Consider the following 105,651-nt stretch of genomic DNA (forward strand, 5'->3'; position numbering starts at 1 on the left):
ACAAAAACGCTTAAAATTACGCATGCACCCCTGACATTTTCAAATGCCCAAGGCGCATGAGCAGGGCCCAAGGCACATGGTATTGCTTCATTGGCCCGGTTTCTCCGATTTTCGTCATTTTTAGGTCTTCGTCTTCAAATAACTTGCCTCGGAACTTGGGAACAAATTCCTCCCACAGTCCCACTGCAAAGTCTCCTGAGGCCTCTTGAATCTTCATTCTTGGTCTTCCCAAAGTCTTGACAATTCTTCAGATGTTCTTGATTTTCCGATTTGCATGATTTCTTCGTGAATTAATTCAAAAACCCCCTAAAATTGCTATGTTTCGGGAAAACTAGAATTGCAGACTCAAATATAGAAAACATTACAAAAGTCCCAAAATCATAGGCAATCGTTCTAATACTCCTCCTTTTTGCTGTTAAAACCTACTAAAAATGACTGAAAAACATGCTAAGAATAACGTAAGATGACCTGTCATCACCTACCCTAATAGTGTTTAGTTACTCATGGTAACTAAAGCCAAATTACAAAAGAAATAAAACATATTTTGGAGACTTAGAGTGAGGAGAGACTCCTCCCTTAAAACTCATAGTGCTTTCCTTCTTCTTGAACCGCTTCGTTCTGAATGAAAAATTATGAACGAGAGGAGGCTTTTTCCACTTAAAAAGTGGAAAAAGCAGTTCTGACCCATTCCCAGCGTGCCTCAGCTGCATGGCTGGGCACATAGGCATAAAATGCCCTGCCCTGAGCGCATGGCTCATGGCTTAGGCTCATGGTGCATGCCCCAGGCGCATGGATCATGCCCTAGGCGCATGAGTGCTATTTTCTTGCGTGTAAACACCTATTTATTTTTCTTTGGGTGTTTTCCTCCATATAAGATGTCTTGGAACTTTGTAACAAAATTCTTCCCTTTTTAATGGCTCTTGAATCTCCATTCACGTTCTTCCCAAGATATTCACAAGTCTTCAAGATGTTTTACATCAAAACACTCTAGGATTTTATTCTTGAATTACATCAAAACACTCTAGGATTTTTACGTTTCGAGGAAATTAGAATCACATGACTCAAATAGAAAACATTACAAAATGTCCTAAAAACCATAGACAACTGTTCTAATACTCCTCTACTTTGGATTAAAACTAAATAAAAATGACTAAAAAAGACGCTAATAATAACGTAAGATGATTTGTCATCATGTATAATCAACGCGAGTTCTACCCGTCAGTAATGGATCCCATATAAAATAATACGACTTACATTGATTTCATCTATAAGAGAGTGAATATTAGAAATGGAGCATTTCTAGCATTTCTTCCTCATGTATGTAGTGAAATACGGATAAATATGTTGAATTGAAAAATGTTTAATCGTTGCCTTGTAGTTTGGTGTTGGTTTTTTTTCTTTTAAATGTTTTTTTTAGTAAAATGACAATTGGTGTCATTGTTATCGATAATAATTTATCTTTCTCAAATTTTCTTAGAAAAATAGTATTTTGCCATTTCATTATTTTTTATGAGAAAATTGGAGATATAGAAATATAAAAGATAGAATAGAAGTGACATGCAAGAAAGGCAACCTAACGAGCCTAATGAGCTGGATGGAAAGTCTTGCTGTAATTGGAAGTGGGAAAAAGAGGACAAGACCTATAATTTTCAAAACTTTGTTTATTTGTCTACTCCTATTGATGTTAATATATTAGACATCGCCACAAAATTGGTATTTGTTTTATTACATGTTGATTGATCTATGGGATTATGTTTTAGGTCAAGGTAAAGGGTAATGACTCATATTTTAAAGGGTAATGACTCATATTTTACTATTTTAAAGTTGAAATTAAAATTGTTTCAACAAATATTAAATTGATAGATTTAACATGTATTTTAAAATAGGGTTAAATATTTTTTTCGTCCCTATAAAATTAGGACTTTCTAAGTTTAATCCTTACTTAATTTTATTAGGTTTTTTAGTCCCTATAAAAAACTTCTACACTCAGTTTTAGTCTCTAGTAAATTCAAATTTGTTTAATTATGTTTAAACTCTTATGTTTTTGAACAATTTTTTACAGATGCGTTAAGAACATTACTAAAAGTTCCTCCGCAAAATATTATCTCAAAATTTGATTTCTACATCCAAATTTTTGTTACCTTTAACTTAAACTTTTTTCGTTTAAAAAAATTTATATTTAATTCTTTTCATGTTAAAAAATTCTGAATTTTAGTAAATGAACCTTTCATAATGTTCTGAACTTGTATAAAAAAAATCATTCAAAAATTTAAGACTTTAAAGATAATTAAACAAACTTTGTTTTAGCAAGGACTAAAATTACAAGTAAATATTTTTTGTAGGGATTAAAAATGCTAATAAAATTAAGTATGGACTAAATTTAGAAGTTTCCAATTTTATAGGGACCAAAAACATATTTAACCCTTGAAAACAACACTTTCTATGGTTAAAATTAGGTCAAACTAGAAGTTACAACATGTAGCTTCACCCTTACTGTGGGTTCATTTTCTGTTGGAACAATAGTCGAAATTAGTTAAAAAATATTTTGTCATCGAAGAGATTATTAGGTTGAGTCGCGGACTATGTCGCCCTCTTTAAGACATTGTGTGATACTGCTTAAAATTGTGCAAGCAGACTATCAACCACGACGCCCCCAAGATAAAACATCTCAGTTACAACTGTATCGAAGTCCTACTGCACTATAGGATCCGTTTTAGAAATACACCTTCAAATATGGTGTTAAGACCACTCCATTATAGTAATATGGTATTATGACCACTTTAATATGGTGTTTCCACCACTCTAACCTCTTACGTCTCCAAGGGAATAAAATATATAAATGAATTATAATATTCTTAAGATCATTCTTATTTATGAGGGGTCAATATATCTCGAAAAGGGACTATGATCTTAAGAATACTTTTATTTTTGAATCGAAAGGAACTATATTATTAAGATCATTTTTATTTTCGACGGGACAATGTATATCGTAAGCGACTATAATCTTAATAATACTCTTATTTCCGAATTGAAAGAGACTTTGCTCTTAAAACCATTCTTAATTCCGAAGTGACATTATAAACCAAATGAACAATGCCCTTAAAGAAAACTCTTTGAATCCGAAGGGACAGAAAAAGAGGGAGAAGAAAAGAATAACTCGTTAACAGAAGCTAAAAGAGGGAGAAGAGAGAAAAGTTATTTAACAACTCAAAAGAACTTTTGCTATAAGTAGAAGTAAAGAATGAGAGCTCTATTTACAGGTGAGGAGTCAACGATGAATTTCAGATCCAACGGCCAAGATCATTTGACCGTTGCACAATTAATAATTTGACCTCACCTCATAATTGAACAATAATTGAGAAAATTGACATGAGATTTTTTTCAATTCACACTGTAACACTCCATGTGTTCCAAGAATTTCTCTTACCCTGTTACCAAATATTATGGACTGCACTAATTTAATAAATGATTTAGTTTTATAAAAATTAAACTTAAATCAAAATTTAGTATAGTAGTTTGATTAAAATAACATGATGAACTTTAAAATGGTTACACCAAAATTTGCCTTAAACTCCGTATAAGCACGTTTGTTTTTTTTTTCTTTTTCCCTTTCTAGAGAAGACCGAACTTTAGCAATAGGATAAATCTTTATTTAAAGAACCAAAAAACTAGTGGAAAGAGCTAAATGCTAATGGATATATTTAGAAACTCAATAATGTGCCCCAAAAAAAGTAGGAATTCAATAAAAAAGGAAGTGGATATATTAGGTAAAAGATAGTATGAATATGTCACCCTCTCAAAAAAAAAAAAAAATGTCACGCGTATATATATTGGGTAACCAAGACCTCAATAAATAAATCTCTCTTTAACTTTCTAAGGTCTTCTTTACCAAGACCTTAAGAAAATCGTTTTCTCTTCAAACTTTTCCCTCAAATGCGTTACACATCATTTAGGAAGAAGCCAAACTAAAATCATCGCAAATGCAGATGGATAATGTAAAATTAGAAAAAGGGGTGGTGCTCGTTCTTTGATAGTAAAAGTGTCCTTGCAATATATAGCATATGCAGAACAATAAAAAAATATTAGGCTATATTTGATATGGTCTAAAGCACATTTAACAATTACTCCATGTGAAAATTAGGTGCTTGGTTCAACTTTATCATGTGCTGAGCATATACAATTCTCAAACTCTAACCATTGCCATTCTTTTTCGTGTGCCGAGCATATAAATTTAATCCATAAGGTGAATAAGTGAAAAATCCGAAGTTTAAATCTCGACTCCTATATAATGCAGTATCTATATCAACTGAACTATGATCGCAGAGACAACCATTGTCATCACTATTACCAAGACTTAAAATAGAAGAAGATTTAGAGTGTTAGAAATAAACAGCTAATAAATTTTGAAAATAAAAATTAATTGAGTTGTCCCTCTTAGCAAAGACATCAATAAGATTGGTCAAAGAAGCACTTTTTAAAGTTTTTGGTGAAAATGATTTCAACAACTTGTCATTTGGTAATTGAATTGAACGACTTAAAAGTTTGGAAATAAAATGCTCCAAAGAGATAAAACACATGTACAATTTTCTTGTTTACATGTTAAAGTTGGATCCATATTGTTGTTACCAATTTACCAAAAACAACATTGCTTCTTGACACAGTATTAATATATTGTCTGGTGAGAAGTCATTCTCATCTATACGTCTTTTGCAAGCATGCATCTTACCTAAGGACGAGTGTCATATTTCAAATATGAAGTTATTTGACTGGTGTGGTCATGTTAAAGTTTAAAGGGGTAGCAGTTAATAAACTAATCTACAAAATAGGAGTTTAGACAATGTATTAATAGGATTAAATAATTACTATATATACTCAAATCCCACACTCATCCATTTTAGAATTACTAGAGACAATTGAGGTTAGAGAATAATATCTCCAACCCCTTTTATAAGAAACAAGTGAGTGTACTAAATTTTTAGTTATAACTACACTCCTCTCTTTTCACATAAGAGATATTTAAATTATACAACCCTCCTCTCTTATCTTAGGTTAATACATACATTTCTCTCATCTCTTATGCAAAACATATTTAAGGAAATCACGTCAACCTCCTCTGAGAGAAACTTGAGTTAAATTTCTCTATTCTTTTGTGTTAAAATCTACCCTATCCTTCCTTAATATGTTTCTTTTTTATTTCTAATAGTCCAGCGATGAAAATCTAACACATAAAATATAGAGAAAATGGGTATATATATTACCGGTCATTTTCATTTCATAAAATTCTAATGAATATTTTTTTTCTCTATTATTGATATTCACAATATTATTAACTTATAGTTTTAAATTATAAAACATGAAAGAACGCAAAATAAAATTAAAATGTTGAAAAAACTACTAAAACCGATAAAATATTGATGTTTATAGATGGTTATAATAGTAAATATTTAAATTTAATTATGATTGACATAATGACATTGAAAATTATAAATAAATAAATAAATATTTTTTTTTAAATGGTGTCTCAAAGTTAGTAGATATCATAAAAAAAATATTTATTTGTGTATGTTAAAATAGATTAAAGTGTAATGCAATTTAATTCGTAAGGAACAAAATGTGTAATTCAAATATCTCTTAGGGTGGAGGGTAAAATTTAATATAAGTTTCTACTTCTCAAAGGAAGAGAGTGTGTATTTTAACATAAGAGAGAAAGCAAATGTCATTCAAGCTTATTTTATGAAAAGAGATTGCAATTCACTTTTACAAAAAAGATTTATTTTAGTCGCAAAATATGTATGATGTGGAGTAATATTATTTTGTTGTAGTGTGCTTTGATGGATCTAAGATTGTACTGCTTCTGTCCTGGTTTAACTGAGTTATTTCCTCATTTCACACATATTAAAAAATGTATAAATGAAGGAGAGAGAAAAATGGTTTTAAGTGCTCTTGTTAAGTATTGATGCATTCTCTACTATCATAAATGCAAAGTGGAATATATTGAATTGAGAGTGTTGAAAGTAGTATTAATTATAATTATAAAGGGGAAAAATAATTAATATTGTATTGAAAAGTGAAATGACTCAGTTATTTTGAGACACTTTTTGTTTTGTTTACAAATGACTCATTTATTATGGAACGGAGGGAGTATGATGTTAACACAAGGATGTTACCATGCCTTTGTAGAATTTGGAGCCATTTGATAAATCTGATGTTTGACATCGAGCCACGTGGCCAGTTGTTTTGAACTTTGTCCTCTATTGCATAAATATAATTGTGATTTCTAAAAAACAAAATTATATGCTTTGCATGGATAGACAAAGTAAATTCCAGAGATCTGCAGCGCTGTGGTATGTTGACATTGAGAATTATTTATGGTGTGTGGAATGGTTCATCCAGACTCATCAAAAGAAGGACATTCATACACAAAGCAAAGGAGTATTACCGGGATGAGCGTTTCCTCTTTAAGAATCGCACGGATCAAATTTTATGAATATGTGCCTCTGAAGAAGAAATTCCACAAAATTTTCTACATTAGCATATGGATGACATTTTGGAGTGGACAAGACAACAACTAATTGTTAATACCAAAAATAAAATATTTGGTCGAAGTTATGATTATATTTCGACGAGGCAGATGGGTCATTTCGACATGCTACAAAGTGCAAAGAGATACCGCGATTTCGACGAAGAGCATACAAACTTCAACATATATACCGCAATTTCGACAAAGGAAGTTACAGTTGGAGTGCAATAAGGCAAAGTGGAACGTGTAGCGGCAAACAAGGCTGAAGTGCATGGAAGTCATTTCTTAGTGTCTAAGTGCATGGAAGTTATTTCTTAGTGCTTGGAAGTTATTTCTTAGTGTCTTAGGAAGTTATTTCTACTTTTAATCTAGACCTTAGGATTTAGTGGTAGTTTTTCTACAAGGTCTATATATATATATATATATATATATATATATATATATATGGGATTTGCTAGAACACACCCACTAGTTTTTATGTGGGAGTGTTTTAGCAAGTTCCACCTTAAGGTGTATTTAACTACTTTTTAGTTATAACTTGCTAAAACACACCTTCTAAAAAATAAGTGGGTGTATCCTAGCAAATGCCTATAGGAGTTGCTAACATACACCCACTTATTTTTTAGAAGGTGTGTTTTAACAACATTCACCTTAAGGTGTATTTAACAACTTTTTAGTTATATTTTTGCTAAAACACACCTTAATAAAATCTAGTGGGTGTATCCTAGCAAACCCCTATATATATATATATATATATATATATATATATATATATATATATATATAGGGTTATGATAGAAGACACCTTTTATGAAGGTGTCTTTTATCAAGTTACTCTATGAGCATTTGCGAAAAGACACCAACTTACTTTTATGAAGGTGTCTTTTAGCAAAGTTATAACTAAAAAGTGAAAATCACACCTTAAGGTGTGACTTGTTAAAAGACACCACCAAAGGGTGGCTTGTAACAAAACCCATATATATATATATATATATATATATATATATATATATATATATATATATATATATATATATATATATATATATATCAATTTGTAATAAGAACAAATGGTTGGTTTCTTGATTTCTGAAAACTCTGTAATACCCGCACGCCGCGAGAGCAAATGGGTTCACGAGTGTATGGATTGATAGATTCCAACCACCCTTTGCATTCATGCAATTTAATATTACTGTTCTTGCTTTATTTTTCTCTTTCTTTTGAAATTTGCTTTCCTTTTCATCTTTCTTCTCTTTCTTCTTCTTCTTCTTTTTAATATGCTCACTTGAGCATTTTTCTATCATGTTGTCATGAGACAACTTGTTATTAAAAGATGTTAGATGCAATTCTGACATTAATGTTCTTAAAGAATGCATGAAGTGATGTCATAAACCGCGAGACTTGAACGATCCCCTTTAAAAATACATTTGTTACCATTGATGGCAAATGAAGTTTACGTTACCAAAAATCGGTGTAAACACTAATGTGCTCCAAGCAGGTTACTTCTGGCCTACTCTCTTCAAGGATGTCCATTATGTGGTAAAAACATGTGATAGATGTCAACAAGTTGGTAATATATCAAGCAAGCAAGAAAGGCCTCCTAATGGCATCCTTGAAATGTTGAGTTATTTGATGTGCGGGGAATAGACTTTATGGGTTATTTCCCACCATCATTTGGCAACCAATATATTCCTGTAGCTGTTGACTATGCATCTAAATGGGTTGAGGCAGTGGCACTCCCCACTAATGATGCTAGAGTGGTAACCAAGTTTCTAATTAAAATAATTTAACAAGGTTTGGTGCACCAATGGCAATCATTAATGATGGAGGTATTCACTTTTGCAACAAGGTGTTTGAAAACATATTGAATAAATATGGAGTCAAACACAGAATTGCCACTGCCCATCATCCCCAAACCAATGGACAAGTAGAGCTATCCAATAGAGAGATCAAAAGAATTTTAGAAAGGATTGTTAATTCTTTAAGAAAAATTTGGTCTACTCTTTTGGATGATGCTCTATGGGCTTATAGGACGGCCTATAAGACACCACTTGGTATGTCCCCATATAAGTTGGTTTATGGAAAGACTTGTAACTTGCTTATTGAATTGGAATATAAAGCCATGTGGGATATGAAAAAGCTTAACTTGGACTTGAGGAAATCTGGCAGACATAAGATGCTACAACTTTTAGAGTTGGAAGAGCTTAGGCTCGAGGCCTATGAACATGCATAGATCTATATGTCCAAGGTTAAGAAATGGCATGATGCCAGAATTCAAAATAGATAGCTCAAAGTGGGGGAGAAAGTTTTACTTTTTGACTACATACAAAATTGTTCTCTAGAAAGCTCAAATCTAGATGGTCTGGACCATGTGTGATTACACAAGTTTCTCCCAATGGATTTGTAACTCTGAAGAATAATTATGGTGAAGAATTCATGGTCAAAGCCTAGAGATTCAAACACTATTTAGGTGACTTCCCGATTGTGGCTCATATTGCCTCAATCATCTTGAAATGACTCCTTTGGAGTCTTAACAGTCGAGTTGAAGACGTTAAACTAAGTGCTTTGAAGAGAGGCAACCCTTTGGAGCCCTATTTTTTCTCTATTAATCCCTAAGTAATTATACACTATAAATTTAGACCCTTGCACACTCTTTTATTCATTTAGTAATCCAACAGCACAAGGCAATGGTCAAGCATCAGGAGCTTCAAGGTAGAGGATCTCCATCCTCCTCTTGTTCTCTATAGGGAATGTTTTTCTATTGTTTTGTAATGATGTTGATTGCCATGAGAAACTAAACCTCTTTGATTATGGTTTCACGATGATGCCCTTCTTATTTGTTGGATTCTTTTAATAAAGTTTTTATTTAGTTTATATTCTAAAGTCTGATTTAATTCGTATATGTCTGTTCTATACCATCACTTAGATGGAGCAATAATGGGATTGACAACCCTCGCATCCACTCGAACAAGGCAGTAATGAATTTCTTAGTTTCTAATATAATTGAACTAAGTATGAATTTAGGGCTATAACTCATCTTAAGCGAACCCTGCAATTGTAAATCGTTGAATTGCGAAGATTAAAATAAATTTCCACTGATTCATCACTGGGTTATGTTTTACTTTCTTAAATTCAAACATAAGACAAGTTATAAACTAATGATTTCTATATTTAATTTCCAACAAAAGATGAAGGGTGGATTCAAGGATTCCCTAGTTGTCGTTAAACATTTGAATCAACCAAACCTAATATCGTACTGGGTATGACAATTAAAACCCTGCAATCCTTCAAAACTTTTCTTTTATTTGCTTGTCTAAATAGATTCCGCTATTTGGTATGATTTGGTGCACTTGCCTAAATAAATTTTCCATCAAGTTTTTGACGCTGCTGTTGGGGATTGTTGATATTTCGACAAGATAATCGTTAGAACTTATTTTTGTGAATAATTAAGTTAGGTTAGTTAAGTTTTAATTTTTATTTTATTTTACTGTTATGTTTTGTTTAATATTGATTTTTGATTTTATTTCAGGGGTTAGTTTATTTTCTGTTTTTAGTTTAGATCCTAGATATTTTGGTTAGTTCCTATTTTCTAGGCTAGATTTTTATTTCAGTCGGGGAACTTATCTGGAACTGATACCTTATTCAAAACGCGATAGTCGACACACATTCTCCATGAACAATCCTTCTTTTTGACTAGTATGTTCGGACCAGAGAAAGAACTATGGCTAGGCCGAATGATACCAGATTACAACATCTCACCTACTAGTTCCCCAATCACAGATTTATGTTTATGAGGGTATCGATATGGACGTACATTCACCACCTCGATTCCTCAAACTATCTGATAGTATGCTCTAAGTCTTAACCTTGAGATGGTCAGGCCTCCAATTGGTGCAGCCCTTGATAATATATTTTTTTATCCTACAAAGTGTAGCATTTACCATTCACATAATCTTGCAGTGGGCACAAAGCTTCCATAAATTCCTTGATTCCCCTAATATCGACCCGTTCATCTCGATAATCGAAAAGATAAGCCTTTCATTCTAATCAAACCACATACACCCAATGCATGACAACCATGTCATTCCCAACACCATGTCTATGCCGTTCAAGTCAAAAATTGTAGCCTTCAACTTAAATTCCGATCCTTGTATCTCTATACACGTCAACATTGACCTACACTTGTATTGAGGTGAACACCCGCTAGCCTTACTTTCATTTGTGGTACTGAGGTAGCTGAAGGGAAATCACATTCAAAAAACCAGATTAAACACATCATATAAACAATTAATTTTCCCTTTTGGTGGGTAGTGGATATGACCAAATATCTGGACCGGAACAATCATGATCAAGGATTAAAGGATTACCTTATAACCAAGGTTATCAAAATCGGGACTTTACTTCAAGTCGAAAGGGAGTAGCAAAATCGGGACTCGTAAAATCGCAATCAAAATCGAAGGATTTTACTCAAGGACTTTTGTAGAATCGATATAGGATAGCAATGTCGGGACTCGTAAAATCGCAATCAAAATCGAGGATTCTACCAAAACACAAATAATGTTAAATATATGTTATAAATTGCATATAGTCATAAATGACTAAAGTTCAAAGTCCATAAAATACATATACATAAATGTGGGGGAAGTGAAAGAATGAAAAAATTTAGCCTTTTGGGTATTTATAAAACGGGTCATGGATTCAAATCAGGTCAATTTACGAACCGGATCAAAAATTGACCCTTATAAAAAAATGAACAAAATCCTTCAAAATCCATCAAAATCCTGCGATTTTGAATGGATTTCACGATTTTGTGCGACTTTGTGCGATTTTGATAGGATTTTGCCTGTTTTTGGGACTTTGCTATGGATTTGAGTCGTTGAAGCTACGCAAAGTCGCAAAAACCAGGATTTTGGGACTTAAGTCGCGTTTTTGATAACAATGCTTATAACCTTTGAAGTTGAACTTAAAGAGCGATCACAAGTAGTGCACGATTGATGTCATATCTAGCCAGTCCACATGACTAGAGTTCCTTTAGTCACATTGCTAGCTGGTTCGAATGAAGGCTTGGGGAGAAAGGGTGCGATGTAGGTTTTAGAAAAATCAATGTTTCTTCAAAGTGAATTAGGTTAAAAACATTTTGCTTCAGCACAAAGATTCTATACGTGTCATTCATAAAATAAAAAATAAAATTGTCATTCATAAAAAAACAAAAGCTAAATTTTAAAAAATAAATAAATACTAAAACCTTTTTTGTACTTAAGTAAAAAAAAAATCTTTAACTAAACAAACAATCAGATCTTTTGTCTTCGTGACAGAAAACAAAAAGATATATTTTTTTCTTTGGGGATTTCACATTTAACTAACAGTCCTTGTTTCCCACAAAAAAATAAAAATAAATAACAGTCCTTGTTTTAACTAGTTAATTGACAGCTATTAAACAACAAATCAACGGTTGGGATAGCTCAGATATAAAAAAGATTTAGCAAAAGAATAGAAAAAAATCAAGAAGTAACGGTCATAATATAATAACCCCATATACTTTTCTCTATAAATAAAAAGCATACATGCCCTAACCCTAACATATTCACAACACACTCACTCACTCTCTTTTTCTACACTTGTTTGTGTTCCACTTCTCTCTCTCTCTCTCTCTCTCTCTCTCTCTCTCTCTCTCAATCGAACATCAACTCTCTCTCTAAACATGAATCGTAGTAGGAGGCATGCTGGCCGAGGATTCATGATATCGTGTTCCAACATAGACAATGTTCTTGTCCTTAACGATTCCTTTCTCGCCAATAACTTGTTGTCTTCTTCATCATCATCAAGAACAAGGCTTCTGAATCATCGTCCAAATGTTTCTGCTGCTTCTTTTAATCGTATTAATGGAGGAGGTATGATGCTAGATGATTATATTCTTCTATTTGATCATTCTTCTGTCGGCAGCAACATGGGTCACCACTTTCCTTTTGAATTGAGTCGCACTACTCATCAAAATACTACTCGACAACATCATGAAACAACAACAACATGGTCTTCTGAGGCCGAATCGATGTGCTGTATTTGTCTCACAGAGTTGTCCAATGGTTCGAGCGTAGTTCAGATGCCTCAACACTGCTGCTCACATGTGTTTCACAAAGATTGTATTCGGAAGTGGATTAGTGTTCGAAGCACATGCCCTTTGTGTCGAAGGAATGTGTACTGACTTTAATTTATTTGTGATAGCCATATATCCAGGATAACTTTTTTTTATTTGATAATGCTCTTTTTTAATTTTCTTCTCTTAATTTGATGTCAATTGTAGTGCAACTTTTTTCAACTCATGACTAGACATATAATATTTCAATAATGGTTTTGTTGGTGTATGATCTATTTTGTTAAGGTGGTATATTCCCTTTGCGATATTATGTTGATTCTTTTGCAAAGATTTAAATTGCATTTTGTATCTATAATCATTGATTCTGAGATAATGCACCTTATGAATTGTAGGTTCTTAGAAAAACTTCCGTTAAAAAACTGCACGAAAGGTTTTTATAAATTCATTTAAAAATTGCAAAACCATGGTTCAACACTGCTCAAATGGTTCTCATATATATTTGATTTTTGTTGGAACACTAGTTAATTCTAGTGAAGAAAATTGGATAGAAAAACACTATGAAAGAACTAGTGTGTGGGTGTGACTTAAAAATGTCCCACATTGGAGGGTCACCCCAACTAGTAAGTGTTTATATATGGGTCGTGAATTAAAAAAAATTATATATTTTTTTTTTGTCACTTGAAAATGTTAAATTAATTAATTAATTAATTAATCATTATCCGTAAGCGCTACGCGTAACAAATAAATTTGTTACGATCCGACCCAATCCAAAAGCATATCCAGAAACTTCCGGATATATCCAATTAAGAAACAAAACGCGTTTGCTTAAGGATTAAGCAGACTTAATCCCCAAGTCACTCGTTTTTTGTTACAAACTCTCCCTATAAAAGGAGAGCTCGCCCCATTTGATTCTTCACACCAAAATCTCACAGTTGATGCTTCCTGTGCGGTTTTCTCTCTTCTCCCTTTCGATTTTAACTCGGTATTAAGAGTGTTCTTAAGACCATAGTCCCTTGGTCTTAAGTTCATATTCCCTTCGATAATATATGATTCTTCGGAATATAGAGTACTATTAAGATCATATTAAAGAATGATCTTAACAGTATATATATTATTTTTTAAGGAGAAATGGTGGTATCACCATATTTGAGTGGTCGTAGTGCCATATTCATGTTTTGGAGAAGTTAGAATGGTGGTAACACCATATTTGAGTGGTCTCAGCACCATAATAGAATGGTAATAATACCATATTAATTTGAACGGTTTCGAATAGAGCGGTTACGTACCGTATCGAGTGGCTTCGATCAAACGATTGAGCCATATTGTGAGGGTGTAATTCTCGAACGATTTTTCTACTGTGCAGTAGTTAATCGAACAGTTGTAGCTGGGCTTGTTTTATCCTGGAGGCGGCGTGGTTGATAGTCTACCTTGCACAACTTTGGGTAGTGCCACGAAACGTCTTAAAGAGAGCGACCTGGTCGTGACTCAACCTAGTAACAACTTCGGTAGATTATAGAATTTGGAAATTCAAATTTAACAGTTTGGAAATCCAAAAACAACAATTTTAAGACGATTCGATTTGCTATGTCTACCGAAGAAGTTACTTATTGAGGTTCAGTTGTCCCTAAATAAATTAAGGATAAATCAAGCTATAAAAATACATCTTTCGATTGAAACGAAGAAGTGTTTGTTGTTATAACAACAACACTAAGAAATTCACATATACGACTTTGAAATTTAATTTCGAAATAAGAATCGGACTGTGAATAGTTGAAGAATAGAACCTCGTGTGTTGCTTTGGTTGATGCATCGTGCTTTAATTTCCACTTGACAAAAGACAAGTATTTAGCGTAACAAATAACTGATCGGCATGATATAATTAACTGTCAAGTATTGGAAATTTTTGTACAGTGCAATGACAAGGACGTTAAGGTTCTAATTGAAAATTGAGTGTAACATAGCATTGTGTGCCTACTCTACCAAAATTTGCTTCTGCTCAGCACATCAAACTAACTAATTTACTTTTGGTAAATTTCATTATTGAACATATATTTACGTTTTGATTATAACTATTAGCTTGAGCACCAATTTTTGGTAGACATATATATAAACTAGAACACTCAATTATGTTAGGATTTTGATCCTATAAGAACATGTCTAATGACTTGTATTCCATGCACTCTTGTGAAAAAGACTACGTCTTTGATGGTATGTTCAAAATTAAACTCTCCTTCTATTTTATTAGTTGTATTTGACATATCAAAATTTATTGTGTGAACAAGCATTTAATTTTAAACTTGAGTAACTTGGACTTAATTCCAACGTTATATGATTAGACAATTTTATTTATTGCAGTCAAGAAATATGAACCAAAAGTTCATATAAATCAGAATTTAGAGAATTGAATCTCTAAACATAATAAATTATGATATGTGTTAATTTGATGACACATAAATTAGAAATGATAAAATGATATTTTTATCATATTTATTGATGACTGTGAATTTTGGAAAATAAAATTGATATGCTTGAATGTTCAATTTTTTATAACGAAATTGAAATTTATAGAGTACCCAAGTCTAAGAACAAAAATTCTAATTAAGAAATTTTTGAAGAAAAGACAATCCAACTTGTCTTATTTTTGAACTTGGGATTATCTGGACTATATTTAGATCCTAGACCCCAAGAGAGTTGAACTCACTAGTAGAGCCTATGAATATGTATTCATCGGGTATGCGATAAATAACGAAACATATAGGTTTTATGACCTAAATGTTAAAGTGATCATAGAATTTAAAAGATGTCGAATTCTATGTAAATATTTACCCCTTTAACCAAAGAATAGTGGGGGCACTAGTGGGGGCTCTAATGGGAGCACGACATTAGTGGGGGCAAAATAAATTCCCTTTAAAAAAAAAAAAAATTAAGAACTAGTGGGGGCACTAAATCTGATCACATTCAATTATCAGAAATAGTTATGGAAAACATCATACGAGATGTTATAGAACCTCAAGGAGGTAAGAAAGCTAAAATTGCTAAAGAGTATGAACTTGGTTTATACAATGGAAGAAGATCCATTAAGCCTTAAAAAGCTATATCCTTAATGGATGCTGAATTATGGCAAGAAACAATAAACGATGAAATGGATTTTCTAGAGTCTAACAAAACATGAAACTTAGTTGACTTGTCTCATAGTTGCAAAACCAATCGGTTGTATTTGGATTTTTGAAAAAAAGGAACTAAAACCTGATGGTACGGTTGATGAATACAAGGCTTTCCTTGTAGTCAAAGGTTTTAGACAAAGAGAAAAATATAGACTTCTTCGACATTCATTCACCAGTCACGAAAATCATATCCATAAGAGTACTAGTCCCTTTAGCCGCCATTTATAACTCGATAGTACTCCAAATGGATGTGAAAGTTGTCTTTTTATGGTGAACTAGAAGAACAAGTCTATATGGAACAACCTGAAAATTTTTGCAATTCATGGACAAGAAAACAAGGTCTGTAAGTTAGATAATTATTTGAATGGTCTAAAATAAACTCCTGAGGAATGGCATGAAAAATTTGACATTCTAATGTTATCGAATGAGTATAAAGTGAATGAAAGTGACAAATAATATTTGCACGATCATATATCTCTATGAAGACGACTTGCTCATATTGAAAGATTCATGTTATGAATTATGTGAAATCATTGTTTATCAACAACATTGATAAGAAAGACCTAAACAAAAAAAATTGAAGTAATTCTTGGTTTCAAGATTACTAGATCAGAAAAGATAACTTTTTTGATAATTCTCACAAAGTTGAGAAGATCTTAAAGAAATGTAAACTTGCAATCACATATTATGATCCAAGTGTAAGAACACTTGAGATGGAATTAGAAAAACAGAATATACGAGCATCATTGGCAGCACTTAGGTATGCCACTGAATGTATTAGATCCGACATTGTCGATGTCGTGAAACTCTTGTGCAAGTTTACTAGTAGACGGATGGGAAGCATTGCCATGCTATAGAAAGAGTCATGAGATGTCTTAAGAAGACTATGACTCTAAGATTACTTCACTAGGAGTAACATATTGTACTTAAATGGTACAAGATATAGAATTGAACATCTTTCAGATGAATATTTAGTGACTAGTGTTTGCACATTGAGCATCACTAGAGGAGTTGTTTGTTAAAACAAATGATATTGACTCAGTCCACTATGGAATGAATCTGAGATGAGAACACTAGAGAAAACTAGTGAAGAAGCAAGTTAGCTAAGATTCTTGCTAGCTGAAATCCCTTCATGGGAGAAACCGTTACCGGCTATGTTAATTCATTGCGATAGTACCGCGGCTATTGCAAAGATTAAGAATCGTTATTACAATGGTAAGAGACGACAGATAAGGCGAAAACATAGCACGATTAGAGAGTGTATCTCTAAATGGAGCGGTTAGAGTTGATTTTGTACGTACGAATGAAAACTTAGCTGATCCTTTGACGAAAGGACTTAATAGAGAGAAAGACCAAGAAACATCCAGTAGGATGGGACTAATGCCTATAGCCCACAAGTGATGGTAACCCGACCTAGATGACTGGAGATCCCAAGAAATAGGTTCAATGGGTAATAACAAGTCATGAAGTGGTAGAACATGCTATGAGATAAAGAATATAGAAAGCATGATCCTGCAGCGAAAGAAGGATGAGGTAATAGTAACTCTTAATGAGATCTATACTCTATGTTGAGTGGGGTACACAGCTACAGGAGTACCCTTGATAGACTCACCTATACGAATGTGGAACTTAGGCCGGTCCTATGGAATTTCGAGGCAGAATTCCTAGAGCATTCGTTAAAACCGGGATACACGTGCAGGGCCTTAAAACGCACGGGCTTTTAGAATACACCTATGAAAAGGTTTGTGTGTGGATTCTATGTCTGAGATAGAGTTCAATGCTGTAAGCAACTCTTGTTAAATCAGAATACCTTCCACTATGCAAAGGTTCAAGTTGTTGGCGACACCTTTGTAAATTAGCAAATCTTATTGAAAAGTTTACGAAACCATTTTGAAGTCAAGTGGGGGATTGTTGGAACACTAGTTAATTCTAGTGAAGAAAATTGGATAGAAAAACACTATGAAAGAACTAGTGTGTGGGTGTGACTTAAAAATGTCCCACATTGGAGGGTCACCCCAACTAGTAAGTGTTTATATATGGGTCGTGAATTAAAAAAAATTATATTTTTTTTTTTGTCACTTGAAAATGTTAAATTAATTAATTAATTAATTAATCATTATCCGTAAGCGCTACGCGTAACAAATAAATTTGTTACGATCCGACCCAATCCAAAAGCATATCCAGAAACTTCCGGATATATCCAATTAAGAAACAAAACGCGTTTGCTTAAGGATTAAGCAGACTTAATCCCCAAGTCACTCGTTTTTTGTTACAAACTCTCCCTATAAAAGGAGAGCTCGCCCCATTTGATTCTTCACACCAAAATCTCACAGTTGATGCTTCCTGTGCGGTTTTCTCTCTTCTCCCTTTCGATTTTAACAAATCGTTCTTCTGCTTCTACTCCTTTCTGTCCCTTCGGTATTAAGAGTGTTCTTAAGACCATAGTCCCTTGGTCTTAAGTTCATATTCCCTTCGATAATATATGATTCTTCGGAATATAGAGTACTATTAAGATCATATTAAAGAATGATCTTAACAGTATATATATTATTTTTTAAGGAGAAATGGTGGTATCACCATATTTGAGTGGTCGTAGTGCCATATTCATGTTTTGGAGAAGTTAGAATGGTGGTAACACCATATTTGAGTGGTCTCAGCACCATAATAGAATGGTAATAATACCATATTAATTTGAACGGTTTCGAATAGAGCGGTTACGTACCGTATCGAGTGGCTTCGATCAAACGATTGAGCCATATTGTGAGGGTGTAATTCTCGAACGATTTTTCTACTGTGCAGTAGTTAATCGAACAGTTGTAGCTGGGCTTGTTTTATCCTGGAGGCGGCGTGGTTGATAGTCTACCTTGCACAACTTTGGGTAGTGCCACGAAACGTCTTAAAGAGAGCGACCTGGTCGTGACTCAACCTAGTAACAACTTCGGTAGATTATAGAATTTGGAAATTCAAATTTAACAGTTTGGAAATCCAAAAACAACAATTTTAATGTAGCAAACCAGATTCATATAATAAAAAATTGATAATGGAAAATTGGTTCTCTGATGTCGCTCTCTGCTAGGGTTTCACCCTCCTCCTAGGGCTTCCTGCACAGGTCTTGTCACCTGCGACATCTGCTTCTGCATCACTGCCTCTCCCGACTATCAGAGGTGACAATCTATCCATAAAAATTACTGAAGCCGTGTACACCAGAGGGTTAGTGCGATGCAAACATCACATTCATGGGAGTCTTTTGTTTGAATAAAGGCGATAAGCCGTATACCGCCAAAGAAGTCACTGACAAGCTTTCGAAACACTGGAAAACAAAAGGACCATGGAATTTTATTTCCCTTGGACGTGGATTTTACGAATTGAAATTTTCTTCTGATGATGATATGCGTAGTTCACTTGCAATGGGGACTGTCAATCTTAAGCCGGGCCTATTGCGGCTCTCCCGTTGGTCCAAGGATCTTAATAACTATTCGCAGTGCCTCACTCATGCGCAGGTCTGATAGAACCTTAATGGAAATTGGTTAGACAATTTGTTAGACAGAACCTTCATGGAAATTGCTGCTGCGATTGGAACCCCGCTCATTATAGACACCGCGACTCAGAAAAGAACCTATGGACATTACGTGAGGGTGTTGGTGGATATTGACGTCTCCCGTCGTCTGTTTTACGAGATTATGGTGGAGAGGGAAGGATATGCTTTCCCTGTTGAGGTGGAGTATGAATGATTGCCAGAGTTTTGTACACACTGCCAAATACTTGGTCATTCGGTCAAGAACTGCCATTGGTTGCATCCGGAACCTAAGGAAAGCGAAAAAGCACACAAGGAGCAGGAAAAAGGGAAACAAGCAATTATTCAACAGAAGCCACAAAAACAGAAATGGCAGCCACGTGATAACCCTTATGGCGTGGGGTCTTCAATAGCTTTTGAACATCTAGTTAACAAGGCTTCGGTGTCTGAAAGTCTAGAACCAGTTGCGACACTTGAGCAGTCTGCCAAACAGCATCCTACGGTTAGTGTTCCCGCTGTCACTCATCCTGAAAATCCTGAAACAGTAAAGGCTCTCGATTCAATCTCTAATGATCAGGTGGATAAGTCTGCATCAGGTTATCATTTAGCACTTGAAAATGTGTTGCCAACGAAATTGTCCGTAATAATGAATTGGAGCACACGACAGTGTTAGAACCGGTGCTGCAGCCTCAAAATAATGAATTGTCTGTAATAATTGAAGCTCACACTCATGATAAGGGAGTTGCGCATGCTGACCCTGTAGGAATGGAAATTTCGGTAACATCTCCTCTCATTAAATCACATCCCCTTGCAACTGTGATTCCGCATCGCTGCCCTATAATTACAAAGGATTTAGAGGTCATTCAAAAGGCACTGGTTGTTGCTAATGTGGCTAAAGAGGACGGTTATACCACAGTTGTTTCTAAGAGTAACATGAAGAAGATTAAAAACTACCAAACCCGCTCCCGGGGTCCGTTACCAACTCCGTCTTTATGAAGATTATTTATTGGAACATTAGAGGTCGACGAAACTAGCGCCTTGTGGATTAAAGGTCAAAATCTCTAATGTAGACGTGATACATGGAAGATTGACGCTGTTTCCTGAAAGTATTGAAGTATTGGGGGTGGATTGCACATCACTGATACTGTCCTGGCAAGGGAAGGTTTAGCTGGTAACTTATGGAATAGAGAAGCTAATAAGGATATTTTCAGGTATTTGTTGAGAAGGCTGAAAAATGAAGTGATATCCCAAGCATGGACAAGAAAAAGTAATTCTGATCATCTCATAACAGAAGGCTGCAGCGAAACAAGTGGACTGGTTGTTTGTTTTGGTGAAATGTTAATAGATTTCGTGCAAAAGCAAGGTGTACTTGGAGAGTTTCTGCCAAAAATTTCTCATGGTATGCAGGTGCTCTCCTCTCATATATTCCGCGAAGGAAATGGTTGCGCGGACAAGCTTGCGTGTCATGGTCACGTCGATACGGACTTGGTTTGGTGGGACATTATGCCCGAGTTTGTTCGGGGGGATTTTTTTAGGGACCGGTCTGGGTTACCTAATTTTCGTTTTCCGTAATTTCTGTTTTCTTTTGAGGGTTTTGGTTTGGTCCCCCTTCTTGTACATATATTTTCCCTTTTTTTTAATAATATTATACGAGTGAGCGACAGAGGATTGGAGTCCCTGAGGTGCCGACCTAGTCGGAATGTTCAGCGGCTCCTTGATGTCTTCCTCACTCTTGATTCAGTAAAAAAAAAAAACCATATTCATATCCAAAAAATATTCAATGAACCAGAAGTGCAATTTCAATTCAAAATTTCAATGATGTGAAGATTCTCAGTGTAGCGTGTCAAATGAACAAGGCATGTAAATAAATTACTTAATCTATTAAAAAGAATAACACAGTCACAATTAATATCAGTAACTATAATAGTTATATAAATAAAAAGATTGTTATAAAACAAGTACAGGCCTGGACGTATCTTTAGCTTGAATAATTGTTTTTGTCACCTTCTTGTGCAATAAGCCAAGGGTTTGAGTGTCACAACATATTTTGTGCCAAGGGTTCAAGCATCAAGAAATTTTGTGCCATAACAAAGTTCGTCTTTATTTTTTAACCACAAATGTAAATTTTAATCTCTCATTGTAGCACATATTTGAAAACTATGAAACTTGCATGTATTTTCCATTGGAGGTCCTGTATTTATTCAACATTCAAAGTATATTAATACATGAAGAAAATTAGTAAAAAATGTGAAATTCAGACTAGCCTATTAGTTGTGGAAAAATTGAAAGCCACATCAATATACTACTACCAAAGCTAATAATGGTATCAATGGTAATACTGTTTAATGGTATATTTCTTCACAATGAAGACTTTACATTTGCTTTGTTTAATCTGTCATCTCAAAAACCTCCTTCATCTCTTGTTTAAGAAATATTTTTAGTTAGAATATTTTTCATGTACTAATTTCATTTATCTAAGAAATATTGTGCATTACCTTTTTCAATGTATTTGTAATAGTTTTGATAAAAAAAATTGTGATAGCTTTTTTATACACATTAATAAATAAATGTTTATTTTTTTCTTCTCTTTTTTGGGAACATGCTTCTCTTATCTTTATTTCATGTGTAATGTTGCACATGTTCAATTATTGGAATGATCACTTTCTTATACCCTACATGTGGTTTTCCACCGCAAAAAACATGTTATTAATTAAATGATATTATAAAAAAATGTTCTAAATATGTTAAAGTTTTCATATAATGGTAACTACTCCACAAAGATTATTAAGCTTTGTCTCATTTTCAACAAGTTTTCCTGAAAGTCTTGTTCATTCCAATTCTCTCAGCTCTGTGATTGCCTTTGACAATGGCAGAAGAGTTGATATTATTGGATGAATGGCTTAGTATGTTTGGTATGAGAGCAAGGATATCATTGGCTGAAAAAGGGATAAAGTATGAATACAAGGAAGAAGATCTTGAAAATAAGAGCCAAATGCTTTTGCAAATGAACCCAATTCACAAGAAGATTCCAGTTCTTATCCATAAGGGAAAACCAATTTCTGAGTCCATAATTATTGTTGAGTATATTGATGAGGTTTGGAAGGATAAGGTCCCATTTCTACCCTCAGATCCTTATGAGAAAGCTCAAGCCAGATTTTGGGCTGATTTTGTCAACAAGAAGGTAAGTTTTGTTAGGTACCAAAGTTCTCTGTGTCCCATTCAATGGCTTAACATATTTTTACCTACCAGTAAATAAATAACAATATCTAATTTCTTACTTGTTAGCAGTAACTTTTGATATTAAGTAATAATACTTGTATCCTTTCCTTCCTAGTGAGATATGAGTATAGGAAACATTCATCAATGGTGGATTTATCATTCATCTTATTGTGATCCATATTATTAAAGACTTGGTTGCATCAATGTGAAAGAGAATATGCTAATTTTTATTCATTTTAATGTGTTAAAAAAAAATGCAGGTTGGTGATGTTGGAGGAAGGATATGGGCTGGAAAGAGAGATGAGATTGAATTGGCAAAGAAGGAGTTGATTGAAGGCTTAAAGGAATTAGAGAATGTGGTTGGAGACCAACCTTATTTTGGTGGTGACACATTTGGGTTTGTTGACATTGCTTTGATCCCTTTCTATAGTTGGTTTTATACTTATGAGAAATTATGCAACTTCAAAGTTGAGGAAGAGTGTGATAAGTTGATTGCTTGGGCAAAGAGATGCAAGCAAAGGGAGAGTGTTTCCACATCTGTTGCTGATGAGAAAGAAGTGTATGATTTTGTTATTAACTATAGGAAGAGGTATGAGTTGGACTGAGAAGACACTTTGAACTCTGAGAAATTGAACTTGTTGGTCTTGTTTTCTTGAAAATGTAAACTGAACAATTTTGCTTTTCCTATTAGTGCTTTGGTCCAATATAGCAAATTTTGCAGGTTTTCAAATAATGATGTGCAAAATTTACACTTGAAAAATTTGGATTTCCTTCCTTTAATTTGTTGCTATGTGGTTCCAATCACCTCCAATCTGCACTCAAATCCTGCATAAACCCTGTGTACAATCACAACATAAAACATAGTACCTGATTTAACTAAGAGGAGGAGTCATATATGTTATATGTATGTATGTAGGAAAGCTATTACAAAAACAATGAAAACTACTTAGAGAACATGAACATGAAACTTTTCCAGACTATTTCTTACATAAACATGAAACTTTTCCAAACTAAACATTTATGTGACATAGAGAACATGTCTTGCTAATGTTGAGCCACTTATTAGTGCAATCCTTGTGAAATACATGAGAGCAAGATTGAGAGACATATAAGAAGCACACAGTCATTGTTGTATTTACCATTGAGGACTGCATAATGCCTCTTCTAGCTACAGCAGACATATTTCACAGGGTTTAAGAGAGTGTTTGATTGAATATATAGATTGATACATTGAGGTGATAAATGAGGAATTTGGCTCCTCTAAAGTGACTGAAGTTTAAAGTAAGAAAATCAAAGGATGTTATTTAAACAACCTCATAATTAGTGTGATAAAAAGACTTAATAATTGCAAGATTATTCCAAATATTTTCCTCCAATGTTGAAATGAGTGAAAAATAGTACCTTCTGTTTCTTTGTTTGATGCAATATATCTTTTTGTTCATCTTCATTCTCAAAACAGCTTGATTCTAACTCATAAATATCCCTACATCTTTTTGCTTGATTTCCCAACTCCAACTCAAACCCTAATTGTTCAACAAAACTAAGATATTCTGAACCATAGATTTGGCAGATCCCACACTCTTTAATCACCACATTCATCTTATCCTCGGTTTCAACAAAGAATTTAAATGAAAGCTTTGGTTTATAAGCACTATAGTCGTCATTGGTTCTACTTTTTCCAGTTGTGTTAAACATGTCAAAACAAAAAATTTCATCATACCAGGTACACATGATCTGAAACCAATCCTGTAGCAAAAGAGCACATACTTGTGTTTCTGATGTTTTCACCACCTTCCATGTAGCATTCACATCCGATTTTCCAATTGCGATTCTTTTCATTTGGTAATGATTGAGGAAGAATGAGGCAGAAAATGAAACCAAATATGTTGGATTGTGGAGAATGTGAGACTGAAAGTTCGATGGTTATCGATACTTTAGTTGACCGATAGTAAAACCAGTCAGGAACTCTACTTCCATGGCAAATAACAGTTGGTGGATGATGATAAGACGACGTCGCCTCTGATTTAAAAAAGAAACAAGGGTCACTCTCACTCCCTTCTATTTTTGCTGATACATCAACATAGGCCGCCTCTTTTAGTCTGACTTGGGCATCTAACATAATACCATTGCGGGAGTATTCATTCAATTCCACACAATTTTTGAAGGAAATGAATACCTTGTGCTCTTGTAGTAGTTCATCAATAGCAGGACAGGTGAAGAAGGTCTCCAAGGACGTGCAGTTGGTGACAACAGTTGTCGAGACAAAGGTATCCTAAAGAACGCAGGCCATCAAATAGAAGATGCAGATTCGATGTGTCAAGTAGCGTGCAATAAGAAAGTACCAGACGGCCAAGAGATTTCAGGCATGAGAACTCATTTGGCAGATTTCGAAGGCGCACACAGCTACTCAGCTCCAAGTTCATAACCTAGGTACTTAACTGATGGAGGCAATTCATTGATATCAGTACATCTTAAATTCCTTGAGACTTGAGCAGCCGTAGAGCTCGAGAATTCTCAGAGAATTTAAAGGGGTATTGCTTAGAAGACTCTTAAGCTTTTTACACCAAACCAGGTTTAAATTGACAAGTTTTTGAAGAGATAAAATAGATGCGTGAACATGACGCAGCCTTACACATCTAGAGAGGTTAACAGTTTGGAGATTCGATGCTATGGAGAAATCTGGAAGCTCTATCAAGTTCTCACAACAGCTGAGGTCCATTTTCTTTAAATTAGTAAGATCCTGTAACAAATCAAAGAAACATCAATCACATATTATACAATGTTTGAATTAAAATTCATATATTTCAAGCTACACACCTGCACTCCTTAACTTATTAGAAAGGGAGACACTACATCTCTCACCCGACCGAGAGTAGAATTTGAGAAATCTTAGGTTGATCATCTTCACCAAGTGCTACCCAGGGTTGGTAAAAATTTCCAAAATGCAAAAGGCTGTTGTTTTTTTCTCGGCGTGTGTGTAAAAACAGTGCTTTACCCATCGATAAAAGATGGTTAGAGTAATAATGTTTTTCACATTTTCTATAAAACACTTGTACTTAAAAAAAAAAAAAACAGAGAGAGATTTCCTACATTTGTTGCTCTATTGTTCCAATCAGCCTCAAACTCAGTATTATATGATATAAAGTTAAAACCTCTGAAGTCTTTTATCTTGACAAAATAACGTAGATATATGCTCACATCATGTCTATAACCCAGAGAATCATTGATACTGGGCATGAAAACTACATGAATGAACAATTTTTTTCATGCTATTCAATTAAATAGTTACTATATGAGAAGTTATAAGCATGCAAGTTGCAACTTTCAGGTTTGGTACAGATCTTTTGTTATCACTATACAATAAAAAAAAAAAAAAAAAAAGGGAACTATGTTATCAAATGTGAAGAAATAAAGGCACTTGTGCATTTTATATCTACAATTGGAGTTCTATTTGCATTTTCGTTCGCATACACGATTTGATATCCTAAATTTTTGGGTCAGCGATGCTTGCTACGCTTAAATATGGTTTGTGTATTGTATGGTAATCAACATAGGCCTACTCAAAATAACCACCAGTTTACAACATACTAGGCAAAAACTACAGAACCTTGACACATTCACATGTTTCTGCTATATTTTAGCAATGTAACCAAATATATGAACATAAGAATCAAAATCTCCTCATTCTCATATGTCACAAATTTCCACCCCTAACATGGCACTAAAACCTTTACATTACAGAAAGATATTTTCTTTTGAAAATGCACTCCTTACACCAAGTTGCTTCCATCTTCATGCTCCTTAACCCATGCTTTAAGCATGCACATTTTGGATTCTCAAACATAATCCAGTACTTCTAAATCCACTTGAAATTTTCTCTGTATCAAAGTTAGAGCAAGCTTTTCATCCAAATCATTTACATTCCAAAGGTACCTCTTGGTATAATGTACACAACATCATTTCAGCATCGGCACAGCACAAAGAGATAGCCAACCAGCCATAGCAGCCAAAGGACGATAACATCAACACTAACACCATTTCAATACATAAATATCCCCTGCAACAAAGACAATAGCAGGGCTCAAGTAAAAATAGTGACACCGGTAGCAGAAAACCAACAAACATTATGATCAGAGTCCCTTTGTACTTCAGCACATCAACATCTGAAAAAGAAGCAAGCAGCAACAAACCATATAAAAAAAATAGCTACAGCATCAAAATAAACCATCAATAGCAACATCAATCTTTTCCATATTCACTCCATCACCTAAAACTTTTCCAGAACGTCAAATATCTAGACAGTAAATTTCTTAACAACATAGAAGTAAACGATCAGCAATTTACCATTGTAAAGACACTAACATAACATGAATGTTGGTACTCTCAAAAATACTTTGAAGAAAATAACATTAAAAGAGTTATTTTACTTTCAGTCTTTGATGTTCACAACAACATACATTGATATAAAGATCAATATTGAAAAGACTACTGAAAACTATCCATGAAAATGTGGATTAAATTCTATAATAGAAGTTTGATAAAGGTCAATTTCTTAGTAGGGTTTTGTAGTCAGTGTGAAAAGTGAAAAAAGAGGCATTCATTCATTCCAATAATTGAAATCGTACACATTGGTCATCAAATTAATACTAAGCAATAACAAATAAACTGATTACTACATTAATATTAAGAATTAATATTGTAACTAAACATTGTTCCTACATAAAGGACATGTTCTTTTGACGAACATCCACTTTTGGATGCAATCTCTGTGAAACACGTGAGAACAGCAATATCGTGGCATCCGAACTGCTGCCGAAGCATCAGACAACTCACAAAGACATATACAACATGTGGATTCTACACTGTCGGATTTCGAAGCATCGGACCGTGTTGTTGGTGGTTCACGTTGTTGAGTTGAGTTCCAATGATCATCAGCATGATTCAATCCGAAGTTTGTATGCACCCGAAGAACTGAAGCATTCAAAACAGCACGAACGTTTGATGGATTGATCCTGGTTCTTCTTGGTCCCAGACGGACATTTGAATTCATTGTTGTTGGTGTTGTTGTAGGTATTACAGAAGAAAGCATGTTGTCGTGGGGTTGAACCGCATAAGAATCAAACACAACAACGTTGTCTACAATCGAATAGGGTACCAAACCACGAACTCTGTTCATTTTGTTTTTTGTTGCTGCAAATTTGGAATTGAGAGAGCGATGATATTGAAACAAAAGAGAAAGTGTTTTGTGTTACACTTAGAATTGATCGGTGATGGGAACTCTCGAACTAGGTATCATGTTAATTGGAATTTGGTTACAACCCCTAAACGCTTTGGGGGGGGGGGGGGGGGGGGGGGGGGGGGTGATGGGAATCATGTTAATTGGAATATGGTTACAACCCCTAAACGCTTTGGTGGCCTAGGTATTCGTGAAGCTAGACTTACCAATTTAGCTCTGCTCGGTAAGTTAGTGTGGAACATGCTTCATAATAAAGATAAATTGTGGGTGAAAGTTCTTTCCCATAAATACATGGGCAACACGTCTTTATGGATGAACAAGAAACATAATAAACCTTCAATCACTTGGCGTGGTATTCAACATGCCATTACAAATTTTGTTGCAGGGTATGGTTTTCGTGTAGGCTCCGGAGACTCATCGATTTGGAATACTGACTGGACACAACTCGGTCCCCTATGTCAATTGGTTCCATTCATTAACATCAGTGATTCATTTATCTGTTTGAAGGATGTGTGGGAGGATGGTAGGTGGAACTTACAAGGTCTTGCTACTATGATACCAACCGATATTGTTCGTTATATTCATCAGCTTCCAGCTCCTAACAACTTGGATGTACGACTTCAAGATGCGTGGACTTGGAGGCATGCAAAGAAAGGTGAATATACTTGCTCGAGTGTGTATCCTTTTATAGAACTAGGGTTTTTTATTATATGACCGTTACTCACTCAATGGCACTTACTTGGATTCTTCTTGGTTTTTTTTTTCTTTTTTTGTGTTAATTTGCTTTCAAATCTTTTTGTGTTAAACCGTTCTCTCTCTCTCTCTCTCTTCGACCAATAATTGATTCATCATAATGTAATTATGGTCCAAGTCTAAACCGCATTTGAATGGTTAAGTTGTTTACCATAAAATAAGTAAAAAGACATGTGTATCTGCGCAAGTTACGCAAAATATTACTCCCTCCATCCCATAATACTTGACACAGTTGACCTTATTACGCATGTCAATGCAGAATTTTGAGCTTAAATATCTTGAATAATATATTAAAAAAATTATGAAAATTTGATATTTTGAAAATACTCATCGAGACAAACCTAACGACATCTTATATGATATTATTTATCTTTATATATTAGTAGAAAAATATGGTCAAAGTAAGTTAGGTCAAAATTACACATTTTCAAATGGGTCATATATTGCAGGATGGAGGACTAATGATTATATTAAATATTTTTTTATATGTAAAAATCCGTTAATTATTTACACTGCACCAGTTGTGGCTTATATTTGTTTATATATGCGAAAGCAAATTTTTAACGTTCATGTGATAAAATTTTGAAAAATATCAACAATAATATAGTGTTTCTATTAAAAATAGTTTATATGCAAAACACCTTTAAATATTTGTGTTGCGTGTGTTGGGGATTTTGTGATGCTCGTGTTATGGATTTTATGTGCTTATAAAATACAAAAAGAAAAATACATCCACATATTTATTTTTTGGTCAAGCAATAGATCCTCTTTTTTTACAGAAATAGATCCACATATTAAATACGAGTAAAAATATAGACACATTTATAAATTAAAAACAATAGGCCCCTGTAATATATCCATAAATATATGCGTACATGTATAATTTAAAAAAGAAATAGGTCCCTATATAAATATATATGAATAAAATACAGACACATATATAAATTTAAAAAACCAAGTCTCTATATTAATATATGAGTTAAAATATAAGCATGTTTTTTTTTTGAAGGAATAAGCATGTTTATAAATTACAAAATAAAATATTTAATATATAAGTAGAAATATAAGCATTTGTATAAATTACAAATATTACAAATATATATATATATATCATCTTTATTTTATCTTTGGAATTTAATTTGTTGATCAAAAAGAGAGATGAGAGAGTACAGAGAGAGAGCATGGCGGTTACTCTAGGGCTCACCTAGGGCAATCGCGTCGGAACTTATCGCCGGCAGAGAGGTTCAACGGGGGGGCAAGGGGTCCAGCCAGGGTGGCACAAAAGGGTGGGGAGATGGGAGATTGGATTGTGCTTCAGTCTAGGAAGAGGAAAGTGACGCAATCGGAAGCTGGAAGACGAAACAGGTCAAGGGTATCGGAGCGGCAAGGAGGAACGGTTTGGGCTAGGGTTAAGGATAGGCGCGAGCAGGAAAATTTTGGCAGTCATTCACGTTACAATTCAAGGTCACGACAGCCTGCAGGACAAATGGAAGGTAGGGTTTCCAAGGTTCAAGGCCAAAAGGCAGCACCAGATGTAACACCCCGTTTTCCCAACGTAAAAAATTTTCATAATTAAAAATCAGAGTATTTCACTTTAAACTGATTGCTACACTTCTTAAAAATTCATAAACTGAAAGAATAACAATTTATTCTTCAAAATCATTTAACATAAGTAATTCAAAACTTCGCAGCGGAAATTAGTTCGACAATAAAAATAATCTTTGGCGCGCAGACCTCAACATAAAAATCTCATAAGTCTTGTTCAACATTTATTCATAAAAATCCATAAGTAATACATAAGGAATAGAATAGAAGACATAATCTCATCCCGTTACGTATCAGAGCACCTAAGACACACTTGTGAGGAGTCCACTCACGACCGCAACTAATCCTGGTTACCTGCAAGTTACCCATACGAAGAGCAACATTTCCAAGCAGAGGGGTGAGATTTCTCAAACAATAATATTAATCATATAAATCATATAAAGTACATTCAACAACTTAAACATCTTATAATTCATTAATCATATCTAACAACTTAAACTTCCTTATCTAGTGTCATTATCTTCTTATATTGGTCGTAAAACTATCTTAATACTAATCATAAACATCTTCATATATTATCAATTACTAATTTTAACATCATCATATAAAATCAAATAATAGTCTCCAACAATCATCACATAGCATCAATATTAATCACAAACGTCACCACATTTCATCAAACATTATTTATAAGCATCAACACCTAATATCAAATATAATCATAAGCATCATCATGTAATTTCACATAAGTATTATTATCAAAACATAGCATTACCGAAAACAACTTCATAATCAAATTCGTAATCAACCTCATATATCAACATAATTATAACTCACGTAACATCTTATCATAAATCATTCGTCTTCATTCATCATAACACTTCATTAATAACTTATCAACTTGACAACTTGACATCTCAACATCTTAACAACTTCGACTCGACTATGCAACTTCTACTTCTCAAATCATCTTAAATCATCTTAGATATCTTCATTATGCATGTGGTACCACCAGGACATTAAGCCCCCATATCTAAGGTCATAAAGGACCTGTCGGGCATTAAGCCCCCATCTCTAAGGTCATAAAGGACCTGTCGAGCATTGAGCCCCCATCTCTAAGGTCATAAAGGACATGTTGGGCATTAAGCCCCCATCTCTGACTATGCAACGACACAACTCTAATGCAATGACATAACTTTCGTACAACTTAGACAACTTCATATAACATCGTATTTAAACATCGACAATAATTCATTATGTATCTTTGTAAACACATAATAAATTATCCACAACATATTTTCATGTCAAACCAAAGCTACTGGAAAGATATCACAAATATCAACAACTTTCATGTTTACAACAAAGATCAATTCAAAACAGAAACATATGAACAAAACGCAAAAACATGAAACAGAGAATGCTGTCACCGTACAATTTTGCTAAGACCTCCCTGTAGTATTTTCATCATAACTCAAAGACCAAACATCATTTTCACGTCAAACCAAAGCCACTAGAAATCTAACAAAATTATATAAAACTTTCATGTTTACGCCTAAGACCAATTCTGTACCGATCAATACCAGTTTTCATTTTAAATTCAGAAAAGTTGTGCTGAAAGTCCATAAAAATTCAATGTGACCTACGTGCAGTAATTTGACCATAACTCAAGTTCTATAAATCGTTTTGACGTGAGACCAACGACATTAGAAAGCTAACATCCATACCTACAACTTTCCTGTTTACACCTAAGACCGATTCCGCACCGATCAATACCAGTTTTAATATCAAAATTCGGGCAGAATGCAGATTTTATTCAAGTTTCACCTAATCTCATGGTGCTAACCTCAAAACTACTTCCAATAATCATCCTATGGATTATCTAAGGTCTGTACACAATTTCTACATCAATTCAACAAGTTTTCACATCTAATCATCAAATCTCTCTCAAAACCCTAATTCTCAAATTCTTACAAACTTTCCCCAACTTGTTAGATGTAATCTAATGATTTAACAACTTAATATTAATGCAAGATAGTCTCACCCTCAGCTTAGATTAATTCCTGAAACAGTAGCAGCGTTTTTCTTTCCTAAGGTATTCTCCTCTTCTCTTGACTTTTCTCTTCTCTTCTCTTCTTTCTTGTTCTCCTCTTTTCCAAAAAGCGGTTTAAGGTAAACTCTTTCCAACCTAAGCTTCTCTATTTATAATACTAAAATATTCTTCCCAAATCTATTTAGGCCCAACAACTTATTCTTCTTTCTATTCTAACCCCCAAATCCACTCACACTAATAATCCTCATATTCTAATAAATAATATTTCTCTACTAAATATATAATAATACACCAAATAACAAATATATATATATATATATATATATATATATATATATATATATAACAATTAACAAATATATTATGCTAGTAAATACCAACATACAACATAACAAAATATCACTCAACAAAATATATTAACTAAATTATAAAAAGACATCTAATCTCAACAAATCATATATCTCTCATATACATCATATAAATATATAAATATATTCTAAAACTAATTAAAATAATTAAATAAAAAGGAGGGCGTTACACCAGACAACAGGTGCGATAGCTCAGCTGAGAAGGAGGATTCAGAAGTTAGAATTTCATCTAATACAGGCAGTAAGGTCACAATCTATTTCACCAATTTCCCGGACGGTATGCTTGTGTTCCAATTACGTCAATATTTTGATGTTTGTGGCATTTTATCTGATGTATATATTGCACGTAAACGGAATCTTAGAGGACAATACTATGGCTTCCTACGCTTTTTGAACCTTAGAAATGTTGATAAGCTGGCTCTGGCATTGAATAATGTTTGGATAGGTCAATGTCGGATATGGGCGCGTGGAGCGCGTTTCGATCATTTTACTTCTGATTATGTGGTTGATTCGGCGGATGGGAGAAGTTTAGGGGGTGAAGGGACTGGTGTGGCAGTCGTGAGGGTGAAGAAAGATAGTATAAAAGAATGTGAGAGTGGGGAAACATGCAGCAGTGGTAAAGGATGAGGGAGAAAAAATGATTAATGTGGAGAAAGTGGAAGTGAGGTTAGAGGATGCAGGGAGGAAACAAAAAATGAGGAAGGTGGATGACGGTACTACGGTGTAGAAGGACGAGGGAGTAGTGTGTGAGGCGAGGAAGGGAGTATTGGAAGGGAAGGCTGCTGTCAAACCTCTCTCTCAGGTTATTGTGGAGGACCAAGTGGAGGTTTCAAGGGATTTGGAAAAATGCAAGTCAGTACCAGACTTAAAATTACGTTTCATACCAATTTACAAATCAAAACTTGAGGACCGTGAGTGGGCTAAAGCTGGCATGGTAGCATCAGTGTTTGAAGGGGACTCCACGTTGGCGTTAGAACAAAGAATTGAGGATGCGGGGTTTCTGTCTGTTGTGGTAACTCCTATGGGCGGTGACAAAGTATTTTTACATAGTACTGGTGGGGAGGATATATGGCAAGTGTTCAATGGTGCAATACATTTTTTTGGTAAGTTATTTGGTATTATTCACAAGTGGTCGGTAACAGACGTCAGGTATGAACGTGGGGCAAGGGTTCGTGTTTATGTTATGAATAATGGCAGATTTATTCGTGCGGATGAGTGCATGGTGGACAAGGCGCGTGTGGCGAATCCAGGACCCTGGATCAGGGGGTGCAAATTTTTATACCGTAATTAATAATTATTATAATATATTAAATTATATATATATATATATATATATATATATATATTAATGTAGTATTTTTTCTCCTTATTTTACCATTTACTTAAACTACTAAATTAATAAGTTGTCATTACCCTATGAAATAACTACATTTTTAAAAAAAGATCATTTTTTTTATATCTTCAATTATTATTATGACATTATAAATTTTAAAATTTGGCACTTCAAATTTAGAATAATCAGTAAAATCCAGTTAATGATTATAACCATAGTCTCTTTTTTTTTTTTTTTTTGTTTTTACAAAATGGCCATAGTCTCTTGAGATAGAAGATTAAAAACGATTTTGTGAACTTAACTTAGTTGGTAAAAATATTGCATATTAAATATTGGCGTCAAAGTTCAAACTCCGAACACTTCAGTTCTACACATTTAAAATGTGTGAACCCTAGCCACTAGAATATTGATAAAAAAAAAAGATTAAAAATGAGAAGAACAAATAAATGATTAGTAGTGTTGATTTTAATACTAAATAAAAAATAAAATGTTGTATTGATATAAAAAAAAGTCAAATAATTTAAGACAAAGAAAAATAAAGGACACCTATTATAATACGAAAGTACTGCAACCCATTTACATAATTATGAGTATGCTTCTCCATTTTTATTTTACAATATGTGAAAATAAAAGGTTAAGAATAAAATATAGAAAAAGAAATAAATCAAGGGTCACTTCATTAGCAGCAACTTAGTCTCTGGCATAACAAAGCATAGCCACATCAGTAGCAACGAGACGAGACTTTGGGTCAGAACTTGGTGCAACATCAAAATATCAGGGTGTGCAAATAGAATAAAATACAGATTATTGGTGCTAATTTCAAGAAGTCAGGGTGTGCTGGTGCTCACCCTCACATGCACCTGGCTCCGCCCATGGCGTCTGGACTTGTATCCTTTCCTTGTTTTGTTAGGTACCAAAGTTTTTTGTTAACATTTTTACCTAGCAGGAAATAAATAAAAATATCTAAGTTCTTTCTTGTAAGTAGTAACTTTTGATTCAAAATTTTCATTTTTCTTGTATTGTTTTTGCTTTTGAATGGATCAAGATTTGTTAATGAATTAAATAACATGATGGTTACCTTCTTTTTTATTGTTCTCTCTAATATTCAATGGATGGAAAATTATTAATTAATTAGACATCATGTATATTAAGTAATACTTGTATCCTTTCCTTCCTAGTGAGATATGAGTATAGTAAACATTCTTCATATTTCATCAATGAATGGATTTATCATTCATCTTATTGTTATCCATATTATTAAAGACTAGGTTGCATCAATGTGCAAAGAGAATATGCTAATTTTTATTCATTTTAATGTGTTTAAAAAAATGCAGGTTGGTGATGTTGGAGGGAGGATATGGGCTGGAAAGAGAGATGAGATTGAATTGGCAAAGAAGGAGTTCATTGAAGGCTTAAAGGAATTAGAGAATGTGCTTGGAGGCCAACCTTATTTTGGTGGTGACACATTTGGGTTTGTTGACATACTTATGAGAAATTATGCAACTTCAAAGTTGAGGAAGAGTGTGATAAGTTGATTGCTTGGGCAAAGAGATGCAAACATATTGCTGATGAGAAAGAAGTGTATGAGTTTGTTGTTAACTATAGGAAGAGGTTAGAGTTGGACTGAGAAGACACTTTAAACTCTGAGAAATTGAACTTGTTGGTCTTGTTTTCTTGAAAATGTAAACTAAACAATTTGGTGTTTCCTATTAGTGCTTTGGTCAAATATAGTTATGCAAATTTTGCAGGTTTTCAAATAATGTGCAAAATTTACGCTTGAAAAATTAGGATTTCCTTCCTTTTCCAATCACCTCCAATCTGCACTCAAATCCTACATAAACGCTGTGTACAATCAAAACATAAAACATGGTACCTGATTTAACTATGAGGAGGAGTCATATATGTTATATTTATGTATGTAGGAAAGCTATTACAAAAATAATGAAAACTACTGACACTATTTCTTACATGAATGTACATGTCTTGCTAATGTTGAGCCACTTATTAGTGCAATCCTTGTGAAATACTTGAGAGCAAGATTGAGAGACATCCCAATTGTTGAACCATTAGACAACTCTCCAAGACAATAAGACGAACACAGTCATTGTTGTTTCATCAATTGTGACATGTTGAGTAGAATTTTGATGCATTCCAATAACAGTTGGTGGATGATGATAAGACGACGTCGCCTCCCTTCTATTTGAAAAAGAAACAAGGGTGACTATCACTCCCTTCTATTTTTGCTGATACATCAACATAGGCTGCCTCTTTTAGTCTGACTTGGGCATCTAACATAATACCATTGCGGGAGTATTCATTCAATTCCACACAATTTTTGAAGGAAATGAATACCTTGTGCTCTTGTAGTAGTTCATCAATAGCAGGACAGGTGAAGACGGTCTCCAAGGACGTGCAGTTGGTGACAACAGTTGTCGAGACAAAGGTATCCTAAAGAACGCAGGCCCTCAAATAGAAGATGCAGATTCGATGTGTCAAGTAGCGTGCAATCAGAAAGTACCAGACGGCCAAGAGATTTCAGGCATGAGAACTCATTTGGAAGATTTCTAAGGCGCACACAGCTACTCAGCTCCAAGTTCATAAGACTACCTAGGTACTTAACTGATGGAGGCAATTCATTGATATCAGTACATCTTAAATTCCTTGAGACTTGAGCAGCCGTAGAGCTCGAGAATTCTCAGAGAATTTAAAGGGGTATTGCTTAGAAGACTCTTAAGCTTTTTACACCAAACCAGGTTTAAATTGACAAGTTTTTGGAGAGATAAAATAGATGCGTGAACATGACGCAGCCTTACACATCTAGAGAGGTTAACGGTTTGGAGATTCGATGCCATGGAAAAATCTGGAAGCTCTATCAAGTTCTCACAACAGCTGAGGTCCATTTTCTTTAAATTAGTAAGATCCTGTAACAAATCAAAGAAACATCAATCACATATTATACAATGTTTGAATTAAAATTCATATATTTCAAGCTACACACCTGCACTCCTTAACTTATTAGAAAGGGAGACACTACATCTCTCACCCGACTGAGAGTAGAATTTGAGAAATCTTAGGTTGATCATCTTCACCAAGTGTTACCCAGGGTTGGTAAAAATTCCCAAACTGCAAAAGGCTGTTGTTTTTTTCTCGGCGTGTGTGTAAAAACAGTGCTTTACCCATCAATAAAAGATGGTTAGAGTAATAATGTTTTTCACATTTTCTATAAAACACTTGTACCTAAAAAAAAAACAGAGAGAGATTTCCTACATTTGTTGCTCTATTGTTCCAATCAGCCTCAAACTCAGTATTATATGATATAAAGTTAAAACCTCTGAAGTCTTTTATCTTGACAAAATAACGTAGATATATGCTCACATCATGTCTATAACCCAGAGAGTCATTGATACCGGGCATGAAAACTATATGAATGAACAATTTTTTTCATGCTATTCAATTAAATAGTTACTATATGAGAAGTTATAAGCATGCAAGTTGCAACTTTCAGGTTTGGTACATATCTTTTGTTATCACTATACAATTAAAAAAAAAAACGGGAACTATGTTATCAAATGTGAAGAAATAAAGGCACTGGTGCATTTTATATCTACAATTGGAGTTCTATTTGCATTTTCGTTCGCATACACGATTTGATATCCTAAATTTTTCGGTCAGCGATGCTTGCTCCGCTTAAATATGGTTTGTGTATTGTATGGTAATCAACATAGGCCTACTCAAAATAACCACCAGTTTACTGTCTACAGAACCTTGTGTTCCTCCATTGACACATTCACATGTTTCTGCTATATTTTAGCAATGTAACCAAATATATGAACATAAGAATCAAAATCTCCTCATTCTCATATGTCACAAATTTCCACCCCTAACATGGCACTAAAACCTTTATATTACAGAAAGATATTTTCTTTTGAAAATGCACTCCTTACACCAAGTTGCTTCCATTTGTGCTTCATGCTCCTTAACCCATGCTTTAAGCATGCACATCTTGGATTCTCAAACATAATCCAGTACTTCTAAATCCACTTGAAATTTTCTCTGTATCAAAGTTAGAGCAAGCTTTTCATCCAAATCATCTACATTCCAAAGGTACCTCTTGGTATAATGTACACAACATCATTTCAGCATCGGCACAACACAAAGAGATAGCCAACCAGCCATAGCAGCCAAAGGACGATAACATCAACACTAACACCATTTCAATACATAAATATCCCCCGCAACAAAGACAATAGCACCAACATAACATTGACCATGAAATCAGCAGGGATCAAGTAAAAATAGTGACACCGGTAGCAGAAAACCAACAAACATTATGATCAGAGTCCCTTTGTACTTCAGCACCTCAACATCTGAAAAAGAAGCAAGCAGCAACAAACCATATAAAAAAATAGCTACAGCATCAAAATAAACCATCAATAGCAACATCAATCTTTTCCATATTCACTCCATCACCTAAAACTTTTCCAGAACGTCAAATATCTAGACAGTAAATTTCTTAACAACATAGAAGTAAACGATCAGCAATTTACCATTGTAAAGACACTAACATAACATGAATGTTGGTACTCTCAAAAATACTTTGAAGAAAATAACATTAAAAGAGTTATTTTACTTTCAGTCTTTGATGTTCACAACAACATACATTGATATAAAGATCAATATTGAAAAGACTACTGAAAACTATCCATGAAAATGTGGATTAAATTCTATAATAGAAGTTTGATAAAGGTCAATTTCTTAGTAGGGTTTTGTAGTCAGTGTGAAAAGTGAAAAAAGAGGCATTCATTCATTCCAATAATTGAAATCGTACACATTGGTCATCAAATTAATACTAAGCAATAACAAATAAACTGATTACTACATTAATATTAAGAATTAATATTGTAACTAAACATTGTTCCTGCATAAAGGACATGTTCTTTTGACGATCATCCACTTTTGGATGCAATCTCTGTGAAACACGTGAGAACAGCAATGTCGTGGCATCCTAACTGCTGCCGAAGCATCAGACAACTCACAAAGACATATACAACATGTGGATTCTACACTGTCGGATTTCGAAGCATCGGATCGTGTTGTTGGTGGTTCACGTTGTTGAGTTGAGTTCCAATGATCATCAGCATGATTCAATCCGAAGTTTGTATGCACCCGAAGAACTGAAGCATTCAAAACAGCACGAACGTTTGATGGATTGATCCTGGTTCTTCTTGGTCCCAGACGGACATTTGAATTCATTGTTGGTGGTGTTGTTGTAGGTGTCAAAGAAGAAAGCATGTTGTTGTGGGGTTGAACCGCAAAAGAATCAAACACAACAATGTTGTCTACAATCGAATAGGGTACCAAATCACGAACTCTGTTCATTCTGTTTTTGTTACTGCAAATTTGGAATCGAGAGAGCGATGATATTGAAACAAAAGAGAAAGTGTTTTGTGTTACACTTAGAATTGATCGGTGCTGTTTTTATGTTGAGGGTATCCTTTTATAGAACTAGGGTTTTTTATTATATGACCGTTACTCACTCAATGGCACTTACTCGGATTCTTCTTGGTTTTTTTTTCTTTTTTTGTGTTAATTTGCTTGTAAATCTTTTTTTGTTAAACCGTTCTCTCATATATATATATATATATATATATATATATATATATATATATATGTGTGTGTGTGTGTGTGTGTGTGTGTGTGTGTGTGTGTGTGTGTGTGAGGGATCTCTATGAATCTGGAGTTCGACCATATGAGTACGGTTTCACCAATAATTGATTCATCATAATGTAATTATGGTCCAAGTCTAAACTGCATTTGAATGGCTAAGTTGTTTACCATAAAATAAGTAAAAAGACATGTGTATCTGCGCAAGTTACGCAAAATATTACTCCCTCCATCCCATAATATTTGACACAGTTGACCTTATTACGCATGCCAATGCATAATTTTGAGCTTAAATATCTTGAATAATATATTAGAAAAAATTATGAAAATTTGATATTTTGAAAATACTCACCGAGACAAACCTAACGACATCTTATATGATATTATTTATCTTTATATATTAGTAGAAAAATATGGTCAAAGTAAGTTAGGTCAAAATTACACATTTTCAAATGGGTCATCTATTGCAGGATGGAGGAGTAATGATTATATTAAATATTTTTTTATATGTAAAAATCCGTTAATTATTTACACTGCACCAGTTGTGGCTTATATTTGTTTATATATGCGAAAGCAAATTTTTAACGTTCATGTGATAAAATTTTGAAAAATATCAACAATAATATAGTGTTTCTATTAAAAATAGTTTATATGCAAAACACCTTTAAATATTTGTGTTGCGTGTGTTGGGGATTTTGTGATGCTCGTGTTATGGATTTTATGTGCTTATAAAATACAAAAAGAAAAATACATCCACATATTTATTTTTTGGTCAAGCAATAGATCCTCTTTTTTTACAGAAATAGATCCACATATTAAATACGAGTAAAAATATAGACACATTTATAAATTAAAAACAATAGGCCCCTGTAATATATCCATAAATATATGCGTACATGTATAATTTAAAAAAGAAATAGGTCCCTATATAAATATATATTAATAAAATACAGACACATATATAAATTTAAAAAACCAAGTCTCTATATTAATATATGAGTTAAAATATAAGCATGTTTTTTTTTTGAAGGAATAAGCATGTTTATAAATTACAAAATAAAATATTTAATATATAAGTAGAAATATAAGCATTTGTATAAATTACAAATATTACAAATATATATATACACTACAAGAAACTTGCCATTTAGCAACGGTAGAAACCGTTGGTAAAGGTCTCAAAAGCCGTTGCTATAGGTCATAAAACCTATACCAACGCCCAACTGCTACCGTCTAGGATACTATGCTTATACCAACGGCAAGAATGCCGTCCCAATAGCTTATACCAACGGAAAATTAGCTTGATGCTATAGATTTCGGAGCTATAGCGACGGCATTTTACACCTATTAAATAGCTTTAGTCAACCTCCATATCCGTTGGTATAGGACCAAATTGTCCGTTGCTATAGGTTGTCTCTCTCTCTTTTTTTTTTTTTTTAATAAAATTCACCCTAATATAAATATTTTTTAATAATAATAAAATTTTCACAATAATTCCTGACTAAAAAAATAATATATTCGGCAATACTTTTTTATTGCATTACACAAAATTTAAGGTAATATAAAAAAAAATTAATTATATGATCAAAGTAGTAAGTCTTACAAACATATCAAAATAACAAAATAATGTCAATTTTATATAATAACCAACACAAAAATAGATACTATATCAAAAAAACACTAGATGAGCCTAAACATATCCAAGATAAAAACAATTTCTAATCTTCCTCTCTTCCGTCTTCATCACTGCATCGACTTGAAGAATTTATCTGGTTTGGAATACTAGCACCATCTGTGGCCTATTAAAAATAAAAATAAAATATGTTACAAACTCTACTTAATTCATGTTACCATAATATTCGAAATCTGAACTCAAAGTAAAATATCAATTATAAAATATACCTGTTTTGCAGCTTGTAAAATATCACTGACATCATATTTGCCATAAACACATTTGTCCTCTCTTGACTTTCTCGCATTTTCTTAAGTTCATCCCTCAATTCTTGATTTTCAGACAAAGAAGCTTTTGATTTCTTAGGTTTGGGAATATTGCCTATACAACGCACATGTCCCCTCTTTTCAGCTCCTTTTACTCGGGAATAAATGTCATTCTTCCAAGGCATATGACTTTGTGTCCCAACCGATTGAGAAGTTTCTGCCTCATTATTATATTTGTTTAGTTCTTCGTGTAAAATTTTAAGATATATAAGATTATAAGAATACATTTTAAAATAGAATTCATTAATATGACAATCAAAACAATTGAAAAGGATCACTTTTATGTCATAATCATAACAAAAATGTTCATTAAAATAGAACAATTGAACATAATTCAGAACAGAATTCAAAACAGAGTTCACTAATTTAAAACAAAATTCAGAACATAATTAAATTAGAACAATTGAACCAGAACAATTAAAACAGAATAAGCAGGATCAAAGTAATGGTTGTGGATGGTAATTCGAATAGGGGACCGCTCATTCGAATATATCAGTTATTTGTAACAACTAGTTCAATTTTACCAACAATAAAAACACACAGCATCATGACAAGAAATCCGAAATGAGACCAATATAAATAACAAAATTCCCCACCTGAATGGCATCATAAAAATCATTCAAAGGGAACTAACTGAACTATACTTGCAAAACAAACTTCAGAACAAAATTCAATCAGAGGAATTGAACCAGAACAATTGTTACAGAATAATTAAAATTGAATAAGCAAGTCCAATTTTATGTCATAATCAGAACATAATTCGGAACAATTAAAACAGAACAATTGAACCAGTTTCAATTCTTACGGTCATAATTCAATTTTATAAAACATTCAATTTTATACAATAGCCGGGGATCCAATTTCATTGATTTAACATATCGTTTCAGTATAAGTTATAGAATCAAAAAAGGTATGAACGAAAGAAAGTCTTACTATAAATCTTGCAGCATGTTCATTAACAATTGAACCATCTTTACGAGTACGTGTATCAATGTAAATCTCTTTGCGTGTGGGCGACACTCCTTTGGCTTTTTCTTTCTAATACCAAACAAATGAAATTATAAGTAATTTGTTTTATAAATACAATTTATTCAATTACAAGTTCAAATATTAACTAACCTTCTCATTGATCAATTTTGGGAGACTTTTTGTACCCATGCAATGAATATCTTCATATCTTTTACGATTCTGACTATTCTTTTTACTTTCTTTCTACAATTGATACAACATAATGAGCGGAATAACAATACCTTCGATACAAGCAGTGCAGCGACCTTTGGTGCGGATCAAACTCCTCGTCTTCATACAAACTCTCACTATTAAACACACATACAAAACACACATGTTTAATCTTCAACATTCATTCTGGCAGTTCACACTAAAAAACTAATACAACCAAGTAACAGTAGGTCGAAACATGATATCAACAAGCCAAAAAAAGCATAGAGGGCTACAATAAAAAGTCTTAATATTTTGGTTTAACTCTGATTGACTCATTCATTATGTCAATGGTGCATCGCGGAAAACTCTGATTGGATCAGAGGGAGTATATGATATTGTAAACTAAAGCACTACAAAGACAGACAAATTAGTTTTCAATTTTTACCTTGTTCAGTAATAGTTATTTCCTTTAAGCTGCCCTTTCAAGTGCAGTTGTCGCTGAACAGAGTAGAGAATAAAGAAAGCTCAACGAAGGTTGTTGAAATTCAACGGAAGTAGGGTACATCCTGTAATAACATGTCAAGTATTGATTGAGTGAAAGAGATTATCATAAAAATGTTAATTGAAATAGCATATATATAAGCACTTAACTGAAAAGTGGTTAATTGAGTTGATTTTTTAACAATATAATAGATGACCCTACGAAGGGATGACTCTTACAAATTGAGATAGAAATAAAGTGAACTACTAAAAAAGTTAAATGAATATATTAGTACTTTCACAAGTGAGAACAAAGTATTATACCTTCATAAGAATAAGATAAACAATTATAGAACAAGCTTCCAGCAAGAAATGTGCTCATAAATTGTGCTAGCAACCAAGGCATTGGTTTCTATCTTAATTTTTTAGAAGCTAGGACAATTTGTAAGGCATTTCTCAGATAATCAAAACTACCCTTTTATAATAATAAATTATAATAATAAACAAGAAAATTAAAGGCACTAATCGATGCACCACCTTTTGTTCTTGCACATAAGATCAGTTTGTTCAACAACACCATGAAAAGATCCAATGTTCTTGAAATTAAGGAAATGCATAGTGACTTTAATAGGACCCTCTTAACTTACATAGGAAACTATTCTTCAAAATAACATATGTTTAAGACGTATGCATACATCGGTGCTCTATATCTGTCACATTCATAATAAAGATGTTGTTAATTATAACCTCTCAACATTGGAAAGATACAACTACTATAAAAATTAACATTTCAACAACTTATAAAGTAACTTACATCGATAACACAAAGAGAAATAGTAATTCCGATATTTGAATCTGCATCGTCAATGCATGTTGAATTGGAATTCCCGTGAAGAGTACTGAGTACCAATACCACCGTCCAGTTTTGGATGATGTTGTATAAAATGATACATATGAGTATTTGTTTAATTCAGCTTACATTAAAAGGAAATAGTTATACATAAGGAAAGTAAATTAGGTAAATGGTGTTTATTTCTTAGTCAAGTCATAAGGAAAGTAAATGATACATATGACATTTTCATAAGTTGTTTTCAGCTTATTTTCATAAGCTCTTGAACATAGCTTGTGAAAATAATTATACTAGTTTATATCAAAATAATTTAACTTTATTTTACCTATTGTTATAGAAATAGCTTATACATAAGTGCATATCATGATAAACACTAAAAAGCCTATCATGATAGTGCTATAAGCTGCAAATTAACTTGTTTATCCAAACAGGGCCTATATCCATATGCTCTATAGTATAGCTTACAAAAATAGCTTATAGGTTTAGATTATATGAAAACAGATTGATTTGATTCTATGATTTGTTATAGAAATAGCTTATACATAAGAACTTAACTGAAAAGTGGTTAATTGGGTTAATTTTTTAACAATATAAGCACTTAATTAAGTTGTGTATACATATGGCAATGGCAGTAGCAAGAAAGCCATCCCATAGTTTGGTGTATCATTAAGCCATGAATTATGTCATATTTCAGTTCAATTGAAGCATGAAGCAAAAAAAAGCCATGGCATGTTTGATGTTTCAATGCATTAAAAAAAGCCATTAACAATTCTCAATCCCCATTCCCCAAATTCTAAAACCCTACAAAATTTCCCAATTCTAAAACCCTAAAACAGACAATTTGAAGAAGGAATGTTTCAATTAGAGAATCAATTGACTTACCTTGACTTAGAGTGAGTGAAAACTGTGAGAGAGATACTGGGTTTGAAGAAGAGAGAAGCTACTGCTGCTGAGAATGGAGAAGAGAGAGTCATGGTTGCGGACTGGGTTTGTTTGTTGTTGCGAGAAGATTCATAGTGGCAATTTGTTTGTGAGAAGAGAGAAGGTGGAGCGATTTGTGTTTTTGAGAGGATAGAAGAGCAACACGCGAAAAAAGAGAAAAGATGGAGCGATGTATATGTTTCCTCGGATTTTTTTATCTATAGCAACCCTTGTTTCTGCAGTTATTAAAAGTGTCCGTTGCTATATGGCAAATTTCTTGTAGTGATATATATATATATATATATATATATCATCTTTATTTTATCTTTGGAATTTAATTTGTTGATCAAAAAGAGAGATGAGAGAGTACAGAGAGAGAGCATGGCGGTTACTCTAGGGCTCACCTAGGGCAATCGCGTCGGAACTTATCGCCGGCAGAGAGGTTCAACGGGGGGGCAAGGGGTCCAGCCAGGGTGGCACAAAAGGGTGGGGAGATGGGAGATTGGATTGTGCTTCAGTCTAGGAAGAGGAAAGCGACGCAATCGGAAGCTGGAAGACGAAACAGGTCAAGGGTATCGGAGCGGCAAGGAGGAACGGTTTGGGCTAGGGTTAAGGATAGGCGCGAGCAGGAAAATTTTGGCAGTCATTCACGTTACAATTCAAGGTCACGACAGCCTGCAGGACAAATGGAAGGTAGGGTTTCCAAGGTTCAAGGCCAAAAGGCAGCACCAGATGTAACACCCCGTTTTCCCAACGTAAAAAATTTTCATAATTAAAAATCAGAGTATTTCACTTTAAACTGATTGCTACACTTCTTAAAAATTCATAAACTGAAAGAATAACAATTTATTCTTCAAAATCATTTAACATAAGTAATTCAAAACTTCGCAGCGGAAATTAGTTCGACAATAAAAATAATCTTTGGCACGCAGACCTCAACATAAAAATCTCACAAGTCTTGTTCAACATTTATTCATAAAAATCCATAAGTAATACATAAGGAATAGAATAGAAGACATAATCCCATCCCGTTACGTATCAGAGCACCTAAGACACACTTGTGAGGAGTCCACTCACGACCGCAACTAATCCTGGTTACCTGCAAGTTACCCATACGAAGAGCAACATTTCCAAGCAGAGGGGTGAGATTTCTCAAACAATAATATTAAGCATATAAATCATATAAAGTACATTCAACAACTTAAACATCTTATAATTCATTAATCATATCTAACAACTTAAACTTCCTTATCTAGTGTCATTATCTTCTTATATTGGTCGTAAAACTATCTTAATACTAATCATAAACATCTTCATATATTATCAATTACTAATCTTAACATCATCATATAAAATCAAATAATAGTCTCCAACAATCATCACATAGCATCAATATTAATCACAAACGTCACCACATTTCATCAAACATTATTTATAAGCATCAACACCTAATATCAAATATAATCATAAGCATCATCATGTAATTTCACATAAGTATTATTATCAAAACATAGCATTACCGAAAACAACTTCATAATCAAATTCGTAATCAACCTCATATATCAACATAATTATAACTCACGTAACATCTTATCATAAATCATTCGTCTTCATTCATCATAGCACTTCATTAATAACTTATCAACTTGACAACTTGACATCTCAACATCTTAACAACTTCGACTCGACTATGCAACTTCTACTTCTCAAATCATCTTAAATCATCTTAGATATCTTCATTATGCATGTGGTACCACCAGGACATTAAGCCCCCATATCTAAGGTCATAAAGGACCTGTCGGGCATTAAGCCCCCATCTCTAAGGTCATAAAGGACCTGTCGAGCATTGAGCCCCCATCTCTAAGGTCATAAAGGAAATGTTGGGCATTAAGCCCCCATCTCTGACTATGCAACGACACAACTCTAATGCAACGACATAACTTTCGTACAACTTAGACAACTTCATATAACATCGTATTTAAACATCGACAATAATTCATTATGTATCTTTGTAAACACATAATAAATTATCCACAACATATTTTCATGTCAAACCAAAGCTACTGGAAAGATATCACAAATATCAACAACTTTCATGTTTACAACAAAGATCAATTCAAAACAGAAACATATGAACAAAACGCAAAAACATGAAACAGAGAATGCTGTCACCGTACAATTTTGCTAAGACCTCCCTGTAGTATTTTCATCATAACTCAAAGACCAAACATCATTTTCACGTCAAACCAAAGCCACTAGAAATCTAACAAAATTATATAAAACTTTCATGTTTACGCCTAAGACCAATTCTGTACCGATCAATACCAGTTTTCATTTTAAATTCAGAAAAGTTGTGCTGAAAGTCCATAAAAATTCAATGTGACCTACGTGCAGTAATTTGACCATAACTCAAGTTCTATAAATCGTTTTGACGTGAGACCAACGACATTAGAAAGCTAACATCCATACCTACAACTTTCCTGTTTACACCTAAGACCGATTCCGCACCGATCAATACCAGTTTTAATATCAAAATTCGGGCAGAATGCAGATTTTCTTCAAGTTTCACCTAATCTCATGGTGCTAACCTCAAAACTACTTCCAATAATCATCCTATGGATTATCTAAGGTCTGTACACAATTTCTACATCAATTCAACAAGTTTTCACATCTAATCATCAAATCTCTCTCAAAACCCTAATTCTCAAATTCTTACAAACTTTCCCCAACTTGTTAGATGTAATCTAATGATTTAACAACTTAATATTAATGCAAGATAGTCTCACCCTCAGCTTAGATTAATTCCTGAATCAGCAGCAGCGTTTTTCTTTCCTAAGGTATTCTCCTCTTCTCTTGACTTTTCTCTTCTCTTCTCTTCTTTCTTGTTCTCCTCTTTTCCAAAAAGCGGTTTAAGGTAAACTCTTTCCAACCTAAGCTTCTCTATTTATAATACTAAAATATTCTTCCCAAATCTATTTAGGCCCAACAACTTATTCTTCTTTCTATTCTAACCCCCAAATCCACTCACACTAATAATCCTCATATTCTAATAAATAATATTTCTCTACTAAATATATAATAATACACCAAATAACAAATATATATATATATATATATATATATATATATATATATATATATATATATATATATATATATAACAATTAACAAATATATTATGCTAGTAAATACCAACATACAACATAACAAAATATCACTCAACAAAATATATTAACTAAATTATAAAAAGACATCTAATCTCAACAAATCATATATCTCTCATATACATCATATAAATATATAAATATATTCTAAAACTAATTAAAATAATTAAATAAAAAGGAGGGCGTTACACCAGACAACAGGTGCGATAGCTCAGCTGAGAAGGAGGATTCAGAAGTTAGAATTTCATCTAATACAGGCAGTAAGGTCACAATCTATTTCACCAATTTCCCGGACGGTATGCTTGTGTTCCATTTACGTCAATATTTTGATGTTTGTGGCATTTTATCTGATGTATATATTGCACGTAAACGGAATCTTAGAGGACAATACTATGGCTTCCTACGCTTTTTGAACCTTAGAAATGTTGATAAGCTGGCTCTGGCATTGAATAATGTTTGGATAGGTCAATGTCGGATATGGGCGCGTGGAGCGCGTTTCGATCATTTTACTTCTGATTATGTGGTTGATTCGGCGGATGGGAGAAGTTTAGGGGGTGAAGGGACTGGTGTGGCAGTTGTAACGCCCTCCTTTTATTTAATTATTTTTTTTATTATTAAGTTAGAATCTATTTATGTGAATTATTTTAAATATGTGAAGTGTTAGTATTTTATTAAGTGGCTTTATTCTATTATTTATTAGAGTATGATAATTATTAGTGTAAGCAGAATTGGAGGTTAGAATAGAAAGAAGAAGAAAAAAAAAACAATATTCTTGAATTATGATCCAAGGCTAGTATATTACTATTGTTATTATTTGATTTCTTTGTGTTTTATAATTTATAATATATAAGTACATGTCCTTGTTTTGTGACTATTTATATGTATAGTAATTAAATTTTGTTAATTGATATAAATCAATGGATTTGTTTTAGAAAAAGAATTGGTGACGCGGATAAGCTTTAGGATATATATATATATATATATATATATATATATGGCTACTTCCAGAAACCTAATTAGCTAAACCACTAGTATATAAGCAGCTGAATGCAACCTAATTAGAAAATAGGGCATTGTGAGATGAAAGAAAAACGGCGGAGATATTTGGTGCTACGTGAAAACCAAGAGTGAATGGGGTCGATTTGCAGCATCCACTTTTGTTCATAATATTTATTTTATTGATTTGCGAAGTGCGGGATACGCCAATCAACGAAGGCTGAACATGTAGTCAATAAGTTGCCGAAGTAAATTTGCTGCTATGAAGTCCTCTTTGTTATTTTGTGTTCTGCGAGATCTCCAATCCAGGTAAGGGTGAGACTATCTTTCACTAGTATTAGGTCTGTGAATCATTAGATTGCATCTAACATGCTTTAGGATGAGTTTGTGAGATTATGAGAAATTAGGGTTGTATGAACATGTGGTTAGTGACGGGTTTATTTTCAATTGTTTTCTTTTTATGATTTTTCAATGAATTTATGTTAAATTCGTGCTCTAATTTGTTGTTGTAATTTTAGAACATGATTAATTATGAATGCATGATGTTGATGTGTTAGATTCATGTTTTCATTCATCCATATGTGTTCGTTTGTTTCGGCTGTTCATATGTATATCAATTCTTTACGTTTGTTCCCTTGAATATCCTTTGATTTGATTAAGACTATAATCTACCAACTAGCATTGAAGTGTAATGAAGTTTCCTCTGTAGTAATTAGAGTCATACGTAAAACAAACACATGAAATTATTAATAAAGCTAACTTCATTCGTGAAGCACCAAGTTTAGAGTAATTGTTGGAGTGATTCCACATGAGCAGCAAGTTATCTACATATAATCGAAAACTGATGGGTAGCTGAAGAGCAAAGTTTCTGACTTGGAAATTATGAATAAATAATCGGTGAGGAAGAAACTAGAGTTGAGCCTAGGCTGGGAGCCAATTTAGACCATATATAAGGCCTTTTTAAAGCTTCCAAAAATAATTAGGTAACGAGGGATTGATGAAGCCGGTTGGCTAAGTCACATACATGTCCTCTTGATTAAATTTGAATCAACTTAGATGATGAAAGCATAATTAATCTTGGTTAGCAAAATAAAACTATAGAATTAGAAGTGTCGTGTCAAGTTTTAATTGATTCCAAAACCATTGAAGTCGATATGCTTAAAATTTCGAAACACTAATACGTGAGTTTCCTTAATTTCTAAGAATGAATTGATTGAAAAGTACTTGAATAATTATACCATAGTTGTGCTGTCCAAAATAAGCTAAAAATCAGTTAACTTGAATTCTGTAGACGAATTAGTTTTAATTCAAAATACATGACGAGATTTGTTTCATATGTGTTAGTGTGTCATGCGCCTCCTTAATTGTCAATAGTTATAAGCTACTGTAACTATTATTCATTAGTTTTATATGATAAAGACTGATTAAAAATTTAGATCATGTTTCTTTTTATTCGATGAATTGAATTGATTTGATATTAATCAATGAGTAAAGATGAATTATTTTAAGATGTGTGATTTAAGGATGTGTTATAGATGTGCTATTTGAAGATGTGTGATTTAAAGATGTGCTATATAAGGATGTGCTATTTTAAGATGTGTGCATTTAAGATGTGATATTTGACATTGTGTAATTGATGAGTTATTTATCGAAGAGTAATTGATGAATTATTTGATTAAGTGTAATTTGTGATTGATTTGATAATGAGAAACTGATGTGTTATTTAATGATGTGCAATTTATGAATTATGCAATGATTGTAAAATTGATGTGATGAATGAAGATGATTATTTAGTGATGTTATTAAATGACGATGTGTTATATAAGAGTTGTTATATGCTGCACTTGTTGCATGTTGTTGCCGTTGACCATTTAATGTCATGAAGTTGCATGAGTCGGTCTAAGTTGGCATGATCTAAGAAGTTGTCCATTTTAATGGAGTTGTATAAGATGCTCACGTTGTTGTCCAAGTTGCATTTAGAGTTGTGTTGTTGCATAGTCAGCGATGGGGGCTTAATGCCTGACAGGTCCTTTATGACCTTAGCGATGGGGGCTTAATGCCTGACAGGTCCTTTATGACCTTAGCGATGGGGGCTTAATGCCTGACAGGTCCTTTATGACCTTAGCGATGGGGGCTTAATGCCCTGGTGGTACCACATGCATATTGAAGTTGTCTAAGTTGTTGTTGAAGCTGTCTAAGTTGTTGTTGGAGTTGTCTAAGATGATTTGAGAAGTAGAAGTTGCATAGTCGAGTCGAGTTGTTAAGAGGTTAAGATGTTGAGTCGTTAAGATTGATTTATAAGTTGAATACGAAGTTGATGTTGATGATTGATTATGAAGCTGACCATGAATTTGATTATGAAGATGTTATGATAATGCTATGTTTGATAATGCTATGATGTTTATGATTAATATTTGACGATATGTGATGATGTTGTGATTAATATATGTGATGATGTGTGTGATTATTATTTGATGATGTATGATGATGTTTATGACTAGTAACTGATGTTATATGATGATATATGATACTATGATTAAGATGATATAAGATGAAGTATATGACTAATGTAAGAGATTAATGATGCTAGTTAATGAAGTTTAAAGTTGTTAAATGTAATTTATGATTTATGAGCTTAATATTATTGTTTGAGAAATCTCACCCCTTCTGCGTATATGTTGCCTCGACCGTGGGTAATGTGCAGGTATTAAAGATTAGAAGTGTTCTTGAGAGGACTCCTCACTTGTGTCTAGGTGCTCTGATACGTAACGGGATGGGGCTTGCTTTCTTATCTATTCCTTACGTGTCTTTATGAACTTTTTACGAATAAGTATTGAATCAAATTATGAGATTTTCTGATAAGGCCTGCGTGCCAAGACTTTATTCAAGTTGAACTATTTCCGCTGCGTATTTCCATACTTTTATGATGTTGAACCTGGAAGGATATTTATTACACTACAAGAAAAACTGCATTTTGCGACCTTTAAAATGGCAGATTGCGACTGTTAGAAGGGTCGCAGATGTACAATTACGACCCTTCCCCAACAGTCACGGATGTTGGGGTCGCAAGTGTCTTTTGCGACCCTTCATAGAACAGCCGCACCAACTGCCGCAAAAGGCACTGCGACAGTTGCTAAGGGTCGCAAATGAGGAGATTCAAATGGATTTCAAGGGACTTGCGACAGTTGGGGAAGGGTCGCAGATGCATAAAATTTATTTATAAAAAAAACATTGCGACAGTTTGCAAGGGTCGCAGATGTTGAGTTAATTTAAAAAAAAAATCAGTTTTTTCCTGAATTTTTAATAGAGCTATTTACTAATAAAAAATATATAAAACTAAAATAATTCATAATAAAAAATATGAACAAATTCATAAACTAAAATATGAATTTTACATTCATATAAAATACAAACAAGTGATACAATAAGGTTTCTTGAGTTCCTAACATGAAAATTTAACCAATTATGTAGATGATATTTGGCGAGGAAGTTGTTTTGATCAACTAGAGATGAATAGACTCCAAAGAATGTTACGCTCTGTTTGGTGATTCCAAGTCTTCCACCTAAAAATAAGTCAAAGATTATATAAGACACCAATTAACAAAAATTAGCAATAATGTCACGCAAGTCATGATTCTAACTTATCGCGCAATTAAACTATAATTAGTTTCTGATAAAGATGTCAAAAATAACCACTACGGAATAACCATTAGCTATTTATTCACAAAACCACTTAATTGCATTCGATGTGAAACAAATAAATCACTACCTTTCCTTCTTAACTCCTTACTAGATATCTAAATTGGCAATAAGATTAATTCTCTTTGGAGTCTTGTATAATATGTTTAGTTGAACTAATGTATGCTTTTATAATATTCTTATTCTCTATAATAATATAAATACCTTCATTAAAGCCATCTTGGGTCTTTGGCAAATTCCTCAACGAATGGCAATAAATATGAAGCAATCATTTAACTAGAAAATAATTCCCAAAAAAGGACCATAGAAATGGTTTCAATCAAACAGGCTTGAAAGGCTTTGAAGAGTAAACTACTAACCAGCTTAGCTTTATCAAGAATCAGTGCGGCCCTTTCATACTCTTTCATCAAATCTTCCTTTGACTCGGTGACAAGAACAACATCTTCTTGCTTCACTTCTTCAGTAGGTTGATACATCTGAAACATTTAAAACATTATTCTAGCAATTGATGAAGGCAACGTAACTTGTTATAGAGAATGGTTATGTGAGTGTGCACATGTATATTTGGCAAATATAATGTTGACAGTGTTTTGTGCAGACATTCAAATAAACAAAGAAACACAGGGAAAGGATGTTGTTTTCAGATCAGAAATTTGACAGCATTATCACGATTCATATCAAGAATTAAAAAGTTACTCCAGATCAATATTGTCAATCGCAGATTGGTTCAAATTCCGCTACACAATAGAGCTATAGTACCACTCTAGCCGTATTTTTGCCAACATTTCATACTATATAGCTTTTCACAGAACAATCGCAATTTCATAAAATGCTGCTACGCAATAGCGCTGCTACTCAACAACATTGCTCTGCTATGACGCCACTACTTATGAAGATTATCAAATTCAAAGACATGAATTTACATAATGATGACTGACTCACATTGACGAAGTAATAGTAGGAAAAACAAGAGGGATAAAGAAGAAAATACTTACGATTTTTCATTATGTTTGGATTATCTCTTTTTCCAGATGAAAAATGAAGTGACGAAACAGATCTGAGACTTGAAGAGTAAAGTAGAAGGAGATTATTACATATTGAGAGTTTATATTAATTTTTAATAAAAAAAATATAGCACAGAAGAAACGTATCAGAAACAACTAATGGTATGTCTGAAAACACAGTAAGATCGTAATGAACACACAATGATTCCGAAGCTCCAAGAGTTATCTAAAAAAATTTTTACTAACGAGTTAACTTGTTGATAACTACACAGTAACCACCGTGAAAATTGTTCTTTCCAATCAGACACTAAGTTGTATGGTTGATAGTTGGAGAAACACTTTGCAAGCGAAAACTACTTTGTAGAACGAACATGCTTATGGAGAAAAACAAACATGTTACAAGTTCTAGTATACTAACATTCAAAACATTTTAAATACAATATGATAACTGTTAAGTAGTTGCATTTTGATTAGCTTCATCTTAAACGAAAAAAATAATATATTTCTGCTAGATATGATCAATATATGATCAAATTCACATATAGAATGAGGTCATCACAACGGTTCATAACTTAATGACACACTAAAAATAAAGGCAAGTAGCTAAGATTAAGACACATACCATCTGGATGATAAAATTTCGCCAAACGTCTATAAGCAATCTTTATCTGCTCATCATTAGCATCTCCTTCCAGTTCTGTTGTTTCACCATACACAATTGAAGAACAAACATTCAAAACAAAACAATTATCCACATAATTTCCATCTCTATTGTCTTCCTACAAAAAACACCAACATCACACAACCATACTTAAACAAACCCAAACACATTAACTTCTTCTTTTTTTTACCATTACTCATCATCTAAATACTTTTAGTAACAATGGGTTCATTCTTCAAACCCAAACCTTTTACCGTTTTGTATATGTATGTTGCAATGATATGATTGTTCAACATAAACCTGAAAAGAACAAAGAAGCCTCATGTAATGTCGTCACATTATATTGTTTCATGGTAATTTACGTGCGCCTGACCATATATTAATTATGAGACTAACCTTTGTGCTATCCTATTGAAACATCTTACTATATGCTTTTTCTCTAGATCAGTCCTATCAGATATCTGCAACAAACATAACAAATTAAACTCCAGAGAAGGATACATAATGCTTCAATGCTCGTTTCAAAGATGCACTCACCTTCTTCCTGACCGCAGCTAGTTCCTTTTTCATTCCAGCTAAACATTGCAACAAAGTGTTATAAGGTTCGGTGTAAATGGCCATATACAAGTGCATGAATTTTTTAGTTCTTAAATAACCAATTTTTAGATTACATCATTTGGACATTAACTTTCAGCTTGCATCATTAAAAAGTTTATTATTCTTTTGTCCATGTATGTCAAGAAAACCGACTCTTAGTTATGACTAATAAATAATGTAATGTAATGTAATCACTTATAGCACAGAAAAGTACACCACAAAGGTTTGATCCAAAATAGTATGTTGATAATAACTAACCATCATTTGGCTCCAAGGTCAGTGCCTTCTTAAAGCTTTCAACTGCAGCATCAATGTCATTGAGAACCATGTATGCCTGGTACATTTTTGTTAACAATAGCATAATCACCAGAAGCTCTACAAAAACACCACGGTCGCCTACATGACCCTCAACATACAAATTACAGCACCTTCAGGAATAGATCTAATAGGTAAAACATTACCAACAACAAGGGAAGCTTTTTTACCGCTTTAAATAAACTGACCGGTATACAAACCCTCAGCAGCAACGAAAAGCTCCTTTTGTTTAACGGAAGGGATGACGGAAGTATATTACTAACCTGGAATGAGAAAAAGAACCTTGATCAGTTAATCGTTCGATATCAAAAGGAAAGTGTGTTTAGTTAGACAGTGAAAATCATCATAATTGATTTTATCTTTGTCAAACATGATTTGAGTGTGCGTTTGGATTGGCACGAGTTTGACATTAGACAAACATTTCAATCAAAGTCATGTTTGACAAACGCCAAATACACATATAGGTTGATCGCAATGAATTTCATAAGTCTTACCTTATCCCATAATCCATCTGAAGCTAATATTAACAAGTCATGTTCAGGTTCAATTCTAATAACTTTAGTCTCAGGCTCTGCTGTCACCCATTGTTTCAAGTGTCGATCTCCGATTCCTCTTGATACAGCAAGAGATCCTTGAATCCTCCAAACACCGCGACATAAATCAACATAACCACCCTGCAAGACAAATTTCAAGCATAAGATTAAGAACCAAACTCAAAACACAAGGTTTCAAAAAAACATAAATTAAAGAGAACCAAATACACAAATGGTAAGAAAATTTACCAGGGTCTCAATTCTGTCCTTTTCGTCTTCCCTTGAAGGTCGGTGATCAGATGTTAGTGCCTCAGCAACACCTCCTCTACTAATAACAGCACGGCAATCACCAGCGTTAAGACACAACTAAGTTACCATTCCTAATGAATGTTGTTACACAACAAGAACCACCATGCAGATCTTTTTTCATGAACTCAGAATCGGTATTGAGGTAACCGCGCTTCACTGCCTCCTCAACATCATCTTCATCACTCATGATCACCTCGTCCAAGATGTTCTTTTCTAGGTTATTTGCCGCAAATTCAGCGGCTTTTGCACCTCCATGGCCATCAAATACACCAAAAAAAGCCTGCAATTATCACAAAATAAACCTGTACAAGTTAGATTTTACACAATCACATCTGATATAAGTCCAAGTCATCAGCCACAACAAGCAAGCAAGCATATTCATCAAATCTCAATTAAACATTGATCATATGTTTCTAATTTGTTTCAACTATCTACACAATTCAAATTTAACTAATGCCTAATCACTAAGACAAACTTTTTAACTTCAAAAGCAACAACTCAAAAAATCCTAGCAGCTTAAAATTGACTTTTTCAACTACATAAATTAATCTCAAATTTTCCATATGCAGCTACCAAATCAGACGAAAAAAACAAAATATTGAAATTCTGCAAACAATTAGATCCAATAAGACCAGAGCAATTAAGAAATCAAGTCTGAAACTTTCAACAAACCCAATTGACAAAATCATATCAACATCAAAACCATCCAAATCAATATTATATATTCTTACCAAATTGTTTTCACCACGAAGATTAACCCCAGCTGTATAACGATCTTCCATATACTCCCTCCTCCCTCTCTTACAATAAACAAAAGGTACCGGAAGGGATGACGGAAAGTGACCTTAGCAAGAGGTGCACCGCGACCTGGATCGTGGATGACATCGGTGACGACACCTTTGAGGTAGCTGTTGCGTTCGCCGAAGTCGAGGGAACGGAAACGGGCGAGGACCTTTCGGTGGTGGGTGTGGGATTGGAAAACGGAACCTGCTCCCTTACGTTGATCACGGATGACACGACCCATTTTTGCGGCGGCGAGGAATGGAAAAGGGGGGAGAGTGAGATTGAGGATGGATGTGAGATTGAGGGTGAGCCATAGTGAGATTGAAGGAGATTTAGGTTTCAGATTGAGACAAAGTGAGATTGAGGAATAAAATTGGATTTTAGGGTTATAGAGTTGTGGGAGGGAGAATGATATTGTGAGAGCGGGAGTAACAAAAATATTTGGGGAAAAAGAATTTTTGTGAAATTGTGAAGGTGTTGAAAATTTTAGGCTTAAAACCTGCGGCTGTTGAGCTTAAAGGTCGCAATAAATGTCGCAAAAGTGTACTTTGCGACAGTTTGAAGATAAGGGTCGCAGAGTAAGTGTAGCAAAATGCTAAATTTCTTGTAGTGTTAATATCTATTTTATGACTTAAAAGTAGTATGTGACATTCCGTTTATGATTTAAATACTCTGATTTAATATGAAATTTTTATGCTGGGAAAACGGGGTGTTACAATTGGTATCAGAGCAGGTCGGTCCGTCCGGCCAAGTAGATGTGTCGTTGTGTCGTGTCGTCATGTTTTCTAGTTAGTAGTTATGTTTTATTGTGTGATCATGTTTAAACTGACTAACTTTGATGTGGTTTTGTGTCTTGTTTGAAGGAGCAATAACTAAATTTATTTTCTCTTGTGCTTTGAATTTCGAGGACGAAATTCTTTTAAGTTGGGGAGAGTTGTAACGCCCTCCTTTTATTTAATTATTTTTTTTATTATTAAGTTAGAATCTATTTATGTGAATTATTTTAAATATGTGAAGTGTTAGTATTTTATTAAGTGGCTTTGTTCTATTATTTATTAGAGTATGATAATTATTAGTGTAAGCAGAATTGGAGGTTAGAATAGAAAGAAGAAGAAAAAAAAAAAAACAATATTCTTGAATTATGATCCAAGGCTAGTATATTACTATTGTTATTATTTGATTTCTTTGTGTTTTATAATTTATAATATATAAGTACATGTCCTTGTTTTGTGACTATTTATATGTATAGTAATTAAATTTTGTTAATTGATATAAATCAATGGATTTGTTTTAGAAAAAGAATTGGTGACGCGGATAAGCTTTAGGATATATATATATATATGGCTACTTCCAGAAACCTAATTAGCTAAACCACTAGTATATAAGCAGCTGAATGCAACCTAATTAGAAAATAGGGCATTGTGAGATGAAAGAAAAACGGCGGAGATATTTGGTGCTACGTGAAAACCAAGAGTGAATGGGGTCGATTTGCAGCATCCACTTTTGTTCATAATATTTATTTTATTGATTTGCGAAGTGCGGGATACGCCAATCAACGAAGGCTGAACATGTAGTCAATAAGTTGCCGAAGTAAATTTGCTGCTATGAAGTCCTCTTTGTTATTTTGTGTTCTGCGAGATCTCCAATCCAGGTAAGGGTGAGACTATCTTTCACTAGTATTAGGTCTGTGAATCATTAGATTGCATCTAACATGCTTTAGGATGAGTTTGTGAGATTATGAGAAATTAGGGTTGTATGAACATGTGGTTAGTGACGGGTTTATTTTCAATTGTTTTCTTTTTATGATTTTTCAATGAATTTATGTTAAATTCGTGCTCTAATTTGTTGTTGTAATTTTAGAACATGATTAATTATGAATGCATGATGTTGATGTGTTAGATTCATGTTTTCATTCATCCATATGTGTTCGTTTGTTTCGGCTGTTCATATGTATATCAATTCTTTACGTTTGTTCCCTTGAATATCCTTTGATTTGATTAAGACTATAATCTACCAACTAGCATTGAAGTGTAATGAAGTTTCCTCTGTAGTAATTAGAGTCATACGTAAAACAAACACATGAAATTATTAATAAAGCTAACTTCATTCGTGAAGCACCAAGTTTAGAGTAATTGTTGGAGTGATTCCACATGAGCAGCAAGTTATCTACATATAATCGAAAACTGATGGGTAGCTGAAGAGCAAAGTTTCTGACTTGGAAATTATGAATAAATAATCGGTGAGGAAGAAACTAGAGTTGAGCCTAGGCTGGGAGCCAATTTAGACCATATATAAGGCCTTTTTAAAGCTTCCAAAAATAATTAGGTAACGAGGGATTGATGAAGCCGGTTGGCTAAGTCACATACATGTCCTCTTGATTAAATTTGAATCAACTTAGATGATGAAAGCATAATTAATCTTGGTTAGCAAAATAAAACTATAGAATTAGAAGTGTCGTGTCAAGTTTTAATTGATTCCAAAACCATTGAAGTCGATATGCTTAAAATTTCGAAACACTAATACGTGAGTTTCCTTAATTTCTAAGAATGAATTGATTGAAAAGTACTTGAATAATTATACCATAGTTGTGCTGTCCAAAATAAGCTAAAAATCAGTTAACTTGAATTCTGTAGACGAATTAGTTTTAATTCAAAATACATGACGAGATTTGTTTCATATGTGTTAGTGTGTCATGCGCCTCCTTAATTGTCAATAGTTATAAGCTACTGTAACTATTATTCATTAGTTTTATATGATAAAGACTGATTAAAAATTTAGATCATGTTTCTTTTTATTCGATGAATTGAATTGATTTTATATTAATCAATGAGTAAAGATGAATTATTTTAAGATGTGTGATTTAAGGATGTGTTATAGATGTGCTATTTGAAGATGTGTGATTTAAAGATGTGCTATATAAGGATGTGCTATTTTAAGATGTGTGCATTTAAGATGTGATATTTGACATTGTGTAATTGATGAGTTATTTATCGAAGAGTAATTGATGAATTATTTGATTAAGTGTAATTTGTGATTGATTTGATAATGAGAAACTGATGTGTTATTTAATGATGTGCAATTTATGAATTATGCAATGATTGTAAAATTGATGTGATGAATGAAGATGATTATTTAGTGATGTTATTAAATGACGATGTGTTATATAAGAGTTGTTATATGCTGCACTTGTTGCATGTTGTTGCCGTTGACCATTTAATGTCATGAAGTTGCATGAGTCGGTCTAAGTTGGCATGATCTAAGAAGTTGTCCATTTTAATGGAGTTGTATAAGATGCTCACGTTGTTGTCCAAGTTGCATTTAGAGTTGTGTTGTTGCATAGTCAGCGATGGGGGCTTAATGCCTGACAGGTCCTTTATGACCTTAGCGATGGGGGCTTAATGCCTGACAGGTCCTTTATGACCTTAGCGATGGGGGCTTAATGCCTGACAGGTCCTTTATGACCTTAGCGATGGGGGCTTAATGCCCTGGTGGTACCACATGCATATTGAAGTTGTCTAAGTTGTTGTTGAAGCTGTCTAAGTTGTTGTTGGAGTTGTCTAAGATGATTTGAGAAGTAGAAGTTGCATAGTCGAGTCGAGTTGTTAAGAGGTTAAGATGTTGAGTCGTTAAGATTGATTTATAAGTTGAATACGAAGTTGATGTTGATGATTGATTATGAAGCTGACCATGAATTTGATTATGAAGATGTTATGATAATGCTATGTTTGATAATGCTATGATGTTTATGATTAATATTTGACGATATGTGATGATGTTGTGATTAATATATGTGATGATGTGTGTGATTATTATTTGATGATGTATGATGATGTTTATGACTAGTAACTGATGTTATATGATGATATATGATACTATGATTAAGATGATATAAGATGAAGTATATGACTAATGTAAGAGATTAATGATGCTAGTTAATGAAGTTTAAAGTTGTTAAATGTAATTTATGATTTATGAGCTTAATATTATTGTTTGAGAAATCTCACCCCTTCTGCGTATATGTTGCCTCGACCGTGGGTAATGTGCAGGTATTAAAGATTAGAAGTGTTCTTGAGAGGACTCCTCACTTGTGTCTAGGTGCTCTGATACGTAACGGGATGGGGCTTGCTTTCTTATCTATTCCTTACGTGTCTTTATGAACTTTTTACGAATAAGTATTGAATCAAATTATGAGATTTTCTGATAAGGCCTGCGTGCCAAGACTTTATTCAAGTTGAACTATTTCCGCTGCGTATTTCCATACTTTTATGATGTTGAACCTGGAAGGATATTTATTAATATCTATTTTATGACTTAAAAGTAGTATGTGACATTCCGTTTATGATTTAAATACTCTGATTTAATATGAAATTTTTATGCTGGGAAAACGGGGTGTTACAATTGGTATCAGAGCAGGTCGGTCCGTCCGGCCAAGTAGATGTGTCGTTGTGTCGTGTCGTCATGTTTTCTAGTTAGTAGTTATGTTTTATTGTGTGATCATGTTTAAACTGACTAACTTTGATGTGGTTTTGTGTCTTGTTTGAAGGAGCAATAACTAAATTTATTTTCTCTTGTGCTTTGAATTTCGAGGACGAAATTCTTTTAAGTTGGGGAGAGTTGTAACGCCCTCCTTTTATTTAATTATTTTTTTTATTATTAAGTTAGAATCTATTTATGTGAATTATTTTAAATATGTGAAGTGTTAGTATTTTATTAAGTGGCTTTGTTCTATTATTTATTAGAGTATGATAATTATTAGTGTAAGCAGAATTGGAGGTTAGAATAGAAAGAAGAAGAAAAAAAAAAAAACAATATTCTTGAATTATGATCCAAGGCTAGTATATTACTATTGTTATTATTTGATTTCTTTGTGTTTTATAATTTATAATATATAAGTACATGTCCTTGTTTTGTGACTATTTATATGTATAGTAATTAAATTTTGTTAATTGATATAAATCAATGGATTTGTTTTAGAAAAAGAATTGGTGACGCGGATAAGCTTTAGGATATATATATATATATGGCTACTTCCAGAAACCTAATTAGCTAAACCACTAGTATATAAGCAGCTGAATGCAACCTAATTAGAAAATAGGGCATTGTGAGATGAAAGAAAAACGGCGGAGATATTTGGTGCTACGTGAAAACCAAGAGTGAATGGGGTCGATTTGCAGCATCCACTTTTGTTCATAATATTTATTTTATTGATTTGCGAAGTGCGGGATACGCCAATCAACGAAGGCTGAACATGTAGTCAATAAGTTGCCGAAGTAAATTTGCTGCTATGAAGTCCTCTTTGTTATTTTGTGTTCTGCGAGATCTCCAATCCAGGTAAGGGTGAGACTATCTTTCACTAGTATTAGGTCTGTGAATCATTAGATTGCATCTAACATGCTTTAGGATGAGTTTGTGAGATTATGAGAAATTAGGGTTGTATGAACATGTGGTTAGTGACGGGTTTATTTTCAATTGTTTTCTTTTTATGATTTTTCAATGAATTTATGTTAAATTCGTGCTCTAATTTGTTGTTGTAATTTTAGAACATGATTAATTATGAATGCATGATGTTGATGTGTTAGATTCATGTTTTCATTCATCCATATGTGTTCGTTTGTTTCGGCTGTTCATATGTATATCAATTCTTTACGTTTGTTCCCTTGAATATCCTTTGATTTGATTAAGACTATAATCTACCAACTAGCATTGAAGTGTAATGAAGTTTCCTCTGTAGTAATTAGAGTCATACGTAAAACAAACACATGAAATTATTAATAAAGCTAACTTCATTCGTGAAGCACCAAGTTTAGAGTAATTGTTGGAGTGATTCCACATGAGCAGCAAGTTATCTACATATAATCGAAAACTGATGGGTAGCTGAAGAGCAAAGTTTCTGACTTGGAAATTATGAATAAATAATCGGTGAGGAAGAAACTAGAGTTGAGCCTAGGCTGGGAGCCAATTTAGACCATATATAAGGCCTTTTTAAAGCTTCCAAAAATAATTAGGTAACGAGGGATTGATGAAGCCGGTTGGCTAAGTCACATACATGTCCTCTTGATTAAATTTGAATCAACTTAGATGATGAAAGCATAATTAATCTTGGTTAGCAAAATAAAACTATAGAATTAGAAGTGTCGTGTCAAGTTTTAATTGATTCCAAAACCATTGAAGTCGATATGCTTAAAATTTCGAAACACTAATACGTGAGTTTCCTTAATTTCTAAGAATGAATTGATTGAAAAGTACTTGAATAATTATACCATAGTTGTGCTGTCCAAAATAAGCTAAAAATCAGTTAACTTGAATTCTGTAGACGAATTAGTTTTAATTCAAAATACATGACGAGATTTGTTTCATATGTGTTAGTGTGTCATGCGCCTCCTTAATTGTCAATAGTTATAAGCTACTGTAACTATTATTCATTAGTTTTATATGATAAAGACTGATTAAAAATTTAGATCATGTTTCTTTTTATTCGATGAATTGAATTGATTTGATATTAATCAATGAGTAAAGATGAATTATTTTAAGATGTGTGATTTAAGGATGTGTTATAGATGTGCTATTTGAAGATGTGTGATTTAAAGATGTGCTATATAAGGATGTGCTATTTTAAGATGTGTGCATTTAAGATGTGATATTTGACATTGTGTAATTGATGAGTTATTTATCGAAGAGTAATTGATGAATTATTTGATTAAGTGTAATTTGTGATTGATTTGATAATGAGAAACTGATGTGTTATTTAATGATGTGCAATTTATGAATTATGCAATGATTGTAAAATTGATGTGATGAATGAAGATGATTATTTAGTGATGTTATTAAATGACGATGTGTTATATAAGAGTTGTTATATGCTGCACTTGTTGCATGTTGTTGCCGTTGACCATTTAATGTCATGAAGTTGCATGAGTCGGTCTAAGTTGGCATGATCTAAGAAGTTGTCCATTTTAATGGAGTTGTATAAGATGCTCACGTTGTTGTCCAAGTTGCATTTAGAGTTGTGTTGTTGCATAGTCAGCGATGGGGGCTTAATGCCTGACAGGTCCTTTATGACCTTAGCGATGGGGGCTTAATGCCTGACAGGTCCTTTATGACCTTAGCGATGGGGGCTTAATGCCTGACAGGTCCTTTATGACCTTAGCGATGGGGGCTTAATGCCTGACAGGTCCTTTATGACCTTAGCGCTGGGGGCTTAATGCCCTGGTGGTACCACATGCATATTGAAGTTGTCTAAGTTGTTGTTGAAGCTGTCTAAGTTGTTGTTGGAGTTGTCTAAGATGATTTGAGAAGTAGAAGTTGCATAGTCGAGTCGAGTTGTTAAGAGGTTAAGATGTTGAGTCGTTAAGATTGATTTATAAGTTGAATACGAAGTTGATGTTGATGATTGATTATGAAGCTGACCATGAATTTGATTATGAAGATGTTATGATAATGCTATGTTTGATAATGCTATGATGTTTATGATTAATATTTGACGATATGTGATGATGTTGTGATTAATATATGTGATGATGTGTGTGATTATTATTTGATGATGTATGATGATGTTTATGACTAGTAACTGATGTTATATGATGATATATGATACTATGATTAAGATGATATAAGATGAAGTATATGACTAATGTAAGAGATTAATGATGCTAGTTAATGAAGTTTAAAGTTGTTAAATGTAATTTATGATTTATGAGCTTAATATTATTGTTTGAGAAATCTCACCCCTTCTGCGTATATGTTGCCTCGACCGTGGGTAATGTGCAGGTATTAAAGATTAGAAGTGTTCTTGAGAGGACTCCTCACTTGTGTCTAGGTGCTCTGATACGTAACGGGATGGGGCTTGCTTTCTTATCTATTCCTTACGTGTCTTTATGAACTTTTTACGAATAAGTATTGAATCAAATTATGAGATTTTCTGATAAGGCCTGCGTGCCAAGACTTTATTCAAGTTGAACTATTTCCGCTGCGTATTTCCATACTTTTATGATGTTGAACCTGGAAGGATATTTATTAATATCTATTTTATGACTTAAAAGTAGTATGTGACATTCCGTTTATGATTTAAATACTCTGATTTAATATGAAATTTTTATGTTGGGAAAACGGGGTGTTACAGCAGTCGTGAGGGTGAAGAAAGATAGTATAAAAGAATGTGAGAGTGGGGAAACATGCAGCAGTGGTAAAGGATGAGGGAGAAAAAATGATTAATGTGGAGAAAGTGGAAGTGAGGTTAGAGGATGCAGGGAGGAAACAAAAAATGAGGAAGGTGGATGACGGTACTACGGTGTAGAAGGACGAGGGAGTAGTGTGTGAGGCGAGGAAGGGAGTATTGGAAGGGAAGGCTGCTGTCAAACCTCTCTCTCAGGTTATTGTGGAGGACCAAGTGGAGGTTTCAAGGGATTTGGAAAAATGCAAGTCAGTACCAGACTTAAAATTACGTTTCATACCAATTTACAAATCAAAACTTGAGGACCGTGAGTGGGCTAAAGCTGGCATGGTAGCATCAGTGTTTGAAGGGGACTCCACGTTGGCGTTAGAACAAAGAATTGAGGATGCGGGGTTTCTGTCTGTTGTGGTAACTCCTATGGGCGGTGACAAAGTATTTTTACATAGTACCGGTGGGGAGGATATATGGCAAGTGTTCAATGGTGCAATACATTTTTTTGGTAAGTTATTTGGTATTATTCACAAGTGGTCGGTAACAGACGTCAGGTATGAACGTGGGGCAAGGGTTCGTGTTTATGTTATGAATAATGGCAGATTTATTCGTGCGGATGAGTGCATGGTGGACAAGGCGCGTGTGGCGGATCCAGGACCCTGGATCAGGGGGTGCAAATTTTTATACCGTAATTAATAATTATTATAATATATTAAATTATATATATATATATATATATATATATATATATATATTAATGTAGTATTTTTTCTCCTTATTTTACCATTTACTTAAACTACTAAATTAATAAGTTGTCATTACCCTATGAAATAACTACATTTTTAAAAAAAGATCATTTTTTTTATATCTTCAATTATTATTATGACATTATAAATTTTAAAATTTGGCACTTCAAATTTAGAATAATCAGTAAAATCCAGTTAATGATTATAACCATAGTCTCTTTTTTTTTTTTTTTTTGTTTTTACAAAATGGCCATAGTCTCTTGAGATAGAAGATTAAAAACGATTTTGTGAACTTAACTTAGTTGGTAAAAATATTGCATATTAAATATTGGCGTCAAAGTTCAAACTCCGAACACTTCAGTTCTACACATTTAAAATGTGTGAACCCTAGCCACTAGAATATTGATAAAAAAAAAAGATTAAAAATGAGAAGAACAAATAAATGATTAGTAGTGTTGATTTTAATACTAAATAAAAAATAAAATGTTGTATTGATATAAAAAAAAGTCAAATAATTTAAGACAAAGAAAAATAAAGGACACCTATTATAATACGAAAGTACTGCAACCCATTTACATAATTATGAGTATGCTTCTCCATTTTTATTTTACAATATGTGAAAATAAAAGGTTAAGAATAAAATATAGAAAAAGAAATAAATCAAGGGTCACTTCATTAGCAGCAACTTAGTCTCTGGCATAACAAAGCATAGCCACATCAGTAGCAACGAGACGAGACTTTGGGTCAGAACTTGGTGCAACATCAAAATATCAGGGTGTGCAAATAGAATAAAATACAGATTATTGGTGCTAATTTCAAGAAGTCAGGGTGTGCTGGTGCTCACCCTCACATGCACCTGGCTCCGCCCATGGCGTCTGGACTTGTATCCTTTCCTTGTTTTGTTAGGTACCAAAGTTTTTTGTTAACATTTTTACCTAGCAGGAAATAAATAAAAATATCTAAGTTCTTTCTTGTAAGTAGTAACTTTTGATTCAAAATTTTCATTTTTCTTGTATTGTTTTTGCTTTTGAATGGATCAAGATTTGTTAATGAATTAAATAACATGATGGTTACCTTCTTTTTTATTGTTCTCTCTAATATTCAATGGATGGAAAATTATTAATTAATTAGACATCATGTATATTAAGTAATACTTGTATCCTTTCCTTCCTAGTGAGATATGAGTATAGTAAACATTCTTCATATTTCATCAATGAATGGATTTATCATTCATCTTATTGTTATCCATATTATTAAAGACTAGGTTGCATCAATGTGCAAAGAGAATATGCTAATTTTTATTCATTTTAATGTGTTTAAAAAAATGCAGGTTGGTGATGTTGGAGGGAGGATATGGGCTGGAAAGAGAGATGAGATTGAATTGGCAAAGAAGGAGTTCATTGAAGGCTTAAAGGAATTAGAGAATGTGCTTGGAGGCCAACCTTATTTTGGTGGTGACACATTTGGGTTTGTTGACATACTTATGAGAAATTATGCAACTTCAAAGTTGAGGAAGAGTGTGATAAGTTGATTGCTTGGGCAAAGAGATGCAAACATATTGCTGATGAGAAAGAAGTGTATGAGTTTGTTGTTAACTATAGGAAGAGGTTAGAGTTGGACTGAGAAGACACTTTAAACTCTGAGAAATTGAACTTGTTGGTCTTGTTTTCTTGAAAATGTAAACTAAACAATTTGGTGTTTCCTATTAGTGCTTTGGTCAAATATAGTTATGCAAATTTTGCAGGTTTTCAAATAATGTGCAAAATTTACGCTTGAAAAATTAGGATTTCCTTCCTTTTCCAATCACCTCCAATCTGCACTCAAATCCTACATAAACGCTGTGTACAATCAAAACATAAAACATGGTACCTGATTTAACTATGAGGAGGAGTCATATATGTTATATTTATGTATGTAGGAAAGCTATTACAAAAATAATGAAAACTACTGACACTATTTCTTACATGAATGTACATGTCTTGCTAATGTTGAGCCACTTATTAGTGCAATCCTTGTGAAATACTTGAGAGCAAGATTGAGAGACATCCCAATTGTTGAACCATTAGACAACTCTCCAAGACAATAAGACGAACACAGTCATTGTTGTTTCATCAATTGTGACATGTTGAGTAGAATTTTGATGCATTCCAATAACAGTTGGTGGATGATGATAAGACGACGTCGCCTCCCTTCTATTTGAAAAAGAAACAAGGGTGACTATCACTCCCTTCTATTTTTGCTGATACATCAACATAGGCTGCCTCTTTTAGTCTGACTTGGGCATCTAACATAATACCATTGCGGGAGTATTCATTCAATTCCACACAATTTTTGAAGGAAATGAATACCTTGTGCTCTTGTAGTAGTTCATCAATAGCAGGACAGGTGAAGACGGTCTCCAAGGACGTGCAGTTGGTGACAACAGTTGTCGAGACAAAGGTATCCTAAAGAACGCAGGCCCTCAAATAGAAGATGCAGATTCGATGTGTCAAGTAGCGTGCAATCAGAAAGTACCAGACGGCCAAGAGATTTCAGGCATGAGAACTCATTTGGAAGATTTCTAAGGCGCACACAGCTACTCAGCTCCAAGTTCATAAGACTACCTAGGTACTTAACTGATGGAGGCAATTCATTGATATCAGTACATCTTAAATTCCTTGAGACTTGAGCAGCCGTAGAGCTCGAGAATTCTCAGAGAATTTAAAGGGGTATTGCTTAGAAGACTCTTAAGCTTTTTACACCAAACCAGGTTTAAATTGACAAGTTTTTGGAGAGATAAAATAGATGCGTGAACATGACGCAGCCTTACACATCTAGAGAGGTTAACGGTTTGGAGATTCGATGCCATGGAAAAATCTGGAAGCTCTATCAAGTTCTCACAACAGCTGAGGTCCATTTTCTTTAAATTAGTAAGATCCTGTAACAAATCAAAGAAACATCAATCACATATTATACAATGTTTGAATTAAAATTCATATATTTCAAGCTACACACCTGCACTCCTTAACTTATTAGAAAGGGAGACACTACATCTCTCACCCGACTGAGAGTAGAATTTGAGAAATCTTAGATTGATCATCTTCACCAAGTGTTACCCAGGGTTGGTAAAAATTCCCAAACTGCAAAAGGCTGTTGTTTTTTTCTCGGCGTGTGTGTAAAAACAGTGCTTTACCCATCAATAAAAGATGGTTAGAGTAATAATGTTTTTCACATTTTCTATAAAACACTTGTACTTAAAAAAAAAACAGAGAGAGATTTCCTACATTTGTTGCTCTATTGTTCCAATCAGCCTCAAACTCAGTATTATATGATATAAAGTTAAAACCTCTGAAGTCTTTTATCTTGACAAAATAACGTAGATATATGCTCACATCATGTCTATAACCCAGAGAGTCATTGATACCGGGCATGAAAACTATATGAATGAACAATTTTTTTCATGCTATTCAATTAAATAGTTACTATATGAGAAGTTATAAGCATGCAAGTTGCAACTTTCAGGTTTGGTACATATCTTTTGTTATCACTATACAATTAAAAAAAAAAAAGGGAACTATGTTATCAAATGTGAAGAAATAAAGGCACTGGTGCATTTTATATCTACAATTGGAGTTCTATTTACATTTTCGTTCGCATACACGATTTGATATCCTAAATTTTTCGGTCAGCGATGCTTGCTCCGCTTAAATATGGTTTGTGTATTGTATGGTAATCAACATAGGCCTACTCAAAATAACCACCAGTTTACTGTCTACAGAACCTTGTGTTCCTCCATTGACACATTCACATGTTTCTGCTATATTTTAGCAATGTAACCAAATATATGAACATAAGAATCAAAATCTCCTCATTCTCATATGTCACAAATTTCCACCCCTAACATGGCACTAAAACCTTTATATTACAGAAAGATATTTTCTTTTGAAAATGCACTCCTTACACCAAGTTGCTTCCATTTGTGCTTCATGCTCCTTAACCCATGCTTTAAGCATGCACATCTTGGATTCTCAAACATAATCCAGTACTTCTAAATCCACTTGAAATTTTCTCTGTATCAAAGTTAGAGCAAGCTTTTCATCCAAATCATCTACATTCCAAAGGTACCTCTTGGTATAATGTACACAACATCATTTCAGCATCGGCACAACACAAAGAGATAGCCAACCAGCCATAGCAGCCAAAGGACGATAACATCAACACTAACACCATTTCAATACATAAATATCCCCCGCAACAAAGACAATAGCACCAACATAACATTGACCATGAAATCAGCAGGGATCAAGTAAAAATAGTGACACCGGTAGCAGAAAACCAACAAACATTATGATCAGAGTCCCTTTGTACTTCAGCACCTCAACATCTGAAAAAGAAGCAAGCAGCAACAAACCATATAAAAAAATAGCTACAGCATCAAAATAAACCATCAATAGCAACATCAATCTTTTCCATATTCACTCCATCACCTAAAACTTTTCCAGAACGTCAAATATCTAGACAGTAAATTTCTTAACAACATAGAAGTAAACGATCAGCAATTTACCATTGTAAAGACACTAACATAACATGAATGTTGGTACTCTCAAAAATACTTTGAAGAAAATAACATTAAAAGAGTTATTTTACTTTCAGTCTTTGATGTTCACAACAACATACATTGATATAAAGATCAATATTGAAAAGACTACTGAAAACTATCCATGAAAATGTGGATTAAATTCTATAATAGAAGTTTGATAAAGGTCAATTTCTTAGTAGGGTTTTGTAGTCAGTGTGAAAAGTGAAAAAAGAGGCATTCATTCATTCCAATAATTGAAATCGTACACATTGGTCATCAAATTAATACTAAGCAATAACAAATAAACTGATTACTACATTAATATTAAGAATTAATATTGTAACTAAACATTGTTCCTGCATAAAGGACATGTTCTTTTGACGATCATCCACTTTTGGATGCAATCTCTGTGAAACACGTGAGAACAGCAATGTCGTGGCATCCGAACTGCTGCCGAAGCATCAGACAACTCACAAAGACATATACAACATGTGGATTCTACACTGTCGGGTTTCGAAGCATCGGACGGTGTTGTTGGTGGTTCACGTTGTTGAGAAGAGTTCCGATGATCATCAGCATGATTCAATCCGAAGTTTGTATGCACCCCAAGAACTGAAGCATTCAAAACACCACGAACGTTTGGTGGATTGATCCTTGTTCTTCTTGGTACCAGACGGACATTTGAATTCATTGTTGTTGTAGGTATTACAGAAGAAAGGATGTTGTAGGGTTGAACCACAAAAGAATCAAACACAACAACGTTGTCTACAATCGAACATGGTACCAAACGACGAACTCTGTTCATTTTGTTTTGTTTTTTGTGACCGTTGCTGCAAACTTGGAATCGAGAGAGCGATGATATTGAAACAAAAGAGAGAGTGTTGTGTTACACTTGGAATTGACAGTGTTGATGTCATTATGTTGAGGGTATAAGTGAGTGTGTGTCCGTTTATATAGATAAAACTAGGGTTTTTTTTATTATTATATGACCGTTACTAACTCAATGGGAATAAATTCTTCGCACTTGCTTGGAATCTTCTTGATTTTTTTAATTTCTTTTGGGTTAATTAGCTAGTAAATCTTTTTTTTGTTTTTTTTTAAAGGAAGTAATTATATTTTTGTTAAACTGTTCTATCTCTCTGTGTGGGAGGGATCTATTAATCTGGAATTTGACCGTGAATGAGTACACTTTCACCAATAATTGATTCATCATAATAGTTATGATTCAAGTCTAAACCGTGTTGAGCGGCTAAATTGTTTACCTTAAAACAAGTAAAAGACTCGTGTGTTCGCACGAGTCGCATAAAACAAAAACATTAATGTTTTTATTAAATATTTTTTTATATGTAAAAATCAGTAATATATTTGCACAACGCCAGTTGCGGATTAAATTTGTTTATATATGTAGAAGCAAATTTTTATGTATAGATATGAAAAAGTCGATATGATAAAGTTTTGAAAAATATCAACAATAATATAGTGTTTATGTTAAAAAAAAATAGTCTATATGCAAAACATCGTTGGATATTTGTGTCGCACGTGTTGTAGATTTTGTGTCGTCCGTGTTGCGGATTATATGTGCTTATAAAATACAAAAAAAAATAAAAAATAGATCCACATATTTATTATTGGTCAAGCAATAGATCCTTTTTTTTTTTTTTTACAGAAATAGATCCAGATATTAAATATGAGTAAAAATATCGACACATTTATAAATTACAAAAAAATAAACCCCCCGTAATATATGAGTAAATATATGCGTACATGTATAATTAAAAAAGTAGGTCCCTATATAAATAAATAAATATATATATATATATATATATATATATATATATATATATATATGAATAAAATATAGACACGGATATAAACCTTAAAAAAATAAGTCTTTGTATTAATGAGTTAAAATATAGGCATGTTTATAAATTATAAAACAAAATATGTCAATGTATTAATATATGAGTAGAAATATAAGCATTCGTATAAATTACAAAAAAAATAAACAAGTCCCCATATTAATATAAGATTAAAAATATATGAACAGGTATAATTATAAAATAGGTCTCCATATCGATATATAGGCACGAGTATCAATTATAAAAATATAGATATATGAGTAAAAATATAGACATATGTGTAAATTATAAAAAAAATAAAAAATAACTTTTCGTATTAGTATGAGTAAAAATATAGACACGCGTATAAATTACAAAGAAATATAATTCTACATATTAATATATGAGTAAAAATATAAGCACGAGTATCAATTATAAAAACATATTTTCTCATCTAAAGTATTTGTGAAAATATGGACACGTGAATAAATTACAAAAAAATGGTCCTCGTAAGTATCAATTATAAAAACATATTTTCTCATCTAAAGTATTTGTGAAAATATGGACACGTGAATAAATTACAAAAAAATGGTCCTCGTAAAAATATAGACACGTTGATAAACTAAAAAAAAAAAAAGGTCCCTTAAAAATATAGGCACAAGCGTAAATTAAAAAAAAAAGGTCTCCGTACTAAATATGAATAAAAATATATACACAAGTATATAATATATAAATATATATTATAAAAATATGTCTATATCAAAAAAATATAGGTCTCTGTATTAAATTTGAGTAAAAAATATAGGCACATATATACATTAGAAGAAAACTAGTCATGGCATTAAAGACATCAGAAAAATACTAGCCCATGTATAAATTAAAAAAAATAAAATAGGGCCTCTTATTAATATATGAATAAAAATATAGACATGTGTATAAATTAAAAAAAATCCCTGAATTAGTATATAAGTATAAATATAGGTCCTTTAAAAAAAAGTATACATATAGGTGCGCGAAATAAACATTAATGTAGTGTTTCTATTAAAATATTTTTTATTTTATATGTAAATTAGTGAGATTAAGACATTAGTCCAAGACATATTAGAAAAAAGTGGTGAGATTAAGTGAGGAGCATAATTGATTTCCTAAATCTGTGACATAAGAGAGGGCAATAAACTACTTTTTATATATTTGTGTTATAATACATTGCTTTTTTTCAAATTAGTGAAATGAAAAGTCTAACCGAATCCATTTTTAGGCAAAATGGTGAACTTTTGTTTTATTATAGTAGTAGATCATAGAGAAAAAAAAATATTGAAAGAAACCTAAGGATAGAAAAAATAACATTAACTAACTATTTTTAAGTTCTTCAAATCATTCTTTGTTGAAACAGAATGTGCTTAACAAATACCACTTTGAGTTTTGATGATAACAAGGTATTAAAAGTGTCAATTGGATATGCAAATATTTGTTCAAGTGTGTAGGACCATAGACAAAAATTTAAATGACCTTAAATCAAGCATAGGTTTTGGAAGAACAAATGAGAGCAATGATTTTACGAGAAGGAAGCTTGTATTGCAAGAGAGCGTCTGAAGAAGAGAATGTCTGAAGAAAAGAGCGTCTGAAGAAGAGAGCTTTTGAAGATCATTAGAAACTGCCTACCAGAAGCTGACGTCATCAGAGTCTGAAGATCATCAGAAGCTGAAGCTGAAGACTGAAAGTTGAATTCAGTTAAATGTTGTTATTCTAATGCATATGATTGCAGAAGGAATGGAAGTCTGGAGCAACGGCTATTTCAGAGGAATTAGAAAGTGTTAGATGCTTATCTACTGAAGAGCGCAGGAAAAGAACAATAGTACAATTGTACAACCACTACCTCCACTACTCCACTCCTCATGTCTGCAGTGGTACAAGACAACAGCTGTGAATACGCTGGTGACTCTCTATTCAAGAAATAGATTTGAAATTGTTCCTTCTCAGAACAACAACCATGTCAGGCAACAAATCATTGGTGATTATCAAGCTTCAAGAATGAGTTGTTGTTGATAGAAAGAAACATACTTCTGCTCAGAAGAAACTTTACAAGAAACATCACAAGATCAGAAGAATTCTTGTTGCTTCCTTGCCTAGAACAGAGTATCTGAAGATGAGTGAAAAATTTACTGCAAAGGCAATGTTTGCTTCACTTTGTGCAAACTATGAAGGTAGTAAGAAGGTTAGAAATGCAAAGGCTACTATACTTGTTCATCAGTATGAGTTGTTCAAGATGAAAGATGATGAAAATATTTAGGCTATGTACTCAAGATTTCAAACTCTGGACTTGAAATACTGAAGAAAAGTTATGTGGCTTCTGATCATGTGAGTAAGTTTCTGAGAAGCTTACCTGCTAGATGGAGACCTAAAGTTACTGCTATTTAGGAAGCTAAAGATTTAAGCACTCTAAGTGTTGAAGATCTTATAAGCTCTCTCAAGGTTCATGAGATTAGTCTTAATGAAGATGATGCTGTCAAGAAGCCAAAGTCTGTTGCTTTAAAATCTGGTGTAGTAATCTGGTGTAGTATCTGATGATCATTTGGGAACCATGGTTGGCAAGTTTATCAATGGAAAGACTATGAGAAACATGGGAATTGTCAAGCAGTTTCAGAAGCTCGGCACTAACTTGAAAGAATCCATGATTTTGTCTGACATGATGGTTGATTTCCCTCCAATCTCCAAACAAGACAATCTAAAGGTTCTGGTACAGTATGTGACTATGCACTACAATAAAACTGGAGAGATTATCAACTGCAGCTCAATACCTGACACTCAAGTTGGTGTCCTTCAGAGAATTGCTACCAAGAAGAGGAAATCTAAGAAGAAGGCCACTTCAGAGGCTGATGATATTGAACCAAAACCTATGAAGCAGAAGAAGGCCAAGGTAGCTCCTCAACTCAACATTGTCGAACCTGCTCTTCCAACAATTCAAGAAGAGGTTGCTGACCTGGAACGTGTCAAGGTGATGGAGAAGAGAACAAGAGAAGGATCTTCTAATGCTACTACTTTTCAACCTAAGCCTAAGGTTCAAAAGTCAAGGAAAAGATCTGTTCGAAAGTTGAAGGAGTCAACTTACACAACTGAAGAAGATGTTAAAGTAGAGGAGTCTACTACTCTTGTTACTAGAATGGAAAAGGAAAAGAAGAATGTTGCTGAACAAGAAGCTTTCCTTGTAGAGCAAGCATTAGCTGTTGCAAGTCAATTGGAAATACCTACTGCAACATTGGTAAAGGAGAGATGCTAAGAAGGTGGTAGAGTTTGCAGAAGCTGTTCAAAGTTAAGCTTCTAAAGAGACTGGTGATATGCTAAAGGCCACAATGAAGATCAAGAAGGAAGATACTGGTATTTCAGAAGCTGCTGAAACAAGAGGTAACAATCCTTCTCACACTTTCTCTGAAAATGTAATCGATTTAGACTCACTCTCAACCTCACCCTCTTGTGACAATATAGATGATATTCCTTTGAATAAAGTCTATAAAGCCCTAAATAAGACCTTTACCCCATCACCATCCACCAAAACAACTAAAAAGCCTGATGACGTTGATGCATCAAAACCAAAATCCATTGATGAAAGGATTGATTATATGGTGCAATAGAGACTTGAGTTATGTAAGAACCTGCCTGCTGATCATTGGTTCCAACCTAGCTTTGCTAAACCACTACAAACTGTAGTTCCTGGTGAACCAGATCAGGTAGCTTTTGACAATCATACATCATCTCAACCTCAACAATCAAACATAGAAAAAGCCTCTGAGACAGAACCTAATTTTGTTGTCTCAGAAAGCCCACAACAACATCAACTTAACTAGAAAAATGTTGTATGCACATTGTGTTTGGCTGAAAAATCATGTAAAAGACGAAAAGCCCAGACGGCAGTTAACTGCCGATGCAAGAAAGAACCGACTGCAGTTAATTGCCGAGGAATCCATCGGTAGTTGACTGTCGATACGATCCTGATACAAATCTAACAGAAGCTCTCTCATCCATTATTACTCAAAATTAATGCAATAGGATTCAAAACACTTACTTGATTTTGTGATTGAAATTGGCTTGGAATGACTTATGCTAGCTGAAAATCGCACCTAAGAAATCCAAAAACGCAACAATGGAGTTTTGGAAACTCCTATGGCTGTTCTGTTCTTATAGCATCATATCGGTAGTTAACTGTCGATGGATTCCTCAGCAGTTAATTGCCGCCAAGTGTGTCAACGGTAATTTTCACCTAACTCAAAAATGGCCGCAAACATCTTCGCTGACTTGATTATCCATATCCTGATTTCAAGCCGGACTCTCCTCTAGAAACATTTCTTGAGTCATCTGCTGATCTATCTGATCAAGCTCAAGAAATTGTACCTATTAATGCAGCTCATCTCAAAACTTCTTTTGCTACTGCATTAAACAATTTAGCCAACAAACAAACTTTCATTCTTGAACCCACTCAACCTGAGATTCAACCTACATATGCTTCAGCCTCTGTCATTCATACATGTGTTGAATCAGGAACATCTCGTCGGCCAGATTGGATCGTTTGCAGTTCAATGGACTCTGATGATGAAATGCCTGATGTATATACTGACAGTAACCCAAACATTTCATCTCATCAAACAATTGACATACCATCCTCATCATCTAGTCAGCCTATTCAAGAACAAGCTTTTTCACATGCACCTCAAACCACAAATGTCTCACCCCCACCTACCCTTTTACTAGATTCTATTATATTGATAAGGTGTTTCAGAATATATTTGAGGATCTGCAAAAGCTGGTGAAAGCTAGAAATGATGTTAGTCACACAGAGAGCTATGAAGATAAGTGGACTGCTCTTAAAGAAAGAGTAGACATTGTTATGTGTGAACTACAGAAGTTATCTCTGGAAGCTCAGAATCAGTCTCTCAACAACTGGTTCAAAGTTGTTGTCAAATGCATTAAAAAAGTGGAAGTTTACAGAAATCAAGCTAAGAGAAGATTATACATCTCATATACTCCTTTCTTTCTGGATGCTTCATCTATTATCACTTCTAGTGTTCAAAAGAATCTTGACTTGTCTTGGTTAACAAAATTGAAGATTCAAGCTGATATTCCAATTCTTAAGAAGCTTAAACATGATTCTGAACAAGAGAAGAGAATCAAGAAGCTGGAAAGAGAACTCTTTGAGCAGAAGATGATGTATGAGAATCTGAAGGGGAATATGACTGAATAGAAGAAAGAATTCAGAGCAAGAGAAGAAGCTCAAACCATAGGTTATGACGAGTTAAAGGAAGCTATGAAGAAGCAATAAGATAATATGACTACAATGATGCAAGAAATGATAGAGATGATGAAGAAACAAGCCAAACCATAGAATGCTCACACTGTATCTTGTTTTCCAAATCATTCCTTATGTTTCTTATGTTTAACTTCTGATATTTGCTTCTCTATATTATTGTTCTGATACATTAATTTTTTTCTGACAATTTATGTTTGGTTATTATGTACTGTTTTTAACCTCATGTTATTAGAATTATCTCATGTTTTTCTCACTTCTCATTTTGGTCTTTATTTTACTTTTTGTTAATGACAAAAGGGGGAATAGATGTATTATTTATTTAGGCTCTGAGCCCCACTAATTTAAAGTTAAAATTAAATTAAGAGAATCTTCTTCTGAACTCTTAGTCTTTAATTTCATGTGAGAATATTCTGAGTGTTATTAAGTTTAAAATGAATTTAATTAACTTGAATAGAACTCAGGGGGAGCTTACAAACCTCACCTTAGAGCTATTAGACTTAGGAGAAGCATACAAACCTCAGACCCTAAAAGTCAACTTGTTAATTATATTAACAGTAATTGAACATCTTAATACTAGTGTGTGTCATCATCAAAAAGGGGGAGATTGTTGGAACAAAATGTGTTTAACAAATACCACTTTGAGTTTTGATGATAACAAGGTATTAAAAGTGTCAATTGGATATGCTAATATTTGTTCAAGTATGCAGGACCATAAACAAAAATTTAAATGACTTTAAATCAAGCATAGGTTCTGGAAGAACAAATGAGAGCAATGGATTTTACAAGAAGAAAGCATGTGTTGCAAGAGAGCGTCTGAAGAAGAAAGCGTCTGAAGAAAAGAGCATATAAAGAAGAGAGCTTCTGAAGATCATCAGAAGCTGCCTACCAGAAGTTGACATCATCAGAAGTTGACATCATCAAAAGCTGCCTATCAGAAGCTGAAGCTGAAGATTGAAAGCTGAATTTAGTTAAATGTTGTTATTCTAATGCATATGATTGTAGAAGGAATAGAAGCCTGGAGCAACGGCTATTTCAGAGGAATTAGAAAGCATTGGATGCTTATATACTGAAGAGCACAGGAAAAGGACAATAGTGCAATTGTACAACCACTACCTCCACTACTCCACTCCTCATGTCTGCAGTGGTACAAGACAACAGTGTGAATACACTGGTGACTCTCTATTCAAGGAATGGATTTGAAATTGTTCCTTCTTAGGACAACAACCAAATCAGGCAATAAATCATTGGTGATTATCAAGCTTCAACAACGACTCTTTTGATGTGCTGGCAATCTACAACGTCTCTTTCACACCGCTATATAAAGGAGTGAAGACTTGAAGATTTCTAAGACTCTAACGACAATTTTACTAGTGCTGGAACTCTGCTGAAATTGTTACACATCAAAATTCACTTAGAATTTCTTAACAACTTTCATATCTTAGATATTCTAGAGTCTTAAGAGTCGTATCTGATTTATATTTGTGAACACTGTAACACCCCGTTCTCCCAACAACGTAATATTAATTATTATAATCAGAGTAATCACACAACGGAGTGTCACACTACTTTTCAAAAATTCATAAATAGAAAATATCTATTTATTTAAGACCAACATAAAGAATCTTAATAAACCGCAGCGAAATAATTCTTTAAAAATATAATTTCAACCAAAATTCAACATCAATGAAAATCTTGGCACATAGGCCCCAACATAAATCAACTTTATTTTCAACAACGATAAACTCTAATAGCAAGTCTTTTCCAAAATATGTGATACATAAAAGAAATGAGAAGACATTCGCAACGATTTCCCCATCCTAGTATGTATCAGAGCCCTAGACACTTGAGCCGACCAAACCTACAAGTCATCAGTACCTGCACATTACCCACGGTCGAGGCAACATATACGCAGAAGGGGTGAGAAACTTATCCAATAATAATAATATATAATTCATCAAATTAATGAAAACAACAAAGCATATCACAACAGGCATCATTAATAATGTATTTAAATAAACACATAAGTAACGACATAATTATTTTCAGCAACAAGGTACATCAACAACAACAACAACAACGTTATCCACAACGACACCGACAACTCGACAATGCGACGACGACAACAACTCGACAATGCTACAACGACAACTACAACCCAACAATGCTACGACAACAACAACTAATGCATCATGCAGGTGGTACCAATCTACGCGCGTTGAATGCTAAACATTCCAGGGCATAAGCCCCCAACAATTTGGATGGTTAAAGCATCCCAGGGCATAAGCCCCCAACAGGTGAATGATAAACATTCCAGGGCATAAGCCCCCAACGGGTTGAATGATGAACATTCCAGGGCATAAGCCCCCAACAGATGTGAGTATGCAAATGGACTCAACTTGTGTATATCAACATACAACTTCAACAACGACTACAACAACAACATATGTGCCTAAAACAATTATGACACACTCCCCAACTTTGACATCAGATGATACAACGACATCAACAACGGAAATCAACAACATGGCATATATATATATATAAATCAATTACATTCATCTCAGAATCTAAAACATCCCCCAAAAGCAATTAAGTTTTGATCAATAGAACATAATTCAAATATCCATAAAACACCTCAACTAAATACCTAACACTTAAGTTTGAAGTTGGGAAACCAACCATAAGTTTTTGGACTAACTTGGGATTAGTTATGCTAAGTTTTCTTAAATTTTGCTAAAGACCCACTTGGACTATTTTTATCATAACTCAAAATCTACAAATCTTTTCCACTCCAAACCAAGGCCATTTTAAAGCTAACTTAATTATCTACAACTTTCATGTTTACACCGAAAGCTAATTCAAAACAGAAACGGGTGAAAAAGACGCAAGAACACGAAACAGGGGAATGCTGTCACTGTTACATCGTACTACGATGGAATGCATCGTACTACGATGGGATACACTGAAAAATTCTTGTTTGCTGCTGGAAAAATCGTAGTACGATTTCCCAGCATCGTACTACGATGGGACATGAACAGATTTACGAGAACAGACCAGTTTTCACTCCAAAACCCAATTTTCGATCCCCTAATCACCCAAAATGAATTAGAACAATGTTTATAGGTTCCATATACAACCTAGCAACCAAAACAACATAGAAACATGCAATTCAACAACAAGTTTCATCATAATTCAACATCTAACATAACTTCTCAAACCCTAAAAACCAAGAACAACAAATTCATCAATTTTCAAATTATATACCATGATTATTGAAAGGAATCCCACCCTTACCTTATCTCAGCAAATTCTACAGCAAAAACGATTGGATTCTCTCTTCCTAGCTCTTCTCCTAGCTTTCTCTTGGTTCTTCTCCTTTTTCTCTCCAAAAACCAGTTTTTCTATTGTTTGTACGTGAAACTGTTTATCTCTGCTTCTCTTTCTTTTTCTCCCAAAAATATAACTTCTTTCTTTTCATTTAACTCCCACTAAACTCTCATAATTATTTACTTAATTCCCATTAACCAAAATAAATAATAATTCTACCTATTTCTATTTCTCCTATTATTTCCACAAATAATAAAGCCATATTCATTTAAATAAAATACAACACATCAAATACCAAATAAATCATATAAAATTACATAAAACACTCAAACATCCACTAAAAATAATAGAATAAAAATGGGGCGTTACAACTCTCCCCAACTTATAGAATTTCGTCCTCGAAATATTACCTCAAGCAAACAACTCAGGATATGAATCCTGCATCTTACTTTCCAACTCCCAAGTAAGATTTTCACCAGTTGCTCCTCCCCAAACAACCCTCACTAGAGGTATCTCCTTGCCTCTCAACGTCTTCACCTTGCGATCATCAATCCTCAAAGGTAAAGTCTCCACCGTAAGGTTGTCTCTAACTTGCACATCATCTCTAGGAATAACATGTGAAGGATCCGCTACATACTTCCGAAGTTGCGACACATGAAACACATCATGCAAGTTCGAAAGATGTGGTGGCAAACCAACTCTATAAGCCGTCGTGCCAATTCTCTCAGATATCTGATAAGGACCAATAAACTTTGGAGTCAACTTCTTGGACTTCAATGCACGACCCACACCGGTCATAGGGGTGACTCTCAAGAACACATGGTCACCCTCTTGAAATTCAAGGTCCTTCCTACGCTTGTCATGATAACTCTTCTGTCGACTCTGCGATGCTTTCATATGCTCTCTTATCATCTTGACCTTCTCCGTAGTCTGCTGAACTATTTCAGGTCCCAACACAACACTTTCACCTGACTCAAACCAACATAAAGGAGTTCTACACCTTCGACCATATAAAGCTTCGAAAGGTGCCATACCAATACTCGAATGGTAACTATTGTTGTACGTGAACTCTATCAATGGTAGGTGACTGTCCCAAGCTCCACCTTGCTCAAGTACACACACCCTCAACAAATCTTCTAATGATTGAATCGTCCTTTCCGACTGACCATCTGTTTGCGGATGATAAGCTGAACTCAACTTCAGCTGAGAGCCCAAAGCTTCTTGCAAGCTCTTCCAAAATCTCGAAGCGAACCTCGGATCTCTATCCGACACAATACTCGACGGGACACCATGCAACTTCACAATATTATGAATATAGATCTCCGCCAACTGAGCTACCGAATAAGTGATATTAATTGGAATAAAGTGTGCCGACTTCGTCAATCTATCGACAACAACCCAAATGGCATCATGCCCTCTTTGAGTGTTTGGTAAACTCGTCACAAAGTCCATGGAGATGCTATCCCATTTCCATTCCGGCACATCTAAAGGTGTCAACAAACCAGCAGGCTTCTGATGTTCAACTTTCGATTTCTGACAAGTCAAACAAGCATATACAAATTGTGCGACATCTCGCTTCAACCCAGACCACCAAAACAGTTTCTTCAAGTCGTGGTACATCTTTGTAGCTCCCGGATGGATACTCAAGTTGCTTCTGTGACTTTCTTCTAAAATCAACTTTTTCAATTCATTATTATCAGGGATACAAATCCTGCCTCGGAATCTCAACACTCCTTGATCATCAACCTGAAAATCACCATCTGCAGTCTGATTACTGGCAACCATTAAGTCTACAAATTTCACATCAACCTCCTGGGCTTCTTTTATACTCTTCAAGAACTCATTATTAATTTTTAACATACCCAACTGCACACTCTGAGGTGCCAATTCACAAACAAGACTTAAGTCTCTAAACTGTTCCAGCAATTCAAATTCTTTCACCATCATAGCCGACATGTGCAACGTTTTCCTACTCAAGGCATCTGCAACCACATTAGCTTTACCCGGATGGTAATTCAAGCCAAAATCATAATCTTTCAACAACTCTAGCCACCTTCTCTGCCTCATATTTAACTCCTTTTGATCAAATAAATATTTCAGACTTTTATGATCACTAAACACTTCAAATCTGGAACCGTACAAATAGTGTCTCCAAATTTTCAACACAAAAACCACAGCAGCCAACTCTAAATCATGTGTAGGGTAGTTCTTCTCATGTATTCTCAATTGTCTCGAAGCATAAGCCACTACCTTGCCATCTTGCATAAGCACACCACCTAAGCCCAACTTGGACGCATCACAATATACAACAAAAGGTTTATCTGGCTCTGGCAAAATCAAAATTGGAGCCGTTGTCAATCTCCGCTTCAACTCATTGAAATTATTCTCACACTGAGCATCCCACACAAAAGCTTTACCTTTACAGGTCAACTGAGTCAATGGAAGTGCCAACTTCGAAAATCCTTCGATAAATCTTCTATAATAACCAGCCAAACCAAGAAAACTTCTAATCTCTGTAACTGACTTAGGAGCCTCCCACTGTGATACCGCTTCAACCTTCGATGGGTCCACTGCAATACCACTACCAGAAATAATATGGCCAAGGAAACTTACTTCCCTTAACCAGAACTCGCACTTTGACAACTTTGCATACAATTTCTTTTCTTTCAGCACCTGCAACACAATCTTCAAATGTTCTGCATGCTCTTCTTCAGTCTTAGAATAAATCAAGATATCATCAATAAATACAACAACAAACTTATCCAGAAAAGCATGAAAAATTCTGTTCATATACTCCATGAACACACCAGGCGCGTTAGTAACACCGAAAGGCATCACTTTATATTCATAGTGTCCATACCGTGTCCTAAAGGCCGTTTTCTGCATATCTTCATCCTTCACCTTAATCTGATGGTAACCTGACCTCAAATCAATTTTACTAAACACGCGAGCACCCACTAATTGATCCATCAAGTCGTCAATTCTCGGAAGTGGATACCTATTCTTTATCGTCACTTTATTCAGCTGACGGTAATCTATGCACAATCTCATGCTACCATCCTTCTTCTTAACTAGCAACACAGGTGCTCCCCAAGGTGACACACTTGGTCTTATAAACTTCTTATCAAGCAATTCTTCCAACTGCTTCTTCAATTCTGCCAACTCGGAGGCTGACATACGGTAAGGAGCCATCGACACAGGCTTCGTACCCGGCACAAGATCGATCGAAAATTCAACCTCCCTCTCTGGTGGTACATCTGGAATCTCATCAGGAAAAACTTCAGGAAATTCATTCACCACGGGCAATCTATCAATTATCGACTGACTCTCTACAGACAAATACGCCATCAAGGAAAACATTAAGTTTCCATCATGCTCTAACCGCTTCAGCTGCTTGGTAGATAAAAATTCTGCTCCACTCTCTTCTTCAGCAGAAGAAAAGTACACCGTCTTTCTAAAACAATTAATATGCACATGGTTGTATTCCAACCAGTTCATACCAAGGATCACATCCATACCCGTCAATGGCAAACATACAAGATCAACTTCAAAATCTCTACCATACATGGATATAGGGCAACTCTGACAAACAAACGATGTGGTTACTGAACCCTTAGCTGGAGTTTCAACAACCATTTCCACAGGCATACTTGACATAACTAAACCCAACTTATTTGCACAATCAACAGCAATGAAACAATGTGTAGCACCAGTATCAATAATAGCAATTAAAGGAGTACCATTAAAGAAACAAGTACCTCTGATAAGTCGATCTTCATTAGCCGTTTGTGTACCGGCCAATGCAAACACCTTCCCACTAGTCTGAGTCTTCTTAGGCTTCTTGCACTGAGAACTAAGATGACCCTCTTCATCACAATTGAAGCAAACCATGTCACCACGCTTGCACTCAGCCATGATATGCCCTTTCTTGCCACAACGATGACACTTCTTCTCATCCCGTTGAGTACATGCATTACTCTTGTGGCCTTTCTCACCACACTTGTAACAAACTATCTCAGCTTGAACATCTCTTCCCTTGGGTCTCCTTTCCTCAGGCATCCTCTGTTTGCCCTTGTCAGCTGGGGCACTGTAAGGCTTCGGACGACTCTGCTGGCCCTTACCCCTACGGTCACTCATCACCTTGTAGTGAGCTTTGGTATCATCTTCATAGATTCTGCATCTGCTCACCAAAGCAGAAAAGTCACGGATCTGCTGGTAACCAATGGCTTGCTTAATATCAGCACGCAAACCATTCTCAAACTTTATGCACTTAGAAAATTCAGCATTGTCTCCAGTATAGTGTGGATAGAACTGAGCCAACTCCACAAACTTGGCTGCATACTCTGTCACTGACATGTTTCCTTGCTTCAACTCAAGGAACTCAATCTCTTTCCTTCCGCGAACATCCTCAGGGAAATATCTGTTTAGGAACTCCCTCCTAAACACAGCCCAAGTCACAACTGCATCACCTTGCTCTAATTCAGGTAAGAGACTCACCCACCAATCATCAGCTTCCTCAGCTAGCATGTGCGTACCAAAACGCACCTTCTGGTCATCAGTACATTGCATAACCCTGAAAACTCTTTCAACTTCTTTGAGCCATGTCTGTGCTCCGTCAGGGTCGTACCTTCCTTTGAAAGTAGGAGGATGATTCCTCAGAAAGGCCTCCAACATTCTTACATCAGCATTAACACCAGCACCAACATTCTGTTGTTGTCCTATAGCTTGGGCCACAGCTTCCAATGCAGCAGCCACCGCAGCATCGTTTCTTCCAGCCATTCTATTTCTCTTGTAACAGATAATATTCACAGCCTCCAGGTCTCTACTCTACATAACAACAAAAATCAGCACAACTAAGACAATATAAATTGTCAAACAACTCTACATGGCTCGACACGACTCTACTAATTGGCCGGACGGACCGACCTGCTCTGATACCAATTGTAACACCCCGTTCTCCCAACAACGTAATATTAATTACTATAATCAGAGTAATCACACAACGGAGTGTCACACTACTTTTCAAAAATTCATAAATAGAAAATATCTATTTATTTAAGACCAACATAAAGAATCTTAATAAACCGCAGCGGAATAATTCTTTAAAAATATAATTTCAACCAAAATTCAACATCAATGAAAATCTTGGCACATAGGCCCCAACATAAATCAACTTTATTTTCAACAACGATAAACTCTAATAGCAAGTCTTTTCCAAAATATGTGATACATAAAAGAAATGAGAAGACATTCGCAACGATTTCCCCATCCTAGTATGTATCAGAGCCCTAGACACTTGAGCCGACCAAACCTACAAGTCATCAGTACCTGCACATTACCCACGGTCGAGGCAACATATACGCAGAAGGGGTGAGAAACTTATCCAATAATAATAATATATAATTCATCAAATTAATGAAAACAACAAAGCATATCACAACAGGCATCATTAATAATGTATTTAAATAAACACATAAGCAACGACATAATTATTTTCAGCAACAAGGTACATCAACAACAACAACAACAACGTTATCCACAACGACACCGACAACTCGACAATGCGACGACGACAACAACTCGACAATGCTACAACGACAACTACAACCCAACAATGCTACGACAACAACAACTAATGCATCATGCAGGTGGTACCAATCTACGCGCGTTGAATGCTAAACATTCCAGGGCATAAGCCCCCAACAATTTGGATGGTTAAAGCATCCCAGGGCATAAGCCCCCAACAGGTGAATGATAAACATTCCAGGGCATAAGCCCCCAACGGGTTGAATGATGAACATTCCAGGGCATAAGCCCCCAACAGATGTGAGTATGCAAATGGACTCAACTTGTGTATATCAACATACAACTTCAACAACGACTACAACAACAACATATGTGCCTAAAACAATTATGACACACTCCCCAACTTTGACATCAGATGATACAACGACATCAACAACGGAAATCAACAACATGGCATATATATATATATAAATCAATTACATTCATCTCAGAATCTAAAACATCCCCCAAAAGCAATTAAGTTTTGATCAATAGAACATAATTCAAATATCCATAAAACACCTCAACTAAATACCTAACACTTAAGTTTGAAGTTGGGAAACCAACCATAAGTTTTTGGACTAACTTGGGATTAGTTATGCTAAGTTTTCTTAAATTTTGCTAAAGACCCACTTGGACTATTTTTATCATAACTCAAAATCTACAAATCTTTTCCACTCCAAACCAAGGCCATTTTAAAGCTAACTTAATTATCTACAACTTTCATGTTTACACCGAAAGCTAATTCAAAACAGAAACGGGTGAAAAAGACGCAAGAACACGAAACAGGGGAATGCTGTCACTGTTACATCGTACTACGATGGAATGCATCGTACTACGATGGGATACACTGAAAAATTCTTGTTTGCTGCTGGAAAAATCGTAGTACGATTTCCCAGCATCGTACTACGATGGGACATGAACAGATTTACGAGAACAGACCAGTTTTCACTCCAAAACCCAATTTTCGATCCCCTAATCACCCAAAATGAATTAGAACAATGTTTATAGGTTCCATATACAACCTAGCAACCAAAACAACATAGAAACATGCAATTCAACAACAAGTTTCATCATAATTCAACATCTAACATAACTTCTCAAACCCTAAAAACCAAGAACAACAAATTCATCAATTTTCAAATTATATACCATGATTATTGAAAGGAATCCCACCCTTACCTTATCTCAGCAAATTCTACAGCAAAAACGATTGGATTCTCTCTTCCTAGCTCTTCTCCTAGCTTTCTCTTGGTTCTTCTCCTTTTTCTCTCCAAAAACCAGTTTTTCTATTGTTTGTACGTGAAACTGTTTATCTCTGCTTCTCTTTCTTTTTCTCCCAAAAATATAACTTCTTTCTTTTCATTTAACTCCCACTAAACTCTCATAATTATTTACTTAATTCCCATTAACCAAAATAAATAATAATTCTACCTATTTCTATTTCTCCTATTATTTCCACAAATAATAAAGCCATATTCATTTAAATAAAATACAACACATCAAATACCAAATAAATCATATAAAATTACATAAAACACTCAAACATCCACTAAAAATAATAGAATAAAAATGGGGCGTTACAAACACTACTTATTGTATATCAAGTGTTCAACCTCAAACATATTTCTTTGTAATTCTGTTTGAATTAGAAGTCTCTTGCAGTTGTGCTTGAGCATAGGAATTCTCTTGCGTTTGTGTTTGAGCATTGGAAACCTTTTGTTGTTGTGTTTGAGTAGTTTGAACTCTCTTGCTTTGGTGCTTGAGCAATTGTAATCAGATATTGTTTTTAGTGAACTCTCCTTGGAAGTGCAAGAGGAGTGGACTACTTCCGTTTTTGGAAGGAACCACTATAATTGCTTTGTGTCTTTCTCTTCTCTCTATCTCTTTACTTATTCCGCTTCATAAGACTTTGAACTTTGTTTAAGATTCTGAACTTTATCAAAAGGTGAACATTGGACATAGTTTTAAAAAGAAGAAAAAGCTAACACAATTCAACACCCCCTCCCCCTTCATTATGTTTTTCTCACCTTCATTCTTATGTAACTTTAGACTAAACTATCAAAATATTTTGTAGTCCTTGTGAGCTTAGTTCAGTTGGTAGGTACAATGCATAATATATGCAAGGTTTGGGGTTCAAATTCCGGCCACCACCAAATCAAAAAAGAGTAAACCCGTCTTTGACTCTATTAAAGTGTCAAGTTGTTCCCCAAATTTAATCATTTGTTATCAATTAGGTCACTATATTTAACAACTTACTAAACATTTGGTCCCTATCTTTAACCATTTACTATTAGTTTAGTTCTTACCATATTTTGAGAAGGACAAATATGTGTAAAAGTTGACAGAGTCAGAAATCGTTTTTGAAATCTTTATAATCCTCGGGACCTATTTGAGAGTGTTTTACAAAGTAATAGACTAATTTGGTGGTTAATCTATAACTTTGTTATTGGTATTGTTGAAATATGCTTTGAATTAGTGTAGGGAAAATGTCTCACATCGGATAATATGAAGAAATATGCAAAGACTTGGTGCAAGAAATACTAACACACAATTAGCTGATGTTACCTCTACTATTCAGTGTCTGCAATTATCGATTATAGTGGAATTCTTTTCAGTGGCTCTGCTCTATTCAACAGTTAATCATATAATAAAATAAATCTCCAAAACGTCATGTCATCATCAATACATAGTCTCAAATCTCAACAACAATCATAAAATAAAAACACCAACTCGGACCCCTAATCAGAGCCTAAATACTAAGATATCAAAAGCGATAGACGAGGTAGCATCTATGATATCCTCAAGAAACTCACCAAGCAAATCAAACTATTCCTGCACACCGTCTACTCATTCATAACAATACGGCAGACGGTCAACCAAACGACCACTAGGGGTTAGAATTTCAAAATTGTATAATCAAATGAAAGCATCAAAATAATTAAATTCACATGATTAATAACGTTCAATAGTAAAACATTCACAACAACCCCACAGTTATTCAACATTCAATAAAATCCATCAAGCATACAAGTATAACAATACACAAGTACGACTTCACATTTACACGTATTCACCAATTTCCACCAATACAAGTATTCACCGAGCACATAAGTAAGTATAACACATTTATTCAATTATCATCTGCAGGCTATGCACCTGGACACAACTCTATATGCATGTGGTACCAATTGGATTCTAGAGATAATTTTACCGTTTGAACTCACACCCACGTAAGAGTACACCTCCTCCTACGTATTTCACCTATGTAAAAGTACACCTCCCTTTTACACTTCTCATATGACTCAATACGACTATGATGCATGGACACACAATAAAAGACTCGACAATGCATAATCACCTAACATATGTATTCACCAAAAACAATGTAAAAGTACACCTCCATTTACAACGATTAATTCACCTCAAATTGTATTATCACATATTTACGTCCATACAATCAACGAGCATAATTAAATTAAGAGTCATCATTATACAATCATCAAACATTAGCATAATCATCATCATCAACAACAACACCACCTTAAAGCAAACAATAAGTTCCAAAGTCACCTTTCACATAAAAGACAGACAATTATCCACATCAAAACATTCACCAAATTAAACATCCAATTTTCACGGATTGATTATTATCCTACCATATCATCACGAAAATAAGAAACAAGAAGAAGAGGAAAGAATTCTTGGCATAGCTTAAAGTTGACGTGCCTAAAAAGATGTTAAAGCAAAAGGCCCTTGTTGCGTGAAATTTAAAAAGACCTCTTAATGTTAAGGTTAAACCATCTGACGACAACTTGGTGGCTATCACAAAGAACTGTTGTGCTCTTGTTGAAAAGAAGCCTGCTAAAAAAAATCAAAGACCCCGATTGTTTTAACATCCCTGTCTCAATCGAGAATCTTTATCTAGGAGAAGTGATATGCAATTTGCGATCAAGTGCCAACATGATGTCGCTTTCAATTTTCAATAAAATAAAAGATTTGACCTTGAACCTTGTCAGGTAGGAGTACTGGAGTAGGCCTTGCAGACGGTACAAGCAAAACTGTCGAATGAGTGGTGGAAAATATGATGATTAAGGTTGATGCATTCACCTTTCCTATTGAGGTAGTGGTCATGCAGATGTAGGATATGGATGAATTTCAATTGATCTTGCGCAGTCCATTTCTCACAGCAACACAAGTAATCATAAATTTGGAACAGGGATAAATTGTTACTAGATCCAATGAAGATTTTCTAGTCTACTACTACAAGGTCTTTAAGTAGTGGTCATGCAGATGTAGGATATGGATGAATTTCAATTGATCTTGCGCAGTCCATTTCTCGCAGCAACACAAGTAATCATAAATTTGGAACAGGGATAAATTGTTACTAGATCCAATGAAGATTTTCTAGTCTACTACTACAAGGTCTGTAAGCATAGAAAATACCTTCATGGATATACACAATATGTGGAAGAAGGAGAAGAAAGCCTTACAACAGAAGACTATGTGTGTTCCTGAAAGGAAGATTTGATGCAAATATATTTCTAGAAGGAATAGTTGATGCAAATATATTTTGGCCTATTGAAGAAAAAGCCCAACACATGGATGGTTATTTAAGGAGGCTTAGACCCAAGTTTCTAACCGGCGAAAATTAAGATTAAAAGAACAAATTATTAGGTTTTCATTTGTGAGTCTTTATGTTATTTTATACACCTCTCTTGTGCCGCCATTGAATATCTAAAGGTTGAGAGTTGGTTTGTTTAGTTAAGTTGTAATATATCTTTTTATACCACTCTAGTTCTTCTAGCAAGAGTTGGTTTGTGTTTGGAGTTGTTCTCCTAATATTATTATAATTGTGACTAAGTCAACCACTAGGGATAGTGATTGAGAGAAAGTGAAAAGAGTTACTTATATTTAGGGGGAGTTCAAGATAGAAATACACAGGTAGTATTAGGTGAAGAGGCGGTGAACAAAGTTTGTTCACATAAGACTAGGAACTGATACTATTGAGAGTGAAGTTCATTTCTTGGGTGGATATCCCCCAGATGTAGGTGATGTTGCACCGAACTTGATTACCAAATCTTTTGTATTCTTCTTGAAATTCTAGCGCACTTGTTTTAATATGTTCTGTAAGATGTTTCAGCATTTGTAATGTTCCATTCAATGTTCCAACATCACGAGATAAACAGAAATAAAAACAAGAAAATAAATGACAAGAAAGTAAAGAACATAGTGAGTTTGTTGATCCAGTTCGGTGACAAACACAGCTACTCTGGGGGCTACCAAGTCAGGAAGAAAATCCACTAGTGTAGTCCTTATTCTACAGCTCTTAGCAAACTCCTCATTTACACTAAAGACCTAGGACCTACCCGTATAGACTACAACCTAGGAACTCCTATATCTGAGATCCTATCTCACTATCCTATGGTCAATCACAGCCCCTGTGACCTATCAGACCTAAACACAAACTCAAACAGTGAAGTTACCTTCAAACACAACAACTAACACCTTGCTTACAAGCTATGGTGTAGTACACAAGAGTATCAAACTCACACACACAGTCCTAAACAAGTATCACGGACGATACAGGAAAGACTCACAATAAAGGTTCTAAACTTGCATCAACATGATACAAGAGTAGAGCACATGTAGACTCAAAACCCTAAAAATCTAAACTTTTTAGTATGACGGCTTGAATGATCTATTAGGTCTTGAAGTCTTGTTTATATACTGAAGCAGCTCGGGACAAATATTCTAGTTGGGCTTCAGAACGAAGTAGATCAGTTCAGCTAATCTGCAAAACAGAATTCATAAACAAATATTGAAAGTCCTAAAATGTCGGAACATCTAGGATCGTCCAAAACAAATACAAATATTTCCTAAAATATAAATACTACTTTAGAAATATTTCACAACTGATTCTGTGAAGATATGCGTGTTGCTTGGTCAATAAGATAAGGAAATATTGTTTCCTTAAACAATAAAGGGCGCGCGTACAAATAAGCATGAACCCAAGCACACTGAACCATGCTAGGATGTTGGAACATTGTATCCAACATCTTACAGGGATACCTAAACACATGTTGGAACATTGGTTCCAACAACACATACAAGGATATTTGTTTTAGCAACAATGCAGCCAATACAAATACCCAACAGTCGCTCCCTTTGGCAAATTTTTGGCTAAAACAAATTCAGGCGAAATACAAAGAATATAGAGGGATACATAAGACAACCATTTCTTTAAGAGCATGAGCACATACCTAAGAAGAAACAACTAGCACACACAATCTAAAGGGATACCTTAGATACACTTCCTCAAGTTATCACGAACACATATTCAAGAAGAAGGAGTAGAATGACAGTATCACTAAAGAGATATCAGAAGTGTGCATACAAGAATACCTCACATAATCTTCAATCATAGCTTCAGCTGTAGAGGTATTACACTTATCAGAGACATGCAGCAGCGGATCAGATAAATAACATAGTCTCACAAGAGCAGAGGAAAAATAAATTCCTATGCTACAGACAGGGAAAAATAAATTCCTACACAAAAATAGAGAGAAACAAACTCTCTTAAGAGCAGATGAAAAATAAATTCATATGCTACAATCAGGGAAAATGAATTCCCACACATTGGATGTTCCAACATCCTTCACAACATCAGACAGGAGTACCTGCCATACATAGAGGCAAGGAAACATAAATTTCCTATACCTACAAAGTACTGTCACCAACCGACCATAGAAGCACAGGAAAAATAAATCCTCATACTTACAAGTGACAAACATGGATGTCTACAAAGTACTGTCACCAACCTCATATAGAAGCAAGGGAAAAATAAATTCCCATACTTACAAGTGACAGACATGGATGTCTAAACATCTGACTCAACATCCTATCAACCAGCTTGAACTAGCACAAGCACGCATAGAAGTATCACTCCCCCTGAATATAAGAACCTATGAATGACTACTTATAGGAATATTCCGTTACTCCCCCTGAACACATGCAGAATAAGAATCTTGAAAGCCAAAACTCTTAACGCATAAAATAAAGAAAACTTCAGTGCTGATCCAATCAATTCTTCAGGGAATACTCACCAACTAGCATACAAGCTAGCAGACCTATCAAGGTCACACAGAATCACCGACTTTTAAAAGTCATACACAGAGACATGTTCCATTATACTATATCACATCAGCAGGAAACATGTACAACATAAATACTGAGAAAAGAAAATTCTCAGAGCAACATCAAGATGTTGATGCCAACATCTACACAAGTCTTCATAGACATGTTCCAACATTCTAGTGAACATTAGCAAGGAACATGTACATTTTTAAAAATACTGAGAACGGATTCTCAGATCATCATTAAGAACATCAAGATGTTGTAACATCCATGACAACATTTACACACAACCTGAAGTAGTTGCAAAATAAATGCAACAACCGAAAATACAGGCATAACAGGAATAGGTGTCGTATAGCACACACAAACAAATAACTGCAAAATAAATGCAAACATACAGGCATATAGAGTATAAATATACATTTTTCTCCCCCTTTTTAGCCACAAAATATGCCAACATAGAAAAACTTCATGCAATGGAAATAAAATACCAGAAGCACATAATATCTCTTCAGAATACCAGAAAGTACCAGTAGAATACCAAAGGAAATAAAATGCAGAGTAACATAGAGTGCAGAAAAATATACGGTTACAGACCAAAATTGGCACATACAGGTGCACAAAATATTCAGGGCACAGCCCACACATAATAAGTTCTGAAAAATAAAAAAAAAATCATTCAGCAGCCTCAGAATCATCAACACCATCTTCATTTTCATCCTCAGCATCATGAGCTTCTTCCACCTTCTCATTCTCTTCTTGTTCATCTGGACCTGCGTTTTCACCTTTCAGAGAATGAATCATCAGCTCAAACTGAGCTTTCCATTCATCCAACAATACACAGGTATCCTTGAGAGCAGCCACAATTTCTTGCTTAGTCATTAGTTTAGCAGAATGAGCTTTTTCACATGTTTCAACAATGTCTGGAACATGATTTTCACCAAAAAGTTTGTGGTGTATAGAAAGTGGAGATTCCCTTTTCTTTGGAAGATCATGAATATTGAGAATCCCAGGGTGTTGGTCTAGCATTATACTACACATCAGTGTGGGGAAGGCAATAGGAAACTTTACAGCTTCTGTTTTAGCATGTTTCATAATTTGATCAAAATTGTACATACCAAAATTCATCTTGGTCTTTGTTCCTATAGCATAAATAAACTTGCCCAGACTTGTTGCAATGTCAGATGAATGAGCAGTAGGAACCTAGTTGGTTGCACCAATCCGATTAAGAATGGCATACTTCACATTGAGTTTACCAGAAGAAATCTTTCCTTTCTTTGGCCATTCTCCCACCTGATTAGCAGTAATTTCTCTGCACACTTGGTTGTTAGTCACCTCTAGTTCAGCAGCTTCCTTTTCATCAATTCCTAAGAAACTGTTGATAATATTGGGAGAGAATTTTACACACTCTCCTCTCACATATACCTTCTGATACTTCCTACTCAGAGGGTTGTTACAGTTTTTAGAAACATTTACCAGAAACTCTTTCACCAACTTCTCATAACATTCACCTAGATTGCTTACAGTCTTCATGAGTCCTGCATTTTTTATAAGCTCCATCACATATTGAATTTTGATAGCTTCTTCACTCAGTTCTCTTTCCAATGCCAGTCTTCTGTGGTAGATGAATTTCCACCTTTGTGTAAATTCAAGTAGATGAAATGAAATTTTGTCAATGGGTACATTCTCTATAGTCTGCAACTTTTTCTTCCCAGCAGACTTCTTAGTGACAGGGATGATGATGTTTAAATCATCTTTCCCAACATCATATTCAGAATCACTAGATGGGATAATCTTCCTCTTTCTTGAACTTCCAGTACCAGTCTTCACGTTCACTTTACTCCATCCTTTCTTTGGTCCTATTCCCACAGACTTGGCCCTAGTCTTGGGGCTTTCAGGAACACAGAGATTCTTTGAGGTAGTTTCGTTGCGAGTGCTTGCAACAGATTTTCCTTTGTTACTTCTTAATCTCTTGGCTACACTCTCACCTACAATGTTTTCAAGAGGAATTTCTTCTGAGTCCAGGTTGTCAACATCAATCGTATCTGCATCCTTGTTTTTCTCCACAAATCCATCTTCCTCTATGTTTTCCTTAAACTCCTCTTTAGACTTTTCATTTCCTTCAGAGTGAGTGTTCTCAGTAGTATTCTTAGAATCCACTTCCTCTTCTGAAGTAGCTTCAGAACATCCATCAGTGCTAGTAGCGTTATCGGGGTTGTCAGGTTGATCCAAAGATGTTTCAACATCTGGCTCAACATTCTTTTGAACATCACTAGCCTCATGTTCTTGTGCAGGGACGTCAATGTTGGTCTCCTTACCATCATTAGAGGTGTCCATATCCATGGAAACAACACTACCTATGACATTATTCAAGTTCTTTAATCCTAGCTTTCCACCAAATTCAGGTACATCAGAAATCAGAGGAGCATTAGAGTTACCTTTATCATGTTCAGGTGCAGCAACATCTAGTGAGATCCTTGAGGCTCCTACATTCTCACAGTTTTTGGATTCTTGAGTAGTGATGTCATCCTCAGAAGCTTGAAGAGGGTTTTCTTCAACATTTATGCCAGCTTCATTCAATTTTCCCTTCTTTACAGGTTTCCTTTTTTTAGCCGTAGACTTGGAAACAGTTTTCCTTTTGGAATCAGTGGAATGAACGATAGTGAGAGGTTTGACCTTTTTAGGAGTGCTGGAATCTTTCCTTTGTTGCTCAGGAATGTTCTGTCATCAAGATCAGGAATGTCAGTTTTAAATTTCATGGTGGAGTGATGTTGTTGGTAAGGTTCTGAGATGGGAAGAGGATGGCGAATTTGGTTATAGGAAGGAGAATACGAACGGTTTTCCAAAACTCGGTGGGAATAGGAGTGAGAGTGAGATGATTGTGTTTAATGAAGTTTTGAAGAATAGTTCCTGACTTAAAGTGCACCAATGAGAGTAGAGAGACACACAAATTTCTTGCACGCCTATCATACATTAATTGTTGTAACTCCTTGTTTTGAGAAATAACCAATTTGCCCCTTAACTTCTTAAACTGTTTCATATCTGTATTTTTGTTAGCCACAAGATCCTTCACAAACACATTTGTTTCTTTAACATAATCCTTCATAGGATAAGGTTGAAGGTTAGTTTTATTGATTTCCAAGGAAGTGCATCTCCCAGAAATATTTCTCCTTAGACTTACACTACAAAAATGTGAAGGTTCAATCATATTAGGGATATCCTGAAGTTTCTACATTGTGTGTAACATCCTCGATTGTTTTTCATTTTGTTCTTCTTGTTGTGAAATCCCTTTGAAGCAATCATTCATACTTCTAATCCCTTTCATTAATGTTATACCCTAATTTTGGACCTAAAAATACTTGCTCAAAATATTTTTTTCATCTTTGATATATGTCTATTACTCTTGAAAGATTGCCAATTTGCTATTGTTTTACACTGACATTTTACTCTGCTTTATCTCTCAATTTAGCTTTAAAAATCTTTTCAACTGTGTATTTGTCTATGTTTTCTTGCATTCCAAGTCATCCAAAAACATTTTTCTTGCATTTCAAGTCATTTGAATTTGTCTCTGATCAATTGCATATTTCTCTGCATTTTATTTCAATGTTACTTGCAAAATTCATAAAAAAAGGGTATTTTAGTCATTTCCTGCATTCAAACTCATTTTAGTCCTTGAAAATTGTTTGAGTCTTTTCAATTGATTTGAATAAGTCCTTGTTTCAATCTCATGTTAAAGTCCATTTCAAAAATTGGATTTGAGTCATTTTGAGTCAGTTTAGCCTCTAGGGGCATTTCAGTCATTTCCTGTGTTAAAACTCTGTTTAATCTCTAAAAATTGTCTCTGAGTCTTTTAATTTGCTTGTATAAACTCTTGCTTTAATTCCCTGTTAAAAAACCATTTTAAAATTGCATCTGAGACATTTTAAGTCATTTTAGTCCCTAGGGGCATTTTTGTCATTTCACACGAAATTTTGGCAGAGAGAGGTTACTTTAAAGTACCTCATTTAGTAGTTGGTTCATTTTAGTCCGTTTTGTTATTTTTAATCGTTTCACTTTACGTTATTTTCCATTTACCAATTTTAATTCAATTTTATTTTAATTTTCATTTTTAGTCCTAAAATTTCTAATAATTGCATTTTTAGTCCTTGTTGTTATTTTTTCTTTTTAGTCCTTTAATTTTTAATAATTGCAAAATAGTGCCTATTTGGTATCAGGTTTGTTTTTGTCCTCTTATCAATTTTGCAGGTCAGTCCCTCAATTTCCAGAAATTGCAGAAAGGTCCCTAAAGTCCAAATTGGTCCAAGTTCGAATCAAACAAAGTCCAGTACAGGTGTCACAAGCTCATTGGTTCAGAATATCACACCTGGCCTATAAATAGAGGCCAACTCATCAATGCACAGGGGCGAATCAATCACCAATTGCCAACTCACATAAACACCTTTCCATTTCTCTCTCCAGAATCAAACAAATCAAACCCAGAAAATCCCCAAGAACACGATGAAGTTCATGAAGAACTTCATCCCTAAATTTTAAACCCTAACCGTCCAGAACCAAAATCCACCTCAATTCATCACAAAATTCGTATCAATTTCATCACGCAAAAATCAATTCAACAAGTATTTCACAAAATCAGTTCGAATTTACAAATTCTCAGAGATTCTCTGAGGAATCTTCATCATAGAATTTGCACCTTCGCAATTCTGGCGTAGATTCATCACCAATAGTGACGAATCCAATGCGATCACGAAGGATTTAGGAAGAGAAGAAGAGGATCGAAGTGGAAACGAAGGAGAATAAAGCACCAGAAAAAGACGAAGAGTGAGAAGACGAAGAAACTTCGATTTATTTTCGAAGTTTGAATCAAAATATTCATCAGAGACGAAGAAGAAGCTTCAACATCCTTCTCACCTTTCTTTTGGTTCGAATCTCCAGTTTCCAACAGGTAAACTCATAAAAACCTCCTCGTTTCTATTTCAAATCTTCATCGAAGGCTTATAAACAAAAATAAACGGTGAAACGAAGTAGATCAACAAATTCCAGAACACGTTCTTTCGAAAAAAGTTGAAAAAGATTGAAAAAGATTCGAAACCGAAACATCAAACGTAGATCTACAGAGTTCCACCGTTTATTTCTCAAATCTAAGCTCGTATTTGAAATCAGAATGAGAAATAGGTTAGTTTAGGGCTTAGATCCATGTAGATCGGAGAGGATTAGGGTTCCGTCACCGGAATCTTCACCGGCGGTGGTCAAGTCCGCCGGAGAAGACGACGGAATCTTAGAGAGAAGTGAGAGCTTCTCTCACTAGATTTGAGAGAAGAGAGAGAATGAAGAGTGCAAATGACCTTAGACCGGTCTGTTGCACTTATATAGGTGCATGAACCAGACCGGTTCGTTTGAACCAGTCTGGTTCACCCCTGGGCTTTGAATCTCCACCGTTAGATCTAGGGTTAGTGTTCCTGGATCAATCCTACGTTCCACAAGTTCCCTGATGATCCAGGATCCATATGTGTGTGGGCTTGGGCCTGTTTTCTGTACTGGATTTCGTTTTACCTTTTTTTTTTTTGCTATTTTAACACTGCATGTTATTGTTTACACCACTGTTTCACTTGAAAACTTTGTTAAACTTCCTAAAAATCTTCCTAGTTGTTTTTTTTGTTTTGTATTTTTTGTAATTCTTGATCTGTTTTACATAATAAATCTTGATTAAAAATATGTGTGATATTTTCTTGTTAATTGTTTAGTACTTTTTGTTAAAATTTGTGAAGTTTTGCATGTGTTTGAGTCTAAAAATCCTTTAAAATTCTAAAAAGAATTTCATATATATTTCTTGTTAGTTTTGTGATATTTTTGTGATGATTTTGCATATTAGAAAAATTGATAAAAAACAATGTGATACTTTTCTTGCTTATTTTGTGATATTTTACATTAAAAATTTGTGAAAGGTGCATGTTCTTGATCCCTAATCATGATGCATGATATTGATTTGTGAAGTGTGAATTTGCAATGGATTTCTTGCTGTTTTGAGGTGTTTTTACTGCATGTGAATATATTGTATGTATTTACTTGTTTTACAAGTCATGTTAATATTGGTTTGTTAAAATAAAGTGCCAAATATGTTTAAGCATATCATAATTCTTAACTTGAATGTGTTCTTATAATCCTCACATTATTGATTGTAATAAAGCCTTTAGGAGATTGTCATGGTGTGAGAATTATAGGTCATATACTTGCTTTGATGTTATGATAAACTTTAGGCATATCTTTACCACTTTTAGGTTAAGAATTTTATCTTTTTTTGTCAAGTTTTTTTAGTGTTTCTTTTGCTTATAATTTCCATTCTATGATACCCTATGCTACTGACCACTTTACTTCATGTTTCATGCACTCCATAAGGCATCTCATCCTCCATCTTATATTCTTGGTCTTTATCTTTCTTACACTTTAAAATTCATGCAAAATTTAGAGAGTAAAACCTAGGAATTCTTGTATTTTACCTTATGCTTTTAATTCCTTGCAAGACCATAGAATGTAAACTAGGGCATATGTAAAAGACAATGGACTCTAATGATGTACACCGACACAAGCACCGACACATGCACACACATCACATGGATACTTTAGATGTATGTTTAGGGAATGTATGTTTAGATGTATGCTTAGGAGTCGCGGTACTTAGAAAAATTCTCTTTTCCAAAAAATATGAACAACGTCACTCAAATAATTTTCTAAATAAACTTTGGGATCAAAATCCCATTGATTTTCCTTTTATTTTCTTAAACAAAAACCTTAATGAATTTTAATCATACTTAGACTCTTTTGCAGAATAACTAATCCCACCTCACATTTTCCAAATCTTATGCCCTTGAGGCCTCTCTCTCTTATTCTTCAAAATTCCATTTTTCAAATTTAAAATCAACCAACAAAAACAAAAACATTTTTTGTGGAAGAGAACTACGGTGGATTTGATCCCTTAAAAGGGTACGTAGGCAAGGAACCAATATTCCTTCAATTCAAATAAAATAAAAATTCAAACATCTTCTTCTCCCCCCAATTCTTCACTTAGTAAACCTTTAGGTGTAAATAACACTTTCGAAATAGCATTTAAAAATAAAGCGCACGCGTAGAAAGTAAAGACGGTTCCTATAGGATACTATAGTCGTTATGGGTGCCTAACACCTTCCCGTAGCGAAAACAACTCCCGGACCTCGATTCTCAAGGGTTTTGCTTATTTTTTCCCTTCCCAAGAAAAAATAAGATATCAACAAGGTTCAAACGTAATCAATGTTTGACACCCGAAAAACCAAGATAAAACAATTAACACATCACCTCTCTCATTGTTTATACTATCAAGGTGCAGAATACCATGTTCCTTAGGAGTTACTTGATGTTCCAACATTGTACTCAACATTCCAGTTAGATTAGTAGTCTGACCTTTTCTTTGTGATGTCTATGAGTAGCAACTTTCCTTAGTTTTAACACCTCTCATTAGAACATGCATCTCCTTTCTCAGGATGAGACATGATACATTCACTTAAGGTTGAATTATTTGTTGCAGTGGACATCAAATTTACTTGCTTCATAACATGACTAAATTGAGAGTTCAGCAGATTTACCTTATTATTAAGTTCAGTGATTTTTGCTTGATGACTGACCCTTTCTCCTCCAATTGATTGGTGATATTTTTATGTTCCTCAAGTTGTTTGCAGATGTCAGTGTTTCTGCTACTCAGTTTTATGTGAGACACAACTAGCTCATCATAAGCCAGATCTTTATCATCTGATTCAGTATCAAACAAGACTTTACTATCTAATGCAGCAACATGTTTGGTGGATTCTCTCTCTCTCTCTCTCTCTCTCTCTCTCTCTCTCTCTCTCTCTCTCTCTCCATCTCCTTCAGATTCATCATCATCAGACCAGGAAACAGTTTAACCTTTCTTTTGTTTTTTAAGATAAGTAGCACATTATGTTCTAATGTGACCATAACCTTCACATTGATGACATTGTACTCCTTTGTATTGAGAATTCTTATCATCAGACCTTGCCATCTTTGTTATTAGGTTGACTGTCAATGTTGGGTCTGATGTTCTGACCATTTGACCTATACCTTCTGTCAAACTGCTTGAAGATCTTCTTGAACTGTCTCCCAAGTAGTGCTAGTGACTCTGACATATCTCCATCACCTTCATGAGTTCCTTGTGTCTCATCAGAATCGACACTAGATGCAAAAGCAATCCCCTTGCCCTTCTTATCAATCTTCCTATTGACAGTTATTTTAAAATTTTGCAATGACCCTATCAATTCATCAACTTTCAAACTCGAGATATCCTGAGCCTCCTCAATAGCAGTAACTTTCATGTCAAACCTCTTAGGTAGAGATCTGAGAATTTTTCTAACAAGTTTTTCAACAGAAATTTTCTCTCCAAGAGACTTAAAAGAATTTGCAATATCTGGCAGATGTGTGTGAGAACATATTTCAGGAGCTCAACAAGCTGATTCAAGCTAGGAATGATCTGATTCATAAAGAAAACTATGAGAAGCAATGTACGAGATTAAAGGAGAGAGTAGACTATGTCCTGACTGAGCTTTAGAGAACTTGTATGGATGCTCAAGACTCTGCTCAACAAAAGCTTCAAGATTGGATGAAGGGAGTAGATAATAATCTGCAAGAGGTAAAAGTTCTAAGAACTTGGGTGCAGACTCCTCTATGCTTAAGGGAAAGAAATGCTACTGATTTCATTCCAGCAGGTATACACCCAAGAGAGTTAAATGTCAACTGGTTGTCAAAGGTGAATGTCAATCCAGTCTCTACAGAACTAGCCTTGCTGCAAAGGAATGCTGAGTTGGAAACTAAAAACAGGCAGCTAAGGAAAGAACTTCTTGAGCAGAAGCTACTTCTGATTGAATACAAGTCTTCTACAGAAGCTAAGCTGGAAGAAGCAAGAGTTAGGGAAGAGAAATTTGTCAAGAGTAATGAAGATTTCAAGAAGGAAATGAAGCAACAGTCTGAAGAAACAAACAAGTTGATGAAACAGATGATGGAAATGTTTCAGAAAAAAGCCCAACCTTAGATTGCACACCCTTAGCTTGTTTTTCAATCTTTTGTTTGCTTCTGAATTTATGTTTACATGCTTCTGAATTACTGCTCCTGATCAATGTTTTTTTTTTTTGCTTCTGAACTGAATTTTGTGCATATATAGAATTTTTCTCACTATCTTTTTCTTATCTCTTTCTTTTTGTCTTTAATTTTTATAATTTTTGTTGATGACAAAAGGGGGAGTAGATGTATAGTATTTATAGGCTCTGAGCCCCATTAATTTAATTTTAATCAAGTTAAATTAAAAGGACCGTCTTCTTATCTCTTAGTCTATTAATGTGAGAATATTCTGAGTGTTATATCGTTTTTTATTGATGAATTTAATTAACATGGATAGAACTCAGGGGGAGCTTACAGACCTCACCTTAAAGTACTATTAGACTCAGGGGGAGCTTACAAACCTTAAACCCTTATAGTCCACTTGTTAATTAGATTAACAACAATTGCACATTTTAAATACTAATGTTTATCATCATCAAAAAGGGGGAGATTGTTGGAACAAAATTTGTTCAACATTACCCTTTGAGAGTTTTGATGATAACAAGGTATTAAAAATTGTCAATTGGATATGCTAATATTTGTTCAAGTGTACAGGATTATAGACAAAAATTTGACATCTTAAATAGGTTCTGAAAGAGCAAAAGAGAGCTAAGGAATCAACAAAAAGGAAGCTTGAAGCATCTGAAGAGAAGTGCTCTTGAAGTATAGTGCTCCTGAAGTGATGACGTCATCAGAAGCAAGTTCATCAGAAGCATCTCATCAGAAGTTGAAGATCACCAGAAGCTGAAGTTCATCAGGAGATGCAAGACTTAAAGCTTCAAAGGTTGTTCAATGGATTTAATCTCGTCTAAGCATTGCAGAAGATTGGAAAAGTGATGCAACGACTATTTTGAAAGGATTTGAAGGCATTGGATGCTTGTTCTTTAAAGAGCGTTGACAAAGTACAATTGTACGAAGTGTACAACCGCTTCCTCCACTACTCTATTTTTGTCTCTGCTACAAGACAAGAAAAACGGCTCTGCCTACAACGATGTTCCTTCACAATTGGAATGGATTTGAAATTGATCCTTCATACGACAATAACCATATTAGGCAAAAGATCATTGGTGATTGGTCAAAGCTTCAAACGACTCTATTTTGATGTGCTGGCAATTTACATCGTCTCTTTCACACCTCTATATAAAGGAGTGAAGACTTAGAGATTGGCACGGAGAAAACACAAATTTACAAGTGCCAAAACTCGGTTGAAATTGTCCTGCAATCAAAAGTTCACTTAGAATTTCTTAACAACTTTCATATCTTAGAAATTCTAGAGTTTTAAGAGTCTGTATCTGATTTGTATTGTGAACACCACTGATTGTATATCAAGTTTTCAACCTCAAACATTTTTCTTTGTAATTCTGTTTTAATAGAAGTCTCTTGCAGTTGTGCTTGAGCATTAGAAGTCTCTTGATTATGTTCGGGAGCATAGGAAGTCTCTTGCAGCTGTGCTTGAGCAGTTTGAAGTCTCTTGCTAAGTTTAGCAGTGAGCAGTTGTAATCAGATATTACATTTTAGTAACCTCTCCTTGGAAGTGCAAGGGGGACATGACTACTTTCGGTTTGTGGAAGGAACATGTATAATTGCTTTGTGTCTTTCTTCTTTCTCTCTCTGTTTTTATCTGCTGCAAGTTAGTCCTGAACATCACTTCAGAAGTAGAACTCTATCTGCTTCTGATCAGTGTTTTCAAATTAGGAGAAAATGAAGAAAAAGCTAACACAATTCAACCCCCCTTCTTGTGTTTTTCTCACCTTTAATTGGTATCTAGAGCTTTGGTCTGTTGTCTTAACACTTAACAGTGTAACAGAAAAAGATCTGAGAAAAACATGTTTGATGAAGGCTCCGGTTCTATATTTGGGAACAACAATGTTGTTCCATATGATTACGGTGACAACGAGAAATCTGACTCTGGAAAAGTTCCTAAGTTCAATGGAGATCCTGAAGAATTCTCTTGGTGGAAAACCAACTTCTACAGCTATGTCATGGGTTTAGATGAAGAACTATGGGACATACTTGAAGATGGTGTTGGTGACTTGGTCCTTTATGAAGAAGGAACTGCTATTGATAGAAAGAAACATACTCCTGCTTAAAAAAAACTCTACAAGAAGCATCATACTATCAAAGGAGCACTTGTCATTGCTATACCTAAAACATATATGAAGATGAGTGACAAATCCACTGCTAAGGCAATGTTTGCTTCTCTTTGTGCAAACTATGAAGGCAGCAAGAAAGTCAGAGAAGCAAAAGCCCTTATACTTGTTTATCAGTATGAGTTATTCAAGATGAAGGATGATGAAACTATTGAGGAAATGTACTCAAGGTTTCAAACCCTAGTCTCTGGATTACAAATACTGAAGAAGAGTTATATTGCTTCTGATCATGTTAGCAAGATACTAAGAAGCTTGCCTGCTAGATGGAGACTTAAGGTTACTGCTATTGAGGAAGCTAAAGATTTAAACACGTTAAGTGCTGAAGATCTTGTCAGCTCTCTCAAGGCTCATGAGATAAGTCTAAATGAACATGAGCCTGTTAAGAAGAGTAAATCTATTGCTCTACAATCTAAAGGGAAGTCATCAAAAGCTCTTAAAATTATTGAACCTAAAGAAGAGTCACCTGATGGAGACTCTGATGAAGATCCTACTGAGAAGATGGCTACGCTCTCCAACAAGCTTGAGTATCTGGCACGGAAGAACAGGAAGTTTCTGAGTAAGAGAGGTGGTTACAAGAGCTCCAAGAAAGAAGATCAGAAAGGTTGCTTCAACTGTAAGAAGCCTGGACATTTCATTGCTGATTGCCCTGATCTTCAGAAGGAGAAATCAAAGGATAAGTCAAAGAAATCAAGCTTCAACTCAAGGAAATTCTGAAAGCAGATTAAGAAGAGTTTAATGGCAACCTGGGAAGATTTAGATAGTGAATATGGGTCTGAAAAGGAAGAAGCTGGAGATGAAGCAAATGTA

The 105,651-nt window shown here is 34.3% G+C and overlaps 4 protein-coding genes, 4 long non-coding RNA genes and 2 pseudogenes across 9 annotated transcripts; 4 read left to right on the top strand and 6 right to left on the bottom strand.

Moving 5' to 3' along the window:
- The first annotated feature begins 11,917 nt into the window (after window positions 1-11,917).
- Window positions 11,918-12,836, top strand: LOC146898809 (uncharacterized). The gene has a single exon (XM_085737787.1). It carries the CDS (start codon window positions 12,222-12,224, stop codon window positions 12,720-12,722), a length of 501 nt encoding a protein of 166 aa, XP_085593913.1. The 5' UTR covers window positions 11,918-12,221; the 3' UTR covers window positions 12,723-12,836.
- Window positions 12,837-19,014: 6,178 nt separating this feature from the next.
- LOC146898810 (uncharacterized) lies at window positions 19,015-20,288 on the top strand. Its single transcript, XM_085736620.1, has 3 exons — window positions 19,015-19,228; window positions 19,517-19,888; window positions 19,960-20,288. The coding sequence occupies exons 1-3, from the start codon at window positions 19,015-19,017 to the stop codon at window positions 20,286-20,288; spliced, it is 915 nt and encodes a 304-aa protein (XP_085592746.1).
- Window positions 20,289-21,803: 1,515 nt separating this feature from the next.
- On the top strand, window positions 21,804-23,504 carry LOC146898811 (putative glutathione S-transferase parC). Its single transcript, XM_085734293.1, has 2 exons — window positions 21,804-22,473; window positions 22,772-23,504. The coding sequence occupies exons 1-2, from the start codon at window positions 22,159-22,161 to the stop codon at window positions 23,114-23,116; spliced, it is 660 nt and encodes a 219-aa protein (XP_085590419.1). The 5' UTR covers window positions 21,804-22,158; the 3' UTR covers window positions 23,117-23,504.
- Window positions 23,505-23,708: 204 nt separating this feature from the next.
- Window positions 23,709-27,687, bottom strand: LOC146898812 (disease resistance-like protein DSC1; annotated as a pseudogene).
- A 13,366-nt stretch (window positions 27,688-41,053) lies between these two features.
- On the bottom strand, window positions 41,054-42,802 carry LOC146898813 (uncharacterized). The gene is made up of 5 exons (XM_085736622.1): window positions 42,788-42,802; window positions 42,578-42,670; window positions 42,392-42,496; window positions 41,363-41,844; window positions 41,054-41,259 (listed from the first exon to the last, which is right to left on the bottom strand). The coding sequence occupies exons 1-5, from the start codon at window positions 42,800-42,802 to the stop codon at window positions 41,226-41,228; spliced, it is 729 nt and encodes a 242-aa protein (XP_085592748.1). The 3' UTR covers window positions 41,054-41,225.
- A 434-nt stretch (window positions 42,803-43,236) lies between these two features.
- Window positions 43,237-45,037, bottom strand: LOC146898814 (uncharacterized). Its single transcript, XR_015023012.1, has 3 exons — window positions 44,832-45,037; window positions 43,914-43,998; window positions 43,237-43,809 (listed from the first exon to the last, which is right to left on the bottom strand). It is a non-coding gene; the product is annotated as an uncharacterized LOC146898814 (long non-coding RNA).
- A 7,366-nt stretch (window positions 45,038-52,403) lies between these two features.
- LOC146898815 (putative protein phosphatase 2C 25) lies at window positions 52,404-57,425 on the bottom strand (annotated as a pseudogene). Its single transcript, XR_015023293.1, has 11 exons — window positions 56,880-57,425; window positions 56,089-56,428; window positions 55,801-55,980; window positions 55,477-55,569; window positions 55,250-55,325; window positions 54,932-54,969; window positions 54,791-54,855; window positions 54,649-54,694; window positions 54,356-54,512; window positions 53,089-53,205; window positions 52,404-52,593 (listed from the first exon to the last, which is right to left on the bottom strand). The product of XR_015023293.1 is annotated as a putative protein phosphatase 2C 25 (transcript).
- A 506-nt stretch (window positions 57,426-57,931) lies between these two features.
- LOC146898816 (uncharacterized) lies at window positions 57,932-64,969 on the top strand. The gene is made up of 3 exons (XR_015023294.1): window positions 57,932-58,582; window positions 60,978-62,262; window positions 64,699-64,969. It is a non-coding gene; the product is annotated as an uncharacterized LOC146898816 (long non-coding RNA).
- Window positions 64,970-79,099: 14,130 nt separating this feature from the next.
- LOC146898817 (uncharacterized) lies at window positions 79,100-80,965 on the bottom strand. The gene is made up of 2 exons (XR_015022724.1): window positions 80,828-80,965; window positions 79,100-79,408 (listed from the first exon to the last, which is right to left on the bottom strand). It is a non-coding gene; the product is annotated as an uncharacterized LOC146898817 (long non-coding RNA).
- A 4,971-nt stretch (window positions 80,966-85,936) lies between these two features.
- LOC146898818 (uncharacterized) lies at window positions 85,937-87,753 on the bottom strand. The gene is made up of 2 exons (XR_015022725.1): window positions 87,608-87,753; window positions 85,937-86,188 (listed from the first exon to the last, which is right to left on the bottom strand). It is a non-coding gene; the product is annotated as an uncharacterized LOC146898818 (long non-coding RNA).
- Window positions 87,754-105,651: the final 17,898 nt, after the last annotated feature.

Source organism: Medicago sativa, chromosome 8 (genome assembly GCF_051527215.1).
Source record: "Medicago sativa cultivar Bolivia chromosome 8, Bolivia_mono, whole genome shotgun sequence".
Taxonomy (NCBI): domain Eukaryota; kingdom Viridiplantae; phylum Streptophyta; class Magnoliopsida; order Fabales; family Fabaceae; genus Medicago; species Medicago sativa.

Excerpts from the sequence above, each read along its gene's own strand:
- LOC146898811 (XM_085734293.1), top strand. The coding sequence starts at position 22,159 with ATGGCAGAAGAGTTGATATTATTGGATGAATGGCTTAGTATGTTTGGT. Across the intron at positions 22,474-22,771 it reads CTGATTTTGTCAACAAGAAG|GTTGGTGATGTTGGAGGAAG; the intron begins GTAAGTTTTGTT and ends AAAAAAATGCAG.
- LOC146898809 (XM_085737787.1), top strand. The coding sequence starts at position 12,222 with ATGAATCGTAGTAGGAGGCATGCTGGCCGAGGATTCATGATATCGTGT.
- LOC146898813 (XM_085736622.1), bottom strand. Across the intron at positions 42,497-42,577 it reads CAAAATTGATCAATGAGAAG|AAAGAAAAAGCCAAAGGAGT; the intron begins GTTAGTTAATAT and ends GTTTGGTATTAG. Across the intron at positions 41,845-42,391 it reads AACATGCTGCAAGATTTATA|TGTTCTGAATTTTGTTTTAA; the intron begins GTAAGACTTTCT and ends CTAATTTAATTA.
- LOC146898810 (XM_085736620.1), top strand. The coding sequence starts at position 19,015 with ATGGGAGTCTTTTGTTTGAATAAAGGCGATAAGCCGTATACCGCCAAA. Across the intron at positions 19,229-19,516 it reads GGGCCTATTGCGGCTCTCCC|AGTTTTGTACACACTGCCAA; the intron begins GTTGGTCCAAGG and ends AATGATTGCCAG. Across the intron at positions 19,889-19,959 it reads GGTGGATAAGTCTGCATCAG|TGTTAGAACCGGTGCTGCAG; the intron begins GTTATCATTTAG and ends AGCACACGACAG.